Source organism: Colossoma macropomum, unplaced genomic scaffold (genome assembly GCF_904425465.1).
Source record: "Colossoma macropomum unplaced genomic scaffold, Colossoma_macropomum, whole genome shotgun sequence".
NCBI classification, from domain to species: domain Eukaryota; kingdom Metazoa; phylum Chordata; class Actinopteri; order Characiformes; family Serrasalmidae; genus Colossoma; species Colossoma macropomum.
In genome coordinates, this window is record NW_023496051.1 from 3620985 (window position 1) to 3763926 (window position 142942).

General features: G+C 40.9%; 7 protein-coding genes and 1 pseudogene across 9 annotated transcripts in view; 2 read left to right on the forward strand and 6 right to left on the reverse strand.

Moving 5' to 3' along the window:
• The window catches only part of LOC118804612 (complement C3-like), a 52595-nt gene extending 51379 nt beyond the window's left edge, over positions 1-1216 (reverse strand). The window contains exons 1-3 of one of the 2 annotated variants that reach the window (XM_036565162.1): positions 1042-1215; positions 629-652; positions 174-197 (exon numbers count right to left, since the gene is read on the reverse strand). In XM_036565162.1, coding sequence (XP_036421055.1) covers positions 174-197; positions 629-652; positions 1042-1118 — 125 coding nt within the window. In that variant the 5' untranslated portion in view covers positions 1119-1215. Of the gene's footprint in view, positions 1-173; positions 198-628; positions 653-1041 lie in introns of both variants that reach the window. The other variant, XM_036565164.1, reaches the window with a different exon arrangement.
• A 3248-nt stretch (positions 1217-4464) lies between these two features.
• ccdc130 (coiled-coil domain containing 130) lies at positions 4465-14268 on the reverse strand. Its single transcript, XM_036565225.1, has 10 exons — positions 14187-14268; positions 11217-11269; positions 11081-11134; positions 10883-10965; positions 9460-9515; positions 9294-9354; positions 7965-8107; positions 7665-7837; positions 5765-5903; positions 4465-5183 (listed from the first exon to the last, which is right to left on the reverse strand). The coding sequence occupies exons 2-10, from the start codon at positions 11217-11219 to the stop codon at positions 4681-4683; spliced, it is 1215 nt and encodes a 404-aa protein (XP_036421118.1). The 5' UTR covers positions 11220-11269; positions 14187-14268; the 3' UTR covers positions 4465-4680.
• A 15476-nt stretch (positions 14269-29744) lies between these two features.
• LOC118804575 (persephin) lies at positions 29745-30835 on the forward strand. Its single transcript, XM_036565075.1, has 2 exons — positions 29745-29799; positions 30435-30835. Exons 1-2 carry the CDS (start codon positions 29745-29747, stop codon positions 30833-30835), a joined length of 456 nt encoding a protein of 151 aa, XP_036420968.1.
• Positions 30836-31875: 1040 nt separating this feature from the next.
• On the reverse strand, positions 31876-40869 carry wdr83 (WD repeat domain containing 83). Its single transcript, XM_036565220.1, has 9 exons — positions 40351-40869; positions 38033-38153; positions 37115-37220; positions 35703-35751; positions 35460-35586; positions 34679-34746; positions 32786-32894; positions 32319-32433; positions 31876-32148 (listed from the first exon to the last, which is right to left on the reverse strand). Exons 1-9 carry the CDS (start codon positions 40451-40453, stop codon positions 31990-31992), a joined length of 957 nt encoding a protein of 318 aa, XP_036421113.1. The 5' UTR covers positions 40454-40869; the 3' UTR covers positions 31876-31989.
• Positions 40870-43859: 2990 nt separating this feature from the next.
• sde2 (SDE2 telomere maintenance homolog (S. pombe)) lies at positions 43860-51974 on the reverse strand. Of its 2 annotated transcripts, none has more exons than XM_036565205.1 (7): positions 51805-51974; positions 50207-50324; positions 49995-50106; positions 48990-49159; positions 47970-48075; positions 46640-47219; positions 43860-44453 (listed from the first exon to the last, which is right to left on the reverse strand). In XM_036565205.1, exons 1-7 carry the CDS (start codon positions 51904-51906, stop codon positions 44238-44240), a joined length of 1404 nt encoding a protein of 467 aa, XP_036421098.1. In that variant the 5' UTR covers positions 51907-51974; the 3' UTR covers positions 43860-44237. The 2 variants fall into 2 exon arrangements, with proteins under 2 accessions (XP_036421098.1, XP_036421097.1); XM_036565204.1 differs by having other exon boundaries at positions 43860-44456.
• A 2226-nt stretch (positions 51975-54200) lies between these two features.
• On the forward strand, positions 54201-55281 carry mrps28 (mitochondrial ribosomal protein S28). Its single transcript, XM_036565170.1, has one exon. The coding sequence runs from the start codon at positions 54515-54517 to the stop codon at positions 55103-55105; it is 591 nt and encodes a 196-aa protein (XP_036421063.1). The 5' UTR covers positions 54201-54514; the 3' UTR covers positions 55106-55281.
• Positions 55282-59490: 4209 nt separating this feature from the next.
• On the reverse strand, positions 59491-84110 carry LOC118804576 (calpain-1 catalytic subunit-like). Its single transcript, XM_036565076.1, has 22 exons — positions 84071-84110; positions 83922-83949; positions 82617-82863; positions 81327-81396; positions 78632-78750; positions 77231-77364; positions 72468-72636; positions 72232-72312; positions 71981-72066; positions 71815-71889; positions 71574-71734; positions 69805-69974; positions 69224-69235; positions 66672-66883; positions 64890-64929; positions 62462-62527; positions 62322-62382; positions 62154-62218; positions 60187-60255; positions 60001-60079; positions 59709-59822; positions 59491-59588 (listed from the first exon to the last, which is right to left on the reverse strand). The coding sequence occupies exons 1-22, from the start codon at positions 84108-84110 to the stop codon at positions 59491-59493; spliced, it is 2196 nt and encodes a 731-aa protein (XP_036420969.1).
• Positions 84111-91082: 6972 nt separating this feature from the next.
• On the reverse strand, positions 91083-120518 carry LOC118804577 (annotated as a pseudogene).
• Between the last annotated feature and the right edge of the window lie 22424 nt (positions 120519-142942).

Below are 142942 nucleotides of genomic sequence, written 5' to 3' on the forward strand. Positions count from 1 at the left end.
TGTGAAGTTAGTCATTGTTTACACTTGTCTGCAACCAAATAGGTTTTATATTATTGAAAATTGTGATTCCAAACTTTTGAACAGTAATGTATACGCAGATCGCCATGATTAATGTAAAAATACACAGATCATTTATGTTTTGTGAAACTGGTAGAAATTGGTAGCTTACTTACAGAGAAATGCGCCGATAATCATAGCTGTGGACGAAAAAAATGTAATGTATTATAACATATTGCTGTTGTCAGGAGAAAACCTTGTCGTTTTTCAGTTATTGCCATAATTTGGAAACACCTGTTGTTCTTTACATTGTGTGTAAATTTCATGATGAATGATCCAACAGGAACGGCCCAAAATGACTTGGAAAAAAGTCTGGTTCCATTGACTTACATTAAAAGTAAAGCAAGTTTTTTCCTTCCCCTGTAAAGTTACCATTTTGGAGATACGACAACAGCGATATACAAAGACGCTGTACTTTTGTTACTAACAGCTGATAAATTTTTCTGAGAAATTGGTGGTCTGTTTACTGAACATAAGGTTGATGGCTGGGGAGGAAGGAAAAGCATGTTTTTACACAAATTTTGCTATTTCAAACCAGTTAACTTATGATGGAAAGTTATTAGAAACATACCGTACATGCGGCTCCCACCAGCGCCTGCATTCAAATCATATGTTAGAACAAGGCCAAAGTCAATGTGAATGATATGCAGTTTGTTAAGCACAGGATTAGTTTAAACACCTACAATTGGTTTTCCAAAAACATTTCGCTGTTGTTGGAAGAAAACCTCATATCTCCAAAATTACAGCTTTACAGGAGAAGGAAAAAACTTCCTTTACTTTTAATGTAAGTCAATGGAACCAGACATCTTTCCAAGTTATTTCGGGCATTTTGGTCCATTCATCATGAAATTTTGTCAAAAAATTTTGTTAAAAACTGAAAAAATGACAAAATTGGAGATACAAGGTTTTGTCCCGACAACAGCAATATCAAGTGTTGCACTGTGCTGTAAATTCCAAGATAAGCCTTAATGTTGAGTTACTCACCAATTATGAGATGGAAACTGGGCATTTAAGTCACCACAGATGGACATCAGCCATAAGAATATTGTTAAAGAAAGCATCCTTACTGAGGACCGACTACACACAGTGTGCTGACATCTCACCAAAGCAAATGCAAAACCAAAAAATGAAGTGACTTTACTCTCCCAGCCCACTTCTATCTGGAAAACTCTTACACAATCTTCAGTCAATTGCAGATCAATGGCTGGTTAGAAGATCACAGTATAGAAACACTGTCGGCTAACACAAACCTAGTTAAGCATTTCTGGGACAAAATGAACCTAAATCACTCTAGATACACTATATGGCCAAAAGTATGTGGACACCCTTCCTAATTATTGAGTTCAGGTGTTTCAATCTGTTCCATTGCTAACAGGCAAATACACCGATCAGGCATAACATTATGACCACCTCCTCATTTCTGTGCTCCAGCCACCACGTCAGTGTTACTGCAGTGCTGAGAATGATCCACCACCCACATAGTACCTGCTCTGTGAGGGTCCATGGGGGTCCTGACCACTGAAGAACAGGGTAAAAGGGGGCTAAGAAAGTATGCAGAGAAACAGATGGACTACAGTCTGTAACTGTAGAACTACAAAGTGCACCTATATAGTAAGTGGAGCTGATAAAATGGACAATGAGCGTAGAAACAAGGAGGTGGTCATGATGTTATGCCTGATCAGTGTAAATTCATGCACATATTCATGCAGTCTCCATAGACAAACACTGGCAGTAGAGGGTCGTACTGAAGAGCTCAGTGACTTTAAACATGGTACTGTCATAGGTTGAATCCTTTGCCACAAGTCAGTGCATTACAATCCCAGCCCTGCTAGATCTGCCCTAGACAACTGTAAGTGCTATTATTGTAAAATGGAAGCAAACCACTCAAACTCACAAAGTGGGACCCCCATCACTCACTACTGCCTCTGGAAGCAACCTCAGGACAAGAAGTGTGTGTCAGATTGCTATGCACAATGCCAAGCGTCGGCTAGAGCAGTGTAAAGCACGCCGCCACTGGACTCTGGAGCAGTGGAAACAGTTTTCTGGAATGATGAATCGCGCTTCATTATCTGGCAGACTGACAAAACTGGGTTTAGCGGATGCCAGAACACCACCTACTGGAAAGCCTAGTGCCAACAGTAAAGTTTGGAGGAGGAGGGATAATGGGCTGGGGCTGTTTTTCAGGATTTTGTTTTGACATCTTAGGTCAAGAGTAATGCTAAAGCCTCAACATAGACATTTTAGTCTATTATATTATTCCAACTTTGTCACCACAGTTTGAGGAAGGCCTTTTGACAGTCGGGTGTCCACATACTTTTGACCATATAAAGTATGTCTAGGTAGTGGACAACTCTCAGTTTGTACCGTCTCCAGTGGCGTCGCACGGTCTGATGCATACTGTGACTAGCTGTTAGCAAGACTAGCTTTACTAGTAGATAACAACTGAACTAAAACTAGCAATGTTGTAATGGCTACATGACTCAAAGCTCGACGTTCCCCTAGCTGTTCAGAAGTGAGCCTCAGTACTTTTCTGTCTTGAGTCAAAATTTTACATACATTGGTGGAAACGATCATTGTTCATTTTTGTGCAAATCCTACTCTACTGGGGAAAAAAACAGCACAGACCAGCTGGTTTATGTTGGTCTAATGATGGTCTGGTGCTGGTTTAGCTGTTCACTTAGCATGGTTGTGCTGGTTGACCAGCAGATAGTAATTTGCTAGTGGTTATACATTGTATATCTGCATATGTCCCAGACTACACCTTACTTTAGTGTAAGATTATTGTCTTGTATACAAGGTCTAACTAATTTTTAATATCTTTAAACATTTTAAATGCACATAGTCTTTTATTTTGGACATTTGGGGGATTTATTTTGGAAATCTATAATAAGACTAATTTAAATTTATTTTGTTAAAAATGTTGCTGACACTGTGTTGGTTACAGCTGCATAACCAGCTTTATGGATGATTTTGCTGACAAAATTATTTATAACAGTAATATACAAAGCATTATGGTTCGAAGAAATAAAGGAAAAGTAAGTAAATTAGACCGTGAGTGTAAAATAAGCACTGAAAAGTGATATTTTGTCAAATACTCTGCTTTAATACAGGTGGGCCACTCAGAAAATGCTGACCAAAAAAGCCAGTGGGCCACCAGCGTTGCCTTAAGCAGGCCAACAGTGGCCCACTATCATTTTGCTATGCGGGAAACTTGATTTTTCACCTGTTACTGTTAAAGTAGAAACAAAGAAACTAAGGTTACATCCTGGTGTATTTTCACAGATTGCTTACATATTGGGGAATGAAAAGCCAATCGTAAAATCAATTCTCTCAGACAAAGAAAGGGAATAAAGACCAAATCCCGCTTCGTGTAAAAATGGTCTCATTTGATTGTATGTGCACTGGATGCAATGCCAGCTAGAACGGCGCAAAGCTGGTGACGCATGATCCAGGTCAATGGTCATATATCAGGACAGATGTAGGTCCTCTCTGTAAACACAGATAACACTCTTACCGGAATATCCCAACAAACATTAATACTACTGACCACACGAAAGGACCAACAACGCCGCACAATTTAAAGTATGATCAATTTAAGCAAATAAGGCAACTAACATTTTCATTAATGTTAATTTGGCCACTGCATGCAAGAAGCCCCCATAGTGTGATGCTCCCAGGTTTTGGGGGGCTGGGGGGTGGGCTGAGTGCTTCCTACTCTTAAGACTACTAACCATGGAGGGCATTAAAGGGATTCAAATACATGATGTGATTATCAGGTGGTTAGGCAGTTGTGCCACTCTGTGCAGATACTTGACTGTTTTTAAGCGGACCTGACTTTCATTAGATGCGAAGCCCCTCAAGGACCTGACTTCCTCATTTAGCAGGGCTCCATTAGCAGGCTGAAAATCCTCCACACTGGGTGGCTTACTTGGCTACCTTACGGAGGACAAAGAAAACTGTTCAACTTATATTTTTTGTAAAAGTTCCCCTCAAATTAACAGAACATGTGTTTTATGATCATACATATTGCTATATGCTTACAATTTACTGCTGAAAGCCAAAAATCTTAGACACTCTTTGTATTTTTTTTATAAAAAGTAATTTTCACAGAGCAGATCACTGAAGAGACGCCATCTGTTTATAGTTTGTAGCCCAGATTTGTGGAAAAATGGGTCGACTTTCAGTAGACAAAAAAAGCTTCTTTTATTGTAAGGGTTTAAAATGACATCACCCATCTCTTTGACTGGAAAGAAGACAGTTACAGCTCTCATACGACCCCCACCTTTAGAATGTAGCTTATGAAATATGAAAGTTATGATGAATATGACGAAGTGTGTTTTGGAACCACCGGTGGTCTCAAGCAGTTGAAGAGAAAGTACGGTTAATAATTATTTCAGCAGAGGCAGATACTTTTTTGTGATTTTATTTGGTGGGGAAAGTGGGAAAAGAGCTTTGAGACACATTTATAGCTTTAACTGGTTAGTCAACAAGGTGCATGCTTTAAAAAAAGACAATAAGGTCACGTTGTAAGCCGAAGTCCTCTCCGATTACATATGATGTCTTTTCTTTAAATAGGTGGGCTGTTGTGTGTCCAGTTCTGAATAATAAATCTTCAGAGCTTCCTTACTGTCCCGAATCCGAGTCCGAGTCGCTGTAGTCCGCTACTAGAGACACCCCAGCGCAGAGTTTGGTGCTGCTGTCCACTGGGGCCTTGTCCTTTATACTCTCTGCTGCGTTTGCTGTATAAACGTCCTGTCTGTCCTCTAAGGACAGTGTTGAAGGGGAGTTGCCGTTTATGTGCTTGTCCTCTAGGTCGGCTTGTTCTGGAGTGACTGTGTTTGGGCTTGAAACAGGCTGGGGGTGGGAGTCGTTGACGCTGGAAGTAGAAGACGGCGTCTGGCTGGGGCTGCTTGATGTTGTGCTGCCCCCGTCTGACCTCCTGCGCACTAGGCTTATTGGGCTGGGCGGCGCGCAGCTTAGTGCTTTCGAAACAGCAGCATCTCTGCCCTGCTGGCCAAGCTTCTGCAGCAGACCGCCCAGAGCGCCCCCCGATGGAGTGGAAGAAGAACCGAACCAGGAACGAGACGAGATCTGCTGCCTCTTAGACTGCTGCCTGTCATCATATGCTGAGAGAGCGAGGGAGAAAGGGGGGGGGGTGGAAAGAGAGTAGTCAAAGAGACTTTTCAACTTCATACACCAGAATCAGAGACAACAAAATGGCAAAAAATACAAAAAAAAAAATGTACAATTTATTCCATCACCCCAAATGCAGTTAATTGGCCAAGACATGTTTGGGGTCTTCTTTGCTTCTTTAGTTTTGCTATGAGGCTAATGTAGATAACAAGTAATGGAATCCCCTTATTACATCCACTTATACCCTGATATAGCTTTCACTCCTAACATAATATTATCTATAAAAAGGGACAGTACTCAGTACTCATGCTTCAGAATGCTGCAATTTTCAGTTATAGGGTATTTATCAGTAATGGGATACATTAGCTTCATAGCTAAAAACACCATGTATCTACAGCTGGGCGAACACTGTCTCTAAAGTTACTGAAATGGAGAGCATCACAAACTGAACGTCCGTTTGTCACAGACGACTAAATTTACGATAAATGGATGAAAAAATGGATCCAAAAAACGCATTAACTGATAAATTAGAAGTGACTCAATTGATAATTACATTAAAAAAATCATAACTTACAGTCAGGGCTCTGAAAGGTAAGCAGAGAGGCGAGTTTTTTGTCCTCCTCTTTCTCCGGTAACAGAGGGATGGCCAGACCCGTCCTCTTCCTCACAACATTGTCTTTCTCCTCCTCTTCAGCTATCACTTTCTTTTCTTCCTGTGTTCAATGGGAACATACAGACAGCACAAAGAAAGCTGTTTGGCACTGAGAGGACTGTGAGAAAGTTGTGAGATGCTGTCTTATATCTTCAAAACAGACAAACTGGGATGAGGGAAACACTGGTTTAAGTAAACTGATTCACTTATTTAAGACATCCTATTATGGCAAATGTTATGTCAAACACTACATATGTCTTAGAGAAGTGCTGCAAGGTTTTGCAACACTGATAACTAAATGAATATTAATAAAATAAAGAGTCACTATCTCCAATGAAACATGAGTGGCTAGAGTAGTGTATCTAACACTTATTAACAAGTTTTAGAACTACTTGTTTCCAGTCTGATCTAACTTTTACATGTTTGCAGTGACACTGGAAGCTCTGAATGGCCCTAATCAATAAAACCTTTGCAACTATACTGCACTTCTGTGAGGACATACATTTAGATATATACGCATACATATAACTACATATCGCTGCTGTCGGAAGAAAACCTCGAACCCCAAAATGGTAACTTTACAGGAGAGGGAAAAAACCTACTTTACTTTACTAAGTCAATGGAACCAGATTTTCATTTTGGGTCATTTCTTTTAGGCCATTCATCATGAAATTGGCACATGATGTAAAGAGCAACAGGCATTTTTAAATTATGTTAAAAACTGAAAAACAACAAAAGTAGAGATGTGAGGTTTTGTTCATACAGCAGCGATATACTCCTTCATAGCACAGGCCTGTATAGCTATACTTTAGAACTATACAGTATCAGGCGTAACATTATGACCACCTCCTTGTTTCTACGCTCATTGTCCATTTAATCAGCTCCACTTACTATATAGGAGCACTTTGTAGTTCTACAGTTACAGACTGTAGTCCATCTGTTTCTCTGCATACTTTGTTTTACCCTGTTCTTCAGTGGTCAGGACCCCCATGGACCCTCACAGACCAGGTACTATTTGGGCGGTGGATCATTCTCAGCACTGCAGTAACACTGACGTGGTGGTGGTGTGTTAGTGTGTGTTGTACTGGAGTGGATCAGAAACAGCAGTGCTGCTGGAGTTTTTAAACACTGTGTCCACTCACTGTCCACTCTATTAGACACTCCTACCTTGTCAGTCCACCTTGTAGATGTAAAGTCAGAGACGACAGCTCATCTGCTGCTGCACAGTTTGTGTTGGTCATCCTCTAGTCCTTCATCAGTGGTCACAGGACGCTGCCCACAGGACGCTGCTGGCTGGATGTTTTTGGTTGGTGGACTATTCTCAGTCCAGCAGTGACACTGAGGTGTTTAAAAACTCCAGCAGCACTGCTGTGTCTGATCCACTCAGACCAGCGCAACACACACTAACACACCACCACCACGTTAGTGTTACTGTAGTGCTGAGAATGATCCACCACCCAAATAGTACCTGCTCTGTGAGGGTCCATGGGGGTCCTGACCACTGAGGAACAGGGTAAAAGGGGGCTAACAAAGTATCAGAGAAACAGATGGACTACAGTCTGTAACTGTAGAACTACAAAGTGCACCTATATAGTAAGTGGAGCTGATAAAATGGACAATGAGCGTAGAAACAAGGAGGTGGTCATAATGTTATGTCTAATCGGTGTATATGATGGCAAATATCATGATTATTACCAATGTAGCTACATTGATACACTATTTGAGCATAATAGTTTCGGGTGTTTACAAAAAGTACCCCACACCTATGGTACAAGAGTGTGACCCTGGCAGGCAGTGGTCCACGCACGTTTACTGCACATACCCTAAACTTCCTGCGGAGCGCGCTGTTGAGCTGAAAGTCGTCCTTCCATCCAGCTTGGTGATCCTGTAGCTCAGAGAGGGAGGGAATTGCTGCACGCAGCTTCTCTTTGTCTTTTCCACCGTGATCCAGCTTGTACATAGCATCTGTCTCCAGCTTCTCCTTCTCACTGTGCTCTGGCAGAGGAACAAGAGGAGAAGACAACGTCAGGGAAAACAGAGCCACTTGAGGAAGGAGAGAACATTACTGAAAGCATTAAAAGTACATGGGTGTTTCTGTGCTGTTTATGTTTCTGTTCTGTACCAGTGGTGAGAATCTGTTCATTGTCAGCCATGTCCCATCTCTCCTCTTTCCTCCTTGCTCCACTCACGATGACGTAGTCACAGGTGGCTGGGTCTGTCTGCATCTCAATGTAGTTCACACACAGGTGACACTTCATTCTAAACCTAGGGTTACAGGCACAAACAGGTTAACAGGTCATTTCTTTACTACACTATAATACTTACACTATAACACCAGTCTTTTAATATACAGGGTGATTCAAAAAGATTCATCCAATTTCGAAATGATTTATTTCACTTGTAAATCATTACAGATCAATGCAGTGAACTGTAAATGGTTTAAATGAGCATAAAGTTTATCATGTAATTGTACAAGTGCTCAGTATGAACCTCCTCCAGCTGTACGGACGACATCAACGCCATAGTCAAATTCATCCCATACTCGATTGAGCATGGCAGGTGTCGCTGCACTCACGGCTCTTTCAGTGTGATTTCAGAGATCATCCAGTGTTGTTGGGAGTGGCACAAACAGAATCCTTAATGTACCCCCACAAAAAAAGTCACACGGCGTGAGATCTGGTGATGCTGGTGACCTTTTTCTTGGAACTGGTTCCTAGGCGCCTCACGGTTGTAAAAAGATGGCGCTTTGAAATCGGATGAATCTTTTCAAATGACCCTGAGTATGTGTGTGTGTGTGTGTGTGTGTGTGTGTGTGTGTATATATATAAGAAGGCTTTTGTGCACTTATTTGTGTTCTGGATTTTCTGCATTCACCTTATGAACAGCCACTGACTAGGGCAAGAGTTCCCAACCTTTTGCAACTTGCAGCCCACACAAATGACCACCAACGCTTCCGTGACCCACGTGAAGATTTAACTGATCCGACAGCTTTTTCTCACCTTTAAGGTGTAATAACTGATGTTGTTTGGCAACTACCAAGTGCAGCAGGTCAGGCCAAAGAGAGGACAGTTGTAAAACGGAGGTCAGACTCAATTCAATTTAGATACTCACAACATTTGGTCTCCAGGTGACAACATTGGCCTTCAAAGACTGATCTGACGACAACTCTGAGCGTACAACAGAGACATAGTAGCCTAGTGCTTGGTACACACTGCTGTATTTTCATCTTTTGGTTTATGCTGGTTTTTCTTAAGTTTTCTCAGTGGGAGGTACAGTGGCTGCTTTATGTGTAGCGAAAGCTCAAACTGGGGATTAATACGGGGTTGAGAAACGCTAATATATGTTATAGTGATTATAGTGAGAGCTGGAGAAATATTTCACTGCAAACTGGCAGCTGAGCTGAATTGTTTTAACAGAATGCTGTCATGATCTACTCTAATTACCTAGTTACCTGTATATTGGTGTAGTGTAGTAATTCCCCACTTTCTTCTTTTCAGCATTATACCGGACCCCTAAAAAGTCAAGACACAGTTCGAGATGAGACACGCGGGGTGAAAATGTGGGTATAGATGTGTGAAGAATCACCATTGTTTACATACGAAGCCCTGGATGCTTACCCATGCCTATGTGATTCTTACAGCCATCACACCAGATGTTGTACGGCATCTCAAACCTGTAAGCACAACATGGATCTCAAGGTCATCTGCAAGGACTCATGCAAACGTGATCACGCTTTGGATGAGTGTCCCTCACAATTTTCTTCAACCTTGTTCCCTTCTGGGCAAAGCGCTCCATATCTTACCTCTCTCCCAACCCCTCGCAGGAAATCACTGTCGGAATGGTGAGAAAAAGTCCAACTGCCACCAATTGATAACATTCCGATGACGTCACAATCGCGCTGCCACTATTTTAGATGGCAACTTCAGGTTGTGCTGTCGCCCATAGATTTACATACCTAGGTGCCGCGTTGGCTGTTGTTCTCTGAGGCGATACGTCTGAGCGTCCGCCATGTTGGAGAGGTCACTTGTGAACAAATTCACTTGTATTGAGAGACGAAGAGTCTCAGGATTAAATCGGCCACAACTTCCTTATTACTCAACCGATTTTCACCACATTAGTTTTGTTCTAATCCTCAGACACAGATTAATCTAGTCTGCACGGACGGCTCTCGGTAGCTTTTATTACTTTAATAACTGATTGTTATTATAACTTCTTATTTGCCAGCTTCTTGTTCAAGTTTTCCCGTTCCACCTTAAATAAAGCAGAAGTCATTACTTTCTGGTGCCTGAAGCTGCACCATTTAAGGTGGAACGGGAAAATTCGAACAAGAAGGTGGCAAATAAGAAGTTAACTTCTGGTTTGTGTAAGAAGATGCTAACATTAATCTATTATGAATATCTACACAGATTAAGGAACGCTATAACTTACCCAACTACACAGCTTTAACCATCACTGTAAATAAATAACTACTACATAAAGTTAAGATCCTGAATAGACGATTAAATGAAATAAGCTTAATATAAAACCAGAGGAAAAACAAACAATCACATCAACAGGTTCTCTGTGCTTCACCAACCACACGGCCATATCTACACAAACATCACACAGACAATACACATCACACAGACATGAGTGTGGATCACTGCGTTCCCTCCGTTATATAATCCTATCCCACTTTCTGAGTGTAATATTCCTGAAATAGTGTAATTTTGGACAGTATCTTTCTTAAACTGCTGCTCTGTAATGGTACTGAATGCAGTCCAATAGTGATCTTGACCGCCCTAAAATTGCGGCGCAGTTGACGTGCCTGGCTGGACCCAACGTGGCATCTAGGTATGTATATCTATGGCTGTGGCTGTTTGTAATGAGATAACAAAGCCATAACCGATAACCGAGCTGGTCTAGCAAAAGCTAAAGCTTCAGCCTCAACGCTCTCAAGATGCCATTCATTCCACCATATGTAAAATACTGCACATACTTGTGGACCACTGTTCTGGGTGAAGGTGGGACTGGACTGACAGACAGAAAATCTGCACATACCTGATGATGAGGATGCCCTGTGAGAGTTTCCTGGCTCTCTCCCGCAGCGGGTGAGTGTTCCAGTACCCGTTGATGGAGCCATGCTGTAGAGCAAAACAGTCAGACAGCAAATTACAAATCACATCTGGGCTCAGATCTCTAGTCTTTACGTTCGTGCACTGAATAAACTAAAAGATTTCTGCCAAAGACTGTCCTCACCTTAGCAGGGTCAAAATCTGGGGGGTAGTACTTGTTGACTCCTTTTCTCTCTCCCTAAAGAAGGCAAAGGTTAAAGTTATGCATATATCACACGCTGTAAGACACAATCACTACTAAAACAACTAAAACGACGAACCATGTTGCAGGTTGAAGTTCAGCTTTCTCTCACGAAGCTGCCGGGTATGACACCTGGAAGAAACAAGCGAGAAAATACAAAGCAAAAATTACGTCTTCAATAACAAACTGATGCTAAGTTTGTAAGTTAACAAACAAATATTGGTAATATAAGTGGTTTTAAAGAGCATTTCTCTTTGTAAGTTACTGTCAATTACTTCTATAGCAAATTGAGTGACTAACAAAAGAGAGTAGAACTGTTCTAAAAGGGCCTAGATCCTACATTTTTCTTATATTTCCATTTTTCCCCCGAAGGCCCACTTTAGATATCAAAAACAGTGAATGCGTTTACATGCACTCAGTAATCCGATCACAGATTATTCAAAACGGTCATGTAAACAGGACACTCTGATTTCTTAAATTGGAGTAAGGTCTAGAAATCTGATTAAGACATCAGATAAAGAGGCTGGATTTTAGCTCAGTGATCAGATTTCTCAGTGCATTGAACTCTTACTCTGATTTCTTTCGGATTTCTCAGTCTGTGCATGTGCGAAAACAGACTGTGGCACTGGAAATAAGCCACCAGCCTTGCCGCGAGATGGCAGCCAAACACTTTCTGAAACCAACTACAACCCCATTTCCAAAAAAGTTGGGACGCTGTGCAGAATGTAAATAAAAATAAAATGTAATGATGTGCAAATCATGTAAACCATATTTTTAAAGGAAAATACTACAAAGACAACAGATCAAATGTTGAAACATTTGTTTTTTGAAAAATATTTGCCCATTTTGAATTTGATGCCAACAACATGTTCCAAAAAAGTTGGGACGGGGGTCTGTTTACCACTGTGTTTCATCAGCTCTTCTTTTAACAACATTCTGTAAGTGTTTGGGAACTGAGGAGACACTGCTGTAGTTTTGAAAGTGAAATGTTTTTCCCATTTTTGCTTAACATAGGATTTCAACTGCTCATCAGTTCAGAGTCTCCTTTGTCATAAGTTTCATTTCATAATGCGCCAAATGTTTTCAGTGGTGACAGATCTGGACTGCAGGCAGGTCAGTTTAGCACCCAGATTCTTTAATAAGGAGCAATGCTGCTGTAATACATGCAGAATGTGGTTTTACATTGTCTTGCTGAAATAATCAAGGCCTTCCCTGAAAAAGACGTCATCTGGATGGCAGCACATGTTGCCAAATCATGTATATTTCGTTGAGTATTAATGGTGCCTTCACAGATGTGCACGTCACCCACGCCATGTGCACTAATGCCCCCCTATACCATCATGAATACTGGCTTTTGAACTGTGCACTGATAACAAGCTGAGTGGTCTTTAGCCTGGAGGACACAGTGTCCATGATTTCCAAAAAGAACTGTTTTCACAGACAGTGGTTTTCAGAAGTGTTTCTGAGCCCATGCAGTGATTTCCACTACAGAATCATGTCTGTTTTTAATGCAGTGCTGTCTGAGGGCCCAAAGATCACGGCCAGCAAATACTGGTTTTTGGCCTCGTCCCTTACATACAGAGATTTCTCCAGATTCTCTGAATCTCTTAATGATATTATGTACCGTAGATGATGAAAAGCAGAAGTTATTTTTTTATTACACAACTTTACCAGCCTTTTGTTGCCCCATCCCAACGTTTTGGTATGTGTTGTTGGCATCAAATTCAAAATGGGCAAATATTTTTCAAAAAACCAAAAAGATTTCTCAGTTTCATCATCTGATATGTTGGCTTTGTACTTTTCAATTAAATACAGGGTTTAAATGACTTGCATATCATTTCATTTTGTTTTTATTTACATTTTGCACAGCGTCCCAACTTTTTGGGAAATGGGGTTGTGTATCCTTCTAGATGATGTTTGTATGTTTCAGATAAAGTGCCGCAATGTTTAAAAAACAGCCGCAGCATAAAGTTTGAGTTTTGCGTTATGTTTGCGTCACGTCCTCTTCTGTGAGTTTATTGGCTGGTTGCAAAGCAGAAATCCGATTACTGCCCAACTCATGTAGACCCGGAGTTTCCCCATTATCTGATTACTCAAGAGCATGTAAACGCATTGATCGGACTACTGGCAAAATCTGATTTTCTGCAGTTATCAGATTATAAAGTGCATGTAAACACAGTCAGTGATTAATTTCTACATGACCTTTTTCCAACCTTGTGGCCACGACTTAGTAAAGCGTGGGAACGAGATCCTTATGCCCGGCCATGACTTAGTAAAGCGTGGGAACGAGATCCTAATGCACGGCCACGACTTAGTAAGGCGTGGGAATGAGATGATTAAGTCGTGGCCACAACTTAGTAAAGCGTGGGAACGAGATCCTTATGCGCGGCCACGACTTAGTAAGGCATGGGAATGAGATGATTAAGTCGTGGCCACGACTTAGTAAAGCGTGGGAACGAGATCCTTATGCCCGGCCACAACTTAGTAAAGCGTGGGAACGAGATCCTAATGCGTGGCCATGACTTAGTAAGCCGTGATCTCGTTTCCACGCTTTACTAAGCCGTGGCCACGCATTATTTTTATTTATACAGGATGTCACCAGCGGGGCTCCGTAGATTTCTTTCACCCGCTATAGTGTTCAGATTTCACCATTCCACCTTAAATGGTGCAGCAGCTAACTTACAGGGTAACCGCTGCACCATTGAAGGTGGAATGGTGAAATCTGAACACTATAGCGGGTGAAAGAAACCCAAACAGCTCTGTCTCTCTGACAAGACGACGTCTGAACCGTCCCCGGGACTGAAACGCTGGAAATGTCCGCCGCCAAGTCTGTTTTTCAGCAGGAGGAATGATAATATGATCAACACAGCTTCACACCTTCCGTTAGCTCGCTAGCGAAAACGCTAACAACACTGCGGATTCTGCTTCTCGGCGTTTTCCAGCAGCGCCGACCCGGAGACTCACTGGCGAAAACTTAGGATCCGGTGTGAGATACATAACACAGCGCTGCAAAATCGGAGGAATAACACCGAAATAGCCCAAAACTCACCAGAGTAAGGAGTCTGGAGTTCAGCCTGTTAACTGCGCTTGTATTTCGTCGACGCTGTTCAGTCGTTTGCACAGCGCCCCCTCAGGAGCGGAGGCCGCACTGCCACGACTGAGCTGCTTTGCTGGATGAGATTAAATTAGTTTTTTCAGTGTCTCATGTGTGGAGCTCGTCTCCGCCACTGGAATAACAGAAATAGCTTTACTCACAGTAATGAGACAGACATCTATCTATCTGTCTGTCTGTCTGTCTGTCTAGCTATCTAACCACCCACCCATCCATTCATCCATCCATCCACCTATTCATACATCTAGCTATCTATCATAATAATGACTGAGCATCTCATTTTTAGTGTCTCATTATAATGAGAAGGTTTCTCATAATTATAATCTAATATTTCAAAATAAATATTTACTATCTCATAATAGTGAGAACGTTTTCTCATAATCATGGGAAAGTTAGTTATAATCATGACAGTAAGTCATTTTTATGAGACACTAAGTCATAATTATGAGACACCAAGTCACTGAGATAGCAAGTCATTATGAGGTCGCAAGTTATAATTATGACAGTCATTAGTATGAGATTCTAAGTCATAATAATGAGATACTGGGTCATAATTGTAAGATAGTAAATCATAATTATGAGATGCTAAGTCATAATTATGACAGTAAGAGTAAGATAAAGATAGCAAATAATTGAGATAAGTCATTATGAGATAATGAGTCAACAAGTCATAATTATGACTGTCATTTTCATGAGATACTACATAATAATTATGAGATAGCAAGTCATAATTATGAGTCATTATTATGAAATGCTGTCATAATTATGACAGTCAGTAATTTTCACGAGATACTATGTAATAATTATGACATAGCAAGTCATAATTATGACAGTCATTATTATGAGATGCTATGTCATAATTATGTAAAACACTTTCTTTATTATAACTTACTAAATGGCTATATATATATTTTTTTTTCCAGTGACAGAAACAGGCTTCCATCCTTATCTACTCCGTTTTACTGAATTCAGTTGTACCACCAAAGCTGTCAGCTCCTAAAACCTGATGACGGTTGTTTTAAACCGGTGATATCAGATTCATAAGTCATGGTAAAATGTACCAATAATGAGAGAACATGGGGTTCACGTTTAGTTTTTCACAGAACTCAATGAGTTTAATCATCTCTAACTTTATTTAATTGATTTTTTTACATTTCCTCGAAACAGTAAAACCCACGCTTTTGAACGGTTTCGGGCCAATCGCCAAAAAACCGGCATCATGCTAGAAGTTAGCGCATTAGCGCAGAGTAACTGCAGCACCCAGCACTGAGCTGGAGCTCGGCTCACGGCTTCATCTTACCAGAAGCTGAAAGTCAAACTGAGCGCACAGGTAACGGTACTGGTCACTGTACTTAAACAGTGTGAAAAAGTAGCGTTAGTAGCTATAATCCTGTCCAAACTTGCTGTTTTTGGTCTTGTTCGCGCTAGCTAGCTATGCTAGCTATGCTAGCTATGTGGCGGTCCGGCAGTAGGGGAAGCCCTCTAAGAAGGAGGATCACCGTTTGGCACCCAGGTGGAGTGAAAATACCCTCTTATTATTTGTGATCTGGAACACATTCGCTCGGAATAGTTGTGCCATGTCTACCAATTGAGATAATACGGTGTGGGCCAACACACAGGCATTTTCCTTCTGCCCATCACTGTCTGATGGAACGTCTCTGGAATTCATCTCATGAAAGTGTGTCCAGGTGGTCGGCCTGGAAGTCTGGATTCCAGAGCCTTTTTTCCATCCATCACTTGATGAATTTGTATTAAAAAAGTTGTAGGCAGATACCAAGATTAAACACACTGGCCACACTACCTGTTGTCCTAAGCCCTGTTGGAGCTGGATTAGTTTCACCAGGGGAGGTGCTGTGATTTGGGTGATTATCAGATCTGTGATTTTAATCCAAAATGATCCAGCATGTCCGTAGTTTTTACAAGTAGAATTCCGGAGTGAATTACCTTCTACAGTCATTTTTTCAACTCCTTGGGACCACCACTGATTCCAAAATGCACTTCGTCATATTCTTCATAACTTTCATATTTCATAAGCTTCATTCAGAAGGTGGGGGTCGTATGAGAGCTGTAACTGTCTTCTTTCCAGTCAAATAGATGAGTGATGTAATTTTAAACCCTTATAATAAAAGAAGCTGAACTCACAATTTTTTTGTCTACTTAAATTTGACCCATTTTTCCACAAATCTGGGCTATAAATTATAAACAGATGGCGTCTCTTCAGTGATCTGCTCTGTAAAAATTATTTTTATAAAACAATAATACGATTATTTTTGGCTCTCAGCAGTACATTGTAAGCATATAGCAATATGTGTATGATCATAAAACACATTGAGGGGAGCTTTTACCAAAAAAAAAAATGAAATAAAAATTTACATTTATTTCATGCAGTTACTGAATAATTTGCCTTACGATTTGTTGATGTAAATATAGATGGACAAACCAAAATATACCCTGGAGAATAATATCTCAAAACTGCTCAGAGCGCAGACAGAACCGTAGAATTCCAAGGGGATCACCTGTCTGTAAAGCAGTTTGAGCTGCCACTAGTATGAAAAGTGCCTTATAAATAAAGATATTATTATTATTATTATTATTATTTATCTCGTCTCACAACTTGGCAACCATCTTCTCATATACTTCACGGTAACAGTACCATTTAAAATGAGGAAAAAGGGAAAATCCCCCTTTCTTTGTGGACGTGTGTCGAAGGGTGCTGTGAGTTGCCCTGAAGAAAATCTAGAATATGAGTTTGAAAATGTCTGAAATAGTTGAGAAATGAGTCAGGAATATTCAGAGGTAGGAGGGATAGAAAGCAGTAGATCACAGCTGCAGTTAAAGTGTAAGATGAGTTTTGGTCCACCTACCAAAGATTTCATTTTCTGAAGTAAAGGACTGATATTTTCTCTGAGCATATCTTTGTAATCAGGAGTTTTTTGAGTGCCTTTCAAAGACAACAAAACGTCCACTGATGAAACAGAGTAGATGGGCAACAACCTGGTAAGGGCATAGCTTTAGTTTAATGTTTAGTTAATATGATGTCCAGGTAATAATGTGAATTCCTCAATACAGTTTAATGAGGCAGGAATAGATTTTTCTGGCCATGCCTATTGCCCACTTTAATTCCATGAATGTCTAAATTGTATCTATCGATAAAGTGACCGTTGGACAGACAGAGTGATATACAAGGTCCTGCAAGTTGATTAATCGTCTAATACTGTCAGAACTGTAGCAATCTGGGATAAAACCAGATCCATATTGATTATGCTTCCAATAAGTTTTGACAAACGATTTGATCTTTTGATCACAGTTGAGCAAAGAAAGAGGCCGATAACCAGAAAGCATCTTCTCCTTTTTTATATATGCAGGACACCATATTATGACCACCTCCTTGTTTCTACGCTCATTGTCCATTTTATCAGCTCCACTTACTATATAGGTGCACTTTGTAGTTCTACAGTTACAGACTGTAGTCCATCTGTTTCTCTGCATACTTTGTTAGCCCCCTTTTACCCTGTTCTTCAGTGGTCAGGACCCCCATGGACCCTCACAGAGCAGGTACTATTTGGGTGGTGCTGAGAATGATTATTCTCCATTAGTTTGCACTGAAGTTCCTGTAGTTAACTAATAATAAGCCCCAGACTGTTGTCAGAAGAAAACCTGGTCCAAAATGGTAACTTTACAGGAAAAGGAAAAAACCCACTGTACTTTTAATGCAAGACGTCTTTCCAAGTCATTCTGGGCCGTTACTTTTGGTCCATTCTTCATGAAATTTACACACAATGTAAAGATCAACAAGGCACTTTCAAATTATGTCAAAAACCGAAAAATGATGCGAGGTTTTCTTCCGACAGCAGCGCTTAGTATGTAAAGAGCCTGGGTTTTTAAGGGGTTTAAGTTTACACTCATCCTCTTTTGGAAACAGTGGTATGAGCTATGATACATAGTCGCAGGTTTACATCCCTTTTGGTACACTAACTGAATAAGTAAGTGCAGGGAAACTAGTTAAATGTGCAGGAGGGGGCTTTGAACACGAAAGGCTCCAAAGGCTCTTCTTATTTGTTCTTTAATGATCCACATTTAAGGGTTTTCTTTACTGGGACAAGTTAAAGAATCTCAGAATGTTTGTTCTATAAAGAGCCTTACAACAGAGACCGATGGAGTTCAGAAGAACGGGAAGGAATGAGCGAGATTGAAGGATGTAGTTAAGGCGGTAGTGTTTTAGGATGAAATGATGGAGGAAAAGAGAGATGGATAGAGTGATAAGTCATAAAAGAAATAGCTGCATTCAGAGGGAGCCATTAGGTGCTGAGCTCCTGCTCATAACAGCCTGCCACGTAAGCTATTAGACCAGTCTGAGTGTGGAATTGAGGAGACTGGGCTTGTCCTCTTCCAAAAGTCCAGTCGAGCCATTGGAGACAAGTGATGCTGGATGAAGTGATGGGAGACAAAACAGGGATATGCCGGCTGGTGGAGGAGGCCGGGCGCTGTCCTTCGCCTCAGGTGTGCCTCGCCGAATTTACGGCGTAAACAGCAGCCGCGCGGCGAGTTTGGGATTCCGCACTAATTCCCACAAAATGCTTTTTATTACGGCCCCTGCATTCCTGCCCAACGCAGACGAACCCTATATGGACCAGAATGGAGACCTGCGCCCTCCGGAATGCTCCGCCAACCGCCGACCTCAGGAGTGCATCCATGGGCCTACGCGTGCTGTTGGTTCTCTATGAGGTGGGGTTCATCAGCATCAGGCCGGAAGATCCATGTAGATTATTGATCTACGCTATCTGATTCAATTGATCAGCAAGTTCTCCAACTCTTCATTAGTTGGACCTGGTTGTTAGTTGGACCTGGCTCCTTTTACAGCTCCCATTCATATTGTAAATGCATCGCTTCACTGGTTAGCAGTCTTCAAAGGTCCAGGTCAGATCCTAACTCATTCTTACCACAGCATAATTCTGTTTAAGCAATAATTAGCATCAAGAAAGTCTTTAATTGGTTGATTTACATGTTGCTGATTGGTCCCCATGCCCAACATTTGGAGATACGATTTAGTGGCTAGTGCCTTACTGCGCCCTTGGTGGGTACACATTTCTCATGTTCTCAAACAGGATAATCTGATTTTGTTTGTTTGTTTGTTTGTTTGTTTGTTTGTTTTGTGAGGGGGCAGTCATGGGCTGGAGGTTAGGGAACCAGCCTTGTGACTGGAAGGTTGCCAGTTCGATCCCCTGAGCTGAGAGTACGTGACTGAAGCACCCTTGAGCAAGGCACCTAACCCCCAACCTGCTCCCCGGGCGCTGCGGATAGGGCTGCCCACTGCTCTGGGCAAGTGTGCTCACTGCCCCCTAGTGTGTGTGTGTGGTGTTTCACTGAACAGATAGGTTAAAATGCAGAGGTGAAATTTCCCAGTTGTGGGACTATTTAAGGGTCACTTAATCTTAGGGTCCTTTTTGAGTACACCTGGCTCAGATCACCTTTAGGGACCACTGTTCTATTTTAAAACATTCGGTTATGAAAAGGTACAAATATGGTCCAATAATTGGACCTTACAACCACAGTTGTACCTTTGGGGGTACATTTACATTGTTTGTACCTTATTGAATGAAAAGTGTACCTGCACAGAACCTTTATTTCTAACAGTGTAGCTTGGCACTGTTTGAAGCCATCAATGCCAAGCGCAACCATACTGACTCGTCTTTCTGTAAAAGGCTGCATGCAAGTTTACTCACAAGACTTCAACGTTTAATGAAAGGAAAAGCTTTCCCATGCTAAGTTACTTTAGCTATTTCTTTTTTGGCACAGCAGTGTGCTAACAACAGTGCCACGCCAGGCTGAAGATAGGTCATGTTCTCTTTGAGCCACAGGATTCTTCATCCTTAAAAACGAATCAAGAGTTCGTACATACTGAAAGCCATTTTTTGGAAGCCAGCTGTGGCTTTAGAGTGGTGAGCCAAACTTAAGACCTGGAGGACAGTAGAACTGCACTAACACATTTGCCTCAACTTGGACCTGCTGCCAGAATTGGAAAACGCCATACTGCCATGGACCTGCACTCTTAGAAATGATGGTTCTTAAGTGTTCTGTAAATAGAACCATTTCATCCTTAAATAGTTCTTGGCATGGAGATTGATGGAGAATGTGTTGTATATGATTCTATATAGAACCTTTTTAAAAAGGGTTCTTTTTTGGTGATACTATAGAACATTTGACCATGCAAAGAACCATTTAAGCATGAAATGGTTCTATATAGAATTCATAGTTCCCTTTACTAAGGAACCCTTAAAGAACCATCTTTTTTAAGAGTGTACAAGATACGGCATCTGATGAGAGCCACAAACTCCAGCAGCACTGCTGTGTCTGATCCACTCAGACCAGCACAACACACACTAAGACACCACCACCACATCAGTGTTACTGCAGCGCTGAGAATGATCCACCACCCAAATAGTACCTGCTCTGTGAGGGTCCATGGGGGTCCTGACCACTGAAGAACAGGGTAAAAGGGGGCTAACAAAGTATGCAGAGAAACAGATGAACTACAGTCTGTAACTGTAGAACTACAAAGTGCACCTATATAGCAAGTGGAGCTGATAAAATGGACAATGAGCGTAGAAACAAGGAGGTGGTCATAATGTTATGCCTGATTGGTGTCTGCATGAAGTGAGAAGATGGACGGACTGACAACAGAAAGATGAACAGACGCGGTGGGTACAGAGCGAAGAGGAAAGAGACGGAATAGTCATTCATCTTTTCTAAACCCTGCCATAGAGGGGGCAGGGGAAGAGGGTAGGAAAACATTCCTTCCGTGAGTTCCTGCAAGGAGAGAGGGATGAGGAGGAGGAGGAGTACAGTGAAAGATACAGCAATCCCTCTGGCATGCTCTTACACAGACACTGTGGAATCCGGGCCTGTCTGCAGGCAGAATGGCAGGAATCTGATATTAGTGTCACACAATGGAAAAACCACTCTCACCCTCACACTATAAAACACATGGTTAACATGCTGGGGAGGAGCCGGCTTACTACCCCGCCGACAGATTAGAGCGGTCTGGCAGGAGTTCCTCCTCTTATCTGACTCCACGGCGCAGGAATTGGACGTTTGCTTTCTGACACACTCCGAAAGTTTGTTAGTCCTCTTTTGGTCACTCGAGGTCACTTTTCCACCCGTTCCCTGATTCTGGACTGGATGAAAATAGCCCGATTTCAGGATTTGATCAGATCCAGGAGGTGTCTGAATTTTCCACAGAGACCATCAAATCTCTTTGTGTTCTTTATTTTCGTGCTCTGCTTTTTCCAGCAGAACTCAGATTAGGCCTCAGTAGGCCTCTGTTTGAAAGACAGATGGACCAAATGGGACAAAAATAGCTCATATCTATAATGGAAGTGTGTGGCAAATGGCCCGTTAATCTGTTTCGGCTGGGGCTGGAGAGAGTCTCCTGGATCAGATCCACCGGCAGGCTGGAGGCCAGAAGATCTGCTGCACCTCAGTAGATATACACAAAACCAAAGCCCTTAAATCCATTTAACTATGTTAAATGCTGTGAATACACTGATGTGTAGGCAGATACAACACGGCGACTTGATTAGTTTTACATATAAAAATACTTTGGTACATTTTCCAGAAAGCAGAGAAAGTGCAGTCGTCTTATTTCTTGAGGTTACTAAGGTGACTGGCTGAAGTTTCTAATATAAAACAGTTACAAAAGACTGGGGTTAAAGGTGGTGCTCCTCTTGTATCTGCAAACTATGACCTATTATCATTAGCCATGTTTACATGCAGCCTAATAATCCATTAATAATCCGACTAATAGCTCAATCGGAATAGAATACGTCCATGTATGCACTTCAATCAGAGTAGACTAGTCTGATTGAGGCCATTTGGAATACAGTTTCTATCCGACTGATCGAGGTGGGTAATCCTGTAAATAATCTGTTAAATAGAAGAATAATATCCGTGTAAACGCCTGTATCTGATTACGTTCCCTATCGGAAAGTTTAAGTACGTTCTGATCATGTTCGTCACGTCATAGTGAGAGTTTATACCGTTCAACATGGCGGGAGCAGAAACTGGTCTGCAGAGGAGACGAAGTTTATGCTCTGATCTTTAAAAGACGGCGGTGGGACGGACGTCCAGCTTATGTGTCTCAGAACACGACGTCTTCCTCTCGGCCTTCTTTAATAAGGACATGTGAAGGACGTTTTCCTGAGTCTGACATCATTTTAAAGTCATTAAAAGCAGAAGCACTGCTCACTGCTGCTCATCTTACTCTGACTGGACTCACGTGATGCTCGTTGTCATGGTAACATCTACACTAAGTGGTTCTCTATGCATGCACGTCATTTTGGATCTGATTACTTGTAGTGAGCATGTAAACAGAGATTTTCCATCAGATTGTTGAGTAGAGTGAGCATAAACACCTAAAACACTTAATCTGTAATTGGAATATATTCAATCAGATTGCATGTAAACACGGACACTTTGTGCCAAACGACTCTCTTAAAGAAGACATTTGCATCATGATTTCACACAAAGAGACCATCACCAGAGTTCAACAGCACGCTTTTCTACTGTGTTCTGCATACATGTTAGTGAGGAAACAGAATCGAGAGGTAAACTTAAGAGACACATTTCACTTCAAGAGGTACATCAAGAAGCCACTAACTTTTTCTAGGCACCAATTAATCACTAATAATTAGTTTTACTTTACTTTAATAACACATTTATTAATTACTACATAGCTCTTGTGACAAGGTAAGGCTTTATGGCTTCATCAGACACATCAGCCTCCCATTACCAGCTGTTTCTTCTTCTTTTTTAACACAGGGTCCTTCTCAGTTTAACATGTAGTCTCTTTTGCAGCTAGGCAAAATGGTTCTTCAGACTGATAGAGAATGCTGTATATGGTTCTAAATAGAACCTTTTTGAAAATGGTTCTATATAGCACTAGAAAGGGTTATGCACAAAAATGTAAGACATTTGGGTTTTTTAATGCTTCAGTTTGTAACTTCAACTCAAAACTTATTTTTATTTTAGCTTTTAACTAAGAATTGTTTATCACTTGGAGTACACAGTTGAAAAAGATGGTTCTTCAAGGGTTCTTTAGTAGAAGAACAGTTCTACATAGAACCACAGATCTTTACATGGTGAAATGGTTCTTCAGATTTATGAAGAATGTTTTATATGGTTCTATATAGAAACTTTTTGAGAACAGTACCATATGGAACCATATACATCAATCTGAATGACCATTTCACCATACAGAGAACCATTTAAGCAATGAAATGGTTCTATATATACACTTAATAATGGTTCTAAATAGCACCAGAAAGAGTTATTCTACTGTTACAAGCTTGACATTATGACAATACTAAAACCCTTTTTGGTGCTATACAGAACCAAATTGCTGCTGTTGAAAGAAAACCTCATATCTTTTGTTGTTTTTCAGTTTTTGACATAATTTGAAAATACCTGTTGCTGTTTACATTGTGTGTGAATTTCATGAAGAATGGACCAAAAGAAACAGCCCAAAATGACTTGGAAATAAGTCTGGTTCCATTGACTTACATTAAAAGTAAAGTAGGTTTTTTCCTTCTCCTGTAAAGTTACCATTTTGGAGATACAAGGTTTTCTTGTGACAACAGTGATATGCAACATTAATCTGAAGAACTATTTCACCTTGCAAAGAACCATTTAAGCACTGAAATGGTTTCATATAGAACTCATCATTCTAATGAGAACCCTTGCCTTTACTAAAGAACCATCTTTTTTAAGTGTATATTTAGGAAAATTACTGTTCATTTCATCCAGTAACCATCTTTGTTTCTTTGAGTTTTTGAGCCAGTATGTTTTCTTTTTTTATCTTAAGATATCTGTGTCCATACGGAAAACTCTGTGCTCCTTGAAAGTATCACTTCTAAGAGGAAAGTGTTGATTATATTCACAAAATGTCGATATTAATGAGTAATTAAATGTATGACAGTGTTGCTTGATGTTCAGCTGTGTTACGTGCCATTTCAGAAAAACTTCTCTGAGCAAACAAGTTAATAAATAAATAAATAGCCAGGTTAAGTCTTAAAGGTAAGGTACTTGGAACACAGGATTGGCTTCTACCTTCATTCCACTCCAGCTTCAAAATACCATTCTACCCTCCCCAAACAAGTATTAAAACCTTCTTCACTTTCCTCCAGTTTTACCCTTTCCAGAACCACTTTGCTTTCCTTAAAGTAAAAGCCATCTGCACCACCTGCCTCGTCTGACTTGTTTTCCTCGCTCACTGACAAGACTATGCAATCTTTGGTGCTCTCATTGCTTTGTCTAGAAGGAATTAGCAGATCTAATACTGTTATGAATATACCAGTTCATCCAGTATCCTGGTTGAAATTCTTTTAAAAGTATTAGTTCATTATTAGTCATTACCATTATACTGGCTTTCAAATGCCGATAACGCTTCGTACAAACAGTGCAAAACTTGCTGATTACCTCACCTCCTGTGTAGTGAGCTGCAGCCTGAGGTCAGTTAGTCCAGTCTGTTGTAAAAGCAGCAGATATCAGATTATAATGAGTTAAAGAGTTAAAGAGGGGGAAAGAGAATAGAAGGCAAAGCCAGTCTCTTGGGGTTTTCTGAGTTATTAGGTTAGCATGGAGATTAGCTGGATTACTATACAGGCCTATGGTGCTCCTCACCAAGCCAGCTGCTTTAGGCATTGCCATGGGCTCGGCCTACAAACTGAGAGGCTCCACAGCTTCTCAACTAAAACTGATAGTGCGAACAGCTTGTATTATTTACGAAATTCCAGCAGCGTCTGACGCTCGTAGATTAAGACGCATATATGAGACAGATGACTTTCAGACGTAAAACTACATTCAGTACCATTTTTGTCAGCTCAGAGTCGCTGTGGGCTTTACATACACTCACCTTTATCTTGTTAAGGTTAGAAAACATTACTGAATCTGTCTATTGTCCATTTCTGTTTTTACTATTTCACCCAATAAAAATGTTAGATTTACCTAAGCTGTTAAATATGGTTCTTATTAAAAGTGAAGGGACATCCAGAATAATACGCCATTGTTCATCTACAAAAAAAAGTCTACTTAAGCATCCAAAATAGTTGTATTTGAAGAAATATACATAAATACATTACACCGTGATACATACCGAAACAGTAATCTGAATTACAATTTTTGCCCACTACTAATTATGAACAGTATCAATTGTACGTGTCAAGTCCTGGAGGGCTGCTGCATTGTAGGGCTAAGTAACCCTCCAGAACTGACACCTTGGTTAAGTCTTAGGCCCAATTCCATTTCTTCTTTTCACCCTAACCCCTTGGAACTGAGTTACGGGGTAGTGGTTGAAATCTTCCTCTATGAAATGGGACCCTCAAATTAAAAGAGCATCACTTCATTAACAGCTACTAGCGCTGCTCTGTAGGCGACCCTGCCAGTCTGCAGTGACAGCAGAGGAGGGTAAAGTTCAGCTCCTCACTGCTGGGCTTTAGTTACATTAGGACATCATATGACTTCAAAGTTAAATTATTTATTATCACCACCCCTGATTCTTCAGTGATATGAAGCTGAAGTCCGATATTCACCAGCTTCTCGTTCTAATTTGTCCGTTGCACCTTAAATGGTGCCGCTGTTACATTCTGGGGCTTCAGGAGTCAGAACTAACGTACTGCACCATTTAAGGTGGAACAGGAAAGTTAGCTAGCTACCGGGACGTTAGCATACTATTAGCTATTTTTATTGCTTGTTATGAAGAAAACGACCATAATACACTGAAATGACATTAAACTAAGATAATATAGTGGTTATCTTAATTTTTGACAGAGAAAATTCTCACATTTGTGGGTTTCTCTGGTCTCTTGTTCAGCCATCTTGCTAATTTTTCTTTTTTTTCTCATATCACTCTGTTTGGAGTCTCTGAAAAACCTCCGTTTGGAGGGCCATGTAGCCCCAAAACTTCGCCCTACCCCTCTATCTCAACAAGAATTGGGACACCCTACCCCTAGACGTGAACGCACAAAACAGAGGGCTAAGGGCTAAGTGGTAGGGGCGGGGGGTGAAATGGGATTGGGCCTTAATGTCACAGCACTTTTGGGGAACCTCAGCACCAACCTCAGACAACACAAGTGAGCAGTGAACCAGCATCAGTCCAGCAGCAGTGGAAAGAGCTACGACTCCAATCCTGCAGGTGACGGATGGCTTTCAGGCGGTAAATACAGACAGACGTTGAGTTGTGTTTGGAAGTTTCCCTGTAAAGCACATGGTTTTACAGCCCCCCCGTCAGTCTTAAGCCGCATGCCGAATCGCCCAGAAGCCTTTTCCATTGATCCTGTGTTACTTTAATGTGGATGATGAATATCCAGGGTGAAAACCCAAAGCCCATTTAATCCAGCACCAGTTTTCTTGCAGCTCTCCCAGCCTCTGACTGCGATGTTGAGTCATGCTGGCCTTCACTGATTCAGAGCTATTGGGCTAATTAACATTCCAAATTGAATTGTAAGATAAAGCTCTGGTTTAAAAAACGTAAGATATTCTGTTTTTTAATGCTTCAACTCAAAACCTATTTTTATTTTAGCTTTTAACTAAGAATTGTTTATTACTTGGAGTACACAGTTAAAAAAGATGGTTCTGCAAGGGTTCTTTAGTAGAGGCAACAGTTCTACATAGAACCATCTTTACATGGTGAAATGGTTCTTCAGATTTATGGAGAATGTTGTATATGGTTTTAATAGAGCCTTTTTGAAGATAGTACCATTTGGAACCATATTCATCAATCTGAAGGACCATTTCACCATACAAAGAACCATTTAAGCAACTACATGGTTCTCTACTCAGCAGCACTGCTGTGTCTGATCCACTCAGACCAGCACAACACACGCTAACACACCACCACCATGTCAGTGTTACTGCAGTGCTGAGAATGATCCACCACCCAAATAGTACCTGCTCTGTGAGGGTCCATGGGGTTCCTGACCACTGAAGAACAGGGTAAAAGGGGGCTACTTAAATGTCAGCGTTCAGTCAGGCAAATACTAAACAAGGATATGTCTATGGAATGATAGTAGGGAGGAAGCTGCTACGCTCCAAGAAGAACATCGCTGCCTGTTTAAAGACCACCTGGATGAGCCAGAAGACTACTGAAGGAATGTTACGTGAACTGATAAGGCAGAAATAGAGCATTATGGCTTAAATGAGAAACGTTATGTAGCTCCTAAGACCATCTGAATGAGCCAGAAGCCTACTGAAGGAATTTTATGTAAACAGATGAGGCAAAAACAGAGAGATGTTACGTTTGGCGAAACCTGAACACTGCATTCCAGCGTAAGAACCTCATCCCAGTGGTGGCGCGATCATGTTTAGGGGCTGTTTTGCTGCCAGGACAGCTTGCTATCATTTGATGGCATTATGAATTATGATTTGTATCAGGAGAATGTCAGGACATCCATCTTGAGAACTCAAACAGAAGTAGTTCATGCAAGAAAGCCCACCAGCATCACTGAGATGAAGCGCTTCTCTCTGGACGAATGGGTCAATCATTGCAGCTCAAGACTATCACTTTTGCCTACAAAGACAATTAATGTCGGATCGCTGCTGCTGGAGTTTTTAAACACTGTGTCCACTCACTGTCCACTCTATTAGACACTCCTACCTTGTCAGTCCACCTTGTAGATGTAAAGTCAGAGACGATAGCTCATCTGCTGCTGCACAGTTTGTATCGGTCATTCTCTAGTCCTTCATCAGTGGTCACAAGACGCTGCCCACAGGACGCTGTTGGCTGGATATTTTTGGTTGGTGGACTATTCTCAGTCCAGCAGTGACACTGAGGTGTTTAAAAACTCCAGCAGCACTGCTGTGTCTGATCCACTCAGACCAGCGCAACACACACTAACACACCACCACCACGTCAGTGTTACTGCAGTGCTGAGAATGATCCACCACCCAAATAGTACCTGCTCTGTGAGGGTTCATGGGGGTCCTGATCACTGAAGAACAGGGTAAAAGGGGACTAACAAAGTATGCAGAGAAACAGATGGACTACAGTCTGTAACTGTAGAGCTACAAAGTGCACCTATATAGTAAGTGGAGCTGATAAAATGGACAATGAGTGTAGAAACAAGGAGGTGGTCATTATGTTATGCCTGATCGGTGTAAATCCACAAGAGGAGTGGAAAGAATGGAGCTTAGTATAGAAAACCAAACCAAAAGTTTGTCAATTGGTGGAAATGGAGGGTTAATACTTCTAATACTTCTGGGCCTCATTCACCAACTGAAGAAATTTCCTCTTAAAACTTACAGTTTTCATTAAGGTTCTAACGTTCACCAGTGTTTTCTTATTTGGGCTTTGTTCTTAGGTAATAACAGAATCTACACACACTCAAGAGCTCCAAGTTGCGAGCAATCTTCTTAGGACCTTTCTCCCATCCAAAATGCCACATCCACGTATGCAATATTTTTCAAATTGAACATCTTTTATTGCAGATGATCTCCAGAGGCCAAGTGCCTCCACTGGTAAATAAGTGTTCACTTGTGTTGGTTCTGGCAGTTTGCGGTCAGTATCTAAGTGCCCTAAAGAATTTTTTACGGTCATACCCACAATAATCCTCACAAAACTGAGAAGAAGTAGAATAAGAGTACAAAAAATGGCCCATTTTCACTCCCTTCAACACTCTTTCCCTGAGCATAACCTTATAAAGCGCAGGGGAACGTATGACCGCACTGCAATCCCTCTGCCAGTCAGACACATTCCATGATTCCTTCGGCATTAGCTATTTAAGGAATGTTGATAGCAAAAAAAATAAATAAATAAAACACATTTCTGATAAAATCCCCAAAATTTATGCTCGGATTTCAGAAGACAGTCATCGTTCTTGGAATTTTCGGAAAGATGTCTGCCACAGGCTACTTTGTTCTGTTTTAATTATGGTCCTTCTGAGCATCCCGCCTTCACATGTTTAACCCGTCCGCTTTCACTCATTCGCGATTTCTGTCTCCATGCTGTTACGAGAGCGTCCATGTCAAACGTGAGCGATGCACACTTGACCATCACTCAAGCGGGAGGTTAACCCTTCCGTTCAGAGTGTGGGTATGTGACTGGTTAACGGATGACGGCTCTAGATCATGGATGTCTTCTCCAGCCGCCATGCAAGCAGCTTTAAATGATTTACCCTCGCTTCCCATACGCTCTAAGTCCTGTGTTGGAAAAACACCTGCCACTGTCCAAAAATGGTATTTATGCCATTTTAATGTACATTTTTCTGAGATCAAACCGGCCTTTGGCTCCAGAGCCGTTCGCCGACCCGGGCACAGGTGAGAGGGGTGGCAAGGGAAGGAGGGGCAAAGGCAAACCCCCTTCCCCGCGCCTCCTCGGACAACTATATATGAACCAGTCTCCGGTACGCCTCAGCATCGTCGACCGACTCGCCCTGATTGCTACAGAGGGAAGAAACACAGAGAAGGAGATAAAAGAGGAAAATGTGGTCTCTTCTTAAGCTCACCATGCTGTTGTTCTGCGTTCGAGTGGGAGAGGGACACTGGCTGCGGACGCTACTGGGTAAGCCTGAGGGTCATGACCTTTAAAAGCAGTTGGGAGCAGAGAAATTTGTTCGAACTTTAGTACAAACCTGAAACCTGGTAATTCATAATTCAATTGTATTCCTTTACTAATCCCCAACTGATATCTGTGATTTTTTAGATAAGACATGAATTGAGGATATATATATACTATATATATAATACTTTTAGAGAGCACTGAAGTAAAATGTGTAACAAAAGACTGGATTTTGCTTTGGAATAATATACCAAATACTGACCAGTTAAAATTTCGTCACTGTTCAAAGGAAAACAAGCGTCTCCAAAACGGTAACTTTACAGAAAAGCACAAAAATGCCCTTAACTTTTAATGTAAGTTAATGTAAAGAGATCTTATTCTAAGTGATTTGGGGGCATTTTTATTGGTCCATTCATCATGAAATTCTCACACAGTGTAAAAGAGAACCGCCACATTCAAATGACGTAGAAAAATAAAAAATGGAGATGCATGTTTTTCTTTGGACGGTGACGATATGCTTCGATTAGCTTCGCTACCGAACCTACATAATTACACAATACTGGGGGGACAATTTCAACAGAACTTCCTTTACAACCACTCTTGAACTCCTAATTCATGGCCCTGCCTTTGTCTTCCAGAGTCAGGTGACCAAAGACCTGGGCTCCCCGAGGAGCCAAGGAAAGGAGGAGAGGGGGGGAAGCAAGAGGAAGGCGTGGTCCGGCCACGGCGCAGTGCCGAGGGACCGTGCGGCCTGCATTCCATCCTGCTGCAGGTGCGAGACCTAGGACTGGGCTATGACTCCGATGAGGTGGTGCTGTTCAAATACTGCAGCGGCTTCTGCCCCCGGCTGACCTCCAACCACGACCTCACGCTGGCCAACCTGCAGCAGAGCGGCGCCCTGCCGCACGCCGCCACGCCGGGGCATCATGCGCCCTGCTGCCGGCCCACGCGCCACGAGGACATGGCTTTCCTTGACAACGCTCATCGCTGGCACAAAGTGGAGAAGCTCTCGGCCTCCGCCTGCACCTGCATGGGCTAGCAGGCTGGAGACCCCCATGGAGACAAGGAGAGTTGACATTTTTCACAAACTGGCTCAGGCTGTACATAATGTAGAGAAAAAGACTTTATGTTTATGGGCGACTGGTCATTTAATGCTGTTTATCAAAACTTGGTGATTGTATTTGTTAAAGCGATGCTTGGGCCAAAAAACTGATTTTCATAATATTGAGGTGCGTATATGATGATTTAGGCATGCAGTTTAGTGGCTATAAGCTGCCTTTACTTATTAGCTACACTTATAGCTCCAGAGCAAAGCGAAATCAGCCAATTCCGGACACCAAACTACATTTAAACTGCCTCAATTAGATTTTTGGCCAAACCATCCTCTAAACTCTGACCTGGTTTCTTTTTGCTAGTGTTGCTTTTGGCGACTTCAGAACAGTCTAAGCCGATTCATTCAGCTTCGGGACGCGATTACTGTACGAAACGTTTGCGTGGCTGATGGGACTCTGCCAGAAATGCTGACCACCCTGCTGGCTTCGAGGCAACAAGGAGCATTCCCATTTCACAGACTTGCTCAGGCTGTACATAAGTTAAAGAGACGTTTCATACCTATAAGCAACAAGTGTAACGTAACACCATGTATCAATACGAGGCTGTCGTGTTTGTTGCTTTAGTCCCGGTTTCCTTTGCTACTGTTGTTGTTAATGACATCAGCTTTGGTTTGGAATCGTGACAGCCCGAACTGAAGTACGAATGTATTTATGTATAATAAATTATTTATTTATTTTTTAAACTTTTTTTTGGTTTTTAATTTATTGCTACTCTTTTCGTTCCTCTACGCTGTGTACATGATGTGTGCACAATTCCAATTAAAACATCCATAAAAATGATACGACTAGAATAATTTTTGTGGTGAATAAGGGATTCATTCAGTCTTTACTTCAGCTGGACTTGGACACATACTATAAAAGCACAACGAGTATCAGAAACGGCTCAGATTTCAAATTAAAAGCACTACTTTTAATCAGGCCAACTTAACCTTACGTCAGTCTAAAGACATAAAAAGAGCCCTGTAAGTCTGCTTGAACGCATTTATTCAGTCAGCGAAGTACAAAAGACAGCATAACAAAAATAAAATGAAACAGTTTCTGCTGGAATGAGTCCGGCTCATATAAAGACTTTCACCTGTCACTACTCAGCAATGACACTGTCCGCCTCTGTGTCCTCTGGCTCTGTCCCCCAAACCTGCACACGCCCCTCCATGGCTGTCAGTAGGCAGGGCTCTGTTGGGTGGAAGGACAGAGACTGGACGACGGCCTTCCCAACAGGCAGCTTCAGCGTGAGTGAGCCCTAGAGACAGAAAGGGAAAGATGACTGGGACAATCAGAAATGACTGGAACTGACTTTTGCAGTAAAAGTGGTACAGCATGATTCAACATTAGAAGCATTTATTCTGAAAAGACTATTCTGGGTAGTAAACGGGTACTAATGCATCATATGTGTATCCGTCACCAACACACCTCCACGAGATCCCAGCAGTAGACGTGGCCGTCCTCCGAGCAGCACAACACATGAGTGTCTTTGTTGGACAGACAACAGTCCAGCTTATAGTCTTTGTTCTGGTGCCCAGTATACCTGCACAGGGGTAACGAACAAACAGCAAGCAAATGAAACCGGTCAGCTGCAAATGTAACGTTAAGGAACATATCGCTGTTGGAAGAAAACCTCGTATCTCCAAAATGGTAACTTTACAGGAGAAGGAAAAAACACACTTTACTTTTAATGTAAGTCAATGGAACCAGACGTCTTTCCAAGCCATTTTGGGCTGTTTCTTTTGGTCCATTCATCATGAAATTTACACACAATGTAAAGAGCAACAGGCATTTTCAAATGATGTCAAAAACTGAAAAACGACAAAACTGGAGATACGAGGTTTTCGTCCGACAGCAGGGATATGTACGTCTTTGTCGGTGATTTGCTGACTCACTCTCCCAACATTTCTCCTGTGCTTTTGTCCAGCAGACGCACGGCTGAATCCAGACTGGAGCTCAAGGTACACTGGCCATCCTGACTGAAACACACACACGTGATCGGACCTGCATTGCATCACACACAGACACACATGCCCTCGAGTTAAAGACGATCCAAATCTGCTGTGAACAGTAACGCTGCGTTTACATGTTGGCGTTGAAAAAACTGCCGTTCTGTGCAGCCAAGAAAACACTGACATGCTGTCAAAATAGATGATTACCAGGTGATTATTTGGGGCCGAGTAAGGTCAGAAGTGTTTTTTTGTATTTCTGTAATAATACTGTGTAAGCTTGGTAGAGCTGGGCGATAGGGACAAAAATGTTATCACGATAAAAAATTTCATATCGGTCGATATCGATACATCGTAATGAATGTCAAATCATCATTTCTTTGAAGTTTGAAGGCTGATTTTTGCTCCTGGGTGGGTTATTTCTGTTTTAAACTCTCCTTTATGGTCAGAACACAACAAACACTCACCAAACAGTGGAACATTTCACAAGTCTGTCATGGGAAGTTTTGGGTCAGCTGGAAAAGCACGAACGCAATTTTTGTAATAATTTAAGAAAGAAAACACATTATTTTAGCAGTCTGGTGGCGAGTGCTGGGCTATCTGGTTACAAGTGCCAAAATGTTTAGTTTGTCAACAACGTCAGCTTAATAGGAACAGAGACATTAGCTGGCTCGGTGGGTCAGTGATGGATCACACTGCCTTACTGCCATCACTCCACCACATCCACGTCAGAGCGGATCACAGTATTCAGACTCCAGCTAGCAGATCTGGATTTCTCTATTCTAGCGCAGTAGTTTTGAGGGGTGAACCGCAGTATATCAGTATATCTGACGCTCGTGTGTAAAAGCATTAACTGCAGTGTGAATCTCACACCAGACAAACTGAGACCTCCTTTTAGCTACATTTAAACTGAATTTAGTTTTAGCTGAATTTAGCTTTTGTGTCTTGTTTGATCTACAGTAACATCAGTTCGCTGTGCTGTGTGAGTGACGGAGCGCTGCTTCAAGTTAGCCAGCTGCTAAAACCAGCTAGCCTGGGAAGCTAGCGTTCTCTGACTATCCAAATCCACACAGACATACAGCATCTTCAGTTTACTTTCGTTTAAATCAGGGCTGTAACTCACATGAACCACTTCTTTCCTTCACTTTATTGCTTGGGAAGCACTAATACTAAAATATGACTGAGCGCTGTAACAGTGCTGTAGCTGAGAGGAGCAGATGTGATTTAACGCTGCTAAAGCTGGTTAGGATGTTAGAAAAGAGGTGAGTTCACTGTAGGTCAGTACAGTTACGCCACTGACCTCGTCACTCACACTCGGTCACAGGAGAGCAGATCGCCGGTCGCTCCACTCAAACAGGGAATGTATAACTCCACATTTCAGACGTTGCTAAAGTGTATTTGGTGACTCATTTTGCTTGTCACCTCCTCCCTCTCTAATCATGTCGAAAACCTCAGACGTGTGCCCTCTTGTGGCAACAGCAGAGTAGTGTCGCTTTCCTTGCAGTAGAAAACGCCACCAGGGCTGTCGCTAAACGTGGTAGTGTGAGAGGGATCTTACACTGAAAATTTATTGAACATTTCTTATAGTTCAATTGAGGAAAGTTATATTGTGATAATTATCGTTATCGTTTTATTGCCCAGCTCTAGAAAAAATCTGGTTTATTCCAGGTTGGGAAAATCAAACTCTTGAAGTTATGTTCAATGGTGGCAGCAGACTTTTCTAATGCTGCTCCTTTGAAAACAATGGAATATTTGGTTTGCCATCAACTGCCTACTGTCCACATGTAAACGCAGCATAAGGCATCGATGTTTGAAGTCAGAAGCAACAGAAACACTCACTACTGACGAAGTCGACATGCAGCTGACCCATTCGCAGGTCATAGCGCCTGAGTCGGCCATCTACAGACCTGACAAACACAAAAAACAGTGACTTTTCATTCCACACTAGTGTCATTTTCCAATGAACGCAAGTCTACGTGGATCGTTCAAAGTCAGAGTTGACTATTTTTTGGACTTTAGACTAGAATCCTTTTACTTTAAATGACACTGTACCTTAATTAAGTTTATTGTATTAAAATAATCATTTTGTCATTACCGAAACAATCATAACACTACTGAAACTTTACTAAATGTTTCAGTAGTGACAGTTTTAGCTATAATTTTTTATTTCTGTGAGCAGAAATAAGAAATGATAGGCGGTACATGACAAGCAAACACAGGTTTGAACAGTTATATACACATAAAGTCATAATATTTTACACTAAAGCACACAAATGTTGAAAATGTGTGTTTCGGTAGTGACAATTCTTAATGTTACATACTGATTTTCAGTATGCACTTTTACTCTAAAGTGCAGGGGCGTGGCTAAAATAAGGCTCCGCCTATGGACAAAAAGTCTGTTTCTGTAGTGACATGAAAATGTGTGACAGCATTTTCTGAATATTTGTTTTTAGTTAAAAATTAAATCATGAATCTAAATCTTTCTAATTCACTTCAAACAATCAGAAAGATTAAAAAATTGAATGTTTTTATTAAAGTTTACTTACAAAAGCCAATTAACTGGGCTGTAAGTTTTTATTTGCTTAGAAAATCACTAATACTCATTGATCTTATTTCTCACCCGGTCAGCAGCTCGTGCTCTGCCACCTTCAGACTGCTGACGCCATCTCGCGCCTCATCGAGAACCTGAATGGGCTCCATCCTCCTAGATCGAGTGTCCCAGCAACGCACTGTGCCATCTATAGAGCCTGGAAGATACAAGTCAAACCAGTAACACAGGCAAAGAACTGCTGCATGTCTACATGTGGAAATGAGTGAGTAGGACTAGTTTACTGCTGTTACACTGACGTCTGAGTAGACTCACCCGACAGCATCACAGTGGCTTCTTCATTAAACCGCACACAGTTCACTCTCTGCATCACAAAGACAAGTGCAATGTGAATACGAGAGACCACAGACACCAAAACCTAGACGTCCCACTAACCAGTAGAAGTCTAGAGTTATTACTGTCGTTTTCATATACATTTGATTTATACTGCAAACACTGCACAACATTCTGACCACCTCCCTGTTTCTACACTCATTGTCCATTTTATCAGCTCCACTTACTATATAGGTGCACTTTGTAGTTCTACAGTTACAGACTGTAGTCCATCTGTTTCTCTGATACTTTGTTAGCCCCCTTTTACCCTGTTCTTCAGTGGTCAGGACCCCCATGGACCCTCACAGAGCAGGTACTATTTGGGTGGTGGATCATTCTCAGCACTGCAGTAACACTGACGTGGTGGTGGTGTGTTAGTGTGTGTTGCGCTGGTCTGAGTGGATCAGACACAGCAGTGCTGCTGGAATTTTTAAACACCTCATTGTCACTGCTGGACTGAGAATAGTCCACCAACCAAAAATATCCAGCCAGCAGTGTCCTGTGACCACTGATGAACGACTAGAGGATGACCAACACAAACTGTGCAGCAGCAGATGAGCTGTCGTCTCTGACTTTACATCTACAAGGTGGACTGACAAGGTAGGAGTGTCTAATAGAGTGGACAGTGAGTGGACACAGTGTTTAAAATCTTGTAGTAACTTGTGTTTTTAATGTTAATTCAGCCTTACTTCAGGTCTACTGTACAGTCTATTGTATTGTCCAGCTTAATATTACTACGTAACCCCTGAGAAGTTGATCTAGCCTATCAAAATATCCTACTCATTCTTTTAATACTGGTAACATTTTCTGATATGGAGATTTAGATGAGATTTAGATTTTGTTGAAGTCGGCTTCTTATTTGCCAGCTTCTTGTTTGAATTTTCCCATTCCACCTTAAATGGTGCAGTACTTACAGTCTGGCTACGGTGTTGTAATAATACCTGCCGCACAATTTAAGGTGGAATGGGAAAATTCAAACAAGAAGCTGGCTAATTTGAAGCTGACTTCAGCTTTGTGTGATTCAGGGCTATTAAAATGTCTTATCTATGGTTTTACATAATGCTCTACCTATATTTATACCCAACGGTAGGGCGTTTCAACAAGGCAGCACAATGTAATGGAATAAGACTCCTCAGATATTACTCAGCTACTCAGATTATACGCATATGGTGGTGTGTTTTTCATACTATGACAGTTTTCCTAAAATTAGCTATCACAATACATACTGCTTGGAGTATCACAATGTATTGCAATGTATTGAATCGTAATCTCTGTATCGTGATACAAATCACATCGGCAGTTTCTTGCCAATACGCAGCCCTACCCTCTACTCTGACCAGTTTCACTGTACCTACCCCTGCGTGTCCTCGGAGTTTGCGTGTGACCTGCCCGGTTGCAACATCCCACAGGATCACCGTCTTGTCCGAACTGCACGAACACAGCTGGCTGTTATCATAAGAGCTGCAAGAATGGAAAAAATATTTAACACAGATCCCACAATTAAATTTTTAAAGCTTTTGCATAATTAAATCATTAAGATGTAAACAGAGTCATTTAGAGTGTTTCCTCCATTCTAGAGAAACTAACAGACTCAGAATTATTCACACCGGTGATACAAACCAAACGTCTAAAGCGCTCATGTGTCTAAAAGCTACCTTAGTTAAGAACATGACTGACACCTGTCGCCTGAGACATTGTTTTTCAATAGCTTTCAGATACGCTTTTGGCCTAAAACATATTTTAACTCAAATGCTGGGTGGTGAGGTACATGCAGAGTCCCGGAAGTAAAAATAGATCTCAAAAAATAAGTTTTCAGATTTACCACTATTTTACCATTATCAGCATCACATATAAAAACCGTGTTCACTGGTCATTAATAGTAAATAAAATGTTATATGCCATGCAGCTTGTTGTTTATCGGTGCTTCCTATGTGCTATAGCTGCACTGTACTATCTGCTACCCAGCACCAGAGACCCTCTGGTGGTGCGGCTGTACTTGTGTTGTGGATATTGGGAATCCTGGTTCCTATCACCACCACTGTAAAGACATCTGAGTCAGTAAGTTTCTCTACAATGAACCATTTCACACCAAACCACTCTGAATGACTTTGTTTACATCTCAGTGATTGAATTATGGAGAAATCTAGAAACATTGGTGTAACTTCCCCATATGTAGGCCCCACTTCAGAACTGCATACAGTAGCAGTAGTTATCTGCATAATAATAAGCCTAACGTGTCAGATAGACATGATCTGAACCCTTAAAGCACGCACCCATCAACGTCCAGCACCTCGTAGCCATGTCCAGTGTAGGTCTTTAACAGTGCACCCCTACTCACACTCCACAGCTTCAGGCTTTTGTCGCTTCCACAGGTCAACAGATAGTTGCCATCAGCTGAAAAAGAACCCAAAGCAGGTTTGGTTAGAACATTCAGCTGTAAGGCGTGTTCTGTACAGCAGGGCTGCTCGACTTAAAGTTAATTCCACCCCCAACTTAACACGTCTCCATATATTGGACTTGAGTAGTAACTGTCAAATTCTTGTACTGACAGATGCAACTGCTTAGCAACCACCTAAGTCACCACTGCAACTACCTAGCAACTGCTTAGCAACCACCTAGGACACCTTAGCAACTGCCTGGCAAATTCTTAGCCACCACCAAGGACACCATAGCAACCACCGAGCAACTGTTCAGCAACCACCGAGGGCACCATTGCAACTGCCAAGCAATTGCTTAGCAACCACTAAAGACACTATAGCAACTGCCAAGCAACGGCTTAGCAACCACCTAGGGCACCATTGCAACTGCAGAGCAACTGCATAGCAACCACCTAGGACACCACAGCAACTATCTAGGACACCATAGCAACCACCAAGGACACCATAGCAACCGCCGAGCAACTGTTCAGCAACCACCGAGGGCACCATTGCAACCGCCGAGCAATTGCTTAGCAACCACTAAAGACACTATAGCAACTGCCGAGCAACTGCTTAGCAACCACCTAGGGCACCATTGCAACTGCAGAGCAACTGCTTAGCAACCACCTAGGGCACCATTGCAACCGCCTAGCAACTGCATAGCAACCACCTATGACATCATAGCAACCACCTAACAACTGCTCAGCAACCACCTAGGGCACCATTGCAAACGCGAAGCACCTGCTTAGCAACCACCTAGAGCACCACTGCAACCTCCAAGCAACTGCTTAGCAACCAGCAAGGACACTGTAGCAACCGCCTAGCAACTGCTTAGCAACCACCTAGCAACTGTTTAGCAACCACCTAGGACACCATAGCAACCCCCTAGCAACCACCTAGGACACCATAGCAACCACCTAGGAAAAAGCACTGCTCTGCATTTCTCTGTTTACCCCTCAGTGTTGACTTGTTCTACAGTCAGTTTCAGTGAAGTAACTTTTACTTAAAGAATGTTTTAAACTTCTCTCCCCATCACTGATCAGGTGGAACAGGGGTACATGTGATATATATATATTTATATATTATATATATATATATATTCACTTATCATCTAAGCAGGAGTGACTTCGTCGATGAGTGAGTGAGTGATGACTGTATGAGCCTCTTTACAGCAAAGAGAGATCAGTCATTACACTTTATTTGCATAATTATTTATAGCAGTACCAGTGAAACTTTCTCCTCCAACACACCCACTTTTAGACATACACACACTGACCATACTGAAGCTGGCCAGGAGATGGGCATGAAAAAAAAACATAAAATTAATAATGAAATCTAATAACAAGAACTGGTTTATATATATATTTTTTTGCTTTATTAAATGTTTAAGTATCGCTGACTGAAAAGTTCTACTGCTCAAAAAGTTGGCATTTAAATAAAAATCTAAGTTGTACTTTAATCATGAGACTGCAAACGTTACATAAACACCAGGACCCCCATGGACCCTCACAGAGCATGTACTATTTAGATGGTGGATCATTCTCAGCACTGCAGTAACACTGACGTGGTGGTGGTGTGTTAGTGTGTGTTGCGCTGGTACAAGCAGATCAGACACAGCAGTGCTGCTGGAGTTTTTAAACACTGTGTCCTCTCACTGTCCACTCTATTAGACACTCCTACCTTGTCAGTCCACCTTGTAGATGTAAAGTCAGCGACGATAGCTCATCACACTAACACACCAGCACCACGTCAGTGTTCCTGCAGTGCTGAGAATGATCCACCACCCAAATAGTACCTGCTCTGTGAGGGTCCATGGGGGTCCTGACCACTGAAGAACAGGGTAAAAGGGGGCTAAGAAAGTATGCAGAGAAACAGATGGACTACAGTCTGTAACTACTATTATTTTTGTTATTATTATTAGTTTTGAGTCCTCTAAAATGCTTTTAAGAGGCTCATACAGGAATGGATCAAGGTTGATTATAATACTGAAGGGGTAAACAAACAAACAAACAAACTTCCTCTGTCCGGATTGGTCGACAAGCCATAGACGTTTGCTCTAATTTGCATAAAAGGCGGGGTTACGCTGTCGCTCTCCGCCCTGCTGTAAATCGTAGATGAAGGTTAGTCTATTCGGTGCTGCCGGAGCCCGTTTTGACTGGTTCTGCTCGGTTTACCGTTGAAGCGAACCGCCCTCACGGCGCCCTGCTGACACTCCAGAGTCCGGAGGAGGTGCTGCGGGAGGCGGGGCGGCTCCGGCCGCGGCGCCGGGAAAGCCATGCCGGGGAAAGACGGGGCTAACCGGCTGCTTCTGCCTCCCACAGCACGGTTAGCACACCCGGCTAGCTCTGTTTACACCGCAGCGGGTCTAGTCTCGCTTTAGCTCGGGTCCAAACCCACAAACGAGCAACAGAAACGCTCTAAAAGCTTAAAACGTGAAGAAATCCAGTCCTGCAGAAACACTTCAGACTTCCAGCTGCCATTTTTTGAGACGACTATGATTAAGCTAGTCCTACACGCTTTAGCGCCCCCTACTGACCGGGCGGAGAAACCTGGCTCTTCTTTAACGCCCACCAGTTAAAACAAAAAAAGTGAATTGCTATCCCATTATTTCGCGATATTAAGTCATTATTTGGAGAATGGTTCTTGTTAAAATACATATTTGTTTATATTTTCATCTCAAAATAATGCGAAAATGTCACAAAATAACGAGAACATTTCTCGAAATGATAAGAAGGCACCTCAAATGAATGAGATAGTGTTTCAAAAATAATGGCATAGCAATTCACTTAACAAAAATATAATACCTAGGTGCTGATTTTTTATTTCATAATAAAGGTAATGGGCTTCCAAAAAATATTGTACAATAAAATGAAAAGAGCTCCAGCACTGAAGTCTCCCTGGTTGTAATATCTGCTAATTTACAAAAAAAGCAGAAATCAAGCTTTTAGGAGCGTCTCCCCAAAATGCACTACAAATGACAGGACTACCTCACATCCTACGAGGCGGCGCCTGCCCTGAGCCATGGGATTTGTAGTTCAGTTATACACTATATTTCCTAAAGTTTTCACTCACCCATCCAAATCATTGAAAACAGGTGTTCCAATCACTTTCATGGCCACAGGTGTATAAAACCGAGCACATAGGCCTGCAGTTCTACAAACATTAGTGAAAGAATGGGTCGCTCTCAGGAGCTCAGTGAGTTCCAGCATGGTACCGTGATCAGATGCCACCTGTGCAACAAGTCCAGTCGTGAAATTTCCTCACTACTAAATATTCCACAGTCAACTGTCAGTGGTATTATAACAAAGTGGAAGTGACTGGGAACGACAGCAACTCAGCCATGAAGTGGTCGACCATGTAAAATGACAGAGCGGGGTCAGCGGATGCTGAGGCACATAGTGCACAGAGGTCAATCGCTACAGACCTCCAAACTTCATGTGGCCTTCAGATTAGCTCAAGAACAGCGTAGAGAGCTTCATGGAATGGGTTTCAATGGCCGAGCAGCTGCATCCAAGCCTTACATCACCAAGCGCAATGTAAAGCGCCGCCACTGGACTCTAGAGCAGTGGAGACGTGTTCTCTGGAGCGACCAATCACGCTTCTCCGTCTGGCAATCTGATGGATGAGTCTGGGTTTGGCGGTTGCCAGGAGAACGGTACTTGTCTGACTGCATTGTGCCAAGTGTGAAGTTTGGTGGAGGGGGGATTATGGTGTGGGGTTGTTTTTCAGGAGTTGGGCTCGGCCCCTTAGTTCCAGTGAAAGGAACTCTTAATGCCTCAGCAGACCAAGAGATTTTGGACAGTTTCATGCTCCCAACTTTGTGGGAACAGTTTGGGGACGGCCCCTTCCTGTTCCAACATGACTGCGCACCAGTGCACAAAGCAACGTCCATAAAGACATGGATGAGCGAGTTTGGTGTGGAAGAACTTGACTGGCCTGCACAGAATTCTGACCTCAACCCGACAGAACACCTTTGGGATGAATTAGAGCGGAGACTGTGAGCCAGGCCTTCTCGTCCAACATCGGTGTCTGACCTCACAAATGCGCTTCTGGAAGAATGGTCAAAAATTCCCATAAACACTCCTAAACCTTGTGGAAAGCATTCCCAGAATAGGTGAAGCTGTTATAGCTGCAAAGCGTGGGCCGACATCATATTAAACCCTATGGAATAAGAATGGGATCTCACTCAAGTTCATATAAGTTCTTGTGAAGGCAGACGAGCGAATACTTTTGGCAATACAGTGTATGTTCATCTCAAAACTAATGATAGTTTCACAAGATAACTAGAACATTTCTCAAAATAACAAGAAGACGTCTCAAATTATTGAGACGGTACCTCAAAATAATGACATCGCAATTCATTTAACGAAAAAAATAACTAGGTGCTGATTTTTTTTTGGAGGGAGTGGGCTTCGATAAAACGTTGTACCACCAGGAAATATTGTTTAAAAATCTGAGTACATACCAATAATAATATTACCAAGACTCTGAATTCTGCCTGGTTTTAATATCCACTGATTTACTAAAAAGGCAGATATAAAGCTTTTCCGAGCGTTTCCCCAAACGAACTACAAAGTCGTTGCAGGGATGACATCACTACCTCATATCCTACTAAGCGGCGCCGGCACTGAGACATGGGTTTTGTAGTTCAACTGTATTTCAGCTGCACAGCTCTGAAAAATCTCCTTATATTATATTGCATCCGCTATTACTGGGGATGGGCGGTGTTTCACAAAGCAGAACTTCTCAGTTAGCCAGATAACTTAAGCCCAAAGATGAAAACTGTCCAATAGCTCTTTTCCTATTGTATAAGCTTGACTTTGGACTTGAGTTATCTGGCTAAACTAAGAAAAGCTGCTTTGTGGAATACTCCCCTGTATTTGTATACACTCAAAATGTCTATTTTCCAAATGTTCCAGCTTTAAGTGACTCTCCAGGGTATATATACCTGCCCAAATCGGAAGGCAAATTATTCAGTAACTGCATGAAATGAATGTAAATTTTTAGTTTATTTATTTTTGTAAATGCTCCCCTCAAATTAACAGAACATGTTTTATGATCATAAACGTACTGATATATGCTTACAATTTACTGCTGAAAGCCAAAAATTAGTATTATTTTATACAAATAATGTTTACAGAGCAGATCACTGAAGAGATGCCATCTGTTTATAGTTTGTAGCCCAGATTTGTGGAAAAATGTGTCGACTTCCAGTAGAAAAAAAAATTGTGAGTTCAGCTTCTTTTATTATAAGGGTTTAAAATTACATCACCCATCTATTTGACTGGAAAGAAGACAGTTACAGCTCTCATATGACACCCATGTATGTTGAACATAGCTTATAAAATATGAAAGTTATGAAGAATATGACTAGGTGTGTTTTGGAACCACCGGTGGTCTCAAAGAGTTAAAAAAGGTTAAAGTGTTTTGTACGCAACCAGCAGGTGGCATAGTTCTGCAGGTTCCCTCCCCCAAAAGGACGCTCTTTTCTACCTAGCACCTCTATAATGCATTGCAGAAATCTCACTGTGCAATGGGGATTGATGGCAAGTGATGATGTCGTCCTTTGGCTTAGAATTATCCAAAATATGTCTTTGGTGTTTTACTATGCAATGGCAGATGAACTATGGTCGATCAGATTGTGTCCCATCTACTCTATAATAACACAAACACAAAAATCATAAGAATTGTGAAAGTGTACTTTACTAAATCAAATGTACATTTTAGGTAAATGAAACGAAATGCATGAAAAAATAAATTTACACTCAATAATCTCAGGAAGATTCTCTTTGGGATGTGGGCTGGGATTTACAAAGTGGGCTCATTCCTGCTTTCGCCTCTGCAACACTGAATGTCTCTGATTACAATGTATTTGACTATTGTGTAATCAAGATTATTACAACCTATTAAATTACTTACACAATAAAACTTTCACATGCAATGATTACATCCTACCTTATGTGAAAGGCCATATAGTAGAATCAGATCTTACCGAAACATGACAAAAGAAATACAGCATAAAAAAAAAAAACAGAAGCAAAAGGATTTGTGTCCATGCTGGCTACTTCTTCTTGCCCTTGCTGGGCTTGGCTAAGAGCGCGGGATCAATCTGATCTGGGCTCAGGCCTCGGACGGAGAAGAGGCGCGCAGCACGCTCCTGCAGAGTTCCCCCACACTTCATCCCTCGCTGCATCAGTTCAGCCTTCAGCCGCTCCAAACCCAGCGCCTCCAGATCCTCCACACCGTTCACGGAGAGCAGATCCAACGGACCCTCTGACTGCTGAGAGAGAGAGAGAGAGACCCCATCAATAATATTCATTATGTTACACACAAGCACAGAGGACATCAGCCTGGTTTCTGAAGCCTGCTTCTTTAGTTTTGTGCTTGAGCTACAAAGCTAATGTAGCAAACACACAATAGAAGAATACACCCCAAAACATAGTGTTGTCCAAACCTCATGCCTGAATTATGTACGGACAATATTCAGGATTGAAAATTCCTTTTAACAGTTTCAGCTATGCCAGAGGTTCTCAACCTTTTCCAGCCCGAGGCCCACCTGTGCTAAACTACAAAGCATTGCGGCCCACAGAAAAACTAAAATCAGCTTTTTTAAAATACATCTTCATTTTATTTTTCCTAAATGCCGACACTGAAAACCTAAAGATTACGTCCCGAAAAAGATCAGATTGGCCATTCTGGTTGTCAACAGGTTTGGAAAATTTGTTTAAAAAACATGAAACTCTTACAAAAACACATGGTTGTAGTGATGATAAAAAGGGTGGAAAAAGGAAAAAAAAGAATAGAAATGCACAAGTTAGATGTGATTCGGAGCTGCAGTCCATCGCGTTTTCACTGAAAATGCTCCATCGGCTTCCCAAAAGAGTAACTGTTTGGTCCTGATGTCTCTAGTTTTGAGGGTATTTGTGATTAATTTGAAATAAACCTCACTCCACTCACCGGGCTTTTGGATTATCATCGTCACAATCAACAATAATGATAAATCTTGCTTGATACCGGCTTCTTCATTGGTTGATCGGTTTGGGTTTAAACACTCAGGTCACTGATGCTCGACCAAAAGGCGCTCCATGATCCATGAGCTGAAATCAAACTCCTCTCTCTCTGTTATTTTATGGCTCGTCGTTGTTTTTAACGGCAGCTTGTGCTCAGTGTCTAAAGAGTCAGACGTTAAAACAGTCGTTATGCTGACTGTTTGGCGCCGATGTGCTGCTACAGGAGAAGGAAAGCCAGGTCTGCTGATGAATTCCCTCATTTGACCACAGAGCGCGTTTCCTTTAGCAGTGAACTGAACAGGGTCCGGTTGAAGTGGACCGAGACCCGCGGGTTTCTGCTGGACCGGTTCAGCGGTTTGTTGAGGACTCTAATACGGGTGGAGTGTTCACACGCGTCAAAACGAAGCGAACTAAAGGAAAAAGGTGTGATAAGTGCTCACCAAACAAAGCGCCCTGAGAAACTTCATCTCTGGCTCGCTGTCTGCATCGCGAGCTTGCGGCTGCACTGTCTCAGACCGATGACCTTTAATTAGCCACTACTGCGACGCTTTTATTTGTACGTCTCTATTAATATTTAGATTGGTTATACTGTGAAAACGTTTAATTGTTACATTTTTAATTATTAAGTTCATTTTTCCATGTATGTTTTTATAACTTACAGTGACGTTACTGGCCACAATTACTGCCTCCCTCTTCGTACAAGCTTGCGGACAACTAGAGGGGGCTTCACAGCCCACTGGTGGTCCGCGGACCACAGGTTGAGAAACCCTGAGCTATGCAATATTTGAGACAAGTGCATGATGTGTTCTCACCTCTTAACGTTACAAGACTAGTGCCATCATAACTTACTTCGACTTGTATCTTTTAGCAAGAAAACAGCGAGTTTGTGAAGAGTTAGTTCGCAGATTTGAAACAATAAATTCACTAAATTATGTTACAAGTTATTTTCCGTTTAATCTATTCGAGCAGGCTGTAAAATGGAACTTCTTGTTGTCAGCGTCTCCCATGTGCTACTGCTATGCTCTGTCCATTTTGGGGCGGTCAACATCGCAGCTGGACTGCATTCAGTACCATTACAGAGCGGCAATTTAAGAAAGATACTGTCCAAAATTACACTATTTCAAGAATATTACACTCAGAAAGTGGGATAGGATTATATAACAGAGGGAACGCAGTGATCCACACTCATGTCTGTGTGATGAGTATTGTTTGTGTGGTGTTTATGTAGATATGGCTGCGTGGTTGGTGAGAACCTGATGATGTGATTGTTTTTCCTCTGGTTTTATATTAAGCTTATTTCATTTAATAGTCTATTCAGGGTCTTAACTTTATGTAGTAGTTATTTATTTACAGTGATGGTTAAAGCTTTGTAGCTAATGACAGCTGCTGAAAAACAGACTGCAAGTTGCAGACACACCGTATGTTTCCTCATGTGTAAGAATAAAAATCTCACCGCTGGCTGAGCTGCCTGTGTATCTGTACTGTCAGCTGGGCAGATGTGACTCGCTCCCGCATCCTCTGTCTTTGGGAGTACAGCCTTCTCAGTTTCCTGTCCATCGCTGCCGTTCTGCATGTTCTCTTCCTTTGTTGACCGTTCCGTCCCTGCCTCCTCTTCCTCTGCGACCCGCTCTGTCCCTGCCTCCTCTTCCTCCGCGACCCGCTCTGTCCCTGCCTCCTCTTCCTCCGCGACCCGCCCTGTCCCTGCCTCCTCTTCCTCTACGACCTGCTCTGTCCCTGCCTCCTCTTCCTCTACGACCTGCTCTGTCCCTGCCTCCTCCTCTCCCGCTCTCTCTGGGATAGGGGAGCAAGCTGCTGGGCTACTGCTGGAACTGCTGCTGCTGGTACTGGGCTGCTCCTGAGTTTCAGGTTTCTTGCTCCCTCTGCTGGTGGCTGTGGGTACTTTAGTTGGCTGAGAGCTGCAGGAAGCCTCAGAAACAGAAGCGGAGACTGAAGTGGAGGAAGATGCCACAGCTTCACCTTCATCACTGTCCGCATCCGAACTGTCCACGTCGTCCAGACCATCAACACCAGTCCTGAGGGATTCAGTAACATTACATTAGAGCTTGAAATGTACTTGAAATGTTTTATGTAAAGATTATAGATTAAGGACTAAAAGCTTTTGGGATATTGTTTGAAAGAACTGTTTGATGGATAAAACGCTTTCAAACAATAACCAAAACAAAACAAAAACAAAAAAAAAAAATGCAATTTAAACTTATTTTTGGACAGCTAATATGTTTTTTTGTTGCGTTTTTGTGTATTTTGCGTATCTGAAGACAGCTTTCATTGTTGCTACAAGATAAACTAGCAGACATTACCATAAGACATTAATCATATTATTTGGTGTCTGTTTGGTGATGACTGGGTTCAGACAAAATCAACAACCCCACAACTGGGTTTGGATTCTAAGATATTGGTTCCCAATCCTAATCCTGAGACCATATACCACGCAAATTTGATTTTTTTTTCCCTCCTCACCTGGCACACCTGATTAGCTCCTTACACGCTGGGTTTGATGTGCCGGGAAGAGAAAACACAAAACATGCTGAGCATTGGGTCTCTGAGACTTTGTGCTGCAAGGCAGATCGAAATATTCTCAACAGTACAATTAAAATTTATTAATAAATTATTAACAGTACAATCAAAATTTCAGGCCAGATTACATTATACTGGGTACTGTTACAGAATCTTTGTAGGTTCAGTTTACAGGATCTGTAAATCTATAAATAATTTCTGACCTTCTATTAGTAACTTTTGTCATTGCAGTTCATGACACATCTTACCAAAAGCATTTCTTCTTTGTAGTTCCGTGTCCGTTTTTCGTTGCTGGACGTTTGCGACTCGGTCCTTCATCTGCTTGCACCAGGCCACTAGACGATGCCTGCATACCTGGAATAAAGAAACAAAACACAAACAGTTTAAACTCTGCTCTTTAAAAAAAAACAAATATATATATACATATATATTATATATATATATATATATATATATATATATATATATATATATATATATACACACACACACACACACACACACAGACACACACACACATATACATATATATATACACACACATAGTAGTTGTAGTCCATCAGGTAGTACGAACACTAGAGAACAACTCCAGATGTTTGAAATCATGATGTTCAAAATGCCCAAAAGTTGTTTTGTTTGGAGCTGTGATGTCATATTTAAACAATTTATGATTTTACGGTCTGCTTGCTGAAAAATTAAGTCCTCCTAAACGCGTCTCTGGATTTGGAAGCTGCCCCCTTGTTATGTCTACTATCCCTTGCTATTTTTGTCTATATACCATCTTTAGCCTATTCTTTAGAATGAACAGAGTATATTAAAAACACATATTATATAATACAGAGCCTGATCTTTAGGTAATAAACTATTCAGCATCCCATTTTGAAATTTTTGACTTCAACCATGCTTTACGTACGCTAAAAGATGCAGAAAGACACTACTTGATAACTTGTTATACTTGTTGCGATTAATACTTCTTAGAAACACTTATGTTGTTTCTATATCAGTTCTAAAAAAATAATTTGTGCTATAACAACATTTATTGCAAGAGCAGCGCTAAATGTTCAAAATGGTTACATACAATCTTCAGAGTCCACAAATGCTGACTGCGCTTTTAATTGTATAACAACCCAGGATCGATCATCCCCTAAGGCCCCCCAGATAGTCAACATTTCTGCTCCCAACCTCACTTGTGGATAGAGCAGAACTGTGGACCCTTTTGGGGTCTCGAGGTCCAGTTTGAGAACCAGAGATTGACTATGGAATCAAACCTTTCAGTACAGAGTCCTCCAGTCTCTCAGAGAGGTCATGGCACTGCTGTTCGTAGTCCGTATCTGTGAAATAGTGCTTGGGTTCGGCCAGTTTCCTCTGAATGCGCTCCAAACGCCGCTGCTCCTTCTCTGCTTCACGATCTGCCTGCTTCTTTAACCACTCGGCCATCCTACACAAGATCATAAACATGGACCATTATTCATACCTGCAAGGCCCCAACTTTCATCTACAAAGGATGGACCTCATTAGCCACGTTTACATGCGGCCTAATAATCTGACTAGTAGCTCAATCAGAATAGAATACGTCCATGTAAACACCGCAGTCGGAATAGCCTAGTCCGATTGAGGCCATTCGGAATACAGTTTCTATCTGATTGATCGAGGTGGGTAATCCTGTAAATAATCCATTAAATAGAGGAATAATAGCCATGTAAACGCCTGTATCTGATTACATTCCCTAGCGGAAAGTTTAAGTCTGTTCTGATCATGTGCGGTGCGTCATAGTGAATGTTTATACCGTTCAACATGGCGGAGCAGAAACTGGTCTGCAGAGGAGACGAAGTTTATGCTCTGATCTTTAAAAGACGGCGGTGGGACGGACGTCCAGCTTATGTGTCTCAGAACACGACGTCTTCCTCTCAGCCTTCTTTAATAAGGACATGTGAAGGACGTTTCCTGAGTCTGACATCATTTTAAAGCAATTAAAAACACAAGCACTGCTCACTGCTGCTCATCTCATCATCACTTAGGCGATGCTCATTGTCATGGTAACGTCTATACTAAGTGGTTCTCTACGCGTGCACGTCATTTTGGATCTGAGTACTTGTAGTGAGCATGTAAACACAGAATTTCCATCAGATTGTTGAGTACAGTGAGAATAAACACCTCAGTCTTAATCTGTAATCGGAATACATTCAATCGGACTGGCAAAAATCTTTGTATGTAAAACACAGACAGTCACAAATATATAGTGAAAGTGAGATATAAAGGCGGTATGTACTCACTCTTTTTCATGATTGACATCTCGAAGTCTTCGGCCACTCAGATCCCTACAGGCCTCACGGTTGGTGGTTTTTTCAATCTGCGCCCCAAGCGCCCTCAGCATGGAGCCAAAGCCTGTCACCCAAATACAGAACGGCAGCAAAGTGAGCCCACGGATATCAACGTAATGTGCTGTTAACAATGACGCCTAAAATATACTGGTATGATACGTTACCCCCTTTGCCACCGCAGAGCCGAGGCTCCAGACGATACACAGCTCCAGCCTGGAGTTTGTGGTCGTGATCCGATATCCTCCCATTGTTCTTCACATAGCAGTCTAAAGACGAAACACCCTAAATGGAAACACATATTACTAGATAAATACTTACTTGCTTAAATTGTGCTGCATATCCAGAATCCTGGAACACACAGTAGACTTAACATCTCACAAAACGAACATAGCATAAGCTTAAACTTAATAAAACGTACAACACAGATACCCCCATGGACCCTCACAGGGCAGATATCATTTGGGTGGTGGATCATTCTCAGCACTGCAGTAACACTGACGTGGTGGTGGTGTGTTAGTGTTGTGCTGGTACGAGTGGATCAGACACAGCAGTGCTGCTGGAGTTTTTAAACACTGCGTCCACTCACTGTCCACTCTATTAGACACACACTCTTACTTTGTAAGTCCACCTTGTAGATGTAAAGTCAGAGACGATAGCTCATCTGCTGCTGCACAGTTTGTGTTGGTCATCCTCTAGTCCTGCATCAGTGGTCACAGGACGCTGCCCACAGGACGCTGTTAGCTGGATATTTTTGATTGGTGGACTATTCTCAGTCCAGCAGTGACACTGAGGTGTTTAAAAACTCCAGCAGCACTGCTGTGTCTGATCCACTCAGACCAGCACAACACACACTAACACACCACCACCACATCAGCGTTCCTGCAGTGCTGAGAATGATCCACCACCCAAATAGTACCTGCTCTGTGAGGGTCCATGGGGGTCCTGACCACTGAAGAACAGGGTAACAAAGTATGCAGAGAAACAGATGGACTACAGTCTAATGTACAGTACAGTATATTTGAGCCCCTATTCCATTAGGCACGGTCCCATCAGAGAGAGGTGCCTCTCTTTCCTTTTTGGAGGTATAGGTTTGGCTCCTGTGTTCACCCAAAAAGAGAAGAAAAAGCTGCTGCAATTTAGAAACGTTTTTCTCTTTAGTTTTGGGTTCATGTTTCTAATAAAAACACACTGAAACGCCAAGATCTTCCATCAGCCTGAACCCATACTCAAGTAAAAGCATTGCTACTTCTGTGAAATAATGACTCAGGAAGAACAAACAGAACCTGATTAGGTCTAAAAAGACTCGAGTACTGAGTTTCCTGGAGAACTGCAGTGGAACATCTCAGGAGCTGAAGGTTGCCAGGTTTGTTAGGTGCTGTTTTCCTCTTCACTATTCTTTCTCTCGGTGCGAAATAACATGCTAAAGGTCTGAAGTGAGCGGCCAGAAAAAACACTTGGTTCGTGTTTAGGGAATAAATGTGAACTGAACTGAACTGAACTGAGGAAGATGTGCTTTAAGGTTGACTAAGCTACTTTCCTCACAAATGTGCTGTTACTTCAATAAAACAATGACTTAAATATTAGTAAAACGCCGAAAAACTAAAGTATGAGTAAAATTATCTTTTAAAAACACTCAGTAAAGTTAAAAAACCAACAAAATGTTGCTTCAGTATCGTAGTAACAGTTAGGTTAGCTGGGTTAGCTAACCAAACAAAACACTGAATTAGAGCCAACGCCGCTAAACTAACACGGCTGAACTCACCTCTTTAGAGGCGAGCAGGTCCAGCAGGTCACCGACAGTGGACTCGTGTTCCACCGTGAGATTAATGAACCGAAAACTGGGAGAAATCACGAAAACGTCCATGTTGTTTTGTTGCTGTAGCCGAAACCACACCGTCTGCGTTCACTGACCGTTACGCAACGCGTAAATGCGTCACTACTGGAGCCGCGAAGCAACAACAAAATAAAAGTCCACAGCGTGACGGGTTTCTAATCCACTCTCAGAACAGCGTGTTGGCAGAGAACCTGTAGGGAGGAGAATTTCCACTCTGCAAGCGAGTCCAAAATGAATGGGTTCAGATGGAGCATTTGAGCAAAATCATAGTTTATAAATGCTTAAACATTTTTATTGTAAAAGAATACAATCACTGCCTGAACACAGAGCAGCATAAAACATTTCAACACCGCTATTATATTTTTAAGAGCTTTTAAACTCGAGTTATAGGAGCTTAAAACGGCGCCTCATGTAGGTCCATGACGTCAGTGAGCGCGAACAGCCAATGAGCTGCTCCGCTCGCCTATCAATCATTACTCTCTAGCACTAATGCCCGCCTCCTGCTGCCCAAAACCCGTTTGCTGTAGAAAAAAGGAAACATATTCGTAAGTTTTCTTTGTTTTTTAGTGAAATCCATCCTTCTACTTTCTAAAATTAAAGAAACGTTTAGGGCGAGTGATTAGGAAATATTTTAACTTTTTGTTTTTAGCCATTGAGCTCCGTTCACTCCCATTCATTGAGGACTCACTCGCGGGCGCCCTCTGCTGATTAGCAGTCCTGTTTTTGATATAACGGGGGAAATAGGAAGAGGCCAGGCTCGTCATAAACCGGCTCTGGTGTCGCTTCTCAAAACGAAACTAGATTATATTATTATTGAGCGCAAACTGAGACGGAGGTTGAGCGTCCTCGTACGGTAAAAGCTACATTTACAGAGACTGCAGAGAACAATAGCTGAATAAACTCAGCACAGACTGGCGAAATTGGGAGAACAGCTTTTAACGTTAGCTATGCTAAAAACAAAGCTCTAATATAAGCAATGTTAAATGTTAAAATAGTGATAAATCTGGAAAAAATGCCAGACAATGACCTGCTTGTACATCTTCACCATTAATCTATTTTAAATATATATTTTAGACCACAAAACTATAGCAAAACAAAATCTCAGATATCAGGCAGCATATTTATAACAATTTTGTACAGAAACTTTCTGTGAGGGAGCTTTCAGATGTGAGCTTTTTGGTAAGTTTCTCTAGAATGTAACATTTTACACCAAACCACTCTGAATGACTTAACTGCTAATGATTTATTAAGGCAGAATTTTTGAATAATCGGTAGAATTCCCCTTTAATTGGCTTTAGAACCAATCTGGCAACCCTGTATGATGATTGACCTTTGATTGTTTGGGATAGTTTGATACATTTTGGGTGGGTTTTCAGGAAAAGGTCAGGAACTTAACTTAGGCCTAAGTGTATTAATTTGTGGCTTTAATGTAGTAACTTGTGGCCTCAATATATTAATTTATAGCCTCAATATAGCACTCTTTGTCCTCAATACAGTAATGTGTGGCCTCAATATAATTTGTGGCCCCAATATAGTAACTTGTGGCCTCAATATATTAATCTGTGGCCTCAGTGTATTAATTTGTGGCCTCAATATAGTAACTCATAGCCTCAATATAGTACTCTGTATCCTCAATACAGTAATATGTGGCCTCAATATAATTTGTGGCCCCAATATAGTAACTTGTGGCCTCAATATATTAATTTGTGGCCCCAGTGTATTAATTTATAGCCTCAATATAGCACTCTATGTCCTCAATACAGTAATGTGTGGCCTCAATATAATTTGTGGCCCCAATATAGTAACTTGTGGCCTCAATATATTAATTTGTGGCCTCAGTGTATTAATTTGTGGCCTCAATATAGTACTCTGTATCCTTAATACAGTAATGTGTGGCCTCAATATTTTCATTTGTGGCTCAGTATAGTAACTTGGGGCCTCAATAAATTAATTTATGGTCCCCAATATAGTAATTTGTGGCCTCAATATATTAATTTGTGGCCTCAGTGTATTCATTTGTGGCCTCAATATATTAATTTGTGGCTCAATATAGTAACTTGTGGCCTCAATATGTTAATTTGTGGCTCAATATAGTAACTTGCGGCGTCAATATATTAATTTATGGCTCCAATATAGTAGTTTGTGGCATCAATATAGTAACTTGTGGCCTTAATATAGTCATTTCTCGTCTGAATGTATTAATGTATGGCTCAATATAGTACTCTTTGTCAGTACAGTAATGTGTGGCCTCAGTATAATTTGTGGCCCCAGTATAGTAACTTGCAGCCTCAGTATATAGATTTATGGCCCCAATATAGTAATTCGTGGCATCAGTGTATTAATTTGTGGTCTCAATATAGTAACTCATAGCCTCAATATACTGCTCTGTGTCCTCAATACAGTAATGTCTCTCAATATGGTCTCAACATAATTTGTGACCCCAATATAGTAACTTGTGGCCTCAATATATGATGGGTTTTGGACATGTTTTGGTCTGTACTCTATTGGGTAACTTTAGAAGCAATCCGGCAACCCTGAATCTGTACAGTAGGTGGCGGTAATAACAAACCCACCCCAGCGCTCAGTCTGAATAGAGCCCTAGAAGAAGAAACTGTAGTCCAGCGTGAGTGTGTTCATCATGGCGTGTGTGAGCTGGAAGGTCGTGCGGGCTGTGAGACCCAGAGCCTTCATTAACTTCACAAAACCTAAAGCTTTTACTCCAGGACCGCTTTACAGCACCGACGCAGGCGCCTCCACGGGAGAAGACCCGGCAGGAGCGGCTGAGAAGCCGAAGAAAGGCTTTGCTGCCGCTTACGAGCTCCACTCTGACCTGAAGCTCCAGCAGCAGGAGGAGCGCAGCGGCGGCGGCAGCGCGGTGCAGCCGGCCCGCAGGAGCTCCGCCCGGCAGGACGCGTCCTTCGCCTCGCTGCTTCGCCACTCCCCGCTCATGCAGATGGGCCCGGCCAAGGACAAAACAGTCATCGGCAAAATCTTCCACGTGGTCCAGGACGACCTGTACATCGACTTCGGCGGCAAGTTTCACTGCGTGTGCAAGCGGCCCGAGGCGGACGGTGAGCGGTACCGGCGGGGCAGCAGGGTGAGGCTGAGGCTGGAGGACCTGGAGCTCACCTCCCGCTTCCTGGGCGGTGGCACCGACACCACGCTGCTGGAGGCGGACGCCACTCTGCTGGGACTGGTGGAGAGCAGAGAGGGCAAAGCGAAGGAGTAGCGATGTTCGGGGGCCACGCACTTTTGGACAGTATTTATAAGAGCCATATTGTATATTTTTCTTTTCCCCTTTGAGGTCCACTTGTGGCATTTGTGTAATTTATGCATCAAAACAGTCATAGTTCATTTTTACATGATCATTCTGCAATCTCTTAGAATAAACTGCCTGTTTTGCTACTGTGCCTTTAAGACTGATCTATGTAAATGACCCCTGTTATGATTGGCTGTCCTGTATTGTGTTTGTATTTATTCATTTGCCATCAAACGGCAGCAGGCTGAATAGGTGGATGTACTTGAGTGTTCCAAACACATTGAATTCAAAACAGGCCTCAGTCTCTCTTCATGAACTGGGTCCTGAATGGTACGTTTTAAAACAAAGTTTACTGACCTTTACAAAGTTTCCAGGGCATTTTTAGATAATACAAGAATTAACATGATGGTACTTTTTGGTTTGGTTTCAGATGTTAGAGAAACTTCAATGCACACTTTTCAAAGATGGATTGCTGCTTTACTGCTGGGCATAAAGTAAATGGGAAAACTTGCTCAAACAAGCTCCTATGTATTGCTAATCCACCGAGGCAGTGTTGTTAGATATTTGTGCTATTATTTTCATCTAATAGTAAGACTTGATGCACGGAACAAATAGTGTATCTCACGGACGGTTTTACTGCTCCAGGCTTGTTTTGAATGTTGCAGTGCATTTCTGTGCATCTTCACTTCCCTTTTTGCTCAGTTAACTTCTTAAAGTACTTAATGATCATTTAGGGTTCTGGCTCAGATGTCCAAGAATTGTGGTCCAACCCAAGGTTAGATGCCATTTTGTGCCTCTTTGGAACCTTATGTATGGTTTTTGCACCTTATCTTAAGAAACACACCTTCTACCAAAAATCCCATCAGAACTTTGTTAAATTCTCATTTTTTTTCATCCTTTGGTTTCTTTGTGTGCATCAGAGAGGGAAAAATGTTAGGTTACTCTGTGCAGTCTACTGCATACAAACCATTTGGACCAATTTGCAACATATTTTTAAAAAAAGAAGAAAAAAGGTTAAAGTCTGTTGGATAATCACTTTAATATTAAACAGCACAGCATAAGAAAAACATCTAAAATTTAAAACGTCTCTGTGTAAAATGGCAGAATGGAATGCTAAAGATGAGTTTTGGTTTATTTGACCACAAATGTGATGCCATCTAGCCCCAGATGAGGCCTACACTTAAGGACTTACAAGGACTAGGCCTAATTCGGGTCTGGAAAACAGGCCCTGGATGGTATTTCACAAAGCAGCGTTTCTTGGTATACTGGATAGCTTAAGCTAAATGTTGAGGATTGTCCAATAAAAATGTCTCTTAGCTCTTCCCCTGTTGGATAGGATTTTATTTTGGCCTAAGTTTTCAGGCTAACCAAGAAATCCTGCTTTGTGAAGTAACACCCAACCCCCATATATCTAAAGACATACTTTTTTCAGCTTCATGCATACATTGGATTTCAAGGCCCATACAGTATGTGCATCCTTTCATATGAGTCAGTCTCATCTGTTAGTTTCTGTCCACCCCAAACCAGAGATAATGTATTAATATCAGCTGTCGAGAGGAGAAAACAGGTACAGTGCTGGATTAATTTACTCTGAATGTGATGCAGCCATACATTAAAGAAATATTCATCTGAAGAGTAAATACATTGATCGTACTGCATAGTCTAAAGTCACTAAGCTCTTAATTTTGCATAGAAGGTATGATTTTAAGCCAAAATATTCTAAAGCAGTGGTCCCCAGCCCCCCTGGCCATCTACTTTTTTTGCAGAGTTTAGTTCCAACCTGTATCTAACATGCTACCTCAGTCTTACCTAGATCTAATGCACCTAATCCAGCCAATCAAGGACTTCTGGAGAAGTTAATTAGCTGAAGCAGGTGTGGAACATTGCAGTTGGAACTGGACTCCGCAGAAAGGTAGATCTCTAGGACTAGGGTTGGTGACCGCTATTCTTAGGAGTCTGCAGTGATTTTACATATCATTAAATTTGGTGAAATACTATAGTGGGTTGAACAGGCATTTTTGGATTGGATGATAAAGAAAACTGAAGATTTGAGGATGCTGTTAGGGTGCTGAGCTGATCCTGCCTTGGTTAAACGTTTACGGCAGTCCAATCTTCTAGATGAGGCATGGAACCGTGGCTGATTCAGCACTTAACAGCAGATGGTCAACTGCAGCCACTGTGGTCAAGAGAGAAGGTAAAATGAACAGTTTGGTAAATAATGCACAAACCTTTACAACAGGAGAATGTAATAATGCAGACTTTGTGCAGAACCTACACTATATACCAGACGTCTTTAAATCCAACCTTGAATCCACATTCCAGTACTGTATTTTATAATCTTTGGTAGTTACCTGGCCACCTAGTGTCCTACATAATGCAAAACCCAGGGCCGGAAACCTGTCAGGTTTGACGATTCAAAAAACTGGTTCAGTTCCAAACTAGTTTTTTATAGAAATAACTATTAGAGAAAACCCGAAGGACTGAAGTGCTACATGCAGTAATTACAGTGTTTAAAGGTAAGAGGCCAATCAAGTTGAAATGGTTGGCTAGTCTATAGTTTATGTAGCACATATACTAGCCAGCTAACATAATAGCAAACGTAAGTAAGCTGGCAACTTAAATCATGTGTCAGGCTCCAGTCCTCGTGGGCCAAACACTGCAGACTTTAGCACACTGCCTTATTAAACACTCCTGATTCAGCTCATCAGCTTAATTAGTGAGGCCTTCATGAGCTCAATTCAGAGCATTAGATGAGGGTAAACGTTAATCTCTACAGTACTTTGGCCTGGAAGGTCCCCAGTTTGACATGCCTGGCATAAACTATAATAGCTATTATGCTAGTTAGCATACTCACTATCAAGCTGTTGTGTCATTTAAAAACACATTTACTGCATATCGATGTTATTGGAAGAAAACCTCGTATCTCCGAAATGGTAACTTTACAGGAAAAGGAAAAAACATACTTTACTTTTAATGTAAGTCAGTGGAACCATGAGGTTATATATGTCAAGCTGATAATGTTTAAATAGTGATAAATTTGAAAAAATACTGTTTTGGGTACTATTTTTTCCTTACAACGCCCTGCACGCCCTTTGTGTTGTTTGGGTTGCCGGTGTTGCGTCACACGGTCTCAGAGCTCATGTGAGTAATGTTATTCATCAGAGGAGCTGTGATACATCACAGTTGCACCGCACTGTCCTACCCAGTAAACTGGTGAGCAGAGTAGCAAGTAGTTCGTTGTTGACGGCATCAATTTCCATTCGCCCTGGGTTCTTCTGTTTCGACACCGCTGCATCTCAGTTGTGTATTCTGGTTCAAATTGATTTGGCTCTCCGACATTTTGGAAACAGACCTTATCGATGTCCTCTTTATACTCTGCCATCTTTCAAAAATGGGTAAGAAAACTGTACAAAATAAACTGTAGACAAAAGCTGCTGCCGGTGTTGCATCCAATTCAGTTCCCCTTCAAATTCACGTTCCCTTTGACGAATCAGGTCTTCAGGTGGTACATTCACTGAACAGAAAACAACGCCAAGCAACACTGGAACTACGGAAAGCGAAAAGGTTTAAAGAAAGATTGAACGGCCTTGTGTTTTCACCCAATCCCCAATATGAATCACCAAAGACAAGACGGCATAATTGAGATTCCATGATAAATATTATCTTCAATTCGAGTAAACAGTCGTTCCGATAAATACTTTTTATACTGTTCGTCGCTAATTGGGTGAATACAGCTGCTGTACAAACCTTCTTTGAACCTTTTAGCTTACCGTAGTTCCAGTGTTGCTTGCCGTTGTTTCCTGTTCAGTGAATGTGCCACCCGAGGACCTGATTTGTCAAAGGGGACGTGAATTTGAGGGGGAACTGAATCGGATACAACACTGGCGCTAGCCGCGTCGAACCGCTGTAGCTACAGGCTAGTAACTATGAAAGCACGTTAGCTGTTGCGCATTGATCTCAGTTGAGAATGCGGTTTTGACAGGAAACACGGAAATAATCCTGAAGTAATAGTTTATACTAAAAGTACGTTTTAGGCCAAAACTTCATAACAAAACTATCACAAAACAACAGGTTTCAAGCAATGCATTCATAACTGTTTTGTGTAATAACTTAATAGCATGTAGCTTTTAGAGCCATTAAATACTTCGGACATCTGGTTCCCAGTACTATAACGGTGAACGATTTTGACTCTGTACATTTGTCTGGAAAAGCCCATTTCAAACCAAACCACTCTGAATGATTTTATTTACATCTAAACAGTTTAATGATTAAGTAATTTTGCAAAATTGGTGGAGTTCCCCTTTAAAATGTGGGCCATCTGGGAGGCCATGAGGACCAGTTTGGGAACCACTGGTCTACGCAGTCTTGTGTAAATGCATTAGCAAATAAATCACCTCAGAGATGTTGAGCTTAGCGAACCCAGTCCCATCCTTGTCCAGTTTCTTGAAGGCTCCTGTGTAGGAAGATTGCATTTGAACCCATTAATGTAATTCACTTTACCAGGACATGAAAAACACATATATGAACTAAAATGGCAAACAAATGTACTAACATAATAACAGCAGATACATACTTAGCACAGTTTCCAGTTTGACCAGACAAGAGATGAAGTTATCGAAGTCGATTACCCCTTTGTCAGCGTATCGAGCCACCAGCAGCTGGTTCAGCTTGTTATTGAGCTCATAACCTGGAAAAGACGAAAAGTGTAGATATCTAGCAATAGAGAGACCTGCATATCCATGTAGACCATTAGGAAGGAGTCAGACCTGCTCCAAGGAGGCTATTTCTATTATGCAATGAATGCAGGAACAGATGGGGTGTAAACACCTAAAATGCATGATGACCTGAGGGAGATGCTGCCTTACCAGCTGATTCCAAGGCCAGACGTATCTCATAGGAGTTCATGGTGCCTGACTTGTCCAGATCAAACTTGCAGAAACTTTCCTACAAAGACAGAGAAGGAAGACCGAGTGAAGCAAATGTAAAGAAATCTTCACACATGGTAAAGGTGCCAGTGCAGAGAAAACTCTGAGTAAAGAACACTCTCTCACCATCCACTTCTTTAATTTATTCCACAGGATCTGGAACTCCACCAAGCCCAGACGTTCGCTTCCATCTGTCTGATAGTCACCAAAAGTCAAGACTATTTAGTAACCAGAGATCTGTCCATCTGTTTTTAAAAACAGCCCTGTGTGGGCATTTCAGACTGCATGGTGGTGAACCCTGTCAATGTAGGAATTTGGTGAACACATTACACAAACCCTCTTAGCGTTTGCTAAATTATAGTATTGAGGACAAGTGGCTATCATAGGTGAAAACAGAGGTCACTAATAGGTGGACCACGGTCCGAGTCCGGACGCGGATGCTGTCCTATGCGGACCAGGACCTATAACTGATAAACTATGGAGAATTATTTAATTTCTACAGGGTGGTCCTATTTCAATCAGCGTAGCTTTTCTACTCTTTTCGACCCTTCTACACGGGAAACTGTATGTATATCTCAGTATATGCTAATGTACCAGTACAGGCTAAAAATATAATACAAACAAAAACGCAGACTTACTTTGCTCTGCTTTAAGCTTTAGCTCAGCTATAGCTGCTTTTCTCGCATCTCCAGCAGGAAACTTTTACACAAAAGTAGAACAGTTTCTTGTAAAATGTCTCTTAATGATCTATTTTTTGCGAAGCTGAAGTCGCTCCTCATTCGCCAGCTTCTTGTTCAAAGGTGCTCAGGCACCATTTAAGGTGGAACGAGAAAATTCGAACAAGAAGCTGACTTCAGCTTCATGGTTTTTTTTAGTGTTTGACAGTTTCTCGTTGCAGATTAAACCAGCTGGAGTGATTATAAATTCTTCTTCCATACTTCCGTCGTTGAGAACCAGGGCTTTTGCGCTATGTTGCACACTTTGCACAATTTTACCGACACTTATTAGAAAATATCATCACAGTATGGACAAAACTTTGTGTCTCTATAATTGTAGCTTTATAGGAGGAGGAACATTTTCTTTGATTTTCTATGCAAGTTCATGAAAAAGTGATTTTGGACCAAATCTGTTAGAACAGGGGTCGACAACATGCGACTCTTTTACTGCCCTGTTGTGGCTCCACAGCAGAATTAGAGTTGTAGAAAAAAATTAAAATAAACCTCATTTACAGTAAAATACAGGTCTCCTGATCGTTCAACACAGCGTAACAATAAATGGTCTTAAACGCTGGAGTTAATGTAGAACTGCTAATTCACCCTTTAACCCTGAAGGTTGGTGTGCAGACAACAGTCTCGCCTAGCTAGTAACTAACGAAAAGGCAAAGACAGAGATTTAAGATGAACGTCGATTATTTGGATACTTATTTGTTTTTAGAATTATTCCAGCTGTTTTCCTGATACATTTAATCTGCAATGAGAAACTGACAAAAACTAAAAAAAATGCGAAGCTGAAGTCAATTTCTCATTCGCCAGCTTCTCGCTCGAAGTTTCCCGTTCCACCTTAAATAGTGCGGCAGTTCTGGCGCCTCAGACACCATTTAAGGTGGAACAGGAAAATTCAAACAAGAAGCTGGTGAATGAGAAGCGACTTCAGCCTCGTAAAAAGTCCAACGTTGAGAGACATTTTACAAGAAACTGTTCTACTTTTGCAGTAAAGTTTCCTGCCAGAGATGCGAGAAAAGTAGCTATAGCTGAGCAAAGTGAGTCTGCGTTTTCATTTATATCATGTTTTTTATCCAATACTAACACATCAGCACATACTGAGACATATTTACAGTCAAGATGGTAAAATGGACATAAAATGTTATGGCTCCCAAGGTGTCTCTCTAAGTTTCTCTGTAAGTTTCTCTAGAAAGGCACATTTCACACCAAACCACTCTGAATGATTTTGCTTACGTCTAAACCACTGAATGACTGAATAATTTTGCAAAATTGGTGGAGTTGCCCTTTAAGGAAATAAGCTGACAGCATCTTTAAATTCAGAGTTGTCGTAGTGAGAGATGACTGGTTGGTTGAGTGCGTGTGGAAGGATACGTCCAGGAGCTCCACGATACTCTTGCACGCCTCCAAACTGAAACCGTCTGTCTTTAAATCACCGACTGAAAAACACAGAGTTACACACTCACACACTGTCTGTCTAATAGCACCACTGGAACAAAGTAAACTGGACTGATAGTGATAATAATAGTATGCTGGCTTTACGTCGAGGCACTATGTGAGTGTTCAGAAAGCCCCTTAACTCCTCAGCTGATATCTCCTTATCCTAGAGAGAGAGAGAGAATTAACTTCAGCAAAGACACACAGCTGAGTCACACCATTAACACACACTATAAAACCCTTACCTCTCCAGAAAGACTGGCAAACAGGGTTTTGAATGAGGGGTCAATGTCTCGCTCTGTGATATCGCTCTGCAAGGTTTCATTAAAGAAAAACACGAAACATTAAAATCCTCTCTTGGCAGTACAACTGGGTGTGCTATATTCATTCATAAATGAAGTTCCAATCAATAGCATTTTGAATTCGGCCATATTCACAAGCACATCTGGTATCTGTCAAACAGATGCACTGATAAACTTTGATGGTTTGTTGTATTGCAGTGCTATCTTGGCTAATCTTAGTAAGTGCAAAGTTAAGTGACCCTTATTAGTCCCACAACTGGGAAATTTCACCTCCGCATTTAACCCATCCGTGCAGCGAAACACCACATACACACTAGTGAGCACACACACACTAGGGGGCAGTGAGAACCATCCACAGCACCCAGGGAGCAGTTGGGGGTTGGGTGTCTTGCTCAAGGGCACTTCAGTCACGACCTGTCAGCTCAGGGGATTGAACCAGTGACCTAACCTCCAGTCCACAACCGCCCCCAACTGACTGTAACTGTTTGTTACATTTTTACAGATTTGTAAAAACACAAAAATGTAGTATTAGTTTATAACTATTACAGTAATGCTTAAAGTGATGCTCTAAATTCACAAAAAAGAGTCAGATAATTAAGAAAATTGCAAACGTTTGTTCATTTTACCTGAACATTTATTGAACTTTCATGGCATTAATTATTGTTATGAATTAAAATGTAAAAAATAAATGTATTTGTTAACATATGGTTACATGTTACACTATTATTAGTATTATTAGTATTATATTAGTAGTAGTATTAGTTGCAGTAGTAATATTAGTGGTAGTATTGCTAATAGTAGTGGCCTAAGTGGTTAAACCGGTAGCTAAAGTATGACATCCTGGCACAAATTTGCTGTAAATCGGACTGTGGATGGGCCAGTTTTGGTTGTTCTGGTTAGTAACAGGGTAAGTGTTGGCTTAGTGTGGGCAATGATGGCTGAGATCTAGGCCAGTGCAGATCCAGACAGCCAGATCCAGCTGCACTGCTAAAATGGTATCTTGTTAAGTAAAATGATCTTAAATATAGTCGATAAATCTAATAATTCTCCTGTTGATATTGTTGTTAGTTTAAATTAAGATTATTTACCTTATTTCTAGACATTTTTTTACTTGTTTTAAGTAATTTCTTTAGGTAAAACTATCTCACTATATTGGCATAATTTTGCTCGTGTTAAGAAATGTGCTTGAGACCAGCACAATTATCTGCCAGTACAGTGAGATAAATTTATTTAATAAAATTAACCAAAACAACTACAACCCCATTTCCAAAAAAGTTGGGATGCTTGCAAAATGTAAATAAAAACAAAATGCAATGCTGTGCAAATCATTTAAACCTTCTATTTCATTGAAAATAGAACAAAGACAACATATCAAATGTTGAAACAGAAATTTTACTGTTTTCTGAAAATAAATGCCCATTTTTAAATTTAATGCCAACAACACATTCCAAAAAAGTTGGGACGGGGGCCTGTTTACCACTGTGTTTCATCACCTTTTACCAACACTCTGTAAGCATTTGGGAACTGAGGAGACCTTCACAGATGTGCCAGTCACCCGTGCCATGTGCACTAATGCCCCCTATACCATCATTAATACTGGCTTTTGAATTGTGCACTGATAACAAGCTGAGTGGTCTTTAGCCCAGATGACACAGTGTCCATGATTTCCAAAATGAATTTCAGATGTTAATTTGTTGGACCACAGGACACTTTTCCACTTCCCCTTAGTCCATTTTAAATGAGCCCAAAGAAGGTGGCAGCATTTCTGGATCCTGTTTATATATGGTTTCATATGGGACAGACTGGGTCAGATCCGACAGCCAGCCAGTTTTGGCATACTGGGTTTACATTTCATACATTTTTTACTACCTGTGCAAGGACACATATAGCCTGTATGCACCTTGCATTAACATGTGTTTCGTGTCCAGATCGTAGGTTGATAAACTATGACCAGATTCCGTTTACACTTTCGACCATATTAACACCTGAATAAATGACATTACCCCACCACACCGTGTGAAGCTAATCCTGTCCAAATAGTGCCATAGTTTAAAGCAATATTAATTGAGTTTGCTAACCTATTATTCAATACTGCTTCACTTTAGCAAGGCGATTTAAACATTAGCTGTCATTATAGATATTTAGAGTCGGACTGTATGGCTTTGGATTTGAGCTGACAGCATGGATACGTCAAAGTACAAGTACAATAACTCTGCAACTCATCTTTTTACAATGCGTTGCTGTCCGTTTTCACATTATACACGAACTACATGAAATCCTGATGAGAGACTACATGGCAACGGCAGCCTGAACACCTTAAAAAAAAAGAAAGCAATTTCAACATGTAGCGCCCTGATATGTAAACTCTTACCTCTTCACTCAGGGTGAACGACACGTCATTGCCCAGCTCTCTAAAATAAATGAGAAAGTAAAAGGAGCATTATAACGTTTATTCAATTAGTGCAGGGGTCATCAGTCTTATCCACAAAGGACCGATGTGGCTGCAGATTTCATTCCAACCAAGCAGGAGCTGATCTCATATAACTAATCACAGTGTTTGATCAAAGTGTCGGTTTTTTCTTTTATTTTCATAACACTCTGGAGTGTCGCTCTGAAAAACCTCCGTTTGGAGGGTCATGTAGCCCTAAAACTTCGCCCTGCCCTCTATCTCAACAAGAATCGGGACACCCTACCCCTAGACGTGGAAACAGAGGGCTAAGGGCTAAGTGGTAAATGGGATTGGGCCTTAGTGTCTCATTATATGGAGAGTGTTTCTCATAATTCTGACTTAATATGTCATATTTATGAGATGAGTCATTATTATGAGATAATCAGTCATAATAGTGTCTTGTTATTATTAGATAGGAAGTTGTTAAAATATTGACTTATTGAGATGTCATTATTATGGGAAACTTTCTCTTTCTCATGACTTACTATCATGACTTATGGCTACATATTTTTTTTTCAGTGGTGGTAACAGGCTGCCATAGCTCATAGCTAAAACTGGAACAAAAAATCAAAGGGGAACTCCACTGATTTTTCAAAAATTCTAGACGATTGAATGGTTGGGATGTAAATAGTCATTCAGAGTGGTTTGGTGTGAAATGGTCCAACCTAGAGAAACTTGCCAAGTCAGAATTGCTCCAAATTGGTGATAGGAACCAAACGTCTGAAGAGTTTAACCCCTCTGAGAGCTCCTTCACAGAATTTTTTTAGATAGTTAGATATATGCTGCCTGATGTCTGATACATTGCTTTATGATAGTTTTGTGATAAAGTTTTGGCTTAAAATGTATTTAAATCCATGTATTTCAATCCATTCATGGTGGAAGGGCACACAATACAACTGCAGGGTGTTGTGAGTCAAAATAGTCACCGAAGAAAACTTATTTTTTCAGATTCATGACTATTTTATCATCTTCAGCATAACATATAAAAACTCATAAGATGTGTGGGTTCACTGGTAGTTTTGGATAGTAAATAAAATGGCTATATTTGTGTTGTAGTCATGGCGACCCCTGGTTCCTATCACCACCACTGTAAAGAGTCTCTACAATCAACCACTTCACACCAAACTGCTCTGAATGACTCTGATTACATCTCACGGACTGAATGATTCAGAAATGTGTAAAATTTGGTGGAATTCCACTTTATGGGTGGATTGTGATTTTTTGAACACTGCCTCTGGCAGCCTGTCTTACTGTTGCTAAGCAACAACAGCATTGTAATTGTCAATTAGCTGTGCCAGCAAAATATTTCAACGCCTACAAGCAGAAAGCTTAACTACTACTTCTATTAACTAGCAAAAACAGGCTAAACTAAAAGTGAGCTGCTTTTTGTTTGTCATGTTTTTGATCCAAGAAGGACTGCAATCAAGTATCCATCCTACATTAGCTTACAGCTGTCACTGAAGACCCACCTTAGCTTTGATCTGATTGGTCAGTGCAGAAAAAAAGTGTGTGATGTAGACTACTTGACCGGTTCGAGTGTCCAACTCAGGGCACTCGGAGTGCTCCGTGTAAAAGACAAGTGCAGATCAGCAAACATTCTAAACACGTTGTTGAGAACAACTGGAAATAAGCATGTCGGCCCGCAAAAGATGCTGAACTGTGAAGGTGAGAGTATGTCTAAATATATAAATAAAAGTCACTCACTGTGTCTTGGACTGTTTCTCAGTGAAGACTCTCAGAACAAAGTCGGCCTCCTTGCTGGGTTTGAAGGTGGAGGGAACGATCAGATAATCTCCTGGAGGCAGCCGGAGTCGTGCACTCACCTCCCGGTAGTGGGCAAAGGCCTCAGAACGTGCACAGGAAGAGTGGCGCAGGAAAAAATCCTTTTGCAGACGCACACTTGGAGAACCGCGTAACTATGACATGTGAACACAAACCAGGGTTGAGGAAAGCTGTGGGAATGTGCCTAGCTGTAACATGCACTATATGGACAAAAGTTTTGAGACACCTACACATTACACCTACAGGAGCTTTTATAAATCCCATTCTAAATCCATAGACATTAATATGGAGTTGGTCCCCCTTTGCAGCTCTAACAGCTTCCACTCTTCTGGGAAGCTTTCTACAGGATTTTGGAGAGTGTCTGTGGGAATTTTTGTCCGTTCATCCAGAAGAGTATTGGTGAGGTCAGACACTGATGTTGGATGAGAGGGTCTGGATCACAGTCTCCGTTCTAGTTCATCCCAAAGGTGTGTGATGGGGTTGAGGTCAGGACTCTGTGAGGGCCAGTCAAGTTCTTCCACACCAAACTCACCCAGTCAGACCTTTATGGAGCTGCTTTGTGCACTGGGGCTCAGTCATGCTGGAACAGAAAAGGTTCTTCCCCAGACTGTTCACACAAAGCTGGAAGCGTACAATTGTCCAGAATGTCTTGGTGCTGAAGCATTAAGATTCCCTCCACTGGAACTGAGGGTTCTAGACCAACCCCTGAAAAACAACCCAATATCATCATCCCTCCTCCACCAAACTTTACAGCTGGCACAGTGCAGTCAGACAGGTAACGTTCTGCTGGCACTCGCCAAACCCAGACTCGTCCATCAGACTGACCGATAGAGTAGCTTGATTGGTCACTCCACAGAACACGTTTCCACTGCTTCAGAGTCCAGTGGCGGTGCTTTACACCACTCCATCTAACGTTTGGCTTTGTGCTTGATGATGTAAGGCTTGCATGCAGTTGCTCAGCCATGGAAACCCAGGCCATGAAGCTCTTGGCACACAGTTTTTGTGCTGAACTTGATGCCAGAGGAGGTTTGAACTCTGCAGTTACTGAGCCAGACTTTTATGTACCATGCGTCTCAGCACTCATGACCCGTCCTGTAACTTTGAGTTGCTGTGGTTCCTAAACGCTTCTGCTCGTCAATAATACCACTCACGGTTTATCGTGGAAAAACTAGGAGGGAAGAAATTCAGTGAGCTTTTTCGAATGACCCATTCTTTTACAAATCTGTGTACAAGCAGACTGCATGGCTGGGTGCTTGATTTCATAAACCTGTGGCAATGAGACCGAATGAAACTCTATGTTTAAGAGGTGTGTCTCAATACTTTTGTCCATATAGTGTATGTCATTGTAATTGTATGGGATGGCTATCTTAAATACGAACCAACAAAATACACTGGTGTCAGGGTTGCTGTGAATGTCTGTGATGTCTTTGTCTCTTTCCCCTGTAGTGTACAGTGATTTACACTCAATGGTCTTATTTATCAACGTGTGTATGGTCAAATTTAATCGTTAAATGAGAGTATGCAAATTTCATTGACAGTTGTCAGTTATATCTTTGGTGCATTTGTACGATCAAACTCACGTCTGGTAGAACTGTGTGTAAATTTGGGCATAACATTTTAACAGCCTGAAAAATGCCTGATTTGCATTGATTATTGTTAAATAATCTAGACTGTACATCTCCTGCTGGACCCCCAAACTCTGCCTATTAGGCAACCTTCAAAATACAAGTCTCATTGCTCAAATCCAATTTTTTGCTCAAATCCGATCTCTCTGACACGATGGTCCACACTCGTTTAGGTAAGTGACTCAAATCTGTCATTAATGTGATGAACCAGCGTCCTGAAATGACCCTCATGAGCTCATCCTACTCAGTAACGTCACGTGAATGAATCAGGTTCATCATCAGCACAAACTAACGAGCAGAACGAGCTTCGCTGAGAAGATCATTAACTCTGATCAGCTCTGAGCTTCATTATTAGAGCGAGACGAAGGAGAAAAAGGTGAGATGAGCTGCTTTTCCACCGTTTACAGGCTTTAACTTCTGTTCAGCGCTGCTGCCATGGTAACGCTGAATGCGCTGAACGCAGTGGAAGAAAAAGCACATGAATTCCGATCTGAGTGTCACATTAAGGCCACATATGAAAGGCTACATTAGCGGATTGAAGTGGCACAAATACGATTTTTTGCCCTAATGTGACTCAGATCTGATATTTTCAGAGCTGTGTGGACACAAATCTGATCTTTTCAAATACGACCTGAGCCACTTTCATATATAGTAGTACGCACTACTAGTTAAAATGTGAGCGTCTGTGGTGCAACCGAAATTCGTTTGAAACTACTCTCAACATAACTTGCGTTCAGCTGGTGCACAGTGTATATCTAGTCATAGTGACCTCCCAACTTCTGAAGCTAAAACTTACTTTTAATTCCCACCATATTTAATCTGAATGCAGCACAGACAGAACATGTTTACCTCCACAGGAACCTGAAAAAGACAGAAAGACAAAAAGCTGAAATTGCAAAAAGTTGTAAACTCGATTGCAAATATTAAAAATATCTCAGTGATCCTAAAGATATGTGACTTAATGAATCAAAGCAAAATTAAAAAAGATCCCTAAACAATATTTTAAGTAGTGGTTAGAAAATCTGATGGGCATTTCATGTTGTAATTTTCTGTTTTCTGGCAGAACTCCGACCAAATCTGTGTGAGATATCAGTTTACGGAGGTAATGTTATGTTACATCAGGAGTGGCTACGGTAACTGCAGCAGTCAGTCTTAGTGGGTATTGCAGGTAGGAATTAATCCAGCCATTTAAACACTGTTAGCATTTGCTAAAGAATGAAACTGTGGCAATAAGTCATTCAAATAATGTTAGCATTTGTTGGCTAGGTCACACTAGCAATGCATTCATTTGCTTATGCACTCAGACGTCCAGGCTAGCTAGCTAGTTCGCTCTCTGAAAGTCTGTCACGACTACGGTAGCTTGAAAAATCTAATTGGTATTGGTAAGACTGACCAAGTCAGCCTTCTCTAAACACACACTGACTCCTTACCTTGTAGATACTGAAGCCAATGGCATATAATTCCTGGCCCTGCTTGCGGTAGCGTCGGCGGTCCTTCTGCATCAGAGCCACCAGGAAGCTGCAGGCTTTTTCATTATCCACAGGATCGTCATCCTCCTCCAGCAGGGTGATCTTATACTGCGGGTTTATCCAGAACGTGTCTGACAGAGAGACATGACGAAGGGTATCACACCTATAGCTATCAGTAGGTAATGATAATCCCTGCTCTGTGGTGGTCCTGTGGGGGTCCTGACCATTGAAGAACAGGGTATCAAAGTATGCTGAGAAACAGATGGACTACAGTCTGTAACTGTAGAACGACAAAGTGTTTGGATCTCGCTTTTCTGATTGACTTTATTTTCTTTCTCCTCCTGCTACTGCTCTTCCAGTGTAGAGAGGATGGAAACCTTCCCTGACCAAGTAAATCCTTGAGAGACTCTTTCAAAGGATCCATCAGACGTCACACAAACTGTCCCTCATTCACATTACATACTGACTCACATACATATTAGCACATATATGCACACATATTAGCAACCACCTATGACATGATAGCATGGCCTAGCAATACCTTAGCAACCACCTTGGATACCATAGCAACAGCCTAGCAATACCTTAGCAACCACCTGGGATACCGTAGCAATGCCCTAGCAAAACCTAAGCAACTACCTGGGATACCAAAGCAATGCCCTAGCAACACCTTAGCAACCACATGGGTTACCATAGCAATGCCGTAGCAAAACCTTAGCAGCTACCTGGGATACCATAGCAAAGCCCTAGCAACACCTTAGCAACCACTTGGGAATACCGTAGCAACAGCCTAGCAACAGCAACCACCTGGGATTTCATAGCAACAGCCTAGCAACACCTTAGCAACCACGTGGGATACCATAGCAATGCCCTAGCAACACCTTAGCAGCTACCTGGGATACCAAAGCAATGCCCGAGCAACACCTTAGCAACTACCTGGGATACCAAAGCAGTGCCCTAGCAAAGCCCTAGCAACCACCAGGGATACCATAGCAACAGCCTAGCAACAGCAACCACCTGGGATTTCATAGCAACAGCCTAGCAACAACAACCACCTGAGATACCATGGCAATGCCCTAGCAAAACCTTAGCAACCACCTGGGATACCAAAGCATTGCCCCAGCAACACCTTAGCAACCACCTGGGATACCAAAGCATTGCCCCAGCAACACCTTAGCAGCCACCTCAGATACCATAGCAAAGCCCTAGCAACAGCAACCACCTGCAATACCATAGCAACAGCCTAGCAATAACAACCACCTGGAATACCATAGCAATGCCCTAGCAACACCTTAGCATCCACCTTAGTTACTGATCCAGCTTCTGACCCTGTTGTTGACCTGGCCTCATCTCCAGATGTCCTACTGGCCTCTGCAGAGGCAGTAGGTGCTCTGACCTCTGCTGAGGTCTTCTCTTTGGGAGCCGTGCTTCTCCTTACCTGTGTCTTGTTAACCTATGTTTCCATTAATAGCTTTTCTGTGCATTTTTGCTTTACAAAGCTTTGCTTCTGGCCTAACTGAGCTGTGTTACCTGTTTGCTTCTTTACTGGATTACAATTATAGATTTGCCCTGGATTTCTGTCTTGGATTTCCCTGCTCAAGCACACCTACTGAACCTGACAATGAGTTGACCCAGGTGAGATTTTTTTGGAAATCTCCTCATCTCCCATAGGGGACTCTCTTCCGTTTAACCCTAGAGGGTACTGATTTTTTAGTTTCATATAAATGTACCTGTGTTATTAATGCAGCCACCGGCAGTCGAGCCAACTTTCCAGCTGCCTTCAAACTGCTGAAGGGCCCACTTGCTGACACGATTGCTATTCGAAGCATCTGGTGTCAGGTTGCAGATCTCCAACTTTGAGTACCGCACCTTAAAGTCTGAATACGCCATCCTGAAAGAGGGATACATAAACACAAAAGCAAAGAGAATAAAAATCATAGGCAGAATGAGTTGCTCGTTGAACAAACTCACCAGAACTCTCCATCCTCTGCAGAGTAATTGAGTTTGGCCTTCTCCTGAGGCAGGACCTGGTCCCACTCCTTGGAACTGAGGAGGATAATAAGAGGATTTTACCCAATTATTTCATTATTCAAAGTTTATTTTACAGATCACATTCATGGTTGGCCAGTACACTTACTTATCACTCCAAGCGCCGTTCCATTCCGTTTGTCCCCAGGGGTTCCTGAGGCGCACCAGTTGCACCTTACTTCCACCAACATTAACCTACAACAGAGTGATGAAAGCCAAACTGTTTATAAACCTGCATATACTGTATGAATGTATGTTTACAACAGATTCTGTCTGTACATGAAGTGTGACTGTAAATCAGCAGATATACAAAGATTTGAGCGTGAAAGGTGCATTTTCACAGCATGAGTTGCGTCTGACCTCCACTGCTCCTGTGACGGAGTAGACATGTGTCTTGACCAGCTTCTCTTTGGTCACAGCCTCCATTTCATTTCTACTGCCCTGTTCAGAAAAGCAACACACTGAAGCATTACTTATTCATATTCAAGAAGTGAGAACATTCATGTGTTTTCTCTTAATGCATGTCAGGCTTTCTTTAGCCTTGTTAGGAACTGACAAAACCCACTTATACAGTTATACATTTAAAGCATCCTTACATATATAGTTGTGCACAGCAGAGAACCCCGGCTCAGGGCCTGCTTTATGATATTAAACAGGTTCGAAGGAGCTTTGCTGAGCTCGTAGCTTTCTGCAACGCCTCCAGTAAAGTCTTCGAAACCTTCAGAAGCCCAGCCTCCAGAAAGAGCCTCATAGCTGCCGTTCACCCTGAGGAACAATCAGAAACACAATCTCAGTCATACGGCGTCAAAGCCCCAGCAGACCTTCATGAATAGAAGTATTTAATATTGCAACGTGGCCTGTGCTTGGTTACAGTTAACCGAGTTGCCGTGTTGATGGTAAAAACTTGGGGCCGTGTTACAGAAACTTCCTATCTTTTTGTCTTAACTTAAGATCTGACAACTCAAGATAAGATTTTTTCTCAAATTCGTATTACAGAAGCAAATCTGACCGTAATTTAAGAAACTTATCTTACAGCATCTTATCTTATCTCAAGCTAGGAAATCTTAACTTACTCGATTGAAGTCGACAATCAACTGCCATGTCTGTTACCTAGCAACCAACCATTCGCGCACAGCTGAAACGTAAACACGTAATTAAGCAGCTAATGTTAGCTACTGTTACCGATGTAAAAAAAGGCCAAATAAACCTAAAGTGCGATAAACTGAGAGTTAAGAATATTGTTTCTGCGCTTTGTGCTGTTCATCAGAGCATCACCGCTCTCAGTTTCGGTTTCACTTCCCAAATGCTTTAGCCAAGCGCGCTAACGTTATTCCTCCTAATAAACAGACTCACGTTCAGCTCTGTCTCCTCATTATTCACCACCATCACTGTAATATTGTATCTGACGAGTTTTTATCAACATTAACAGGTAATAAGAAGGTAATAAGAGGGACAGTGGAGGCTTTTAAATGCTGTTAAAAAAACTCAGGTCAAAGCACCATATTCAGTTTAGATAAATGTAGTGTCATTATGCTAGTTATAGTGAACTGTGCTGCCTCTCACTGCATAAAACAATAGAAACAGACAGTTAAAACAGAAGTTAAGACGCTCTGGAGTTTATCTTAGAGTTAAGAAAATATTTAGGATATTTTGGCAACTTAGGATGTTTCTGTAACACTGTTTTCTTATCTGGAAATGAGATACGGTTACAGACTTAAGAACTGTTGTTCTGTAATGGCTTCTGTCCTAAATTCAGTCTTAACTGAAGTTGCCATGACAACAAAGCAGATAAGATCTCAGACTTAAGAATTTTCTGTAATATGGCCCCTGTTTACTGACAGATTTGGTTCATTTATTGATTTACGTCATGCATACTACAGCAAGACACTAGTATTTCCACATGTAAACTGGCAGGGTATACATTTTACGACACCCTCACACCACAGTGTCAAGTTTCATTTCCATCAATAAAAAATGACTCTGATCTCTCTGCAGTCATTCTGCCGTTTGCTTTATGGCAAAAATGAATGGAGTTTCAGAGAATCATTACCATCACGCTCTGTGGTACACAAAAAAAAAAAACGATAAGTTTTATCCCAGTTTTTTTCACTGAATGTCATTGGATCCTCTGAATTACAAAGTCATTAAGTAACTGAAATATGAACATTGCTACATCCGTGCTAACAGGAAACTGACACTCCTGTGCACTGTAATGACATCGCATGAAGCTAAGTCTACTTTTAAACTTCAACACTATTATAAAATAACTCCAGTTACTCCTAAGGTACTCTACTACTGCTTGTCGCTACCTGATCTGAATCCCCTGCCCCGATTTGCACCACGCATGTCCAACACTGTCAGCCTTGCATAAAGAACAGCACTTTTACTGGCACTGGCTGATCTGTACCGTGTATTTGTAAGCATTTTACAGCAGTTTAAAATCATAGTTGAACTGTAACAAAACTGCTGTATTGTTCTGTTGTTATTACTTGTGTAATTTGGCCCTTGTAGTTACTTTTCGGGTTGGCATGCTATCCTACATGTCTATGAGTGTGTTTCCATGCACTCAATAATCCGATCATAATCAGATTTCTGCAGTTATCCGATTATTCAAATGGTCATGTAAAACACCATACTCTGATCTAGAAATCTGATTAAGAAATCCGATAAAGAGAGCTGGATTTTAGATCAGTAATCTGATTTCTCAGTGCATGTAAACTCTTACTCTGATTTCTTTCGGATGTCCCAGTTTGCGCATGTGCAAGAGCAGCGGCAGTGCAAGCGGCGTTGCTGTGAGACGCATCAAAACTCTTTTGGAGCACCACTGAACCCAAACACGAAATAAAGGATTTAAATGTTCTTCATTTTCTACATGATGTAGGTTCATATTTTTAAATAAATTTGTGCGATGTTTTAAAAAAGCACTCTATCAGTGAAGGTTGATGTGCAGACTGCTGGTCACCATAGCAATGCAGACAAATTTTGCCGACTAGTAGCTAACGACAAGGCAAAGAAAGAAGATGAACATCGATAATTTAGAGACGAATAGACTTATTTGTATTTATAATCACTCCAGCTGGTTTCTTGATACGTTTAATCTGCAACAAGAAACTGTCAAACACTAAAAAGTCGCGAAGCAGACGTCAGTTTCTTGTTGGAATTTTCATGTTCCACCTTAAATAGTGCTGGAGTAACTTTCTGGTACCTCAGGCGACATTTAACGTGGGATGGGAAGTTGGAGCTGGTGAATGACAAGCTGACTTTGGCCTTGTAAAAAGTCGAATGTTGAGAGACACTATTGTACTTTTATGGAAAGGTTTCCTGCCAGAGATGCAAGAGAAGTGGCTATAGCTGAGCTAAAGCTTAAAGCAGAACAAAGTAAGTCTGCATTTTCGTTTATATTTTTAGCCTATGCTAGTACATCAGCACATACTGAGACATATTTACAGCCAAGATGGTGAAATGGACATAAAATGTTGCAAGGACAAAATGGCTCTTCTTAACATTTGGGTTGCGACACCTGCCCAATCCTCTAGGGTACATAACTCATTCGTGCACTACTCATTAAAGTGCATTGTGGGATTGTTTGACTGCGCTGGATCTTCTGCACAATGTTTTCAGACACCATTACAAAATGGTGGAACCTTATAATGTAAGCTGCGTAAAGAGGAGAAACACTCTGTGATCACTGGAGGGTAACGACATCAGCTAATTAACACAGATGTGATCAATGCTGGCCTTTAGATAACTTTAGCTAATGTTAACAGCCGAGAGATGAACAGTCGCCCCCTAACGGAGCTGCAGACAGCCAGTATAACTTTACTCTCTGTTTCTGGAGATTTAAATGACGTTTGATTGGAGAAACATTAACGTTAAATATCAGACTGAATGTCGTGGGTCTGAAAACGACGTCGTGTTTCGACAGACGTGATTCTGTAAGTTTGCTAGTGCAGTTAGTTCAGAGTTCAGCTCCAGTCCTGAAACCCCTGCACTGCATAACTGTGGTTTCCTGGTTAAAATACCTGATATTATTAGCTAATTAATCCCTTCTTGAGCTGAGCGAGGTGAACAGCAGAGAGAAACACTCAACTATACAGTGCAGCGGCTCCAAACCTGGAGTGAAAACACTGAATTAAAGGTCTGTGTGTCTCTCGTCTCTCAGCTTCTGTCACGTCTTTCAGGTCAATCGTTCACAAAGCACAGCGAATTGAAGGCGTCGAGCAGCGCAGTCACTCCCTGATTCGGTCCTCAAAATGGTGGCGACTATACAGAGTGACGTCATGTGAAACGAGGGAATAGATGTTGATGTTCTCCAGTTCATTCCTGGTTTTGTACATCTTACACATCTCCATTAAAAGATAGTCCATCAAAGTTATTAACCGAAAATGCCTAGTTCAACTGAGAGATCTAATACAAGTGAGAATAACATTTTATGGCTAAAGTGAAAACAGGTTAAGATAAACAGACAAATGCTAATCGTCTCTTTTCACCCCAGCTAACGTTACTAGCCTACTCACATTGTACAGGGAGATTCACTCGAAAGAGGCCCCGAATATTCTGCTGTAACTCCCGTTAGGAGCAATCTGAACTAAAAAAATACACGTTGACGTACGTGTAATTAATTGCATTACATGCGATGCTGAAAGTGATCTCTGTTTTCTGCCAGACACATGAAGGGATACGGGGGTATGCACGCGCAAGTTGCAAACGGAGGTTAAACGTTGTGACGGCGCCTACCTCATCGCTCCGACGCAGGGGCATCTCAGCTTGTTTGAAGCTCCACATACTAAGGATAATGTTGCACGTTGTTTTGTTCAGGTTGCTTTGTCCTAGTAAGAGTTATTACAGAATATTCAGGGCCTCTTTCAAGTGAATCTCCCTGTATGTCACCTCACACCTTTTAGCAGGAAAACAGTGAGACTGTAAAATGTTAGTTAGTTGATAAACTCAATAAACACATTGAAATGTTGTTAATAGTGACTCTAACATAGTAGAGCGTAACATGGACATGAGCGTCTTGTTCATTTCTGCTAGGCTATGTGCTATAACTGTGTTTGTACTGTCTTTCTATGCTTCCTTCTTTGGACTAAACGTGAGAAACTCTGACCACAGTGTAAGGCGCAGGTTCTACACTGCCTTCTGGTGGATTACAGAGCTCGGACATCTCATGTTATGGGAACATATGATGTTAGCTAATTTGCATAACACTCTCATGACTATGTGAAAGTCCCAGAATTCTGACTCATCCCTAATAGAAGGCAGTTTTCACAGTGCCCCGCCCTTTTTTTTCAGGCTAGATTGCCCTCAATGATGAGGAAAAGCTCTGATATTATGGTAAAGATATCCCACACACACTCACTTAGCGTAGGCCTTCTCCAGCAGCGCGCTCCAGAACTCATTTCTGTCAGCTGAGTGAACGAACAACAGTCTCCCGTCTCTGGTGGGCAGTTTGTCATCAATGACAACGTCCACCCACTGTCCATACTGCCACAGCTGTGGAGAGGAAGATGCAATAACACATCAGCAGTATGACTATGGAAAAGATTCTATGTCATAACAGTGAATAAACGTGATGTGCAGTACTCAAAATGCATGCAGCAAGCGTTGTCCCTGAGGGTGCTTTAGCGCCCCCTACTTTCAAGACTGTAATTGCTTATTATCATCATCATCATCTTTAACTGCTTAATCCAGATAGGGTCACAGTAGCAGTTGGGAGAGCAGAGAATCTCAGAAGACTCTGTTCCCCACAACATCCTCCAGCTCATTCCAGGGGACCCCGAGCCGCTCCCAGGCCAACTTAGAGATATAATCCCTCCAGCAAGTCCTAGGACAACCCCGGGGTCTCGTCCCAGTAGGCTGTGCCTGGTAAACCCCCATTGGGAGGCGTCCAGGGCACCTGATCCACCTCCACTGGCTCCTCTCAGTGTGGAGGAGTAGTGGCTCTACTCTGAGCTCCTCCCGGATGACTGAGCTCCTCACCCTGTCAGTAGAGTGTAGGCCACCACCCTGAGAAGAAAGGTCTCTTTCTACGCTTGTATCCATGACTTGAATCTTTCGATCATTACTCAAAGCTCATGACCACAGGTGAGGGTCAGGATGTAGACCGACCGGTAAACAGAGAGCTGTAAGTTGTAGTTTGTGTTTTCATTTAACCTCTTAAATAGCTGTGTCTGATCCACTCAGACCAGCGTAACACACACTATCACACCACCGCCACGTCAGTGTTACAGCAGTGCTGAGAATGATCCACCACCCAAATGGTACCTGCTCTGTGAGGGTCCATGGGGGTCCTGACCACTGAAGAACAGGGTAAAAGGGGGCTAACAAAGTATCAGAGAAACAGATGGACTACAGTCTGTAACTGTAGAACTACAAAGTGCACCTATATAGTAAGTGGAGCTGATAAAATGGACAATGAGTGTAGAAACAAGGAGGTGGTCATAATGTTATGCCTGATCGGTGTACATTGCAATGCAGTGTTGATACAAATGAAGCCTGTAATTCTTGCTAATTTTGTCATTACAGAGATTTTCTGCTAAATAAACAGCTTAGACTATGCATAGATCTAAGGTTTTTATGCTGGTCTACTGCTGGTCTGGTGCTGGTTTAGCTGGTCACCCATCATGATCATGCTGGGTGACCAGAATACCAGCATCTAAAACACATCAAACGCTGACCAGCCATGGTGGTCCATGCTGGTTTTTGGTTTCATTTTTATCCTGCAAGTCCTCAGATGAAAAGTTAGTCAGGAGAGTCTGACCTGAAAGTGAAAGATTCCAGCGTAGTCCTTCGCGAAGCTCTGCTCAGGATGAATCACTCGTGCTAGAATCTTTTGGTCCAGAGTCAGAGAGGCGATGGCAGCCATCAGCCAGCAGTCACCTGCAGGGATGAATGTACATGATCCTCACCGCCGTCCTTGCAAGCAAAACTCTGCACATGATAAACTTTCTGTCTGTGAAAACAGTTCAGCGCTGCATCCACAAATGCTAATTAAATGCAAAGAAGAAACCAAATATAAACAGGATCCAGAAATGCTGCCACCTTCTCTGGGCCTGAGCTCATTTAAAATGAACTGAGGTGAAGTGGAAAAGTGTCCTGTAGTCTGACGAATCAACATTTGAAATTCTTTTTGGAAATCATGGACATTGTGTCCTCCGGGCTAAAGACCACTCAGCTTGTTATCCGTGCACAGTTCAAAAGCCAGTATTCATGATGGTATAGGGGGCATTAGTGCACATGGTATGGGTGACGTGCACATCTGTGAAGGCACCATTAATGCTGAATGATATATACATGTTTTGGCAACATATGCTGCCATCCAGACGACGTCTTTTTCAGGGAAGGCCTTGATTATTTCAGCAAGACAATGTCAAACCACATTCTGCACGTATTACAACAGCATGGCTCTGTATTAAAAGAGTCCGTGTGCTAAACTGACCTGCCTGCAGTCCAGACCTGTCACCACTGAAAACATTTGACGCATTATTTTCATAGCTATGCTGACGACACCCAGTTATACATAACTATTCCTTCTGACGATCAAGACTCTGTAGACAAACTAATCAGCTGTGTGTCAGATATTTCTCAGTGGATGTCGCAAAATTTTCTACAATTAAATCATGAAAAAACTGAAATATTGATCTTTGGTACAGAAACTCAGAGAAAAATGATTTTTGAGAAACTTGGTTCTTTAGCTTCATCTACCAAACCTGAAGTACAAAACCTGGGTGTGATCTTAGACTCTGAGCTCTGTTTTACCCCACAGGTAAACACAGTCACTAAATTAGCTTTTTATCATTTAAGAAATTTCGCTAAAGTTTGGCCTTTTCTATCTCAGAGCGACGCAGAGAAACTTGTTCATGCATTTGTTACAAGCAGACTTGACTACTGTAATGATCTTCTTGCTGGACTTCCTAAGAAAACTATACATTCCTTACAAAACGCAGCAGCATCCTAACAAAAACAAAAGAGAGATCAGATCAGTCCCATTTTGAAAGAACTGCACTGGCTGCCTGTATCATTCAGGATAGATTTCAAGGTTCTGCTACTAGTCTTTAAAGCTCAAAACAACCTTAAAGCACCTGCTTACATCACAGAGTGTCTGTCTGTTTATGTTCCGGCACATAATCTAAGATCTGCAGATAGTGGCCTTCTACAGATACCCTCTGTAAAATACAGAAAACATGGAGAGACTCTTTCAGTTATTCTGCTTCTAAACTGTGGAACTCAATTCCACCTTTTATTAGACAGTCAAGCTCAGTGCTCACTTTTAAGAAGCACCTAAAAACATATCTCTTTAAATTAGCATTTAACTAAAACTGAATGTCTCGTGGTTTTTATCTTGTAATTTAATCTTCTTCATTTTCTTCTGATTCTAATTAAGTACTAATGATCTTTTCTATAACTATGTTTTATCACCTGTTTGTAAAGCACTTTGAGCTGCCACCGGCATGAAAAGTGCTATATAAATAAAATAATTATTATTAAATTATTATTATTAATCACAGATTCACAAATGAGTTTTCCTTTACTAAACTGCATCTGTAGGTCTCTGTTCATAAACATAAACTAGCCAAAACAAATTTACTATAAATGAAATAGTGTTTGTATAAATTCAGGAAAAAGACACATCAGTCACAACTGCATATGTGTACATATTTCTATATTGTGGTCTGTTTACACAAAGTTAGGTTAGTTCATCATTTATGTTGAATAGACTCTCCCAAAATTTTACGCTGCTGCACTGATGTTGAACTGTACAACGGTGTTTTAGGGCCACTGTTAAATAAAAATAAAAATAGTAGACTTTGAGAATAAAGTCGTAATATTTCGAGAAAAAAGTCGTAGAATTACGACACTAAAGTGGCATTAATACCAGGAAAGGTCACGGTATTGTATCCAAAGGCTTTGTGAAGTGAAGGCAGCACCTCCTCGTGTTAAATGAGGGCGGTGAGGAGGTGGAGTTCTACTTTCATATCGATTCATTCAAATGTTACGACTTCATTCTCCAAATATTAAGACTTTTTTCTCTAAATATTACTACTTTATTCTCGAAGTCTATTTTTTTATTTTTATGAACAGTGGCCCTAAAAAGCTGTCGTAGAACCGTATGGTTGCATTGGGTCGGTATGTCCAACAGGTCAAAACAAGCTCAAAACAAAGTGACCGCTGTGCCCTGATTGGTGTTCTTGCTTTGCGCTTCTTTTGTTTTGACATGTTACGTTTTTATACACACATAAACCAAAAGGAACGACAGGTTTCTCAGAATGTAGTGGAGTAAAAAGCGAGATATTTGACTTTGAAATGTAGTGGAGTGAAAGTAAAAAGTCGCCCAAAATGGAAATACTTCAGTACAGATACACAAAAAAACTACTTAAGTACAGCAACCAATTACATTTACTTCGTTACTGTCCACCACTGCTTACACATTAGTCACTCTGCATGTGTCCACTTACCCAGAGCCCCTTGGCAGATGTCGGTCCTCGTGGCTCCGCTGATGATGAACTTGGGGTCTGAGCACAGCTCCTGCACAACACAGTAAACGGCTTCAACTCAGACACACATTCATGTTGTCTTACGGTTGCCTTGAGTGGAGGCTGTAAAAAATGCACTTTCAGCTTTAATTTGAGAGTAATTACATCCCAAATGGGATGAACAGTTTAGGAATTACAACCATTTTCATACATAACTATCCAGACACCCTTCTAAGAAGTGAATACAGATACTTTAAGGTGCACTCACTGCTAACACAGTCTTTCAACTGTGCACACAGCTTGCATAGCATTGGAAATAGAATAGGATGCTCTGGAGCAGCTGCACATGAGCCTCAGGTCACCAAGAGGTATAAAGCCACCCAGCTCTGGGCTGTTAAGCAGCAAAACTATGTTCTCCGAAGTGATGGAGCTCCATTCAGTATCTTTGGGATGATTTGGAGTGATCCAGAACTGATCATCCAACATCAGTACCTGACCTCACACTGCAAAAAACGGTATCTTGTCAAGTAAAATTGTCTTAAATCTAGGCAAAAAACTAATATTTAAGCTTAAGCTTAATTTAAGATTATTTAACTTATTTCTAGACATTTTTTACTTGTTTTAAGTAATTTTATTCAGTAAAATTATCTCACTATATTGGCAACAATTGTGCTTGTTTTAGAAAATGTGCTTAAAATTAGCAAAATTATGTGCCAGTATAGTGAGATAATTTTACTTAATAAAATGACCTAAAACAAGTAAAATATGTCAGGAAATAAGGTAGATAATCTTATAATAAGTGCACAACCATCTCAAAACGGGTAATATATGATATATTTTATTAAGACTTAATATCATTTCACTTGACAAGATACCATTTTTTGCAGTGCACTAATGCTCTTGTGGCTGAATGCAATCAAATCCTCACTGCAGTGTTTCAACATCTAGTGTAAAGCCTTCCCAGAAGAGTAGAGGCTGTTACTGCAGCAAAGGAGGTACAAGCCCCAGTTAATATCCTTCATTCCTGAAGAAATGATGGACGAGCAGGTGTCTGCAAACTTTTGGACACATAGTGTAGGTAAATGGGTTTGCCTGTTACATTGACTTACATCAACAGTATGTTTTTCTCCTGTAAAGTTACTATTTTCATATGTTTCTTTTTTCTGTCAGCAATGATCTCATATATTGATTAACAGTGACAGAATTTCAGGTAACAACAGAAGTTACCTCTATAGAGTCATTTTAGGTTAGCCTGACTTTAGCTACACTTACTGAGGGTCTTTTCCATTGCACTCCTCTGGTCTTGGGAGAGTTTGGTCCGAGCTCCTTGTAGCCCAGGGACTCGGGGGCAGCTGGGAAAATGGGGTCACAGAACTGCTCCCCCCTGCTCAGACACTTGCTCCTCAGTGCCTCAAAGTCTTGGTTCCGGTACTTGACGGTGTTGGTGCTGTTGCCCAAGCCCGCAGTCTGGGCTTGATTCTTGGCCAAAGTGGACACCACTCCAGAGCATTGTTCTCTTCTTGTGTGGTAAATACAAGCACGCAGGGTGAAGACTCAGACTTTAAGAAGTGAGTTAAGTACCTTTGGGTCTCTCCTCCCTATTCCAGGCCTTTTTGAGGTGGAGTTTATTCGCTCTGTCATTGTTGAATATTCATGACTGAGAAGCAGGCCTTAGAGAAAGCAACAAGAAGTCAAGTGCCCTGCTTAACTGGTGCATTAAAAGCAGGTTTTCCATCCATCACCTTTACCAAAGTATAAAAGAACTTTCCCCCATTTAGCTTATTTCAAAATGAGGATCCCAGTGCTTGCTGTCGTATTTTCTATTGGCTCACGCTTCTGAAATTCGCATGAAGCAAAATTAACTACCACCGGAAGTGAATCCTGTTTATGAGCTTTCCTTTTTCTTGTGATTTAGCCTTTAAGTCAGGCAAATTGTACTGGCGTTTGGTGTTGTGGCTTCATTCTGGAGTTTCTCTCTGTTGTCCTTGCTCTAACACAATACAAGCTCTTCACTACCAAAAAAGGGCGAACATAGCTAACAATTAATAGAAACCGCAATTTAGCACAAATTGAGTTTTGTTCAGTGGTTAATGGTTTGCAACAGTAGCTTTTTATGCTAGCCGGTATAAAATACTAGGCAAGCAATTTTCCAAGTTTTTTCCTCCATTCCTTTAGTTTAGTTTTGACTAATATAAATTGCAAAACAGCTGTATTTAATAATAAAGGTGACTTCTGCATTAAAACTAAAATTTCTTCTGTAATGGCTGTAATTCTTTGTACCGTTTGGTAGATTTGATAATTCAAGTTGTGCTCGATAAGCATAAATTAGTTTGCCTCATCTGAAAAATGAATTATTGACCAGAACTAAATGTATTGATTAGAAAAAAAAATTACCATGATTGCTTCAAAGATTGAAAGAATTATGGCGTATAAGTATCTTTTGCTCAGTGAAAAAATAGCCTTTAAATATCATGAAAACAAACTAGTAGGTAAATTAAGGCAAATAATTGATTTTTTTTTAATAAGCATAAAACACCCCAGCTAGCAAAATCATCTGGCCCAAGCCTCTGGCCTGACTCTGGCTGGACAGGTGTGGCCGTGCAGCCTGATTCAGAAGTATAACTGGGACATTAAAAGACGTCCGATAAATTAAACAGAAGGTAGTTAAAACTGACCTTTAAATAAAGGAAAATGTGGAAGCTGCAAGCCACTTATGTTTAACTTACCTTTCTTTCCTGTGGTGTTCAGGCACTTTCTTTCCTCCATCGCTATGGTTATGCTGGAATTATCGTTACATAGCAATTAAATCTACGAGTGGCTGCAGGACCACAGCCATCCAGCCAGAATTGGCCCAGAGGCTTTCATTCAAGCACTAGCCAACAGTAAAGTAGGAATTGGGCCAGACGATTTTGCTAAGTGGTTTCTTTCAGTTGAGAATAAAATTGGTTCAATTGCTGGCTACCATTTGGGATATAATAGCAACAGCCTAGCAACACCTTAGCAACCACCAGGGATACAATAGCAACAGCCTAGCAGCATCTTAATAACCACCTGGGAAACCATAGCAACAGCCTAGCAATACTTTAGCAACCATCTGGGATACCATGGCAATAGCCTAAAACACATTAGAAACAACCTGGGAAACCATAACGACAGCCTAGCAAAACCTGTTAGACTTTGCTCTCGGGTCTGGTCCATATTCAAGACTTGGTTCTGTAGATGGGCCTGGGTCCAGGCAGAATTTCGGCGGACTGTGTTCAGGGTATGTCTGATTCAGACAAAAATTCAAGGCCCAATCAAAGCTTCAGTAGACTATGTGCAGTAGAATGGTCACTGGACTCACTCCAGTGAGGCTCTTAAGGACAGTACTTGTTTTCGGCCCCTGGTGCCAACATTCGCCATTCAGATGCATTCAGATAGGTAATCAGATTTGATACTGTATTCCACGTGTACAGCATGTATCTCATCTGTCTAGGCAAATAAGAAGCCAAAGTTCTTCAGAATGTTGAAGCCAGAGTTCTTCAGAATGTTGCACTAGGCCATATCAGCCTGCAGCATCTGCTATTCCAGGGAATTCTCTACTCCAGAGATGTTTTCTCTTTCATTTCAGTCAGCTTTTAATGCGCTGGTAAGGGCAGAAGGTTATGAATGATTACAGAGATCTTAATTATTATCTTAATTATGAACCCAATTTCCAAAAAAAAAAAAGTTGGAACAGCAGGAAAAATGCAAATAAAAACAGAAAGCAGTGATTTGTAAACTGTCTTTTACAAGTATTTAATTAAAAACAACACAAAGAATATATATTTAATATTTTACCTCATCAACTTAACATCAATGTAAATATACGATATACAGCTTGCTCTGTTATGCAAAATGGTAGCCATATCTAAACAGCATCCAGAAACTCTGCCAACTTCTCTGGGCTAAAGCTCATCTGAAATTGACTGACACAAAGTGGAAACATGTCATGTGGTCTAACCTTTCAAATTGTATTTGGAAATAATGGACATGGTGTTTTCCAGGCCATAGAGAAAAAGGATCATCCAGATTGTTGCCAGCGTAAAGTTCATAATCCAGCATCTGTCATGGTATGGGAGGGGGGGGTATTATTGGATAACAATAAGCACAATTAATACTGAGGAGTACATACACATTTTGGAGCAACGTGTGCTGCCATCTAGATGACGTCTTTTTCAGGGACATCCTTGCTTATTTCAGCGAGACAATGCTAAGCCACATTCTGCATGTGCTACAACAGCATCACTTCGTAGTTTTGTCTTTTTTTCATATTCATAATTTGAAAGTGCCAGCTTCTCTTTACACAGTGTCAACAATTCATGATGGATGGACCTGGATGGAAGATTTTAAAATCCCTTTCAAAGTTTGTATTTTGGGACGGTTTTGATGTGTGACCAGTGTATTACTATTTAAAAGTTTGGAATCACTTCATATGTTGGAAAATGCTGTTATCTTATTCAATAATAAATCATACAGTGCGGACTAAAATGCTATAAGTAATATATATAATATATGACATTTATTCAATTGTATTCAAATGTATTCATACATAATATACTGTAATAATCTACTTATAATACCTTGTGATTTGTGATTTGAGATTTAATCCATGTATTAAAAAGAAATCATTTTAAATGTTATTATTCTATAACTTAATTCTTGATGTTTTAGAGCTTTCTCATTATGAAATTATCTGTAGCTTCATTCATAATTCTGGGCACATTTAAATGTCCGAATTTTTTTTTACAGTTTATGTATTTTTTTACAGTTTAGCATTATATTATAAAATGATATTAAACTTTTTGGTTATGCACACCATTGTCACATTTAGTGAAAGAAGGGCATAAAATGAAAAGCACCTGATAGCCATCTGGCAAATATCGTGGTGGATAATTGATGCTTTGGGGCCGGTTTTCTGCCTGTTATCTAGGGGCTCCTGTGAAAATCAATGGCGTAATAAATTCCATTAAACACCAGAAGATTTTAGCCCACAGTCTATCTGCCTATCTGCCTTTGTGGGTGAATCTTTCAGCAAGATAATGACCCCAAACACACATCAAAATCCACACAGGAACAGTTGCTGGAACTAGGGGTTGCACAGTCAAGTCGACTTGGCGATGATGTTTTAAGCTTGATGTCAACTAGTTGCTGTTCACAGGGATTATGACACTAACAACATGGATGCCTCAGAGAAGACAACAGGTGAGGATTCTGGTGATTTTGGGGTCTGTATCTCAGGTTTCCTGAAGGCCTGTGGAGTTTGGCTTCGCCTTTAATTCTATTTCTCCATCAATCTACACTGCTTCAAAGATCACATATTGAACGTTGGTATCTCCAGTTATCTAAAGTCTACAACAAAGTCTTGTAATCCTGGGAAGTTTGAAGTTAGTTACTCTTATTTTCGCAGAGTTATTTCACTCCAAATTTCTCTGGTTCTCCAGACCTCCCCTGCAGGGGAACATCTCGGCAGGGCCACCTAGGATACGAGATTCCGGGGTCCATATCTCTGATTCCCTGAAGACTATCAATGCGATCCAGGGTTCGCTGGAAAGAACATGTCAGGCTCTACTGACCTGTGGAGAGAGATTAGTCAACGTCGCCTCAACTTCAATCACATAACTGCAGACTTTAAAGCATCTGAAGTTGAACAAGCGGGTACACAAAATCAAAAAATATCAAGGAACTGGAAATGTTCTGCAGGCAGGGAGGGGTCCAAGATCTCTCAACAAGTGTTCTGCAACCTTGTTAAGCATTACAGAAAGCGGCTCACTGCTGTTATTCCTGCCAGAGGAGGCTTCACCCAATGTTAATAATGAGGGTGCTATGTTTGCAAAGGAAATTGGGTTACTAAAGAAAACATATCCATGTGTTTTAGACATAAATATCACTCACTGCAGGTGTGATTTATTTAATATATTGATTTTAGCTCATTATCATAAGGGTGCAGATAATTCTGGAGTTGACTGTATGTTACTGTTGGAACACTGGTCAGGCCTTCAATGGCAGGGCTGGATGCTGCTCTTCTCATGTGATCTCTGGCATCAAGACAAGCACATTCAGGTAGATAATCCGACTTGATTTCATTCCAGATCTGCAGTGCATACCTCATCTATCTAGACAGTCTATCTAGAAAGCCTGAGATCTTCAAAACATTTTGTGCAACACACCAATCTGCCGGAGACGCCGTGCCGGGGAAACCTCTACTGCAAAGAAGTCTTACCACAGGTTGTTCATTTCAGTCAGTGAGTGTGGATTTGATTTTAACTTTTAATGAGATAAGATAAGATTAATTCCACAGCTAACCTGCATGCCTATTCTGAGATGGGCGGTATTTTAGCTGGAACATACAGTACTGGGCAAAAGTCTTGGGAAGCCAAGAAAATTGTTTAAAACTATTTATTGTGGCATTAAGTGTGTTTTTAAATGAATAAAACTTAATATAAACAAGTAAATACAAACTAGAAAGTGACAGTTTGTGAGCAAGGTTTGTATCTATTTGGGGTTTAAAAGCTCTTTATTAACTATCATGATATAAAAATAGTATCCTGCCTTCCGCCCAATGACAGCTGGGATAGGCTCCAGAACCCCACCGTGACCCAGAAGGATAAGCGGTTTAGATGATGTATGTATGTATGTATGTATGTAAAAATATCATAAAAACTATTTCATATTTTTGGAGCTATTCTTGCAGACGTCCAGGCAGGCAGGTCCAAGAGTTCAGAAACGTTTTTACACAACTGTTTATACAGTAAACAAAAAACAAATTCAGTGCTTCCTTTGTGTCTTGTTGTGTTGGTAATAATAAATATGTTCATTTTTCAAAAACTCTCACATTTCATAGGCGTAAATCCAAATGTCTGGTATACTGGACACTGAATATTACATATTTCCTAGTCAATAAATAAATAAATAAATATCGCCTCATAGCAAGGAGGGCCTGGGTTCGATTCCCCGGCCGGGCTATCAGCGTCCTTTCAGTCCAAAAACATGCAGTCAAGCTAATTGGACATGCTAAATTGTCCCTATGTGTGAGTGTGTGTGTGTATGTATGTTTATGTCTGTCTGTCTGCCTTGCAATGGACTGGTGACCTGTCCAGGGTGTATCCTGTCTTCTACCCAATGACTGCTGGGATAGGCTCCAGCTCCCCCTGCAACCCAGAAGGATATGTGGCTTAGAAGGTGTGTGTTTAAAGTGCCCAGCCAGAAAAACGGTGGCCTAGCATCTCCAGTTGTAAACTAAAGAAGCACACGTCAGATACCAAACATGTCTTGGCTGTTTGACTGCATCTGGGATAAGTGATACTTATCTAAATTTTTTGCTTAACTGTTCCTTTAATTATGGTATTTAAAGACAGATTGATGAGATAAATTAGGTATTGGGTAGTAACGGTACATACTAGACGTCCTCAAGAAGAGATTTGGAACTAAGCTAACACATTGAAACACATCAAATCACAATGTGCTGTTACACACACACACACACACACACACACACACACCCACACACACATATATATATATATATATATATGTGTGTGTGTATATAAGTCAATGGAACCAGAATTTTTAACAAGTTATTTTAGGCCATTTCTTTTGGTCCATTCTTCATGAAATTTACACCCAATGTAAAGGACAATAGGCATTTTCTAAGTGTGTCAAAAACTGAAAAACAGTTTGTTACGACAGCAGTGAAATGTTCATTTGCACTGGCCAATTTATGGATCCACTATTTAGACTGGTGTAAGGAAGACTCTCCAGACGGATTGGAATCCATAATTCCCGTTTACTCAAAAACACAGCAAAAAGATCACAAAAACCAGAATCATTTCGTAGTCTAATAACAGCCAATTCTCCCTCAAATGATCTAAAATTTTAACAAAATGTGTAAAAACTAACCAAGTTTAATTTTTTAATGTTTTTTTTCAGGTTGAAGAACGGCGTTCACTAGAAATGAAAAGGCATTTTGTGTGTTAGAATATGCTCAAACACAGTCAAACGAGTGGGCAGCGTGCATTTTCAAGAAAATTCAATAAAAATGCACCAACTGGAAAGCAGATTTGGACACGGCACAAAAAATTCAAAGAGGAAGGCTGCCTGTGCAGCGCAGAGGGATCTGGACGACCACCAGTATGAGAAGATAATACATTTGTGAAGCTGTGAAATTGGTTATAAAATCTACATCCCTCTGAATTTCTTGTTGGAATTTTGATAAATAAATCGTGTGTTCTTCAACATGAAGCCTATTTAATTTCACTTGCCTTTGACATGTAGTTACTCAGATATTCACATCTCAAATGATGTCAATTTTTTTGGGACACCCTGTACTTAATGATCAGTTAGGGTCCTGGCTCAGATGTCCAAGAATTACTTCAACTTCCTCTGTGTGGTCCCAACCATTCTTTGCCTCTTTGAAAGCTTACGTAAGGTTAGTTTCTGTTTCTGCACTTTATCTTAAGAAGCACACTTTCTCCCAACAATCCCATCAAAATTTTGTTTCAAACTTTTCTTTCAAACTTTTTTTTTTTTTCACCAGAGAGGGGAAAATGTTAGACTACTCTATGCAATCTACTGCATACAAAACCACTTGGACTGATTCACAACATATTAAGTCAAGCCTTTTGGATGATCACTTTAATATTAAACAGCACAGCATGAAAAAAGACATGTCCAAAATGTAAAAGATGGCTGTGTAAAGCTCAAGATGAGTTTTAGTTTTTGGTTAATTTAATCACAGATGTGATGTATGGCCTGGTTTCCTAGCCACAATGAAGCCTACACTTAAGGATTTACACTAATGTACTGACATTGCAATCTAGCTAAGGATTAGGCCTAATTCAGGTCTGGAAAACAGGCCCTGGAGGGAATTTCACAAAGAAGGATTTCTAAGTGTACTGGACAACTTAAGCTAAACGTTGAGAATTGACCAATAAAAATGGCCCTTAGTTTTTATCCTGTTGGACAAGATTATTTTTTGGCCTAAGCTATCAAGATATCAAGAAATCCTGCTTTGTGAAGTAACCCCCATATGTCTAACGACATGCTTGCTTTCAGCTTCATGCATGCATCGGATATGAAGGCCTGTACAGATAACAAAGCCTATGTAGTATATGCACTTTCATATGAGTCAGTCTCATCTGTTTCTGTCCACTCCAAACCAGAGATAATGTATTAATATCAGCTGTCGAGAGGAGAATTTATAGTAGCAAAAACAGGTACAGTGCTGGATTAATTTGCTCTGAATGTGATGCAGCCATACATAAAGAAATATTCATCTGAAGAGTAAATAGGTTGATCATATTTCATAGTCTAAAGTCACTAAGCTCTTAATTTTGCATAGAAGGTATGATTTTAAGCCAAAATATTCTAAAGCAGTGGTCCCCAGCCCCCCTGGAGATCTACTTTTCTGCAGAGTTTAGTTCCAACCTGTATCTGAAGAAGTCAATTAGCTGAAGCAGGTGTGGCACATTGCAGTTGGAACTGGACTCCGCAGAAAGGTAGATTGCCAGGACTAAGGTCTGTGACCACTAAGGTGTCTGCGCTGATTTTACGTATCATTAAATTTATATAGTTGGTTGAACAGGCATTTTTGGATTGGATGATAAAGAAAGCTGAAGATTTGAGGATGCTGTTAGGGTGCTGAGCTGATCCTGCTTTGGTTAAACGTTTGCCTCAGTCCAATCTTCTAGATGAGGCATGAAACCGCTGCCGATCCAGCATTCAGTAGCAGATGGTCAGCTGCAGCCACTGTGGTCAAGAGAGAAGGTGAAACGAAGAGTCTGGTTAAAAAAGAGGAATCTAAATTACACAGTTCCCTTCATCCCAAATGTAGTAGATCCCATGTGTCAGACTCCAATCCTCACGTGTCAAACACTACAGACCTCAGATCACTGCCACGTTAAACACACCTGATTCACGAGGCCTTCAGGAACTGAGTTTGGAGCGTTAGAAGATGGTAAATGCTGATCTCCACAGTGCTTTGGCCTGGAAGGTCCCCAGTTTGACGTGCGTGAAGTAGATCAACCAAGGCATTTTTGGTGTCTGAAGTTTGCTTTACTGCGAAACTACTTGGTAAAATGGGCAAACAACCTGTACTGTATATGCATAACGCACCAAGCTTTACATCAGGAGAATGTAATAATGCGGGCTTTGGGTTGAACCTATACTCTATGCCAGAGGTCTTCAAATCCAACCTTGAATCCACTTTCCTGTCCTGGATTTTATAATCTTTGGTAACTTAAGTGTTGATGTAACTGACTGTCCACCTAGTGTCATGCATATTGACATAATCAAAACCCAGGGCCAGAAACTTGTCAGGTTTGACGATGAAAAAAAAAGGTACAGATCCAAAAATTACTCGTATATAGAAATAACTAATATAGGAAATCTGAAGGACTGAAGTGCTACATGCAGTAATTACAGTGTTTAAAGGTAAGAGGCCAATCAAGTTGAAATGGTTGGCTAGTCTATAGTTTATGTAGCGCATATACTAGCCAGCTAACATAATAGCAAAAATAAATAAGCTGGCAACTTAAACCATGTGTCAGGCTCCAGTCTTTGCAGGCCAAGACACTGCAGACCTCAGCACACTGCATCATTAAATACACCCGAATTCAGGTCATCAGTTAATTAGCAAAGCCTTCATGAACTGAATTCAGAGCTTTAGATGTGGGTAAATGCTGATCTCCACAGCACTTTGGCCTGAAAGGTTCCCATTTTGACATGCCTGACATAAACTATAACTATGTAGTTATAACTACATGCTGGCTAACTGTTTTAAGATGTTTTGCCTTTTTTAATTTAAAATCATTTTCTGAATATAGTGCTTTGTTTTGTTTTTTTCCTATAATGAAACCTGAATATTGACCCTAAAAGTGTTGCAAACAGTGGCATAGGCAAGTTTTTTAGGCAGGCCTGCATAAAAGTGGCCAACTTGGTAGATATAATTTCCAAACACGCTAATGTCCCTCGCGTCACATCAGGCTATTGGCTATTCCTCACAGCAGGGCAGTCATCATGCTACTTATTCCAATGATTCCACCCTATGGTGAAACAAAACAATAGAACACATCCTACACTGTAACACCATTCACTATGAAGCACGCCTTTGCTCACCACAGGCATGTTTGTCCAATGACTTCAAAACCCAAACCTAATTATTCTAGGCTTAGAATAATGCCACAGTGGGCATGAAATGAATGTTTATGATTACCATATAAATGAATGTTTATGGTCACCATGACTTGACACACTGAGGTAGACATTTACTTTGACATTTTGACATAGCCATTTTAGCTTTTGTAGTAAAAGAGCATTGTAATTACCAGATTCTCAGAAAACTGGCGACAGCAATGCCATCAATCTTTTTTTAAATTAGTTTTCGGCTTAGGAACCGAGTAGAAAACAACATGCTCTACTCCGTCGGCGGCAGCTACTCACTTTTCACTCCTTCAGCTACATTTATTGACTGTGACTAGAGCTTTAAATTCAAACACCGGTGCACCGAAGGCTTGAGGCAACGGTGGATAGCAACACATGCTAAGCAGCGACTGGAGGGCTAATAAAATAGGTTGGAGCTTGGCGGAAAGCGTAATGATTTGATTGGCCATAATCTAATGACAGCACTCACAGAAAACAGTTCAAGTGTTGGAAAATGTGGGCTGTCTGGGAGGTCCTGTGGACCAGTTTGAGAATCACTAGTTTACACAGGCTTGTGTAAATGCATTAGCAAAGTAAATCACCTCAGAGATGTCAAGTTTTGCAAAGCCAGTCTCATCTTTTTCCAGTTGCTTGAAGGCTCCTGTATGGGGAGATAAAATTTGAGCCCATTAATTTAATTTCCTTAACCAAGACCAGAAATACACATATGAGATCTACAATCCCTGATAGCAAGAGGATAGTGGAGCTGGTGGTCCACTGGTGTTTTGCTCAGCGTTTTCTGGGCAGTCCACCAGTGTTTAAGCAGCGTATTAGACAAAATTCCACTTATCCTCACTCATTTTCCACACAAAGTCCAGTTTACAGATTTTTCCTTCCTTCCTTCCTTCAGTTATACTTTGTAAATTGGTTAAAAACAAGTTAGAACTTGTATACAGGGCAATAATCTGGGTGCTCCAATGGTGGACCAGCAGTGGCAAACAGTCAGTGAGGTGCCGACCTTACCAAGCCAGCAGACCAATATATGCTCGCTATCTGGGATGGAGAACAAATGTACAAACATAATAACAGCAGATACATACCCCACATGGTCTCCAGTTTGACCAGACAAGAGACAAAGTTATCAAAGTCCATCACCCCTTTATCAGCGTATCGGGCCACCAGCAGCTGGTTCAGCTTGTTATTGAGTTTATAACCTGGAAAGAGAAAAGTGTACATAACTAGAGACCTGCATATCCATGTAGACCACTAGGAAGGAGCCAGACCTGCTCCAGATTTAAGGAGGCTATTTCTATTATACCATGAATACACGAACAGATGGGTGAGAAACACCTAAACACCTAAAACACTTGATGACCACAAGTAGATGTTTGCCTTACCAACTGATTCCAAGGCCAGCTGTGTCTCATATGAACTCATGGTGCCTGACTTGTCCAGATCGAATGTGAGGAAAACTTTCTACACAGTCAGAGAAGGAAGGCAAAGTGATGCACAGGTCAGAGAGCAGGAGCTTCATATACGGTAACGAGGTCAATCAGATGTGTTGGCACAGGGAAAACTCAGAATCGGTCTCAGAACCAGGAAAACAGAAAAGAAGCTGTCTCTCACCAGCCAGTTCAGGATCTTTTTCCACAGGATCTGGAACTCCAGCCAGCCCAGACGACCACTGCCATCTGTCTGAGATTCACCAAAAAGTCAAGACTATTTAGTGATCAGAGTCTGTCTTTAGAGAACTACATTCAAATCTTACAGGAGTTCTCAACTTGATTGCATTTTAATTGCTGTTAAAAATGTCAGTGATACGAAGGAATTGATAAGCGTCAACCAAAGTTAGATTCATAAAAAAAATAACACAGTGTGGGCATTGTGGACTGCATGGTGCTTGACCATGTCGACAGAAACAACCCTATGGCAGCAGACACTGCAGTATAACCTGAGGCCCAACGTTTTTGTAGCTTTTTTAATGACTAGCAGAAATAGGATCTGTCGTTAGCATTAGGCAGAATTATAGTACTGAGGCAAAGTGGCTATCATAGGTGACAAATTGTGAAAGTAATGTAAGATTTCACCAAGAGTTTGGTCTATTTGTGTCTTCGATTGCACAAAAAGTTATGTTCAGACAGGAATGACAAAGCTGACACAAGTAGGACTGCTGGCATTTGGTAAATTTGGCTAATTATGGTAGTGTTGTTTGAAGGCTATCATAAGTAACAAATCATTAAAGGAATGGAATTTTCCCTCAGTTTGAGACGCTTTGGATGCCACCAAGAAGATAATGTCTTGACAAAATTAATAAAGGGAAGGAGAAATAAAACAAAATTTGAAATGGTATAGTCTACAACCCAAAATGCTAGCTAGCTAGTTCTCTCCAGTCTCAAGCATTGGCTGTGAGACACTCAGACTGGGCACAGGTCTCATGCTAAACCTTTAAAATCTCATGCGTTACAGAAAAATAAAAACCACTGTCAGACAAAAGCTTGTATCTCCAAAATTGGAGCTTTACAGGAGAAGGAACTTTTCCTTAAATTTGGACCAAGTGATTTTGGACCAAACTTATTAGGCCATTCATCACGACATCTTGCAGTTGTTTGGTGACCGACTGAGGAGACTGTAAAACCCCACAAACTGAAATGTTCTGAACCTGAGAGGTATGTGGTCACTGAGGCTCAACTGAAGCCCAGTCTCAAATGGCACAATTGCAGTCCTGCATTTCACAATTCTGAGTGCTCGCTTGGACTGCAAGGCTGTAGGGCAGTGGTCACCAACCCTCCTCCTGAAGATCTACTTTCTTGCAGAGTTTTGTCCCAGCTTGCATCTAACATTCCTCTTCCTGTTTACCCAACACGAAGGCATCTGCTCCAGCCAATTATGGGCTTCAGAAGAGGTATATAAGCTGGTGTATGTGTGGCATATTATGGTTAGAACTAGACTCTGAAGGCAGGCAGATCTCCATGCCCAAGGTTGGTGACTACTGTTGTAGGGTGTCCCATTTTTTATTTTGGCATTCAAAAGGATGCTCATAAGCACCATCTATGTGCCCTTACTGTGGCCTTCGGCAAAAACTGCGTCGATACAACTGTCTGGGCAACATGGCGGATAGGACAGACCACAACTGTCCCAAATGCACATGTTTAAAACAAGCATGTTCAACATCTCTTGCCCTATTAAGTCTTCATGATGTTGACGCCACCAAAGTGCAGCCTTTGAGGAGGACTGCATGACTTAGCGCACCATTTGGGACTGGGCTTAAAAAGACTTTGGTTTGCGTGGAGCAGGGGGTGTGGCAAGTAGGAGTCCTAAATCTGATTGTTCTGAGGACAAACTTGACATAAGCTTTTTCCAGCACAGCTCTGCCGAACTCGCATCCATCAGAAGAAACTTAAAGTGGAAGAATCTCATGAGATAAATGAGCAACATTGTCCTCTAATTGTCAATAATAGATTCACGCAGGCCCCTATAGTTAACAGCTAAACATGGTTTATTAAATAAGCGGACAGCCTCTTCAAAGTCAGAGTTGTCATAGTGTGAGATGATTGGTTGGTTGAGTGGGTGTGGAAGGATACGTCCAGGAGATCCACGATGCTCTTGCACGCCTCCAAACTGAAACCGTCTGTCTTTAAATCACTCACTGAAAAACACAGAACAGGGTTCCACACTCACACACTGTCTGACAGCACCACTAGAACAAAGTGAAGTCTACTGATAATAGAGATATCATGTTGGCTTACATTCGGGCATTAACATGTTCAGGAAGACTTTTAACTTTTCCGCTGATACTTCCTTATCCTAGAGAGAGAGAGAGTTAACTGCAGCAAGGACAGAGATGAGTCACACCAATAAAACAGATTAGAAAAACTCTTACCTCTCCAGAAAGTTCCCCGAACAGGTTTCTGATTGTGGTGTCAATGTCGTCTATAATCTCTCTCTACGATATTTAATAAAAGAAAGGCATAAAACATTAAAATGCTCTCAGGACAGCACATTTATTCGGAAAGGACCAATGGTAAGAAGGCTGAGGAGGTTTGGCCTGAACCCCAGCATCCTTAAGACCTTCTACACCTGCACTGTGGAAAGCATCCTGACGGGCAGCATCACCACCTGGTACGGGAACTGTACTGTTCGTGAGAGGAAATCTCTGCAGAGGGTGGTGCGGACAGCACAGTCCATCACCGGGGTTCAGCTCCCTAACCTATTGGATTTATACACCAGTCGCTGCCTGAGGAAATCCAGAAGGATTATGAAGGACCCCTCCCATCCTAGTCACTGTCTGTTCTCTCAGCTGCCGAGTGGTAGGAGGCTCAGAAGCTTAAAAGCCAGAACCAGTCGGCTCAAAGACAGCTTCTTCCCCCATGCAACCAGGCTATTGAACAGCCAGTAATCACTGCTCTGCCCAGCCCAACCCTTCCCATTACACGTACGTGCACCCACTGTACTCCCGCACTTTACTTGCATAGCTGGACTTTGAATACCTATCCAAAGACAATACTCTCCCCCTGCGCTTCCACTTAACTTCCTGTACCTTGCACTTTACTAAATACTCTGCCACCTACTGTACCATCTTCTACCTCCACACCTAGTGTGATTACTTGCACATCTACATAGCATTGTAATATCCATTACTATATATAGTATATAGTTGATTACACTCACTCTACATTCCCAGTGCAATATTATATGTCTCGGTGCAATATTATTATTTTTAAGTTATTGTGTAAGATTATATGTATATATTTTAGTTAAATTGGTTTTATCTATTCTTCTATCCTATCTATAGTTTTGTTTATCTATGTGTAAATACTGTTCTCTGCATAATTTGTGGAACTCGCACTCAAGTTTTTCACTCACCTGTGTCCCTGTACTCTTGTGATGTGACAATAAATCTGATTTGATTTGATTTGATTTAGTCTAATAACAGCCAATTCTCCCTCAAATGATCTAAAATTTTAACAAAATGTGTAAAAACTGACCAAGTTTAATTTTTTAATGTTTTTTTTCAGGTTGAAGAATGATACTCACTAGAAATGAAAAGGCATTTTGTGTGTTAGGATATGCTCAAACACAGTCAAACGAGTGTGCAGCGTGCATTTTCGAGAAAATTCAATAAAAACGCACCAACTGGAAAGCAGATTTGGACACGGCACAAAAAATTCAAAGAGGAAGGCTGCCTGTGCAGCGCAGAGGGATCTGGACGACCACCAGTATGAGAAGATAATACATTTGTGAAGCTGTGAAATCGGTTATAAAATCTACATCCCTCTGAATTTCTTGTTGGAATTTTGATAAATAAATCTTGTGTTCTTCAACATGAAGCCTATTTAATTTCGTTTGCCTTTGACATGTAGTTACTCAGATATTCACATCTCAAATGATGTAAATTTTTTTGGGACACCCTGTACTTAATGATCAGTTAGGGTCCTGGCTCAGATGTCCAAGAATTACTCAACTTCCTCTGTGTGGTCCCAACCATTCTTTGCCTCTTTGAAAGCTTACGTAAGGTTAGTTTCTGTTTCTGCACTTTATCTTAAGAAGCACACTTTCTCCCAACAATCCCATCAAAATTTTGTTTCAAACTTTTCTTTCAAACTTTTGTGCACCAGAGAGGGGAAAATGTTAGACTACTCTATGCAATCTACTGCATACAAAACCACTTGGACTGATTCACAACATATTAAAAAAAAAGTCAAGCCTTTTGGATGATCACTTTAATATTAAACAGCACAGCATGAAAAAAGACATGTCCAAAATGTAAAAGATGGCTGTGATAGCCTCAAGATGAGTTTTAGTTTTTGGTTAATTTAATCACAGATGTGATGTATGGCCTGGTTTCCTAGCCACAATGAAGCCTACACTTAAGGATTTACACTGATGTACTGACATTGCAATCTAGCTAAGGATTAGGCCTAATTCAGGTCTGGAAAACAGGCCCTGGAGGGAATTTCACAAAGAAGGATTTCTAAGTGTACTGGACAACTTAAGCTAAACGTTGAAAATTGACCAATAAAAATGGCCCTTAGTTTTTTCCTGTTGGACAAGATTATTTTTTGGCCTAAGCTATCAAGATATCAAGAAATCCTGCTTTGTGAAGTAACCCCCATATGTCTAACGACATGCTTGCTTTCAGCTTCATGCATGCATCGGATATCAAGGCCTGTACAGATAACAAAACCTATGTAGTATATGCACTTTCATATGAGTCAGTCTCATCTGTTTCTGTCCACTCCAAACCAGAGATAACGTATTAATATCAGCTGTCGAGAGGAGAATTTATAGTAGCAAAAACAGGTACAGTGCTGGATTAATTTACTCTGAATGTGATGCAGCCATACATTAAAGAAATATTCATCTGAAGAGTAAATAGGTTGATCATATTTCATAGTCTAAAGTCACTAAGCTCTTAATTTTGCATAGAAGGTATGATTTTAAGCCAAAATATTCTAAAGCAGTGGTCCCCAGCCCCCCTGGCCATCTACTTTTCTGCAGAGTTTAGTTCCAACCTGTATCTGAAGAAGTCAATTAGCTGAAGCAGGTGTGGCACATTGCAGTTGGAACTGGACTCCGCAGAAAGGTAGATTGCCAGGACTAAGGTCTGTGACCACTAAGGTGTCTGCGCTGATTTTACGTATCATTAAATTTATATAGTGGGTTGAACAGGCATTTTTGGATTGGATGATAAAGAAAGCTGAAGATTTGAGGATGCTCTTAGGGTGCTGAGCTGATCCTGCTTTGGTTAAACGTTTGCCTCAGTCCAATCTTCTAGATGAGGCATGGAACCGCTGCCGATCCAGCATTCAGTAGCAGATGGTCAGCTGCAGCCACTGTGGTCAAGAGAGAAGGTGAAACGAAGAGTCTGGTTAAAAAAGAGGAATCTAAATTACACAGTTCCCTTCATCCCAAATGTAGTAGATCCCATGTGTCAGACTCCAATCCTCACGTGTTAAACACTGCAGACCTCAGATCACTGCCACGTTAAACACACCTGATTCACGAGGCCTTCAGGAACTGAGTTTGGAGCGTTAGAAGATGGTAAATGCTGATCTCCACAGTGCTTTGGCCTGGAAGGTCCCCAGTTTGACGTGCGTGAAGTAGATCAACCAAGGCATTTTTGGTGTCTGAAGTTTGCTTTACTGCGAAACTACTTGGTAAAATGGGCAAATAACCTGTACTGTATATGCATAATGCACAAAGCTTTACATCAGGAGAATGTAATAATGCGGGCTTTGGGTTGAACCTATACTCTATGCCAGAGGTCTTCAAATCCAACCTTGAATCCACTTTCCTGTCCTGGATTTTATAATCTTTGGTAACTTAAGTGTTGATGTAACTGACTGTCCACCTAGTGTCATGCATATTGACATAATCAAAACCCAGGGCCAGAAACTTGTCAGGTTTGACGATGAAAAAAAAAGGTACAGATCCAAAAATTACTCGTATATAGAAATAACTAATATAGGAAATCTGAAGGACTGAAGTGCTACATGCAGTAATTACAGTGTTTAAAGGTAAGAGGCCAATCAAGTTGAAATGGTTGGCTAGTCTATAGTTTATGTAGCGCATATACTAGCCAGCTAACATAATAGCAAACATAAATAAGCTGGCAACTTAAACCATGTGTCAGGCTCCAGTCTTTGCAGGCCAAGACACTGCAGACCTCAGCACACTGCATCATTAAATACACCCGAATTCAGGTCATCAGTTAATTAGCAAAGCCTTCATGAACTGAATTCAGAGCTTTAGATGTGGGTAAATGCTGATCTCCACAGCACTTTGGCCTGAAAGGTTCCCATTTTGACATGCCTGACATAAACTATAACTATGTAGTTATAACTACATGCTGGCTAACTGTTTTAAGATGTTTTGCCTTTTTTAATTTAAAATCATTTTCTGAATATAGTGCTTTGTTTTGTTTTTTTCCTATAATGAAACCTGAATATTGACCCTAAAAGTGTTGCAAACAGTGGCATAGGCAAGTTTTTTAGGCAGGCCTGCATAAAAGTGGCCAACTTGGTAGATATAATTTCCAAACATGCTAATGTCCCTCGCGTCACATCAGGCTATTGGCTATTCCTCACAGCAGGGCAGTCATCATGCTACTTATTCCAATGATTCCACCCTATGGTGAAACAAAACAATAGAACACATCCTACACTGTAACACCATTCACTATGAAGCACGCCTTTGCTCACCACAGGTATGTTTGTCCAATGACTTCAAAACCCAAACCTAATTATTCTAGGCTTAGAATAATGCCACAGTGGGCATGAAATGAATGTTTATGATTACCATATAAATGAATGTTTATGGTCACCATGACTTGACACACTGAGGTAGACATTTACTTTGACATTTTGACATAGCCATTTTAGCTTTTGTAGTAAAAGAGCATTATAAGTACCAAATTCTCAGAAAACTGGCGACAGCAATGCCATCAATCTTTTTTTAAATTAGTTTTCGGCTTAGGAACCGAGTAGAAAACAACATGCTCTACTCCGTCGGCGGCAGCTACTCACTTTTCACTCCTTCAGCTACATTTATTGACTGTGACTAGAGCTTTAAATTCAAACACCGGTGCACCGAAGGCTTGAGGCAACGGTGGATAGCAACACATGCTAAGCAGCGACTGGAGGGCTAATAAAATAGGTTGGAGCTTGGCGGAAAGCGTAATGATTTGATTGGCCATAATCTAATGACAGCACTCACAGAAAACAGTTCAAGTGTTGGAAAATGTGGGCTGTCTGGGAGGTCCTGTGGACCAGTTTGAGAATCACTAGTTTACACAGGCTTGTGTAAATGCATTAGCAAAGTAAATCACCTCAGAGATGTCAAGTTTTGCAAAGCCAGTCTCATCTTTTTCCAGTTGCTTGAAGGCTCCTGTATGGGGAGATAAAATTTGAGCCCATTAATTTAATTTCCTTAACCAAGACCAGAAATACACATATGAGATCTACAATCCCTGATAGCAAGAGGATAGTGGAGCTGGTGGTCCACTGGTGTTTTGCTCAGCGTTTTCTGGGCAGTCCACCAGTGTTTAAGCGGCGTATTAGACAAAATTCCACTTATCCTCACTCATTTTCCACACAAAGTCCAGTTTACGGATTTTTCCTTCCTTCCTTCCTTCCTTCCTTCCTTCCTTCCTTCAGTTATACTTTGTAAATTGGTTAAAAACAAGTTAGAACTTGTATACAGGGCAATAATCTGGGTGCTCCAATGGTGGACCAGCAGTGGCAAACAGTCAGTGAGGTGCCGACCTTACCAAGCCAGCAGACCAATATATGCTTGCTATCTGGGATGGAGAACAAATGTACAAACATAATAACAGCAGATACATACCCCACATGGTCTCCAGTTTGACCAGACAAGAGACAAAGTTATCAAAGTCCATCACCCCTTTATCAGCGTATCGGGCCACCAGCAGCTGGTTCAGCTTGTTATTGAGCTTATAACCTGGAAAGAGAAAAGTGTACATAACTAGAGACCTGCATATCCATGTAGACCACTAGGAAGGAGCCAGACCTGCTCCAGATTTAAGGAGGCTATTTCTATTATCGCATGAATACAGGAACAGATGGGTGAGAAACACCTAAACACCTAAAACACTTGATGACCACAAGTAGATGTTTGCCTTACCAACTGATTCCAAGGCCAGCTGTGTCTCATATGAACTCATGGTGCCTGACTTGTCCAGATCGAATGTGAGGAAAACTTTCTACACAGTCAGAGAAGGAAGGCAAAGTGATGCACAGGTCAGAGAGCAGGAGCTTCATATACGGTAACGAGGTCAATCAGATGTGTTGGCACAGGGAAAACTCAGAATCGGTCTCAGAACCAGGAAAACAGAAAAGAAGCTGTCTCTCACCAGCCAGTTCAGGATCTTTTTCCACAGGATCTGGAACTCCAGCCAGCCCAGACGACCACTGCCATCTGTCTGAGATTCACCAAAAAGTCAAGACTATTTAGTGATCAGAGTCTGTCTTTAGAGAACTACATTCAAATCTTACAGGAGTTCTCAACTTGATTGCATTTTAATTGCTGTTAAAAATGTCAGTGATACGAAGGAATTGATAAGCGTCAACCAAAGTTAGATTCATAAAAAAAATAACACGGTGTGGGCATTGTGGACTGCATGGTGCTTGACCATGTCGACAGAAACAACCCTATGGCAGCAGACACTGCAGTATAACCTGAGGCCCAACGTTTTTGTAGCTTTTTTAATGACTAGCAGAAATAGGATCTGTTGTTAGCATTAGGCAGAATTATAGTACTGAGGCAAAGTGGCTATCATAGGTGACAAATTGTGAAAGTAATGTAAGATTTCACCAAGAGTTTGGTCTATTTGTGTCTTCGATTGCACGAAAAAGTTATGTTCAGACAGGAATGACAAAGCTGACACAAGTAGGACTGCTGGCATTTGGTAAATTTGGCTAATTATGGTAGTGTTGTTTGAAGGCTATCATAAGTAACAAATCATTAAAGGAATGGAATTTTCCCTCAGTTTGAGACGCTTTGGATGCCACCAAGAAGATAATGTCTTGACAAAATTAATAAAGGGAAGGAGAAATAAAACAAAATTTGAAATGGTATAGTCTACAACCCAAAATGCTAGCTAGCTAGTTCTCTCCAGTCTCAAGCATTGGCTGTGAGACACTCAGACTGGGCACAGGTCTCATGCTAAACCTTTAAAATCTCATGTGTTACAGAAAAATAAAAACCACTGTCAGACAAAAGCTTGTATCTCCAAAATTGGAGCTTTACAGGAGAAGGAACTTTTCCTTAAATTTCTAAAAAGTGATTTTGGACCAAACTTATTAGGCCATTCATCACAACATCTTGCAGTCGTTTGGTGACCGACTGAGGAGACTGTAAAACCCCACAAACTGAAATGTTCTGAACCTGAGAGGTATGTGGTCACTGAGGCTCAACTGAAGCCCAGTCTCAAATGGCACACTTGCAGTCCTGCATTTCACAATTCTGAGTGCTCGCTTGGACTGCAAGGCTGTAGGGCAGTGGTCACCAACCCTCCTCCTGAAGATCTACTTTCTTGCAGAGTTTTGTCCCAGCTTGCATCTAACATTCCTCTTCCTGTTTACCCAACACGAAGGCATCTGCTCCAGCCAATTAAGGGCTTCAGAAGAGGTATATAAGCTGGTGTATGTGTGGCATATTATGGTTAGAACTAGACTCTGAAGGCAGGCAGATCTCCATGCCCAAGGTTGGTGACTACTGTTGTAGGGTGTCCCATTTTTTATTTTGGCATTCAAAAGGATGCTCATAAGCACCATCTATGTGCCCTTACTGTGGCCTTCGGCAAAAACTGCGTCGATACAACTGTCTGGGCAACATGGCGGATAGGACAGACCACAACTGTCCCAAATGCACATGTTTAAAACAAGCATGTTCAACATCTCTTGCCCTATTAAGTCTTCATGATGTTGACGACACCAAAGTGCAGCCTTTGAGGAGGACTGCATGACTTAGCGCACCATTTGGGACTGGGCTTAAAAAGACTTTGGTTTGCGTGGAGCAGGGGGTGTGGCAAGTAGGGAGTCCTAAATCTGATTGTTCTGAGGACAAACTTGACATAAGCTTTTTCCAGCACAGCTCTGCCTAACTCGCATCCATCAGAAGAAACTTAAAGTGGAAGAATCTCATGAGATAAATGAGCAACATTGTCCTCTAATTGTCAATAATAGATTCACACAGGCCCCTATAGTTAACAGCTAAACATGGTTTATTAAATAAGCGGACAGCCTCTTCAAAGTCAGAGTTGTCATAGTGTGAGATGATTGGTTGGTTGAGTGGGTGTGGAAGGATACGTCCAGGAGATCCACGATGCTCTTGCACGCCTCCAAACTGAAACCGTCTGTCTTTAAATCACTCACTGAAAAACACAGAACAGGGTTCCACACTCACACACTGTCTGACAGCACCACTAGAACAAAGTGAAGTCTACTGATAATAGAGATATCATGTTGGCTTACATTCGGGCATTAACATGTTCAGGAAGACTTTTAACTTTTCCGCTGATACTTCCTTATCCTAGAGAGAGAGAGAGTTAACTGCAGCAAGGACAGAGATGAGTCACACCAATAAAACAGATTAGAAAAACTCTTACCTCTCCAGAAAGTTCCCCGAACAGGTTTCTGATTGTGGTGTCAATGTCGTCTATAATCTCTCTCTACGATATTTAATAAAAGAAAGGCACAAAACATTAAAATGCTCTCAGGACAGCACATTTATTCGGAAAGGACCAATGGTAAAAAAAAAATGAAAGCTCCCGTCAGCAGTGTTTTGAATTAGACCATATTCCCAAGTATATTTAGGTATCTGTCTAATAAATGTGTTGAAAAATGTTGTTTGTTGTACTGCAGAGCTGTCTTGGCTAGTCTGCTTTTACAGTTTTACAGATTTGTAAAGACACAATTGTAGCATATAGCTATTAAAATGTTTGCGATAAAGTGCTTTTAAATAAATAAACTATGTGAAATAATAAAGGACATTGAAACTCTGTGCTGTACATTTTACTTTAACAATTACTGAACTTCATAGCATGTTCCAAAAAAAGTCAGGACGCAGGCAGTTTAAGACTAGGAATATTGAGAAATGTTCAAAAAGCATCTTAAACAGGTGATGCAATCATGCTTGGATATAAAAGGAGCATCCAGGAAAGGCCTAGTCCTTTATGAGTGAGGATGGTCAAGGATCATCACTTTACCAAAAATGCACCAGAAAAAAATCCAACAGTTGAAAAATAACATTCCTCAGCCTGGGATTTCAAAGATTTTAGGTATTTCCTCCTTTACAGTGCATAACAACAACAGATTCAGAGAATCCGGAGAAATCTCTGTGTGTAAAGGGCAAGGCAGAAAACCACAACTGAATGCCCATGACCTTCGACCTCTCAGATGGCACTGCATCAAAAACCAGCATGATTCTGGGTTGAATATCACCACATAGGCTTGGGAATACTTTGACAATCCTATGTCAATAAGAACTGTTCATCACTGCATCATTGCACAGCGGAAGTCATATATCAACAATGTCTAGAAACGCCGCTGACTTCTCTGGGCTCGAACTCCTTCGAAGAAGACTGATGCGAAGTGGTAACGTGTATTGTGATTCAGATTATTTAAGAAATAATCAACCTTGTGTTCTACCAGGCCAAAGGAGAAAAGGACCCTCCAGATTGTTACCAACATAAAGTTCAAAAGCCATGGTCTCCAAAATGTTCTTGTGAAGGAGGCCTTGATATGCATGCAGAAACGGGAATACACCTACACTGTATATAAGGGTTAAGAACAGGCATCACAAACACTCCATGAAAGCCTGATGGGAGACTACACAGGAACGACGGCCTGAACACCTGAAAAATGAAAGTAATTTCACCTGCTATGTAAGCCCTTACCTCTTCATTCGGTGGCGTGATTGACACATCGTTGCCCAGCTCTCTAAAATATATGAGAAAGTAAAAAGAGGATTATATTTCCCTATTGTTTAATAAAAAAAGGGTCACCAATTTTTACACAATTTTACAGACCCACAAAGGACTGTAGCCTCATTTCCCCTTTGTAGATAAGACTGAACCCTGATTTAGTAGGTAAGTTTACAAAGGTAAGCTAATATATCGCTGCTGTCATATCAAAACCTTGCGACTGCATTTTTTGTTCATTTTTCATTTTTTTGCATTTGAAAATACTTGCTGCTCTTTAGATTGCATGAACATTTCATGACAAATGGATAAGATAAAAATCTTATTACGTTCAAACTACACTCAATTTGGGGATTTGGAGACCTCTCTGGTGGAAATCTGTAATTGCATGCATCAGACCCCGTCGCTGAGGGGATGAATCTGATGATTGTTAGTGCATTGAAAGAGTATTCGAGGAAGAACTCAGTCAAAACTTGGTGAAGAACATGTCTTCCGATGATTTATGGAAATGATCTACTATTGTCATCATATCTTCATCAGTATAATGATGATTATGTATTTGAGCCTGTGTGCGTGACGTTAATATGTAAAGACATATGACATGGTCTGAAAAATTCCCAAGAAAAGACACCTTTGACTTTTAAATGACTAAATCAGGCTTTAAAAGGCACATCATATTTTAGCGTGTTTGTCCTCCTGACTCAATAATGCTACTTCTTTCAGTTTTAACACAAAATCTTACATAGTGCATCTTTAATTTACATTTTGGAAATACCAGTTTTCACTACAACAGTGTCAATATGTAGCTCATAGCTGACACTGGAACTGGAATACCGGAAATTGCGATGTAGGCCACTTGACCGATTCAAGTTTTCAACTCTGGGCATCCAGTTCGTTCCACAAAAAAGACAGCAACACAAGGCGCGAATCCCCAAACGTGCCAAATGTGTCTCTTACATTGAAAACAACTGGAAATAAGCATAACTGTGAATGTTGAAAGTATATCTAAATGTATAAATAAAAGTCACTCACTGTGTCTTGGACTGTTTCTCAGTGAAGACTCTGAGAATGAAGTCGGCCTCCTTGTTGGGTTCGAAGGTGGAGGGAATGATGAGGTAATCTCCTGGAGGCAGGCGGAAACGTGCGCTCACTTCCCGCCGGTTGGTGAAGGTCTTAGTGCAGGCACAGGAAGAGTGGCGCAGGAAAAAATCCTTCTTCAGGCGCATGTTCTGGGAACCGCGTAACTATGGCACATAAACACAAACCAGGGTTTGTTCAACGTGTAAGCTGTGTTGTTTGTGTGGGTATGTGCCTCGCCGTAATGTTTGTAATAGTAATTGTAATTATAAAACTAAAAAAATACACTGGCAGTAGGGTGTACTGTATGTGTCTGTTTTCCCTGTGCTGTACAGTGAGGCTTTATTCGTCAAAGCTGTGCATGGCCAAATCTGATCGGAAAATAAGCACACGCAAAATTCACAAACAGTTTTTTTACTTACTAGTTTCATATCTGTATGATCAAACTAACTTCTGGTAGGAATGTGTGTAAATTTGAGTGGAATATGTAAAATACCTGATTTTTATTATTAGTCCCTTCAATATTTTTAGCAGTAACAGTAAAATAGAACCAACTTGCAACAGCGCCACCCTGGGGCAGACCAGTGCTGCATCTCTGTTTAGTTAAGATGACCAAAGACAGAAACTCATCAATTGTGGGTGAAGCAGCTTAACAATGAGCTACTGTACAAATTGTAACAATTTGTATTTGAGTGTCTGTTTTTCCCTAACGGACAGCATAACATCATAATAAGTTTATTTTCAGGTTCCTTGCATTTCACACCTTGGATACAGTAAATAACTACCTCCCTGAAAATTCAAAACACAGCTTGCCTAGTACGGTAGAAGCCACCTTATATACTGAAATATTATTGCTCAAGCAGCCAGTGTTTTATGAAAATAATCACTCTACACAACTCAACCATCTGTAACAAGGCTACATTTTGTTAATTTTACATTTTATTCTTTTAAACCTTTGTAATTTGAACACTATGGATAGTTTAAGCTCTGGCCAGCAGGGGGTACAGTGCGTTTCCTGCTTGACCCCAAACTCCACCTATAGCCGCTTTTTCATTGCATGGTACCGGCTCGACTCAACTCAGCTCGACTCAACTTAACTCTACTTGCCTTTTTTGGTTTTCCACTAGACCACGTGTCAGGCTTCAGTCCTTGCAGGCCAAAGCACTGCAGACTTCAGCACACTGCCTCATTAAACACACCATATTCAGCTAATTAGGAAGGTCTTCATGAACTGAATTCAGAGTGTCAGATGAGGATAAATGCTGATCTCTGCGCTGCACCAGAAGGTCCTCAGTTTGATGTGCATGCACTAGACAAATCTGGTACCTGCTACTGGGTACTATTTTTGGTATCACCTCTATCGAGCTTGCAAGCGAGCTCAGCCGATACCAAAAGTTGGGACTGATTGGTTGGAGAGAGAACTGCTAAACACATATGCTAACGTTAGCTACTAGGTTAGCGTAGCTTCTTGCATCGCCTTTTTTGAGCAACCAGAATCGCCTTGTTGTCTGAACTGTGATATAGTATTTCCCAAATATGACGACCAGCTACATTAAGGGGGTACTTTGTAGGACAGGACAGTCAAATCTGCACTCGTTTCTGCTTTTGGCAGCTATTTTTGGATGGTTGACCACTGTCAAACCAGCAGTGACACTGACATGCGAAAACGCCCGCTCCACACAGTGTCGCTGCTGTACTGAGAATGATCCACTACCCAAATAATATCTCTCAGCTGTGTGCCTACAGTGGTAGCTAGCTAGTGATGAACAGAGTAGTGGCAGACAAGTTGTGCATAGCAACAGAGTGGCTACAGTCTGTAATTGTTCACCTGCCAAGTGAATTTATTTGGTACCTGCTAAAATTATTGAGTTTAGGTAGAGGTAGGCTTTACCTATTGAACATTGTATGTGCACACGCTAACAATCCTGGAGGCTGCCAGCAGAACACAAACTATACTTCTTCATATTAGGTGACCCCCAAACTTCTGAAGCCAAAACTAACTTTTATTTCCCACCATATGTAATTTGAATTCAGCACAGACAGAACTGGATGGTTACCTCCTCAGGGACCTGAAAAATAGAGAAAGACAAAAAAGCAGTCAGAGCTAAATATGTGTCAAATGTGTGTAAAAATGCTAATTTAAAAATAATGCATCTAGAAAGCTTAGTGTGAAATTTATTGCAAAAATTGAAAATATCTCAATAATGCTAGATATACAGGACTTGATAATTAATCAGAACCAGATTCTTAACAATAATCCAAAAGGAGTTAAGGGCATTTCACATTGTAAGCTTTTATTTTCTGGCAGAAGTCAGACTGAATCTGTTGGATACCAGTTTACAGAGGTAAAGTTATATTAAAGTTACAGTAATCGCAGTGGTAAGTCTTAGTGGGTAATGCAATCAGCCAAATACTGTTAGCAATTGCTGAAGTATAATACTGTGGCTATATGAACATTTGTCGGCTAAGTTAGACTAGCAATGTTTTCTGTATTACTATTACTCACAATTATACAGAAAGAACTACATTAATAAAGGAACAGAAATTTGGTGCAGATCTTCAGCCACTCCAACATCTGCATTGAAGATAACATGTTCCATGGCCCATTCTGACTCCTTACCTTGTAGATGCTGAAGCCAATGGCGTGCATGTCCTTGAGGCAGCGTCGACGGTCCTTCTGCATCAGAGCCACCAGGAAGCTGCAGGCTTTTTCATCATCTTCTGGATCATCATCCTCCTCCAACAGGGTGATTTTATACTGCGGGTTTATCCAGAATGTGTCTGACAAAGAGATAAGACAAACACAAAAACAGTGTGTATCAGTATATATGAGTATTTTTCAAGTTATGGAGTGATCAGTAACATACTTGGGGCAGTCGTGGGCTGGAGGTTAGGGAACCAGCCGAGGCGACCGGAAGGTCGCCGGTTTGATCCTCTGAGCCGACAGTCTGTGATTAAGGTGCCCTTGAGCAAGGCACCTAACCCCCAAGTCCACCCTGGGCATTGTGGATAGGGCTGCCCACTGCTCCGGGCGTGTGTGCTCACTGCCCCCCAGTGTGTGTGTCTTCACTAGTGTATACGTGGTGTTTCACTGCACGGATGGGTTAGATTGCGGAGGTGAAATTTCCCTGTTGTGGGACTGTTAAGTGTCTCGTAATCTATAATATGTTTTGGTGCTTTCCAGCTGGAACTTGTCCTGGCTCTGCCATAATTATGCCCTCTGTCATGCATCCACCAAACTTCCTTGTGGATTCGGACTCAATCTCCCAGAATCCTCTGGGAGATCACATGACTTCCGAGCTTCCCGTAGGCAATAACACTGAGACGGACTCAATTTCCCAAGAACCTCTGAGGAATCACATGACTTCTCACATGACTCCGCGCTCCTATCAGCACGCTAGATCTCCGGAGTATTGATGTGAATCACCTGTGTTAGTTGTCATATGACACAGTTAGTTTAGTATATAAGCCCGGGCTTTAGCTTAGTAAAGTTGCAAGGTATTGTATCCACTATTGTGACCTACTGAGCGGTTTTCTTTTGTTGTGTATTCTGTGTATGATTTTTGCCTTTCGTTTTCTCGACTCTGCCCTTTTTACTCTGCCCTTTGGATTTGTTTGCACTGATTCTGATCTTGGATTTTGACCAATTGCCTGCACCTTCGACCACGCTTCTGCCTTTCCCTTTTTGGATTTGATGCATTGTCTGATGTATGTCTGTGTGTATTTCTTGTGCCTTCTGGATCTGAACACTGCCTGGTTTTTAACGACGACTTTGAACCTTGTTCCTATCAGTAAAGCCCTTTCTGTAAGTTACATCTGCGAGTGTCTGACTCTGCTTGAAACCTTACACCCTCCCATCATTAGCCCTATTTACACTAGATAAGTTTATCAGGGGGAGCATCTGGAATAAAATTTTTACTTGTCTCTTCAGTGAGAAAACTCTCACATCCAAACAGCAAAAACCGTGGGACAAGCAAGATTTATTTTCTACAAACCCAAGTGTTACGCAAACATCTGGTCATTTAGTCATAGGAAACTACTTATGAAGTAATACTTTATACCTGTAGCTCCCATTATAACCACCTCTTTTGTCTTTATTTGACGGTGTGCAAGTATCAAATACCCGCGCTAATACCTCAAATGAGTTACTGAAGTGAGAAGAAAACATGAGTCGCAGCAGCTAATTCTCCACACAGGGTTCAAGCAGCTACTAAGTGCCAAAGCTAATAAGACCACAGAGGTGCTTATAGCTTCTGATTTGCATCAGTTTGTCCCCGATGTGGGAAAATCCTTCTCTGGAAACCCTTGACAATTCAGGTTTCCTCCCCAAGGCCACTTGTGTAGCGAACCTCACATCCAACCTCTCTTCATGTCCATATTGCCTGTGTCAGTCTCAGCAACTGCCTCCATATCTCTGTTCCTGACAGAGCTTGTCCTACTGCCCTGACCCTGCCCCTGCTTTCACCCCAGACTTATGACTGGTCTCCGGCTCTGGTCTCTGAGTTCTTGCTCGATTACTGCTCCTGCCTGGAATGAACCCAGTCACAAATACACTTCTTACTTTGATCCTAGTCACTAGTCTTGCTCCTGTGCCTGACATGGCTCCTGACTCTACTGCTGCTTCTCCCCCCTATGTCAGTTCAGCATGTTCAGCATGTTCAGCATCCGATTCGGTTTACTATTCTTCTCCCTTCCTTGTTGCCTGTTCAGCTTCAAGGCCCCTGGTTCCTGATCAGCCCCACTCATCCTGGCTGACTGGGTTTGCGATTCAGTTCATTTTTCAACTTTCAACCTTTCTTTCTTGGCTACTGAATCAACACCAGAAATGATTTACAACTCCCTACTCACTGGCTGTGTTTACACGCACAGATTTTAGCCAATCTGATTGAATACATTCTGATTACAGATTAAGAGTGAGGTGTTTATGCTCACTCTACTCAACAATCTAACGGAAAATCTCTGCTTTAAATGCTCACTACAAGTAATCAACAAGCATCACGTGAGTCCAGTCAGAGTGAGATGAGCAGCAGTGAGCAGTGCTTGTGTTTTTAATTACTTTAAAATGATGTCAGACTCAGGAAAACGTCCTTCACATGTCCTTATTAAAGAAGGCCGAGAGGAAGACGTCGTGTTCTGAGACACATAAGTTGGACGTCCGTCCCACCGCCGTCTTTTAAAGATCAGAGCATAAACTTCGTCTCCTCTGCAGACCAGTTTCTGCTCCGCCATGTTGAACGTTATAAACTTTCGCTATGATGCAGTGAACATGCACAATGTTCGTAAACTTTCCGATAGGGAATGTAATCAGATACAGGCGTTTACAGGCGTTATTATTCTTCTATTTAACTGATTATTTACAGGATTACCCACCTCGATCAGTCAGATAGAAACCATAGAAACTGTGGCTAGTTTGTCTGTGCCCATTAATTTCACTGAGCTCGTCTCTGTAACTAAGATGGCCCCTTTCTCTCATCCTGTCTCTACTCAGCAAGCCAATCCACCCCCTGTATCTAGTCTGTCATACTTTCTGCTCTTTGTTAGTCTCTTGCCCTGCTTTTGTTTGCGTTTCTGTTTCTGGTCTAGTCACTGACCCAGCTTCTGACCCTGTTGTTGACTTGGCCTCACCTCCAGATGTCCTGCCGGCATCTCCTGAGGCAGTCAGTGTTCTGAGCTCTGCCCTGTCCTCTCTTTGGGAGCCGTGCTTCTCCTCACTTGTGTCTTGTTAACCTTTGTTTGCATTAACAGCTTTTTCTGTGCACTTTTCCTTTGCAAAGTTTTGCTTCTGGTTTAACTAAGCCGAGTTAATTAACTGCTCCTCTGCTGAATTACAAACATAGGTATGCCTGTATTGCAGGGTACTTCAATTCCAGTCTTGGAAGGCCAGTGTCCAGCATAGTCTGTGATTGTCCTGCTCAAACACACCTACTAAATCTGACAATTAACAGATGAGTTAAACCTGGTGTCCTTGAGCAGGGCAATCACTGAGCTGTGCTGGACAACTGGCCTCTAGGAAAGGAATTGAACAGCCTGGCTACCAGTTTTTTGACCCCAGTGATTTCCCTCCAGTTATCGTGAACCCAAATGTTTGAGGAAAAATAAACAATACACACCATTCACCATGTATATCCTGTCTCCTATTCTACCTCTCTTCTATTTTTAATTTCTTGTCAAGTACTGTGTTTTGCAAAGTGCATGACTGTGATCTATAAAATAATCATATCTACCCTTACACTGTACTTTTTTCATGTTACAAGCTGAAGCCCTGACCTGAGGGACACATGCTCAAGTGCTAGAGGCTTCCCCTCAGTTTTACCCCAGGAGGTACTGATTATTCAGCTTCATATAAAGGTACCTTCATAATTATCGCAGCCACCCGCAGTCGAGCCAACCTTCCAGCTGCCTTCAAACTGCTGAAGGGCCCACTGGCCAACTTGACCACTACTTGAAGCATCTGGAGTCAGGTTACAGATCTCCACATCTGAGTAGCGGTCCTTAAAGTCTGAATACGCCATCCTGGAAGGGAGATAAAGAGAGACAAGCAAACAGAAAAGCAAAAAAGAATGGGAATGACAGGCAGAAAGAGAGAGAACCCAACATATTTAATGTGCTGAAAGAGACAGCACCTGAGAATCTTAGAATCAACCCACCAGAACTCTCCATCCTCTGCGGAGTAATTGAGTTTGGCCTTCTCATGAGGCAGGACCTGGTCCCACTCCTTGGAACTGAGGGATATAATACAGAATCTGACTCAATTATATCATTATTCTCATTATGAATATTTTACAGATCAGTACACTTACTTATCACTCCAAGCACCATTCCATTCCGTTTGTCCCCAGGGGTTCCTGAGACGCACCAGTTGCACCTTTCTTCCACCAGCATTAACCTAAATAAAGTGATGAAAGCCAAAACATTTCTAAAAATGCATGTGTAGATGTATACACACACAAAAGTATTGGGACACACCTCCTAATTATTAATTAGGAGTTAATTATTATTAACTTCCATTGCTAATTGGTGGATTAAATTAAGCACATAGTCAAAATACTGGCAAAACACTGGCAGTAGAGGGTCGTTCTGATGAGCTCCGTGAATTTAAATGTCACATAGGAGGCCGCCTCTGCCACAAGTCAGTTTGTAAAATGTCTGTCCTGCTAGACCTGCCCCAGAAAACTGTAAGTACTTTTATTGTGAAATGGAAGCATCTAGAAGAAACAACAGCTCAGCCACGAAGCAGTAGACCACACAAACTCACAGAGTGAAGCTGCTGAGTGCTGAAGCACACAGTGTCTATCCTCTGTTGAATGACTCACTAAAGAGTTCCAAATTGCCTCTGGACGCAACATCAGCAAAAGAACTGCACATTAGGAGCTTCACAAAATGGGTTTCCATGGCTGAGCAGCTGCACCCAATGACGAATCACACTTCTCTATCTGTCAGTCTGATAGACGAGTCTGGGTTTGGCGAATGCCAGGAGAACGTTACCTGCCTGACTGCACTGTGCCAACTGTAAAGTTTGGTGGAGGAGGGATGATGCTATGGGGTTGTTTTTCAGGGGCTGGTCTAGAACCCTTAGTTCCAGTGAAGGGAATCTTAATGCTTCAGCACCAAGACATTCTGGGCAATTATATGCTTCCAACTCTGTGGGAACAGTTTGGGGAAGAACTTTTTCTGTTCTAGCATTACTGAGCCCCAGAGCACAAAGCAGCTCCATAAACTCATGGGTGGATGAGTTTGGTGTGGAAGAACTTGACTGGCCCTCACAGAGCCCTGACCTCAACCTCATCAAACACCTTTAGGGTGAACTAGAACAGAGATTGTGAGCCACACCCTCTCGTCCAACATCAGTGTCTGACCTCACAAATGCTCTTCTGGATGAGTGGGCAAGAATTCCCACAGACACACTTCAAAATCTTGTAGAAAGCTTCCCAGAAGAGTGGAAGCTATTAGAGCTGCAAAAAACATATATGAGCAGATATACACAGAAATACAGTGTGAAAGGTGCATTTTAACAGCTTGAGTTGCGTCTGACCTCCTCTGCTGCTGTGATGGAGTAGGCATGTGTCTTGACCAGCTGCTCTTTGGTCACAGCCTCTTTTTCACGGCCCTGTTCAGAAATGCAACACATCGGACTGTTATACATTTTTGTTTCAGAAGTGACACTATTTTTATATCAATATTTCTTTAGCCTTGTTCTGAACTGATTAAACCTGCTTATCAGATATACATTTACAGCATACTCACATCTATAGATGTGCTCAGCAGAGAACCCCAGCTCAGGGCCCGCTTTATGATATTAAACAGGTTTGAAGGAGCGTCCTTGAGCTCATAGTATTCTCCAATGCCTCCAGTAAAATCCTCAAACCCTTCAGTAGCCAAACCTCCAGAAAGAGCCTCATAGCTGCCGTTCACCCTGAAGAGCAATGAGAGACACCAACTCAGTCAAACTGCCATCTGACAGAAGAAAGGAATAATAGGGGGTTCACACTACGGCCAAACCTCTTGCTTGCTAATTGTCGATAACATACCTGAAATTCAAGCCCTGCGCTGAAGACACCCCAGCTGTGCTATAAAGCTAATATAACAGTAAGTATAGATAAAAAAAAATGACCGAAAAAAAACAAGGTAAACTGCAAAAAAGCTGCTTTTTGTTTATTTCATGATTTAGATCCACTGCAAACACTAATCCAGCCTCCATTACATGACTTACCTTTGATCTGACTGGTCAGCACAGAAAAATGCTACTTCACCATTTTTGCCTCAGCCATAAAAAAGTACATCCAGTGTGAACTCCAGTGTGAAGCTGGGGTCAGCCTTAAAATTCTCAGAGTTTTGTCAAACAGTCATCCATTTGTTAGGAACGTACTGCTATGTGTAGTAGCTGTGTTTGTACTGTCTGCATCTCTTCACCAGAGACCCTCTGCCAGTGGAGCTTTGTGTCTGGAGTGCGGGAATATTTAGCTGGCTGCAGTAGCCTTTCCTTTGGACTAAACTACGGATGCATTGATACCGATTCTGGTATCGGGTATTGGCCAAATGCCATGCTCGTTTACTCATTTAATCTTTAATCACATACATTTAATCTTCATAAAAAGGCACTGATACCACCATCCGATACCAACTGATACCGTGTGATGTAAGTCTACTGCTGCCGCGATTATAAACAAAGGACTCAAGCTGACAGTGAAGATTCCACCTTGGAATATTCCTGCCAGGCATACACTCTGTGATATTAGCCTGTTTTTAAACACACAACCATACATCACAACCACATTCCGTCTAAAAAAAACGTCATTGATAGGTCCTCGGACTAAGCATAAGAAACTCTGACCAAAAGGTAAGACACAGGTTCTACACATGACATCTCATGTTTTGTCAAAATGAGAACATACACACACTCACTTAGCGTAGGCCTTCTCCAGCAGCGCACTCCAGAACTCATTTCGGTCAGCTGAATGAACGAACAACAGTTTCCCGTCTTTGGTAGGCAGTTTGTCATCAATGACAACGTCCACCCACTGCCCATATTGCCAAAGCTGTGGAGAGAAAATTTTAATAACACCAGAGGTATGACTATGGGGAACATTCTGTGAATAAACATAACATGCAATGCATAAATGCAGGGATATGGCAAGTGTTGTCGCTGAGGATGCTTCAGCACCACCACCCCTTAAGAATGTTTAACTGCAATTGCTGCCAACTCTAATAAAGTGGTTGTAAGACCCATGCAATTCGTCCAATCTCACGCTCTCAAGCTAGACTTGACATTTCTATTTTTTACAAAGCAACCTACCGATGAGTCCCCCTGTCCTGCTCGCCAAACCCAACTGCCGTTCCCAGCGACTCTCACTTTTTTGTGTGCTCTGTGTTTGTACTTAAATCTGTGTCAATACTCATACCTGTCTAAAGACTATGCTAGTTATGTACTTATGTAGTTAGTAGTTGTGGTACTTTGTTAATTACACATTGCTTGGGTTATTATTTGTACTTAAATCTGTGTTATTATCCATAACTTGTCTTTAGCTGCATTAGAGACTATGCTTACCGTGAAAAAAGTAACCAGTCAGAAGTAGGCTCCAAATGAGTGCCATTCTCTTGTCTTGGGAATGATAAAAATATTGTACAGGATGCTTATGGGATGATACATTTGGAAGAAACTACAGCAACAAATCTATTTTTATCTTTAGTATCTTTACAGATTTACATGCTACATGAGATTTAATGTTATCTGGCTGGAATTTTAAAATGTCTCGCTTTGTATAATGTCTCTATTCTTTATGTCTGTACTATATGATTTATCGTTCATTCATCACACACAATATTTAAGGGGGAAAATAGTGAGGTGATGGTCTAGGCAAAGTGCTACTGGCTCATGAGAAGAAACGTGAAAGTGCACACTCTACAGGTTAAAGGATAAGCTAGCTAATATAGAGTTAAATAACATTAACATTTGTTGCTACATTCATTAGGCTCTAATGACAAGCTCATTGTTAGTACTTTATGTTAGAGCAGTTGCAGGCACTATATCACACAACATGTTTATCTGCACTTAGGTAATCAGATAATGGGAAAACTCCGGGTCTGCAATCAGCCAATAAACTCTCGGAAGAAAACGTGACATAAACGTAATGTAAAACTCAAACATAATGTTGCCACTTTAAAAAAAAACAAAAAAAAAAACACGTTGAGTCATGAGTACACATCATCAGGAAGATGATACTTCTAGATGAGTCTTCGTTTCGTCAAGCATGTACTTGGTTTCAGCTTTACTCCAAAAATGTTTTGTTGCCATTTTGCGGGTGCTGTGTTCATTGCTGCTTGTTGTTTTTGCACATGCACAGGCCGAGAAAAATGATAGAAATCAGAGTAAGAGTTTACATGCACTGAGAAATCTGATTACTCTTTATCAGATTTCTTAATCAGAATTCTAGGGCTTAATCCAATCTAAGAAATTGGAGTATGCTGTTTGCATGACCATTTGAATAATCAGATAACTGCAGAAATTCTGATCTGATTATTAAGTGCATGCAAACACAGTCATTGTTGGGTTGCTTTTGTTCAGAGAAGTGTGTTTTTGTCTTGGTCTGAAGTCCACAATACATGTGTGTTTTTTTGTTTACACAAATAAGATGAAAGCTCTCCTATCATCAGCAACTTCAATAGTTCATAATTGGCTGGACAACAGCTGTGCAATTATTTGTAGTGGTGAAGCGGTTACTGGTTTTGATTTTGAGCATAACTCACCTAATAAAAAAAGCCTATCAGCATTAAAACTACTATATTTTACTTATTACTTACTTATACTTATTCACTATATTATATATATATTTACTGTTATGCTGAAAGATCCAGTCTTGTCCATTTGTGACAGCTTACATTCTATTATTATAAGACTTTCTTTTAAAATTGACTCAGTAAAACAAAGTCAACTGTTGTTCTGCAAGTCCTCAGATGAAAAGTTAGACAGGAGAATCTGACCTTAAAGTGAAAGATTCCAGCATAGTCCTCTGTGAAGCTCTGCTCAGGATGAATCACTCGTGCCAGAATGTCTTGATTCAGAGTCAGAGAGGCGATGGCCGCCATCAGCCAGCAGTCACCTGCAGGGATGAACGTACATGTTCCTCACTGCCATCCTTGCAAGTAAAACTGTGCAAGTGATAAACTTTTGCCTTATTTCGGCTTTTGTAAATGTATTAAAAGTGCTCGTTATGAAGTTACAGAGACGCTGCTTCCTACTTTGTGTTCGCCACCTGTTGCAGGATCCTACTATAAGCGATTTGTTTCATTTACGAGAACATGATAGACTAAAATAGGTATAAAAAGCTAATAATGTAAGCCCCCCCAACAACCCCCCCAAACTCAAGGCTCACAGTGTTTCCTCACACGTTTACTTACAGACGTGACGCCAAAAATTTCTCCACAGTGTCGGGAGCTCGTGTGTGTTTCAGAAGCACAGCCCAACAGTTGGCTAGCTAGCTATAGGTTACATCACCATTACATTAAATAACATTACCATTCAAATACAAGAACATCTGTCACATTATTCATACCTGTAATATTTTAATCACCTTCTTGGTGGCTGTAATAGCACCATTGTGAAGCATATAAATAACTTATATTAAGAGCTAGCCAGGCTAATGTACAATCTCCACATTGTGCGGCTAATTTTGACAAAAAAATAGTGTAGATGATTTAGACATAAATCACTCTGTATGTTTTTCTACTTACCCAGAGCCCCTTGGCAGATGTCGGTCCTCGTGGCTCCACTGATGATGAACTTGGGGTCTGAGAACAGCTCCTGCACAACACAGTAAACGGCTTCAACTCGGACACAATCCTCAATGACGATGCCTAACACTGGCCTGTGTGGAAGCTTGGAAATGTATCTGATCACTATCTTTTCAGTTTCATATGATTAATGACACAATCAGGTCCAAAAATAGTTGGACGTCGACAAAGATATTGTTTTAACTTTATATCCCAGCATATTTGAGTTGAAATTAAATAATTGATATGACCTCTAACTTTTATTTGATTGTATTTACATCCTAATCAGTAGAAACTGAACCATTTTCATACAAAGCCCTTGATTTCAACTGGACGTTTGACTGCTCAGCTGCTCCATGGCCAGATCTGTGTTATCCTCTCATTGTTTCACTTAGAAGTACACAGGAAAAAGGCTTAGAGCCGACATTTACATTTGAAATCTGTTAACTGTCAATATGAATATGAACGCTGCCAGTGAAGCAAGCCATCATTAGGCTGAAAAACCAAAACAAACCCATCAGAAAGATGGCAAAAATATTAGATACGGCCAAATCAACAATTTGGTACATTCTTAATAGGATAGAACGTACTGGTAGGAACAGAAACATCAAAAGGAGTGTCGGAAGGCCATAAAACTGTGTTAGATGACAGAATTCTGACCCTGGTGAAAAAACCCTTCACAACAGTCGGCCAGATCACCAGAGTAAATAGTACCAATGCTTGTTTAGTCAACAAAACATACATTATTTTTAATTAACAGCAGCCTGAGCAAGATTACCGGAACAAAACCCTGCATCATTTTTTAAAATATATTTTATTATTTTATTGAAATCTTGTTACATTGACTTACGTTAACACTAAAAGTAAAGTATATTTTTTTCTTCTTTTTTGCTCCTCCAGCGACTATATAATATTTTGTTTTTAATGAAACAGGGCTATATATATATATATATATATATATATATATATATATATATGACTTCAGCAGCACTCACTCCAGGTCTTTTCCATTGCACTCCTCTGGTCTTGGGAGAGTTTGGTCCAAGTTCCTCGTGGCCCAGGGACTCGGGGGCAGCTGGGAAAGTGGGGTCACAGAACTGCTTCTCACTTTTCAGACACTTGCTCCTCAGTGCCTCAAAATCTTGGTTCAGGTACTTGACGGCGTTGGTGTTGCTGCCCAGACCCGCAGACTGGGCTCGATCCTTGGCCAAAGTGGACACGACTCCAGGCATTGTTCTCTTCTCGTGTGGTAAACACAAGCACACGGTGTGAAGACTCAGACTTTAAGAAGTGAGTTAAATACCTTCTCTCTCTAGGCTTTTTTTGAGGTGGAGTTTATTTGATCTGTCCTGATTAAGTTGTTGGAGATGTCTGAGAGGCAGAAATCTGATATATGACTATATATAGATTTCAAACATATGACATATATTAGTATATATGTATTTCCCTTATTTCCATATTTGTTACATATGGATATATACGTGACACATGTGCCAAATTATTTAAACTGACCATTTTTAAAAATAGGAGATATATTTCAGTCATATATCAACATATTAACATACATGTAACGCAAATATCTATAAGAAAACCTTAATATATGGATGCCATATATTACTCATAGATGCTAGCTTAATGTTTGTCTTTATGCATGATATGAAAATAAATAGATATGTAAGATAAATGATCCATATATTATTCATGTTCACCCACCTAATAGACACATATGTATGATCCATATGTTACACATTCATGTCCAATATTTAATGCTAACACATATATACACAACATTATGTATATATATTTTGAAATATATGCCTGACTTAATATCATAGTCATCTGTATGAGCTCATTTTGTAGAGCTTATGTTGGCTAACCAGCTACAGTGTCTGGCAGGCAAAGCAAATGTAACCAGATGTAAACCAGAGCTGGTTTATGAGGATCCCGGCCTCTTCCTATTTCCCCCGCTATATCAAAAAACAGGACTGCTAAACAGCAGAGGGCGCCTGCGAGCGAGTCCTCAATGAATGGGAGTGAATGGAGCTCAACGGCTAAAAACAAAAAGTTAAAATAGTTTCTAATCACTGAACCAGAACTTTCCTTTAATTTTAGAAAGTAGAGGGATGTATTTCACTAAAAAACAAAGAAATTTTAATTGTATGTTTCCTTCTTTCTACAGCAAACGGGTTTGGGGCAGCAGAAGGTGGGCATTGCTGCTAGTGAGTGCTGATTGGTTGGTAAGCGGAGCAGCTCATTGGCTGTTCGCGCTCACTGACGTCATGAACATACGTGAGGCGCCGTTTTAAACCCCTATAACTCGAGTTTAAAAACTCTTAAAAATATAACAGGAGTGTTAAAATGTTTTATGCTGTTCTGTGTTCAGGAAATGATTGTCTTATTTTACATTAAAAATGTTTAAGCATTTATCATTTTGCCTAAATGCTCCATCTTAACCCGTTTATTTTGGACTCACTCGGGAGCGCCCTCTAGCGTTTGAGAAACCCAGAAGACATTGCAGAGTGGAAATTCTCCTCTCTACAAGTTCTCTGGTTGTTCTTAGCCAACAATTACTAGCTAGCAGTTAGCATGATATCATTTACATGATGTTTACTGGTGGTCTCACGTTCTCCTCAAGTACTTTCTGCTATGAAAGAGAATTCACAGTCAATTGTACGAGTGAAGTTGTCCAGACCCTGAGGCAGCAAAGCAACCCTAAATAATAACTTCCACCACCATGCTTTACAGTTGGTATGAGGTTCTTCTGATCAAATGCTGTCTTTGGTTTTCGCCAAACATAGCTTCTGGTATTGTGGCCAACCAGCTCTATCTTTGACTTGTCTGTCCATAGTGCATTGTTACCAGAGTCCTGGTCCTTGCCTAGATATTCATTAGCAAACTTTAGCCTTGCCCCGAAGTTTTTTTAGACAGCAAAGACTTCCTCCTGGTGCTCCTCTCATGTAGGTCAAATTTGTTTCTTTTTCAAATGGTAGATGCATTTAGCATCTTACAGTCTGCTCTCAGTTTACATTTGCAGGGGCGGCCTGGCCTGGATAAGTTGGCAGTGGTTTTAAATCTCCTCTGCTTGTAGATGGTCTTTTAGACAGTGAACTGATTGATTTCTATTATTTTGGATCTTTTCTTAAACCCCTTCCGAGACTTATAGGCATCCACAACTTTCTTTCTGAAGGCCTCAGAGAGCTTTTTGTTCTAGTTTTTGTTATACCACACACTCCAATAACAAAGATCAAACCAGACCATGTTTCTGAGATTTAAATAAAACAAATATGTTCTCTAACTAGAAAATATGGGCATCATTTTACATTTAAAATATATTTCAAGTGTAGCAGAATTTGTGTCTTAATGATTGCAGAAGTTAACAGATTGCAGAAAAGCACTTGTAGGAATAAAATATATATTTCAGCATTACTTAAGTGTAAATATATAAGTTTTGTGGCTATTTATAATAATATATTTAAGTGTATACTTAATTGCATTTTATAAAAGTGCATGTAAATTGTTATTTATTGAATTTATTTAAATGTACTTAGTGATCTTGAAATGTAATGTACAACACATTTAAGTGCATTTGAGTTGCAGTAAAACTCAGTAAGTATACTCATTCGTATACACTGTATGGACAAAAGTATTGGGACACCTACACATTACACCTACAGAAGCTTTTATGACTCCCATTCTAAATCCATAGGCATTAATATGGAGTTGGTCCCCCTTTGCTGCTGTAACAGCTTCCACTCTTCTGGGAAGCTTTCTACAGGATTTTGGAGAGTGTCTGTGGGAATTTTTGTCCATTCATCTAGAAGAGCATTTGTGAGGTCAGACACTGATGTTGGACGAGAGGGTCTGGCTCACAATCTTCGTTCTAGTTCATTCCAAAGGTGTTTGATGGGGTTGAGGTCAGGACTCTGTGAGGGCCAGTCAAGTTCTTCCACACCAAACTCACCCAGTCAGGCCTTTATGGAGCTGCTTTGTGCCCTGGGGCTCAGTCATGCTGGAACAGAAAAAGGTTCTTCCCCAAACTGTTCCCACAAAGTTGGAAGTGTACAATTGTTCAAAATGTCTTGTTCTGCTGAAGCATTAAGATCTCCCTTCACTGGAACTAAGGGGTCTAGGCCAACCCCTGAAAAACAACCCCATATCATCATCCCTCCTCCACCAAACTTTACAGTCGGCACAGTGCAGTCAGGCAGGTAACGTTCTCCTGGCATTCGCCAAACCCAATCGATGTTGACGAGTGCACTGTTGCCCCCTACTTTCAGCTCTGCCTTCAAGAGGAGTTGGATTAGTTAAGAAATTTCACTCTCAGTTTGTTCCCACCATATTTAGCTTGAAATTTCTCGTTGTCTCCAGATGTTCTCGTTGCGAGATCATGACTGGAACCTTAAGACTAATCAATGGAGACAGCTAGCATTGTTACAAGGTAACTGAACATTGACACTAATAGAACTTAGCAGTCGCTATCATAGGGGTATTGTTTTCTCCTGTTGCTTTTGGATCGGGTTCGGAATCATAACTTGGATTCATCAAACTATGTTCAGGTTCGGACAAAAATTCCAGGCCCGATTAAAGCTCTAAACTGTACAAATCTGGTCTCACTGGCTTCACTCTAAGGAGGCTCTTAACGGCAGCACTTTGATTTCCCCTGTTTTTGGTTCCTGGTGCCAAGATGGAGACAAACGCATTCAGACAGGGAATCAGATTTAATGCTTAACTGTACAAATACAGTATATATCTGATCTAAAAGCCTAAATTCTTCAGAATGCTTTACTGTTTTTAACTGCATTGGGCCAAATCAATCAGCAGCAGGTACTATTCCAGGGAATCCTCCTCTCCAGAGAGGCTGGAGAGGGCAGAGGGTTATGGATGCCAATGATTACAGAGCTTTTAGCTCATAGCTGGAGGCAACCAATCCCACAGCTGATGTAAACATGTTCTAGAAACGACATGCCTGTACAGTTCTGAGGTGGACAGTAGTGTATATAATATGTGTATTTCAACAATACACATATTATATAACACTACTGTTCAAATGTTTGGAGTCACTTCTCATATTAATAATTATTTTGTTATTTTGTATGTTATTTTTCAGATTATAGATTGAAAGCTAGATGCTAGAAGGTATTTCAAAATGTTGTTCAATATTTCAAGTTTTTAGGAAAAGCACAAAATTATTAAATGATCAGTGATGCTGTCATTATCTATTTATAGTGATTTCTTGTCTTTCTGCATGTATTACAACAGAATTGCTTTGTAGTGTTTTCCTTTAGAAATATGGTTTATATGATTTGCATACCATTGCATTCTGTTTTTATTTACATTAAAACTGGGTTGTAGATTACTAGTGCTTTTACTTAAGTAAGGGACTTGTGTACGTCTACCACCTCTGGCTAGATGTGATCTCATCATCTACGGACAACTTGTTAAACTTTTGGTGCTGGATTTCACTGAAATCCACTCCTAATAAGAATCCCCTCTAAAACCCATCCCCATCAGGGGCCGGTAACAGTGATTGACTCATTTGCATAGTGTGACATGCTATCATACTTTGGTATAAAGACATGTCATCTGCGTCTATAGCAGCTGGACCAGAAGGGTGGTGCAGATGCGAGACTGACCATGATAACAATGTTATTTTAAGAGTTTCGAAATATGTGTTCATATTTTAAACAAGGCATTGGCATTAATAGAACTTAGTAGGCACTATCATAAAGGTATTGTTTTCTTCTGTTGCTTTTGGATCGGGGTTGGAATCATAACTTGCTAAGTTGGTAAATTTTAAATGAATTTAATTTAAATTAAAGCTCTAAACTCTGGGGTCACTGGCTTCACTCCAAGGGAGATCTTAATGGCAGCACTTTGATTTCCCCTGTTTTTGGTTCCTGGCGCCAGGATGGAGACAAACACATTCAGACAGGGAATCAGATTTGCTACTTTAATGCACGCATACAGCATATATCTGATCAAAAAGCCTGAATTTCTTAGACAGGTCTGCTGTTTTTCACTGCACTGGGCCAAATCAATCTGTAGCAGCTTCTATTCCTTGGAATCCTCCTCTGCAGAGAGGATGGTGAGGGCAGAGGGTTATGGATGCCAATGATTACAGAGCTTTTAACTCGTAATGTCTCAGTAGCTGTCTCAGTAGGGACTGTTCCAATATTGATAAAAAAAATACTTAACTGCAGAAAATGTGTGTTTCAATAGTGACAGTTCTTCCAATTGTTCCACACTGATTTTCAGACTTTGGGACATTTACTTCAAAACAATGGGATCTAACTGCTCACCCTGTCGCCACGAGGGACAGGGATGCAGTCTCGCTTCCTGCACTAAAATGCAGGGGTGTGGCTAAAAAGGCCCCGCCCACAGATTAAAACTCTTCGTATTTCGGTTGTGACATGAAAACGTGTAATAAGTTGAAATAAAGTTTTTTATTTGAATATTAATTTATGCTAAATCTAAACTTTTAAACTAAATCATATAAGAGTAAATTTATCATTCATTGTTTTCTTTTTCATTTATTTTTTTAACTGTGGGCCTTCAGTTTGAACTAATTCAGTAGAATGGTCATACACAGGCTCTCCAGATGCTGCACTTCTCATGTGACCTCTGGCATCAAAACAGGCTCATTCAGGTATGTAATCAGATTTGATTTTATTCCATATCTGAAGTTCATATCTCATCCATCTAGGCAATATCAAAGCCTGAGACCTTCAAAGCATGTTATTGACTCTCAATGCAACACACCATGTCAATCTTCCTGCAGATGCTGTACCAGGGAAGCCTCTATTCCAGAAAGGTCTTACCACAGATAATTACTTTTAGTTTGAAATGATACAGCCCTGACTTTGACTCAGATTGGGATGTGACCAGTTCCACATCTGACTGTGGTAATGCACAAGCAACATGCCTTTCTAAGATGAGCAGGATTTCAGCTGGAACATAAAGTGCTGTGCAAAAAAAGTCTACTTCTTCGCTGCCAGTATAAATGCCAAGCAACATTAAATACAAATATCAATTCCAAAACAGTTGAGACAGTGTGCAGACTGCTAATAAAAAACAGAAAGCAGTGATTAGTAAATCCTGCCTGACATGATATTTGATGTTTATTTATTTATTTATTTATTGTAAGTATACAATAAATCAATATTGTATCAATCAGTAAGTATACAATAAACCTTCTTTCATTATTCAAGTAAAGGTGTAGAAGAAATGGGACTCCTAACAACCGTGCAAGACCTGGTAGACCACCAAAAGCTGCTTTAATTTTTGAGAGAGAGGAGAAAATCAAGCTCCACTCTTGCCTCAGATCTGAAAAAATCCACATCCGTTCCTCCACTGTGAGAAGACGACTCAGCGCTATGAGTCTGAAAGGATGTGTAGCTGTCAAGAAGCCCTCACTCATATGGAAATTGACAAACATGAACATATGAAAGTCAAAAAAGCTGCTGGTGTCAGTACAATGAACTGACCACCCCAGAGTCCAGACCTCAACGTCAGTGAATGTGTTTGGAATTACTGGATAATGAGAAGCAGAAAGTGCAACCAATTTCTAAGACTGAACTTTGGAGGTATGCAGATTAACCCCTTATATGGCCCAAAGTTTTCACTAACCTAAGCTAAGCTAAGAATAGCTCAGCCAGTTTGCATTGTAGTCCGTGTAGTTACTGAATTATAAGCCTTAGTGTCTCATAAGTCTGGAATTTTAAGAGGTTAATCAACAGATGGTGGAGCTTTGAGGTAAGTGTAGTAAGATAGAAGTCAAGTCAAGTCAACAGGCAACAGGTGTTGTCACAAAGCAGCTTTACAGAAAAATCCGGGTCCGAGCCCCCATGAGCGTCGCCAATGGGGACAGTGACAAGGAAAACTGAGGTTGACCATCAGTATAAGATACAAAAGAGGCAAAAGCAGGAAAAGCAATATATATGATTAAAAAGTGCATCAGTATCATCCGCAGGGTCAGTTCATGCAGGTGAGGTTTGCACAGCATTGTACAGAAGGCAGATGAGCAGTGGGCACCAGGTCAGGGCAGAACAAGCAACAGCATCAGACGCACAGGATGGACAGTTATTCGGTTCAGCAGCGAAACAAAGAGAGTTAGTTTTGTGAAGAGAGACTGATTACTGTTTACAGTATTAACAGAGTGCAGCAGAGACTCCGGCAGGTTGAGTTATTACAGCCTAACTAAAAGGGGGAGCTAGGGGGTAACAGACATGAGGACCCCCTGAGATGTCAGCGCCCCTCCACTCCACTGTCAACAAACCTGAGTGAGTGAGTGAGTGAGAGCAGCGGGACGACAGCACCAACACTCCCAATTTACTATAATACTCTATGACCATGAACCCCCAGATCTGCACCTTTAATCTAACAGGGAAAACTAATTAACAAAAGCTTGACTAAACAAGTAGGTTTTTAGCCTAGACTTAAAGAGTCTGTGTTCAAGTCCCGAACACTGACTGGAAGGTTATTCCAAAGCTGGGGGGCTTTGTATGAAAAGGCTGTACCCCCCCGATGTAATTTTATCAGATCTAATTTTATTAGATCTAAGTTGGTGTTAAGAAGATGTATGAAGCTTAACATACATAAGGTACACCAGTGTACTAGAAGGCTGACTGGTGGGACTTCCATAGTAGGACCCAAGGCCACATTTGTCTCCCTCACTTTTGGTCCTTGGCGCCAAGCTGAGGACAAGAACATTGAGGCAAGTGATCAGATCTGATACTGTACCCTGTGCAGTATGTATCTCATCTGTCTAGGTCAGGGGTGTCTGATCTTATCTGCAAATTATCAGTATATTTGTAACGTTAATTTATTCTGACATAGTGTTTGTGTGCCTCTGATTGGCTAACCCAAACCTTAGCCATTGTGAATGCCAAGCGTCATTCTGAATTATGTTCACATGGTGGCGGTAGACAGGTGACAGCAAACCGGATATTCCATTCCTTTCAGCCATGATGGAAAATTCTTCCACCACCAGAGAAGTTCTGCAGACCGCAGCAGTGAGCAGAACGGTACGTCAAGAGTTCAATTTTCCCAACCTTTGCAGTCAACTGCAGCGGTGGAATAAACTGGATGTTGATTTTTTTGGGGGGGGAACCATTGACCCCAAAGACTCACTGAAGTCCAGATGAACTCTTGTTATGTAACAACAATATTTAAGCTGCTTATTAAGTAATTAATTACTTAAATTATTTATTCAGGTCTTTTTCCACCTTAATTAAACAATCTAAACTGCTAAAGCTCTCCGCTCATTATCGTCCATTTCCAATGGTAATGAGGTGTAGCTTTAGGCTGCCATCGGCCGCGTACCGCTATGAAACACAGAATGATGTTTTTTTTGATGCAAACATGTTTACGCAGCAAGTTTGGGCTGTTCTGACAACCAGGGGTAGCTAATTTTGTATTGCTTACGGCTGCTAATATTTTCAACTTGTTGGGAGGTGACCACAGCCCTTAACCCTGGATGCCAGCCCCCTTCCAGAGCCACTTTACAACATCATTGGTGAGCTTGCCAGTGTTTCAACAGTTACCATAATCATGATGGGTGGACAAGGATTACTATATCACAGTCACACTCTGCTATGCAAATGAAGGCCAACTGAGACTTGTAATTTCTGCAAAAAAAAGAAAAAAAAACTCTTAAATCATGTCATTATTTTGTGCATCAATTTAAGGAGAGTAGTATCAACAAGAGTTCTCATAAGTATCAGTATCGATAAGCAGTATCAGTACTGACAATACCCATCCCTAAATGCTCAGATAGGCCTCAGGGAAGTTTGAGCCCCTGCCCCTTTGTCCTCAGACTGGAAAAGTTCCCTCTTCATTGGTGTGTATAACTGTAAATTACACTGCCTCTGCCTTTCTTCAAGATCTGTTTCAGCTCATGAGTAATTTTCTACAAGACTCGTTGCTCTTTGGCATCTCCTGTGGTGCCTCTGGACTGGCCGTGGCTCTCTTTGGTAACTCTGACTCTGCATGCACCACCACCACACTCAGATCTCTTTATGAACATGTCAGAATCCATAATGAGTTTATTTTGAACAACAACAAAACATAATGCTGGCAATAAGGGGTGTTAATAACTTTCTACACCAAGTTTTCAGCTTTCCTACTGGTGACTGAAATTCAAAAACACACATAGATATTAACATTGTTACTCTTGGATGCCTTTGGAAAAACTCTTAGTTTTATCTGCAAAAACATTGTTATGTACTTTGTTGGTTCTACAAGGAAAAATTGTTGTTTTACTGCCCAACTACACCCAGTCTGGAAATAGCACAGCATTGCCAGCAGTGCTAGTATTGGGAGCAATACCACCTGGGGCAGTGGGGTGTTAAGTGCCTTAACCAAGGGTACAACCAGGTATACCTATTCAGTCCTGAGGTAGAAACCTACAACCTTCTGGTTGCAGGCTCACCTCTCCTCCCACCAAGCTACCGGCCACATGCTTGAGCTCCTGCCTCCCAAAATGTCAGTGCACAGGCCTGATAAGATTTGACACGCCTGGTGTAGCAAATACGAAAGCTTCAGTTCTTCAGGACGTTTTGATGTCTATCATTGAAACAGGGCATGTCAATCTGTAGGAGTTACCAGGGAGAACTCTAATCTGGAGATTATTCACCTGAGGATGTTTATTTTATTGAGATCTGAGGTCTTGATTACAGAGCCGCCCTGCTCTAAACTCCTAACTGGAAGCGAAAGTAAACAGAGTGCGTGTGGATAAATGCATGTGTACAACCTGTCTCTTGTATTTGGGAATCTATGACACTCTATTGCCTCTATTACTCAGTGCCACCTTCACCAAAAGTGCTTTACAAAACAAAGGTGGCCACAATTTAACATAAGGTTGTACTGAACAGAGTTTAAAACACATTTTGGGCTTTTAGTTAATTCGGTACAATCATTTTGCTTTGAGTGACCCTCTACCTTAATTATGTCCATTTTATAAAATAAATGATTAAACATTCAATTTCATCACCGAAACAGTCATAAACACTACCAAAACTTTACCAAATGTTTTGGTAGTGACTGTTTCGGTAGTGACAATTTTAGCTTGTGGAACTCTAGCTGGTACCCGACTAGCAAACACAGCTTTGAACAGTTGTTCACATGTAAAATCATAATATTTTACAGTAAAACAAAAAAAATTTACTTAAATGCAGAAAATATGTGTTTCAGTAGTGACAATTCATAATGTTCCACCCTGATTTTCAGACTTTGGGACACAATTACTTCAAAACAGTGGGATCTAACTGCTCACCATGTGGTCATGAGGACAGGGATGCAGTCTCACTTCCTGCTCTAAAATGCAGGGGTGTGGCTAAAAAGGCCCCGCCCACAGATTAAAATACTGTATGTACGTGTCTGGATAAAAAAAGATACGTTTGAAGCCAAAATCTTATTGCAAAACTATCATAAAACAAAGTCTCAGTCATCAGGCAGTGTATTTTAGCTTTGTTTCATGTTGCTTTTAGAGGTTTTGAATGCTTCAGACGTCTGGTTCCCATTACCACCACTGTGAACAATTCTGCACTGCGGCCTACAGGAACAGCAGCCTTATTTTAGGTGGCGAGTTTTGCTTCATATGCTGGAAAGTGTTTACAGTATATGTGTTCTGGGTACAAAATCAGTGGGAATCTCAGTAGAAGTGCTCACAGCTGCAGTCAATGTTGATAAAGATAAAATAGCAATAAAATAAAGTTTTCAGGCCACTCAGATAAAAAAAAAAACACTCAGATTTAAAAAATAGATGTTTGAGACTAAAATCTTATTGCAAAACTATTGTAAAAACAAAATCTCAGTCATCATCCAGTAAACTTGTAAGTATTTTAGCTTTCTGTGAGTTAGTTTTTATTGAAATTTAACGCTTCAGACGTCTGGTTCCTATCACCACCACTGTGAACGATCCGGACTCTAGAATGGAGCATTTCACATCAGACCTCTCTGAATGACTTTGTCCTTCTTAACCATTGAATTACACAGAAATTGGAAATGGACGTCTTCTTCTTCTTATTATTATTAATATTATTATTCATGCAGATGTCACCCTACATTTACAACATAACAGTTCTACACTGATGGTCCAAAGTGGTTTGAGTTAAATGATCTACTGCCATCTATTGGATATGTGATGTACTACACTGTTTAGAGAGTAATGAAAGAAAACATGCTAAGGGCTCCTCTCAGATTTGAGATTTGTTCTCTGTATCCAGGACGTTTTGTGTTTTTTCAGCTTATCTGATCTGATCTAATCATTTAAAGTGTGATAGCATCATTTTTGAGCTCCGCAAGTTCAAGCTACGAAGTGGAGACACTCTTTGCTACTGTTGACAGTGTAAGCAGCCAGAGTTTGGAGTTGAAATTCCCAGCTTTAGGAGCGATTTTTCTTTGAGTCTTCCAACTTGGAGGTGGGAAATTCTGAGTTATGAGCTTAAATCCATGTCATTTGTGCAGTGCTAATCCATAAGGTACTAGCTTTCATCACTTGTTAGCTTCATTAGCCTTGTAGATCCAGAGAAAAAGTAAAGAAACAAACTCTGGAAATCAAACATGTCTTGGCTGTTTGACTACACTCTGGGATAAGGTGGACAAATTTACCACCTTTTTCTTCCACTTAATATTATTTCAAATATTTAATATTCTAAAAGTGTTTTGCCTGTTACCTTTTGTCTTTGGATCAGCTTGTTTCAAGTTCCCTTTCATGTTTTGGTTTCTTATGTTTTTGTGTGCTTTTTGATGGGTGGACTTTTTGCTTACTTCAAATTTATGAACACTGATTCATAACTTTATGAACACAACTATCTGGGAGGTCTTGACATTGTCAATGTCTTCATTCAGCACTTCACCTATGGAGGCCCTGCTGAAAAAAACAGCAGGAATTTTTGTAAATATGTACTCATTCTGAAATTGATGCCTGCAACATGTTCCAAAAAAGTTGAGACAGGAGCAACTGAAGACTAGAAACATTATGAAGTGTTTAAAACAATCTTAAACAGGTGATGCAATCATGCTCGAGTACAAAAGGAGCATCCAGGAAAGGCAGAGTCCTTAGTGAACAAGGATGGGTCGAGGCCACTTTGCCGAACATGCACCTACGATTTAAAAATAGTGCTCTTCGGTGGATGATTGCAAGCATTTTAGGTATTTCACCCTCTACCAGTGCATAATATCATCAAAACATTCAGGGAAACTGGAGAAATCTGTGCATAAAAGACAAGACCAAAAGTTACAAATGAACATCGTGACCTTCGACCCCTCAGATGGCACTGCATTAAAAAACTATGTCTCTGTGATGGAGATCACCACATAGGCTCAATGAATACTCTGACAAACAATTGTCAATAACATTGTTCATCGCTGTATCCACAAATGCAAGTTAATACTGATTTATGCACAGAGGGAGTCATATGTCAACAATGTCCAGAAACGCCACCGACTTCTCTGGGCTCAAGCTTATCTGAAATGGATTGATGCACAGTGAAAACGTGTTGCCTGACGAGTCAGCCTTTCAGATTGTTAATGGAAATAATGGATGTCGCCTTCTCTGGGTCAAAGAAGGAAAAGACCATCCAGATTGATACCAGTGTAAAGTTCAAAAATCAGGGATGACAACACCAAGCCATATCCTGCGTGTGTTACAACAGCATAGCTGTTTACTCATAGGCTCGCCTGCCTGTCTTCAACTGAAAACGTGTCTTATTAAGCACAAAATACAACAAAGGTCCTGCACTGTTGCACAGCTAAAGACTTGTATAATAGAAAAATGGCAAAAAACAAAATTCATGCTTTCTAAACTGGTTCAGTTTGTGTCTTCAGTCCTCAAACAATTATTTAGTGCTGTTAAGTATTATTTTAAGCTGTCAAGAGTGATGCAACACTTTTTCAACAATTTGGAATGAGAATATATTTACAAAAAACTATGAAGTTCACAGGCTAAAATGTCTCATTTTCTGTTTTGTACCATTTTCATTTCAATATAAGCCAAACAGAACTTACTAATCATTGTTTTCTTTTATTAGCATTTCACATACTGTTCCAACTTTTTGCTTTTTTGAGACTGAGTTATGTATAAATATCCATTTTTGTCATTTTTAGTTTTTGACATAATTTGACTGTCCTTTATATTGTGTGTAAATTTCATGATGAATGGACTAAAAGAAATGGCCAAAAATTATTTGGAAAAAATTCTGGTTCCATTGACTTACATTAAAAGTAAAGTATGTTTTTTCCTTCTCCTGTAATGTTACCATTTTGGAGATACGAGGTTTTGTTCTAAAAAGAATACCTTAGAAAGTGTAAAAAATAGAAATGTTGGTAACACTTTATTTGGATGGTCCACTGTAGATTCCTTGTGAATGTTCAGTATTTATTTAAGTAAAATTCAACTGAATATTCATTGAATGCCACTGAACTTGAAGTTGAAAGTTATGTAGATGGTTCACTATAGATGCTTTGTAAATGCTCAGTCTGCCTTTTAATAACATCCAACTAAATTCCCATTCAATTCAACTGAACTTGAGGTTCAGTGTGAAAGTGTTTATGAAATCTATCCCTAACCTAAACCTAACCCTAACCTTAACCTCAAGGCAAAACTTACATCTACTCCTAACCCTTACCCTAACCCTAATTCAAGCTTTGGAAGAACAAAAAAGTAAAGCCTCTTTTCATGGGGACCTCGCGTTTATAGTAAAGGCCTGTCTGCTAGATGAGAAACTGCTAAAAGCACTAAACACTTGGAACATGTTGAGCTGACCTTTGAACAAGCCCAAAGCTGTATGCCGCTATCACATTTCTTCCTGCTCCAGTTTACCAGCAAAGGCTTGACTGGGATCCATCACCAGCAGTTAGGCCTTGGCTCCATTTCAGTCTTTTTCTATAAACCTGCCCTCACCCACTTCGTCTCACCACGAGCTGGTGAGTGGATAGTAAGGAGTGGATTATTCAAATGGATCACATACATCCTTGGCTAGATTAGCCCTAGTAAGCTAACTGGCTAACCATGCAAACTTTGCAATACAAAATGAACATAATGTACATAACATTTGTGAGCAATTATCTGGAAATGGTTGAAGGTTTCATAATAGCACGTGGCACCAAGCCAGTCTTCTTGTTGTTTGCCAGTGTTGCTTCTGGAAATCCACAGAAATATGGACAATTCCTTGCCCTAACATGCCTGAACCTCTGCCATTAGCTTAGCAGCAGTCTCTGTTTAAGACAGGTTCAACTAAGTAAGTCACATCATTTTAACACACAGCTGCGCATTAAACTAACCCTGATTGCTCTGTCAAAACAAGCACTACCTACAAGCATTGGAGTGGTGTGGGGTTTTTTTTTGGAGAGTGGTCCAGTCAAAAGTTCTTACAGGAAAGTCTAGCCACTTCATGGCCATCTTTGCAACGTCCCTGGGTAGTTATTTCCGCTCATACAAGACCAGACTCCCAACTCTTTGAATGGGGTGAGATGTATAAACCCCAACCCCTACCCCCCCAAAAGCCACAATATGTCTCAAAAACATATCTAAAATCACTCATAAAATCTGACAAAAACAGCATAGTTTGTTCCTGCTGACTTTAGTAACACAAAAAACCCTACAGTTTGTCAGCTTGTTCTGGCTACAGCGCATGCCCATATCTCCTCAATGAGGGGGGGCTTTTCCTGCTGGCGGCGTTTTCAGCAAGCTCACTGGCTCATTTTATTGAAGGGCAGGTCTTTGCCTGTATACAGACGGCATGTTAAAACTGCAACTCGCTCTTGGCTGGTCTTCGAGCTTCAAGTACAGCTCGGCTCGACCCACCGTCCATTAGGATGCATGGAAGACAAGATTCAAGACTTTTCTCTGTCCTGGAGTCCAGGTGGCGGAACGAACTCCCACTGGCTGTCCGAACAGCAGAGTCTCTCGCGGTCTTCAAATGCAGACTGAAGACTGTCTCTTTACACAGCCCTTAAGTGAGCACTGAGTTACGTATTTATTGTAATGTATTGTGCTGCACTTATTAAAATGTACTGTACTGCGCTGTGTTTAACTCTGTTCCTTTTTCTCTGGGTATCAACATGAGCTTTTGTTTCTAGCAGTATCTGAGCTCAGGAGCAGCTTTCTCTCTAACCTATTTGTCACTAGTAAAGATACTTTCTCTGAGTGGACAACAAACACTTTTTGTAAGTCGCTCTGGATAAGAGTGTCTGCTAAATGCTGTAAATGTAATGTAATGTAAATGTAAAAGTATTCATTTCCAACCAGTGACCAGTCTCCTCTTTTATAACCTCTTTGCTCTACTGGTCTCTTCAGCACCACTGCTGCTTTTTTAACAGTGGTCATCCCTTCTAATGATGCACACAAAAGCTTGAATGATGATAACTCTGTCAGGCCCACTGCTGAAGTTTACCTCCTCACCCACAGAGGTCACTGTCTCCAGAACTCTAGAACCCCATTTCCAAAAAAGTTGGGACGCTGTGCAGAATGTAAATAAAAATAAAATGCAATGATGTGCAAATCATTTAAACCATATTTGTAGAGGAAAATAATACAAAGACAACATATCAAATTTTATTGTTTTTTGGAAAATATTTGTCCATTTTGAATTTGGTGCCAACAACACGTTCCAAAAAGTTGGGACGGGGGCCTGTTTACCACTGTGTTTCATCACCTCTTCTTTTAACAACACTCTGTAAGCGTTTGGGAACTGAGGAGACACTGCTGTAGTTTAGAAAGCGAAATGTTTTCCTGTTCTTGCTTGATATAGGATTTCAGCTGCTCATCAGTTCAGGGTCTCATTTGCAGTATTTTTCATTTCATAATGCGCAAAATGTTTCCAGTGGTGACAGATCTGGACTGCAGGCAGGTCAGTTTAGCACCCAGACTCTTTTAATACAGAGCCATGCTGCTGTAATACATGCAGAATGTGGTTTTACATTGTCTTGCTGAAATAATCAAGGCCTTCCCTGAAAAAGACGTCGTCTGGACGCCCCCCATAACATCATTAATGCTGGCTGTTGAACTGTGCACTGATAACAAGCTGAGTAGCACAGAGGACGCAGTGTCCATGATTTCCAAAAAGAATTTCAAATGGTAATTTGGAATCTGGATCCTGTTTATATTTGGTTTCTTCTTTGCATTTTAGAGTTTTAACTTGCATTTGTGGATGCAGTGATGAACTGTTCTCACAGACAGTGTTTTTCAGAAGTGTTTCTGAGCCCATGCAGTGATTTCTGTTTTTAATGCAGTGACGCCTAAAAGTCCAAAGATCACGGCCAGCAAATACTGGTTTGTAGCCTTGTCCCTTGCATACAGAGATTTCTCTAGATTCTCTGAATCTCTTAATGATATTATGTACTGTAGATGATGAAAAGGAAAAGTTCTTTGCTATGTTATATTGAGAAATGTTATTCTTGAATTTTTGCACTATTTGATCGTGCAGTCTTTCACAGAGTGGTGAACCCCTCCTCATCTTTACTTCTGAAAGACTCCGCCTCTCTGAGATGCTCTTTTTGTACTTAATCATGTTACTGACCTGTTGCCAATTAACCACCAGGTGTTTTTTTAGTATTACAAAACTTTACCAGCCTTTTGTTGCCCCCGTCCCAACTTTTTTGGAACGTGTTGTTGGCATCAAATTCAAAATGGTTTTTCTTCAAAAAACAATAAAATTTCTCAGTTTCAACATTTGATATGTTGTCTTTGTACTATTTTCAATGAAATGTAGGGGTTTAAATGATTTGCATATCATTGCATTCTGTTTTTATTTACATTTTTCACAGTGTCCCAACTTTTTTGGAAATGAGGTTGTATAACTATGTGGTTTTATTAATTGATGTCTCATTTATAAGCTTAATTTTCTCAATTGGAATACTGGCAGTGATATAGGCCTGGCACTGTAGGCCAGTGGTTCCCAACCCTGGTCCTGGAGTACATTTTCATGTTCCCAACACACTTCATTAGCAAGTCTTTCATGAGTTGAACTGTAGTCACAAATTTGTATGAATTTCACTCTCATTTGCACTGTGATGTGCTTCTAATAGTGGTCACTTTTTCCATTCTATGTATCTATTTCTCATTTGTTACTCTGATAGGCCTTTAACAGCTGTTATCAGTTATCACTGGTTAAACTAAATAGTCCTGTCCAGTGATAGGCTTATTCTTCTTTTTTAATATTTTTTTAATAATAATAATAATAATAATAATAATAACAATAATAATAATAATAATAATAATAATAATAATAATCAAATTATGAAAGATCCAAACTTATAAGCTTGGTTTGTATCGAGGCTGATATTTCTAAGATTGGGCTTCAACAGGCCTTTGCTAAGCTCTCTGTTTGCTTTTCTGATGATTTTTTCAAGGCTTTCCTACCTAAACTGACAATGTAAAATGGCAACTTTACAGGAGAAGGAAAAAACTTACTTTACTTTTAATGTAAGTCAATGGAACCAGACTTTTTTCCAAGTTATTTTCAGTCATTTCCTTTAGTCCAATCATCATGAAATTTACATACAATGTAAAGAGCAACAGGCATTTTCAAATTATCCCAAAAACTGAAAAACAACAAAAATGGAGAAACAAGGTTTTCTTCCGACAGCAGTGATATGTACACTCATGCAATAAAAAGGATCAACAGCTACCATATTCATTAATGCAGGCATAAATAACTCTTTTACCTAAGCCTGGTAAGTGTGCAGGTCTATGTGGTTGCTTGACTCAGATCTTTGTCTTACTGCAATTGTTTCAACTGTGTTGAATAGTCCTACCTGTTCTTTGTCCTTCAAACAATAAACTTTGGCTCCAAATTTCTAAATTTGATAAAAGGGGCTCTACTAAAACCCCATGGCAGCATTTCAAAGTAACAGTGAAATGCCCCCACAGTTTTTATTATTGGGGGAACAAGACAAGGTTGCTCTATCTCACCCCTTCTGTTTGCATTAGCTATTGAGCAGTTAGTGATAGCTATCAGATCACATTCCTCTATTTGTAGCTTCACAATTCACAACTTCCACCATCCTATTACATTATATGCAGACGATAAAATGCTACACCTTACCAACTTGGATTTATTGTTGCTACATTACTTTGCTACACGATTATTGGTCAGTATATGGCTATCAATAGTTTGCAAATACCGAAGATGTCATGCAATTCTATAATCCAAATCACATGTGTCAGCCTGGTGGCTAGCTGACCAGCCTAGTTCTAGTTAAGAACATAAGTTGTCAGCCCTTCAATTTAAACAGAAAACAGGTTCTTACTTTATCAGTAGACTCGGTGCTCTGTGTGATCAGCATTAGAGTCAAAGATTAAACCAATAACAGCAGAAGGGTTTTTCGTGTTGTGGTGCAGTGATACAGAGTTCAGTTGCAGTGAGGAGGTCAGAGCCGTGGTATTTCATGGATAGTACAACAGCTTTTAAAGCAGCTCAGCCAATCAGATTTTAGGACCGGAACTATCTGTTTTATAATTGCCTATGACCCACTGGGAACCTGGCATCCAACAACAACACAGTTATTCTTGTTTACATTTGAAATGGTGTTGGCACAGCCTACAAATCACACTGGAAACAACAGAGGCAGCAGTGAAGGTGGGGTTGGTGGGCGTAGCTATTCTAGTGGAGGGTGAGGATCTCTCAAATGGATGATAACAATGAGAAAGAACTTCTATGTAAACTGGCAAGAAAAATGCAGGATTGTTTATGCGATTTCCTTTAACCAACACTTCTGTACTCTGCCACTCTTCATTCACAGTATAAAGAGACGTGGAGATCCAACAGTTTTATTTACATGTATAAAAAATACAGTGATATGAATCCTTAATGTTTTAATATGTTTTAATGCTTGATTGCATAATATAAAAATGAATAAAACGGTGAAAAAAAAATAAAAAAACACTGGTTTTATGACTAGTGAATACAGTACCTAGTTCAAATCTAAATAAAGGTTACCACACATGACCTTGAAACTGAAGTTAAACTATAATCAAGTTACTGACTGTTGAATAGGATTTTGGCCTGGGCAAGAATCTTCGACAGGGGGAAATGTGTGTGTGGGGGGTGCTTTAACTCAGTTGTGAAGACTTTCATTGGCTGACTCTGCACTGTACAAAATTTTTAGCTTGCGCTACAAGAAAAAAAAAAACTTTCACCAATTTTTTTTGTTCACTCAACATTTGCAAATTCTTAGTTATACTGACTGATGTTTTTTGTCAACACTAAAAGGAATATTTAGTTAAGCTAACATGAGAGCATTTACTGTACAAAGAAGTACAACTAGTCTTGAGCAAAGCTCTTTGAGTTGTACTTTTATTTTTTGGGGTAACTGGGTTTATGTTATCATTACAATCTCGCTCACTAAACAAAGCTAAGCTCCTAAGACATCATCACCTGCTTCCTTACTGGAAGTGGGTGATTGACGGCCCTTCACCTTAACAATGGCTAAACATCCTGGCAAAGTATAAGCGTGTAATAAATCTGCAATTAACTTTGAGTGAGAATTGGACTTAATATCGCCCATTTGAAAACCGCGTTGGGACCGCATGTACCCGAAGTCTTGGGCCACATCCAGCTATATCAGCAGTCGGATAACATTGTCACATTATGACCCGTGAACAATGTACTTGCCCTAATAAGGGCAACGAGCTCCGCTGCCTGTGCTGAGTGATAAGGAAGTGAGTGAGCTTTAGAAACCAAATCAGTGAGTTGCAAATGAGAAGGTATTTGATGCAAATGAAATGCTGGAGATTGTGGCGAAGATGTTTAAATGGCCAAATTACTAGTGGAGGTTAGAATGTTTTTGTGACCACTGCACCTCTGTGCCGTCATTTCCCTGGTCCACACAACCGTGTCAGGAAAGTCAGACTTCCAGCATTGTCTAAAGATTTTGTCGTAGTAAGAGCAGCCAGGAATCCAGGAACGACAGTAGTTTATGAGTTCCAATAAAGGACTTCATGCCCTTTGAAGAATCTAAACCCTATGTCTGAAGAATTAAAGTTTATTCCTTGCATGCAGGTACTAGACACCTAGACAGCCTGTAAAACAATGGACTGACACAGTTTTATAGCTGGACTGATGCAAAGATTAGGCCCAGCCTATACACGGCAAGTGACAGGTGTGACAGATATGATCATGTACACTGTAAAAAAAACGAATTTTTCACTCTAAAAAATGATAAAGAACTGGCAGCAGGGATGCCAGGAACTTACCGTTAAATTAACGGTATCCTACATGTCAAAATAAACATAGAAATTTGACAATCTTTGTACAACAGTCTACAGCTGTAAAATTCTGCCTTGTCCTGCTTCATCTTTCCTTGTTTCTCTGTATCTGCCTTTATCTTCCCTTCTACGTCTTGTTTCATGTGCTTTTGTTGATTGTTGTCCATCTCCCCCCTGTGATCTGTCTCACCTATGTGTAGTCTGTAGCCCCAGGTGTTCTTTTGTCTATTTACTCACCTTGGTTTGGCCTGTTCCTTGCTTGGTGTTGTTTGTAGTATGTTTGAGGTGTTTTTTAAAAACTGGTTCTTAGTTTGAGTAGTTATTCCTGTGTATTTTGTTTTCTGTTCTTTGCTTTTGGTGGTTCTCTTCATTTCTTTAGTGCTTGCTTCATTTTGTATTTCTTTTATTTCTGGTTCTTTCTTTGCTACTTTCTCAACGGACCACAATAAAACTGCTAGCTCACACATGCATCCTGCCTTCTCATCTCCCAAACCGCTACAACAGCAATGACTAGTTTTACTTTTGACGCATTTCCAGCTGGCTTTGTCAAGTCAACACAAAATTTGACACCCAAATTTTGCTCTTCTAGTTTTACTTTAAAAGTAGACTAAATCCTATTACTAGTAGACTGCCATTGGACTGCATTGTGGCATTTAGACTGATCCATACCGAAAGGAGCAGCTGAAACACACAGATAGGTTGCCTGAATTACTCTCAGGCAAAGTAACATTTCAAGCGTGAGCGTATTTTAGCAGAGTAACAAAACACAGACCTCTCTCTGTCACCGTGATTTTCAGTTAAACAGCCAGAGAAAAACCTAGAGATTCTGAAACATGCAGTGTGAACGGTAGCTCCATTCACTAGGCCTAGGGCTGGGGCACTGCATCAGTGCGGTTTTAAGAGTATGGAAAGCTCTTAACTGATCATCATTTAGCTGAAAGTCAGCTGTGTGAATTTCTGTTTTAGTTAGATTGTATAGTGGTTTGAGCAGTTCTTGCATAATCCTCAGCCCAAGGTTGGCAGTAATTGCACAATCCCGGAAAAGATTGCAGCTGTGCTAACATATCCAGTGGTGAAATAGCACATACTGTGGCACAGTCAGGTAAAATTGACTCCTGAGCCTGTGAAACCAGCTGTCCTAAATACTTAACAGAAGATTTATTAATCTGAGCCTCTTTTTAACTATACTTTGTCCTAACGAATGTAAGTAGTCTAACAAAGCTAGCAAGTCACATTCATGTTCCTCTGCATTTGAGGAAGTTATCGAAACATCATATATACATTGTAAAACTGTACTAGTCCTTCAAGGAGACTATCAAAACAAATGTCACGGACACACTCAGTTTAATATGAATCAGGACAGCCGTTTTATACTTACATGACTGCATTTTTGGGAAGAGATCTCGTCTGAATCATACATTTCTAGATGAAGGAAGTTGCAGCTAAAAGGTCACAGACAATCGGGAAAGAATATTTTGAGAACATGCTGTGATAACAGAAATGATTAGACGTGTCAAACAAAACATATATGGTTATGGTTTTAGGTCTGGTGTGCTGTGCAGAACAGCTTAGGCTACGTTCACATTACAAGCTTCATTGCTCAAATCCGATTCTTTGCTCAGGTCCGATCTCTCTGACGTGATGGTCCACACTTGTTTAAGTGACTCAAATCTGTCATTAATGTGATGAACCGGCATCCTGAAATGACCCTCATGAGCTCATCCTACTCAGTAACGTCACGTGAATGAATCACGTTCATCATCAGCACAAACTAACGAGCAGAACGAGCTTCGCTGAGAAGATCATTAACTCTGATCAGCTCTCAGCTTCATTATTAGAGCGAGACGAAGGAGAAAAAGGTGAGATGAGCTGCTTTTCCACCGTTTACAGGCTTTAACTTCTGTTCGGCGCTGCTGCCATGGTAACGCTGAATGATGGTCATGCACAGTGGAGGAAAAGCACATAAATTCTGATCAAAGTTCACATTGAAGTCACACAGCCACGAATCAGATACATATCCAATCTAGGACCACATGTGAAAGAGGCTCAGGTCGGATTTGAAAAGATCAGTGTCCACACAGCTCTGAAAACATCAGATCTGAGTCACATTAGACTCGTCCATCGGATTGCCAGGCAAAGAAGCGTGATTGGTCACTCCAGAGAACGTCTCCACTGCTCTAGAGTCCAGTGGCCGCGATTTACACCACTGCATTCGACACTTTGCATTGCGCTTGGTGATGTAAGGCTTGGATGCAGCTGCTCGTCCATGGAAACCCATTCCATGAAGCTCTCTATGCTGTTCTTGAGCTAATCTGAAGGCCACATGACATTTGGAGGTCTGTAGTGATTGACTCTGCAGAAAGTTGGTGACCTCTGTGCACTATGCGCCTCAGCATCCGCTGACCCCGCTCTGTCATTTTACATGGCCGACCACTCCGTGGCTGAGTT

Bases quoted from the DNA above. Each gene is read 5' to 3' on its own strand.
- mrps28 (XM_036565170.1), top strand. From the start codon at position 54,515: ATGGCGTGTGTGAGCTGGAAGGTCGTGCGGGCTGTGAGACCCAGAGCC.
- wdr83 (XM_036565220.1), bottom strand. From the start codon at position 40,453: ATGGCTTTCCCGGCGCCGCGGCCGGAGCCGCCCCGCCTCCCGCAGCAC. The intron at 34,747-35,459 runs GTGAGAAATAAG...TGTGTTTGTCAG, and splicing joins GAGCACGAGCTGCTGACCGG to GTCTGTAGATGGCCGACTCA. The intron at 32,434-32,785 runs GTGAGTCAGCAA...ACCCCTGTGCAG, and splicing joins ACAGGAGAAATGTTGGGAGA to GTATACTGGGCACCAGAACA.
- sde2 (XM_036565204.1), bottom strand. From the start codon at position 51,906: ATGGACGTTTTCGTGATTTCTCCCAGTTTTCGGTTCATTAATCTCACG. The intron at 50,325-51,804 runs GTGAGTTCAGCC...GTTTCCATTTAG, and splicing joins ACCTGCTCGCCTCTAAAGAG to GGTGTTTCGTCTTTAGACTG. The intron at 48,076-48,989 runs GTTTGATTCCAT...TCTTTATTCCAG, and splicing joins GGAGGACTCTGTACTGAAAG to GTATGCAGGCATCGTCTAGT.
- ccdc130 (XM_036565225.1), bottom strand. The intron at 10,966-11,080 runs GTGAGGACAGTC...TTTGCTCTACAG, and splicing joins CAGATTTTGACCCTGCTAAG to CATGGCTCCATCAACGGGTA. The intron at 5,184-5,764 runs GTAAGTTATGAT...TCGCTCTCTCAG, and splicing joins TACCTTTCAGAGCCCTGACT to CATATGATGACAGGCAGCAG.
- LOC118804576 (XM_036565076.1), bottom strand. From the start codon at position 84,110: ATGGAGGAAAGAAAGTGCCTGAACACCACAGGAAAGAAAG. The intron at 59,823-60,000 runs GTAAGGCAGCAT...CGTCTTTTCCAG, and splicing joins TCTGGCCTTGGAATCAGCTG to GTTATGAGCTCAATAACAAG. The intron at 59,589-59,708 runs GTATGTATCTGC...CTTCCTACACAG, and splicing joins CAAACTGGAAACTGTGCTAA to GAGCCTTCAAGAAACTGGAC.
- LOC118804575 (XM_036565075.1), top strand. From the start codon at position 29,745: ATGCTGTTGTTCTGCGTTCGAGTGGGAGAGGGACACTGGCTGCGGACG. The intron at 29,800-30,434 runs GTAAGCCTGAGG...TTTGTCTTCCAG, and splicing joins CTGGCTGCGGACGCTACTGG to AGTCAGGTGACCAAAGACCT.